General features: G+C 46.5%; 2 protein-coding genes across 5 annotated transcripts in view; one reads left to right on the top strand and one right to left on the bottom strand.

Moving 5' to 3' along the window:
• Positions 1-29,854: 29,854 nt before the first annotated feature.
• On the top strand, positions 29,855-87,324 carry LOC107186439 (voltage-dependent calcium channel type A subunit alpha-1). Its single transcript, XM_015574297.1, has 32 exons — positions 29,855-30,435; positions 46,987-47,101; positions 47,564-47,958; positions 48,860-48,960; positions 53,322-53,477; positions 53,959-54,185; positions 55,643-55,740; positions 57,088-57,203; positions 57,363-57,422; positions 57,506-57,607; positions 59,343-59,555; positions 59,642-60,069; positions 60,437-60,759; positions 60,831-60,950; positions 61,041-61,604; positions 61,997-62,342; positions 62,415-62,579; positions 66,261-66,371; positions 71,274-71,357; positions 73,658-73,774; positions 73,873-73,938; positions 75,550-75,641; positions 76,475-76,959; positions 77,033-77,137; positions 77,201-77,304; positions 82,124-82,335; positions 82,447-82,456; positions 84,295-84,422; positions 84,489-84,667; positions 84,951-84,983; positions 85,780-86,296; positions 86,381-87,324. The coding sequence occupies exons 3-32, from the start codon at positions 47,582-47,584 to the stop codon at positions 86,418-86,420; spliced, it is 5,679 nt and encodes a 1,892-aa protein (XP_015429783.1). The 5' UTR covers positions 29,855-30,435; positions 46,987-47,101; positions 47,564-47,581; the 3' UTR covers positions 86,421-87,324.
• Positions 87,325-97,941: 10,617 nt separating this feature from the next.
• Positions 97,942-120,977, bottom strand: part of LOC107186440 (homeobox protein extradenticle) — a 37,897-nt gene continuing 14,861 nt past the window's right edge. The window contains exons 3-8 of one of the 4 annotated variants that reach the window (XM_015574302.1): positions 113,521-113,774; positions 109,276-109,466; positions 109,013-109,148; positions 108,715-108,811; positions 106,984-107,171; positions 97,942-98,947 (exon numbers count right to left, since the gene is read on the bottom strand). In XM_015574302.1, the coding sequence (XP_015429788.1) occupies positions 98,933-98,947; positions 106,984-107,171; positions 108,715-108,811; positions 109,013-109,148; positions 109,276-109,466; positions 113,521-113,774 (881 nt within the window). In that variant the 3' untranslated portion in view covers positions 97,942-98,932. Of the gene's footprint in view, positions 98,948-101,159; positions 101,669-106,983; positions 107,172-108,714; positions 108,812-109,012; positions 109,149-109,275; positions 109,467-113,520; positions 113,775-120,977 lie in introns of those variants that run through there. The other 3 variants (XM_015574298.1, XM_015574300.1, XM_015574301.1) reach the window with 3 other exon arrangements.

The raw sequence follows: 120,977 nt of genomic DNA, 5'->3' as shown, positions 1-120,977 counted from the left end.
CTGTTTCACGGTACCATCGCGAGCAAGATCTTAAATCTCAAGGGAAAGACCTTCTACCACTCGATTTTGGAAGTTTCTGAAATTTATGGCAAATTAACATGCATTTTAACATTTATTTCAGTACTTGAAATAAATTTACTAAGCGCTAGAAGACTTTTCTTCTACGCCATTTTTTCCCGTAGTGGAGGCCGAGTTTGCTCGTCGGCGTACAAGCTGCCATGGCAGGTAAAAATTTAAATGGAAGATTTACAAACGGCAATGTTCATTATTTACCATTTAACGGTTGATCATTCTGATCGTGGCCTTCGGAAAGCAGTTTGGAAGCATTTCCCGTGCGCCACGCTCGCGAGCACGGCCGTTTTAATCAGGTTGAAAATCAAGAAGCAAAACAGCCCTGTAATTCAGCTCACCGCTTATGAAGCATCAAATTCGTTAGCCGTCGTTGCCTAGGCAACGCAATTAAATTTGCGTCCAACAAGTTTTGCGAGCGAGACAATCATTAAACGCACGTAAAACGCGCTCGGCATTTGCTTTGGTCGGCCAGTTTTCTGATTCACGTAAGTACAGCCCGTCGACGATGCAATTATACGTTTACGCTCGTCGAACCTGCCGAGCCTTCTCTAGTTTCGCGTCTTCGACGCGAGAGAAAGGGAACATCGAGCATCGTTGGTTCGTACAATCGAAAACATGGCTGTCTTCGATGTCCTCGTAAAGCCGTGACGTTACTACATACCTACGACCTATTACCATCTGCTTTAATTTATCGGTTTCCACGGGAAAGTAGGTTTATACAGGTCTACAGCCAGCGGATATTCCCCGAAGCTTTTATTAGGGCCGATGTTCCCTCCCCCCACCCTCGATTCTCGTGGCTATGAGGCGAGCTTTCGAAGTAATAACCCTAGGAATTAACGATTTGCTTTACTGTCCTGGCGAGGTACGAGCAAACGCAACGCCAATTATATATTCGAAGATTAGAAGGTACTACGTACATAGTTCGAAAACGCAGACCTTTTACAGTCGTTACACATTGAACGGGCGAGAACACGCGATCGCGATCGCACGACCGATTTTGCGTTATCGATTACACGATCGGCTGAGCCACTACGCGAAATTACAGCATTGAAGTGAAAGAAAAGAAACTGCAAGTTTAGCGGAATTATACATACAATGAGCCACATGTGCTCAACCGTGATTATCGTTTAGAATACCGATCGAATTGCAAAATGGCAGAGAATCGTGGCCTTTAGTTTCGAGTTGCTAATATTTATTTGCCTAGGATAATTGAACGATGCTTTCGTACCAATCATACCATTTCGAATTGTTTTAGATCGTTACGAATAATGTCTGGGCAATGAACGTTCCTCGAACGGCCCGTAATGGAATTGTTAGCCCGTGCTTTCGCCACATTCCGCTTCAATCGGTGGATACTGAGCGTCACGCAGCGTCTAATGTTACGAGAGTAATGAAAATCCATTTGGTGTAAGGAGCTGGTTGTTAGCACGAATCCATTCGTGTTAGGATCCCTTGCAGGTGGATTTGAATATAGTTCGACCACGGAATGGCCGTGAATTTTACGAAAATCATACGAAATTCTTTATCGAGTATCCTGTATTCTTCGGATATGTCTACGACCCTCCAGCCTGGCCTGGATTGTGAGGAGAAATTTACTTCTCCTCGGAGAGTAGGATTAATTTCAGAAACGGTGGAAGTTCGGAGTAGATCGGTCGCCACGACAGACGTTATTATATTATGTATCTTACCATGATAAGGATTGCGCGACGCGAAACGATACGCAGCACTGTTTTATTATTTACGCCGCGCAGCACAGTGATTCGAAATGCCTGAATTGCGGCCAAAACTCAGTTTTTTCAATATTTTTTTCTGACAAAGTTTGATGAAAACTTCAATAAAAAAATGCTTGGGGATATTTATTTTGAAAAGATCTTTCTTCTCTAAGTACTTCTTTTGCGTGAAATCTTGACTGAAAGCTGGCAATAGCGGAAAACTTAAAACAGACGAACTTTGGACACATTATATTTAAAACATAACTCTAAAATGGTTGAAAATTTGGAATATCTACCGAGTTTATCACAAACAGAAACGTCTAAAATATTAATTTAATGTGTAATTATAGAACCTGATAGCGGTTAAATTTAATTCCCGACAAAACGAGTAAAAAAAGGTAAAAATCTGTTGAAAGTTCACTGAGTTACGGAATTTTGTCCTCAAAAAGTTATTTTGGAACCACTGTGCGCCGTCACGAAAAGAACTTCAGCTTTTAGTAGTATAAAAACTTCGCAGGTTGTAATTCCTTTCTGGCTCGGGCGAAATGCGTTTTATGGGTCCTGAAAGCGATATGCGTGTTGCTTTTACGACGCTTTTCACGCGGTCGTCGCTTATTTTCCAGCGACTGGATCAGCGTCACGCGAATGCACATTGAAAACTACAATTCGGACGAGTGCTACGACCGTTACGACTGAAATATACGATAACGGAACCGATAGCTTTTATCGCGATTCTTCTGGGTTATCGTTCACAAAAGAACGAAGAAAAAATAATCGATACGCACGGAAGGGTCAATAGCGGAGCGCGCAGCGTTTTATTCGCGACGAAATTAAAAAATCTCTTCCGCGTGCGATACGATGCGCGATCGAACGGTCGAGGTGTATCGAAGCCTCCGAGGTAATAGACCGTCTCCGTAGACAAAATGAAGTTACAGAGTCGGCTCCGAGGTTCCCATGGCTTTCCAAGATTCAACTCGCCCGCCGATCGAGGCTTTGCTGGAACGTAAACTCGATTAGATTCTCGGTTAGTTGAAAGGGAACGGTTGGACAACGCCAGGAAATTCTCTTCTTGTTGCGCGCAGGGAATTGTCGGAGGAAAAAGGCAGAACGGTGTACCGTGGAAACGCAATAAACGTGCTCGAGTAGTCATCATTTTTGGCGCATGGAAAGGAACAAACACGGGACGTAAAGAACACAATATTGCGTGACGATTCTATTCGGAGAGACAATAGGCTACGGGAAAGGAATCGATCCGAACGAGTCGATTCACTTTGAGCTTCTTGAAGGATTCCATATATTTTGTTCTCGCGTCCGCTTTGAGGTTCTCGACCGCGTCACTCAATTTAATAACGGAGTTGTGCCGCGCTGGGCTGACCGTTCATTCGTTCGTTCGTTTGTCCGATTCGGGCGGCACCATGGAATCCGATCGGGAAATAGCTTTTCCGATTGAAGTCTGCATATACGATTCCAACAATGGACTGCCAATCTCTTGCCGGCTACCAGTTCGCTCTCTATACAGGCGATTTCGAAAAGCTTAGGCGAAACTTTGGATATAAATTCCATGCGCCGAAATGACAACGAGAGTGAAGATAAACGATCGAAGGCTTTCCGTCTTCGATACAATTCAGTCGATTGCGCGTCGCTCCGTTATCGATTTCGGCCGTTCGTTCATTGTTCGCTTCTCCCGTAGGTTTGTCCACTTACAATTAGAAGCGTCCTGTATATATACCCTTATAAGCTTATATATTCATGAAGCGAAACCTTGACGAGGGGAGAAGGCGACCAAGCTGTTTCCCTCGCGAGCATTCATGACACGTAAATTTCCAAAGGACAACCCGAAGGTCCGTCGATCCTTAAAAGGGTATTGCCCGATGAAGGGCTTCGTAACGATCGATACGTAACTGCCGGCGGATTTGTTCGGGAAATAGGTTTTCCGGCTGACGAAGCCGCTACCGCGAACAATACCCTGTCAATCTCTTTTCTTGACGATCCAAGAAGGGAATAGCATCGAAGCAAACTCGAAGAAACATCGTCAATGGCCTCCCTCGCAATTACGGGGCATCTGCATTTTGGCAGGAAACAGATTTCTCTCTCGATTACGCGGAGAAATCGTTCGACGGGGTAGCTTTTCCTGGGAACCTAGTGAAATTTCCATTCTGTTCTTCGTCGTAATGAACGATGACGAATTAATTCTCTGTATTCCTTTCGTCGGTATTTCGGTGTTCATTGTTGTCTGGTCGCAGACTCCATGGAAACGCGCCAAAGTGGCGATCTTTCGAGACCTGCGTTACGGCATATTAGCAGGTATCCGATGCGTGTATGGCCAGATATCATCAATCTTATGCATGCTATCCATCGAACTTCGTTTGCGCGTATCAGTAAGATTGACACCGTTTAAGATTCGCCCCGATTTTTTGCAACAGACAGTCGTTCCATTCGTACGATCGTAAAACGAATCCCATCGTCGCTCGGTCAGCTTTACAACATGGCGGAAACATAAAGTTCTCGGAAGCTCGAGCCATACGCCGGGGAATTAAAGAGACAACCATACGGGAGAGTTTTCGGTAGCTGGCGCCACGACGAGAACTAGTTTTCGGTCGGTTGCATCGAAAAACCTGGCGTGACGCACGACCGAAATTGAGATTACGCTGCCCGAAATTTCTATAAAGTCTTATCATGTTTTTTATGAATTATAATTATTGCATACCAATGAAAAATTTGTGTTTGGTAGCATTTTCGGAGTAACTAAACAAAGCGTACACATATCGATTTCGAGAAATAAATATATCTATTTGAAAAAGAAAAAAAAAGAAAAATATAATTCAACGGAAAACAAAATGCGAAATTTCTATAAAGTTATTCGCTTTTTATATCAATACAGTTGAAATTAACAATTGTTTATATTTATTTTTTAAAATCGATGTGCACGCTTTCTTTCATTAATCCCAAAATGCTACCGGACACAAATTTTTCATTGGTATGGAATAATTATAAGAATTCATAAAAAAACGTGGTGACTTTATAGAAATTTCGGTCAGTGTGGCTCCCGACGGGGGTACTGTCAATCTACATACCTATTTTACATAAAAGAAGCATAGAGACCGTGAGATGTATTGGTTTTATGAAAACCATGAAAAGCGTCCCAACGTGGGGCAATAAAATTGTCGTCGCGCCGTTGCTCTCGTCGGCAAGCTGCCCGAAATATAGCTGGCTAGAGAAATACATAATCGAACTTCGGGGTTTGACGATTCCGAGCGTCGACTCGTCTGTCGCAGTCTCGGCGAATCATCCATTTGGCGATGTAAAATTCTCAATTGAAAGGTACTGTGTGCACAGAGAAAGGAAATATTAAATGGTACGGGAAGCTAACGAATTTTCCCTCGTCAACGCTCTTATCCGAACTTTTTAGCGGCGTTTCTAGTCACTCGAGATCCGAGGAAAATCAACGTCGTTCAAGTCCGTCGAGTATGCAGAGAAGCCGAGCGAACTTCACCGAAATTGCGCTGTTTTGTCAAAGCAACCTTTACAAAAGCTGTTCGAGTCACTTCGCTGGGAATGAAGGGTTAAGCGAAGGGTGGCGAGATATTTTTATCTCAGGTTCGCTCGTTCGAAGTAACGCCCGTTAAAGGAGCAAAGCAATTTGGTGAAACGAATGTTCGCCCGTTTCCTTTAAACGTTTATGCGAACGTGTTCCACCGAATCAGCGGGACGAATCAAGAAGCGGAAAAAATCGATCGACGGGATCGATAGAGGCAATTCACGGTGCGTCCTTGCGGAAGGAACGATTACGGGCGTCGACACTTAATTTCGTAGCGTGCGAAATACAGGATCGGTCGTGTGTTCCGAGCGCGTTCCATTCGATAAGACCATAATCGTATCGATCGGGGAACGGAGGAAGCTTCCCTTCTTCCACTTTCGTTCTCGAGGCATTCACTTTTCGTTTTCACCCGCTGGAACTCCCTTCTTCGTTGTTGACACTTCCACTCGAGCGCGCAGACTGCCAGGGCTCGCAGTTTACTCGCGCCGACAGGGTAACGCGTTCGGCCGACAGACACGCGGGCGTGTTCCCATCTCGCTCGTATAGTCCTGCGGCCGCGGAGAAAGTAATTGAACCGATGTCAAGTTGAAATCCCGACGGACGATTAAACTGTCGAGAGAACGACGGACAACGGTACACGAATCCGCGCGATTTCACACGTTTCGAATTACTTTCGATCGCTTCGCCGCTCGTAGTCGCTTATCATATCCGCCAACGAACGTCGACACGTCTATCGTCGAAGTATCGCTGATTACGTAATGCGACGTTAATGATCACGTGGCGTGACGGGTCTCAAGGGACAGCATTACACGTGTCCGTTCGATAGCAATCGACAGGGGACGATGTTCGAAGTTACACATGTAACGTGTAACGCGGTTAACATCGCTATCCCAATAATTTTACACGTTGAGCCCTCGAATCCTACTTGTCGTACTTTCATTGAAAGTTTCCTCGTCGGATAAATCTCGACCCAGTTTCACGGGTTGGATCGCGGTGGGTTCATCGGTGGATCCGGGATTGGCGAATTCAACGTCGATTTTAAGTGTAAGAATAATCTCAGGTTCAATTACGCCGGGCGAAGGATGACCGGCGAGGCGTCGAACGCTTCCGGCGCATTGAGACGGTAATGGCGCGGGTCTCGAGCGGTTCGCGTCGAAGCAATCGCTGGGTAGGTTTATTCTGCGGGTGTCGGATGCACGTAGATGGTAAATGAACTGGATCCTCCGGGATTCCGGTCGGGAGATTTTCCTTTAGACCATTAATAGTCAATGAGGCTGGCGATCAACAGAGAAGGAAAATTAAATCCTACTGGCGAGGGATACTCGGAGCCAGCGTAGGGAAGATGAATGTAGAGTTGTATAGGGAGGGAGTAGGGAGGGGGTGGACGAATGTCTTTTTCTAATATTTGACGGCCTATCAGGTTAATGCGTGGTCTAGGTATTATACGTGTATGATTCTAACGCGCACACGTCGACAGCATCAATCTTTCCAACGGGCTTACCTGTGGACAAAATGTTTTTAGATTTCGACTAGACAACGCGGGCTTTAGAAATAAAAACAACGGTTTTTACGCTCGCAGTAATGTATTTTTTCTTGTCGTGAGTTCGCACGCAGCGGAATCGTAACCGTGTAAGATAAAAGGCATAATCTTTTGCTTCGAGAAACGTTCTACAATTTATCTCGCGGGCGATTCTTCTTGCGGAGCACGTGACGTTTACGTTATCTCTGTTTCAGGACTATTTTTCATCGTTGAACACGTCGACCTCTCGGAAATTCGAAAAAATACGCTCGTTATCGAACGGTCAGCTATACTCGTCGCTCTGGGATCGCAGTCGTAGCTTGTGTCGTTGGTTTCGCACGGCAGTTTCTTGACCGGAACTTTCCACTTAACCAGCCGGCGGAAGATACATTTCGCGTCGTTGACGGTAGACCCAACTTTGCCATTACAACAGCGAGCACCGTGCACATGGAGCTAGGTCGTGGAAATCCAGTAAAAATGATCCTATCTGCAACAAATGCAGAACAGCCATATTAACTCTTTATGAACGACGCAAGTCTTCCGTTTCTTCCTGGTCGGTTCACGGTATTTGGCGCCACATACATTATTATAATCTATTACTCAATTAAGTTTTGAGATATTTTTCATAGTTATATTTAAAAGAATCCAAGATCTACTGGATACGCGTGCAATTTGAATAGGACTTGGCTATCGCGTCTGTTCATTGTATTCCGTATCTACTTACTACCATGGCGAACACACGCGTTTCAGATTAATCTTCAAAGTCGATTTTCTCGAAAACGAAGCCTCGAATGAAACAAATTTATTCCATATTTTCGACTTATTTTCCCATGTAGAATCACTCCCCGTCCCAGGTTGCATCATCAATACTGGGACACCTTGTATACTGTCGAGGGGTCCTCGAAAGTTCTCCGGGCGATATTTGAGTTCGACGATCGCGACGGTATCCCCAAACATCGACGAGTATTTCAGGCTCGGTGGGTTCAGGTCGGGAACGTTTGTTTTCTTTCCGTTCTCCTTAGACGCCGCTATCACGAAAACCCTCGAAGGGATTTCCCGAGACCCGATTTCAGCTCGGTCCGGCACCCTTCGGCTCCCTTCGACTCCCTTGGCGGCGTTTTACGCGCGAGGGACGCACGGTGGAACTAATTTCACGGCGAGTCGGTCGATCCCTCGAACTCGTTATTAGATTTCCCACGGCTAGTGTACACGAGCCGTAGGAGACATCCCTCTGGCCTGGGGAGAAGCGAGTGAAAAAAGGAGAAAGTAGGAAGAAGGATATCTCGTCGGGGGAGCCTGGATGAAAAAAGTCACCGGAAGAAAAAGGTAAAGTGCCGTGGGCCGGGCGACCAGGGAGGATGGACACGGATAAAAAGCACGGTCGACAGGGAGTAGGTTATGGAGAAGCCATGCTGACGCGAGAAATACAACAGAGTGTTAACAAAAAATACTACTTTTCTTTCGCTGAGAAAACTGCAGGATTAATCCGTTGGGCGGTCGTTTCGAATACTTTCTTTCTCTGTTTCTCTCTTGGGAGACCTCCTTTACCTAAACGATCTTGCCGCTTGAGAATGAAAATAGACAGTATAGGGAGTATCAGATTATCGTTGATTTCTTACAGCAAATCCACGGCAGAGAGCGCGGTTGAATATGAGCCGCTCAGTGCACACTTATATCCTTATCATATATCCTTCGGTCGATTCAACCATGGAACGACCGTCGAAAAAAAAAATATAGGCCATAGTGAAGTTTTTCCACTGCGTGCGTAGCGTGCAGTAGAGAATTTTTATGGCTGGTTAGGTGAGTTTTCATTAATTCAGTTCTCTCGTTGGCTCGCTTTCGCCCCTCGTGTGTCGTTGCTACCCTCTTCAGTGGATCGCTCGGGGGAAAAAAAACAAATTTACAAGAAGAATCGTAGAGAGTTCGCAGGAGGTGGATCAGATGGAGGAGGCTGTGTGTCGGACAACGTTGAATCGTTTGGAGAGAAAGAGAGAATGAGAGGAAGCAGGGGATCCTCTCTGATATTCCACGAGCGTCGACGAGGAGAGGAGCTCGCGCGAAGGGTGGGAGACCGAGAGGGGAAAACAGGGGTTGCCGGGTAACAGGGAGGTGGGATAAGAGTTCCCAGGGGTGCCTAGCAACAGGTTGCTATCCTAAAATTTCGACCACCGGGAATGGAGAGGCCAGGAAAGGTAGGGGAGTGTGTCGGCTGAATCTACAGGGTGTCCTGCAGGGGACTGTAGATGTTTCTACAGCAAATTCTTGACATCGATTTCCAATGAAAAATATGTAACATCAGATTTCTATTAAACTCTATTAAAATTTGATATTATTCTAGCAGTGTTTGTGTGCAAACTAAATAGTTCTGTACAAGAAATTCAATCAGTTATTCGCTGGACTGTGAGGTTTCCGATACCGATACCGATTCGGAAGGATGATCGGTTAAAATCGTCGGGACTTGATTCGAACTGAATGTTTGAAATATCAACGATTTCGGTAAATTTTCAAATTTTTCCGTATTTCGTTACACCGTGTACGTCGATCGACAAAAATAGCCGGCGTGCAAGTAAATCGAATGAAATCGTAAAGAGATTATAGCCGATCAAACGATGATTTCGTTGCCGTTACTGACGGATAGGCGGATGTAAGTTAGTTACGCGTGTAATAAATTGGAATTCATTTCGTGCGGCCGATGGTGGAGCCAGATATTAATTAATTCGTGCAAATAACGGTAGGGAGGTCTGTCAGCGCGGATATCATCGTCGATGGATATTTTGCGCGACGGTTATTCGATCCACTGGTCGCCAATGGAATCGAATCGACGACCACGGTTCGCTGTCTTCCTGAAAAACGTTATTCGAACGAAATGCCCCCGTGCAGGAAGTTGCCTTAGATTGTACGACTGCGGACGTTTTTTCGTTCTGTGAACACGGAACGTATTCTTTGTACAATTGATTTAATGCGGAAATCGAAGAAAAACTGCTAACGAGATCCAAAAGTTGCCGGATGCACGGAACCGTGAAAACATTCTACCAACCTTCTGGTTACGTTCGACCCTGCTGTTTCTACCTATGGATGTATAATTTTCAAAAGAATCTCGGAACGCTCAAAGCTCGATTAATTAAAAAAGTGCACCGGTATCGATTCGAATGGTTGAAACGGAAGACGAGTGGAACGAACTGCACGAGAAACCAAGCAAATTCAACGGTTAGTCGTTAGGAGAATGTCAAGTTTTCGGTTCCCTTTAAATTGAACCGGAGGTGGGACACGAGCTCGCCACACTGGTTTAGCCTATGGAACGTAATAAGGACAAATGACCAGGATGAGGCTGTATAAAGAAACCAAACTGCTGGAACAAATGGAACACACCTTAGAGGAGCCTCCGGGGGAAAGAATACATAAGGATAACAAGGGTTCGCGTGGCGACGCAGCACAATGCTGGAATTTATGGCAATGGTCGTGGTTTCTATCTTTCTCAGTTCTGTGTCTATTTGTCTTAATAAATTATAATTATAGCGACTTCAACATCGCGATAATCATTCCGCGCACGACCTTCCGTGAACTTTAACCGTTCCGATAAACATCGACGAAAAAATGGTCTCGACACTACGATTCCTCGAATCGATATCCACTTCAGCGTAATTAGATAAACAGTATTTTTCAACTTGTCAGAATACTCTTCTGCGTAAATAGAGCAGTTGTACTCGAATCGACGCCGTTCAAATAACTAGGATAGTTCGTTTGAAAAATTAATTGGACGCTATGCGAATATTTATAAAATACTCCGCTGCGTATACAGAGAAATGGTTGGAAAACGGCTTTCACGAAAGAGGGTAATTTCACGAGGATATTCCTCGCGGTGAAATGCTCTTCGCTTTGGGAGTCGGTTAACTGGAATGAAGAAGAAGTTCTAACCACTTGGTAAGCTGCTGTCTGACTGTATACGAACCTTAATCACTTTCGATAACGGCTGGCACGGAACGACTGAGTTATGGGAAGCAGATAAGTTAAGTTTCCTGCATAATTATTCATTTCTTTCGCGGGTAACCGCATGGAAGCACAATACGTCGTATCGCGATCGATAAAGTGAATTAATCCTTGTTGAGCGATCCAGAACGTATTGCTGTCGCCCGTATTTATGCACGAAAGTAGATTACTTCCGACATCGTTTTTCTTTGCGCATTATGCCGTAGCTTAAGTGTAAATAGCCCCCGGAGGAAAAGCGTGGTCGTTATCGCTGGGGAAAATCTATCTTCGGGGGGGTTCATGAAGGCTAATGTAGGGAATGATAATTGAACGAACATTTGGCACTTGTACACGCGAGTTTGATGGATGCCCCGCGTCTCGAGTATTCGGCGCAAATAGAAGCAAGTAACGATATCGAATTTTTGAAAAAAAAAAATAAAGTGATGAACGAGTTCGGTACATAGGCACTCGTTTGGGTCCTCGAGACCGTCTACGCGACGTAATAACGGGACAACAGATAAGCAACGAAAATATGATGGGACACTCCACGGTAATTGGGCTTGACGAAAAGGTAAAAGCGTCTCGATGGATATAATATAATGCTCGAGAGAAACAGACACACATCGTTGAGCTGGTACGCATCACAGTAGAGTAAACGTGTACGAGTACGTTCAATCGCGTGACTCGCCACGCTTCCGATGCCTCGAGATTAGGCCAGTCAACCTAACCCAATTAAGGTGAAACTGTTTCGCTGAAATTCATACTAATCTTCTCGATCTGTATTGAACCTCTTGTATAACCAGACACAATTATTACGATCGAGAAAATATTCGATCGTACTTTGCGACTCGTCGAACGTATCGAGTAACCATTAAAAAGGATCCGACCGAACCTCATTACTTGCTATGATGCAGACAGGTTAACGAACCCGGACGAAACCTGAAAAATGTACGGGGTGTCATTGAACAGCCTGCGTGGCACATTTCATCGGGAAATTTTTTTTTTATACATGCCTACATTTTCAACAGAATCTAGTTTGTGCGCAATGAAATTGACTGGTAATTGTAATTTGTAAACTTGTACACGTTACTTACAACTTCCGGGTTGTACCACTTTTTCGGTGACAGTCCATTGATGGAAAGGTTTTTCAGGAAATTCTGTTTCGTTTGCAGGATGTTGGGCGGCGTGGGAGGCCGTCACATGTCTACGCGCCGGCGGGGCAGTAGCCCCCTGGTGCGTGGAGGTGTGGGTCTCGCAGGATATGCTGGACCAGGGGCCTCTGGAAATTCCAACGATTCCGCCGCTTTACCACCGGATGTACAGAGATACAATGCCAGAAGACGGAGGGCAGTTACCACGAGCGACCATAAAAGCTGCGCCCTCGTGCAAACCCGCATCAAGCTCGGCGATATCATGTGAGTCTCTTACATTTATTGTTAGTCGAGAAAACAGTGGAAGCAGAGCAGAAACCATCGAGCGTCTGACCAGCGCGGTCGGTATCTACTGGCAGGGTAAAACACCGAGATCGATACTACAGTCAACGGGGCTTGCAAACATTTTAGTCTTCGTGTCGGTAAGGGAAATACATTGGATGAAATGTCTACTCCTATACCTCGTCTGGGATACGTCGAAGCTGTCGGTTCTGCAGGACTCTGTCCCTAATGGGGTAGTTACCCCTAGACCTTACCAAGAGATAGTATAGTTAACGGCTACCGCGAATACCATACGCAGGGGGATAAAGTAAATTACGATCGTGCAAGATTGTTCTGCGTTAGCCGAGATAGGTAGTAGGATTCCGATAGAATTGCTGAACCAGAGCCTGACTTGTACTACTGTCAGTAATACATGGGACACCTTTGCCGGTTCGGGGAAGTTGTTATTTATATTTAACAATTTCATTGTTTCAAGTTTTGCGTACTCACGTTCATCGACGAGTAATTTACGTTTCGCGATCGATTTTTCGTTGCAACGTTCCTTTCACACAAGATGGCGACAGTCGACGGTTGCGGCTGGCTGACCATGCCAGGGTATACACTACTGCGGTTGAATTAAAGTCTCATGTAGCGAGGTGTCTGTAACCTCGGCGTGGAGGACAGTTTTCGATGCTTTTTATGTTATCGATTGGTCTTCGATTAGTTTGGCCATTACTTTTTATTTTCACCGCGGACTGTCGTTGCGCTGTATTTATTTAGAATTTCTATGCGCTCGGTACTTTCACCGAATATATCCTCGATATTCAACCCTGTCAATAGCTTACGGTTTTCGTTGACATATTCATCGACTAGTTCGCGAACCAGATTCGACATTGCTCGTTCGGAGATTTTCCGCTTGAAGTGGACTGAGGTCACTGATCGCCTCGTCGATGTCTCCATGATATCGCGTTGCGTCTTTTTTTATGCGGGTCTGCAATAATAATCTGATATCCGGTTGATCTCTATGACCCTATCTTCTTTTCATTCAGCTAAAATCGACCATAGAATGGTTGAAAGGAATCAACATTCCCGTGGAATTAAGTCTGCGCTATCGCGAAAAAATTCTACATGGTTCCAAACCTCTGAGATTAAGATTTTCTTTCAGTAGGTTATCAGTGCGCAGCGGTTCGTTTCTCGGTCAACGGTATCGTAGTCTCGCATCGGTTAACGAACGAATCAATGGTCCCGCACATTCCAACGTTGATCTCGCAACGATGTGGCTTATTTTCGCACACGAGTATTTTGGATTTCCATTGGTAATACTAATTTCAAAGTAAACTACAGTCGCGCTGACATACACGACCGATCGAGGATCCTGAAAATTTATTTTCAGAGTCGTTTGGACAGGCTGTGAGAAAAAATAAAATCGAAAGTAGTCTCGAAGATCGAAAGAGGGGTGTCGCGCGAGGCTAAGTAGGTCGCGATCGAATTTATACGACTCGGTCGGCGGGTGTTCAATGGAGAAATTCGTCTCGAAGGGGACAGAGTGCTTTGCACCCTCTCATGGGTTTCCGGTTACGTCGACTGCTATCCTTGTCCACCAGTCTGGCCAGGGTGCCGATTCTCTGCCAAACCGCAGACAGATCCGTGGATATCCACGACTTACGATTTCGGTCTTTGTCCTATCGGTAGTCGCGGGGTTACAGTCGATCCCGTTTCTCCGTCCCTCCCCATCGTCGCTGGCTGGTTTGTCACTGTGGTGAATCGAGTCGGGAATCGGAGTCGGAGTCGTGGAGTCGAGTCGACTCGGTCGTGTGTTTCAGGCTGGTTGCCGGCTGCCGCCGTGAATCAATACCCGCATTGCGCGTGCCACCCCTCTTTCTCTCTCCCTTGTCCCCTCTCTTTCACTCTCTTGCTCTGCCATCCTCCTTCTCTGCGTGTTCCTCTCTCGCACGGGATACACTTCTCTCTCTCTGTTTCCACCCTCTGCCACGTGTTTTCCTCCTCCTCTGTCGTTCGAGTCTTTCGCTGTTCAACCCTCCCTCCGTGTCGTTGCTTTCCTTCTTTCGCTAACCGTTCATCTGTCGCTGTTGCTCGCTCTCCCGTACCACCGTTTCGTCGTTTCACTTTCTTTCTCTCCTTCTTTAACTTCGTCTGGGTCGTATTTTCTGTCGCTACGTTTATCTTTCCCTCGCTCCATCTCTCTTTGTATCTGTCTCTCGCAACGTTCGTTTCGGTGTTTCCCTCTCTTTTCTACTCGCGAAGACTCGTTCGACTTTCTTCGTTCCCGCTGGAGGGGGGGGGGTGGAAGGTGTAGACGAAGAGGGAGACCGGAGACAGCCGAGCAGAGAAAGTGACGAGCATGGGACGCGTGGAGTCGAGCCGGTAGAACGGGACGCGAAGAGGGTTGCTGCCCGATAGCGGCAGCCAACCGTGTTGTACAGTCCCCGCGCGACAGGTTCGAAAACACGTTTCCGTTACACTCTCTGGTCGTCTGTAAAAAAATTAACCGGCGATTCGGCGGCGAAACGAGCCGAGCGACGAGGGTAAAGCTGAATTACGGAACAAGTATGGGTACCGAGAAGTAGCTTGCGCAGCTACTCCAGCGACGACCGTAATATATTATTCGATAAACGTTGCCTTGGATAATTGATAAGCCGTTTGTGCTAGTTCGAGCGCGAAGAACGGGAAGGCTCGACGGAAAGGAGTACGAGGAGCGAAGTATCTTTCGTTGATCTTTCGACGAACGTTGCACCCGATGGTTTCGCGGCATGGAACGTCGAAGAATTTCCGAGATTGTGGAAGTTTTCGATGTAATCGCGACGAAAACAAATGCGTCGACGAGAGGTCGGTAAACTCGATGATTCGTGTGTCTGTGCTGCAGCGTATCCATTTCTAGGAATGATATTTTCTAATAAGACGCCAGGCGGAACGGGTGTCCGGTTACATGCCGGGATTTTATATCGAAAAGCAAAACGACGCTCCCTTCGGTACCTCGATCCCATAAATCTGTATTTGAAATAGGACGGGAAAAGCTGCTGAAAGAGCAACGAGGATACCGTTCCTTTCGATCGAACCTAAGAACCCCGTATTTCTCGAAGACTGCCGGTAGATCGTGTTCGTTCGGGTTTCTAGATTATTTGTTATAAAAATATTCATACGAGCAGTCTTCTGGAAATGCTAAAATACGCGTTGACACGGGAGAACCTCTCCTTGTCAGTGCCGAGGAGCCTCCGAACATTTATCGAGAATTTCCTGTAGTACCAAACTGTTCCTTTAGACGTCATTGATGTAGATAAATTCACTTTTGGCTATACAAGACGTATAAGTACCCTCCACAATGGTCCAAAGACTGGCATTGGATTGAAAGGGCTTGGAAACTATAGTTCCGAAACGGCCGCGAGATTCGCCCATGTTCGGAACTACACTTCCCACCCCGTACCGAACGTGTTAAACGGTGGAGTATAGTTTGTAACGTCGAGTACGCATCACGTGTACCAATAAGCACGTTAACGCGAGGAGAGACGGATTAATTTGCGAATGACCGATCGAACGAGAAAGAGACGGCACGACGCGACGCGGAAACCTTATGGTTCTCTATCCTCAGCGTAAGGAGACGTAAATCCATTTGGCTCCGCTTCGGTGCATAGCAGCCCTTACGTTAGAAGACCAATAGATGACGAAGCTAACGGGGTTCAGATGACTTGACTTACGAAGCCCCGTACGTGCTCTCTCGGTGCAACGCACCATTTTTCCTTTCGTTATACACGGGCAATGAAGTCGTTACGAATACAGGTCACAGAATGCGTTCCACTTTTCCTCGGCGTACGTCGACGGTCTGGGTTACGGACCCGCGCGTCTTTGCACGGTCTTCGCGATTACAGGTCCGATCGAGCCGATCTTACGAGCCGTTCAGCGTCTTCGTTTTCACCTATTTCGAACATCTTCGAAGGCTCGAGCACGCGACGGACGGGACTTGAGAAAACAAACACAGGATCCATATCGATCGATCGATAGCGAATCATCGAAGCGCGTCTTTCACTCGACGATTTTAGAAAAGCTGGATAGAACGAGCTGCTCGATCGGCCGTGCCGCATCCAACGTTCTCCCTCGATCTTGATTGGCGGCGGACCGACGTGACGTCACCCGTACGCTTTGACAGACCGATCGAATGATTCGATTAAAATTCTCTCGCTAGAACCGTTCCCCTGACGAGAGCCCGCGACACGTTGGAGGAGGCGGTGGCTTCGTGTTGCGGACGACCAAACCCATCAGAGGGGTCGACGGTGTTGTTTTCGTCTCTGGTCCAAAAGCTTCGTTTCGATTGGTCGTTTGGGGGAACAACTTTAAATTGGCCACGACGGAATGCATCGAAACGGCACGGTCTTGCAAATACAACGGATACACGAAAACCTTGGCAGGGTTAGTTCGATAAAACGCCCACGGTCTTATTTTTGTAAGGGATAAGGGTGTACAGGTGTGCGTCGGTAGTACGAGTTTGTAACGGCCGTAACACGTGCGAAGGATGAAACTGCGTCGCAACCATAAATAGGACGGGCGCGATTAATGGGTCGAAGTTAACCGTTCGCGCTCGAATATAGAGCTGTAGTCGATAAGCAGGGCAAGCGTAGTCTCTGAACAAATTTAGGTGCGTCGAAGCACCGTCTCGTTCGTGATATTTACAAGACGTCACACGGCGGGCATATACATACGTACATCCATATATGTATACAGACGGCCTGGTAACAATTATTCTTGAAATACGCTCATTGGAGTTGTTCGTGTCGGTGGAAAGTCGTTGAAAAGTTCTCCCGCTGAAGGAAAGTTCGCGTTCTCGTGAGCAGAATTTTTCATCCCTTCTTTCCTCGAAGTTTCTCGATTACTTTATCTTTCGAAGAAAAAAAGAAACGAAAGAAAAGGACGTCCGTTTCATTCGAGGACACGTGGAACGGCAAAGGGTCAAAGGTGGGAAATATCTGGTCGATGCCAACAATGTCGTCAGTGTTCATCGTCCCCAAGTTTAACACATTCGGGTTGCGGACGAGATATATGTATACGAACCTGGACTTTCTTTCGTGCCCTTTGAACCTCGACCTTTCGCCCCTCGACGGGCACAGATCAACGACGAAATTAGCGTGTTCGCGTTCTGGTTAGTAGCGGTGCGCGTTCGTTAGCGGGTGCAACAGGATGCACAATTATTAACGCTGACAACGAGGCAGTCTTGTTCAATGCCGAATAGAATTCTTTGATTCGTAATAGCTTGAACCAGGTACTTAATATCGGTATAATTTTGATACCGGTATTATGCCAGTAAAGGTATACCGAAACCGTTATTTTACCGAAAACCGAAATAAATACCGGTATTTTTTCGGTTTTTCGTATACCGGTATTTTTATATTTCAGTTTCTATAAGGGTTACGAAGGTACAATTGAAAAATATTGGTATAATACCGGTATTTTACGTTTCGGTAGAAGTTCCTGGCTTGAACAATGTCTAAACGATGCTCTTCGTTGACAAAGTTTGGATCGGTTTTCGATTCGCAATGGGGACGATTCAAACCCTATCTTCGAGAATTAAATGCATAGATGTTTAAGATTTCGGGCCAAGGTCCCTCCGGATGTAGTCGATAAATTGTTCTTGATCGACGCAAGATCATCGAAGATATTTCATAAGATACTTTGGAGATCGTCCAGAGTGCGATGTTGGTGTGTTAAGAACGAGATCGCGGAACAAGGGACTTCTGAAATATTCTCTTGTCTGCAAGCTTTATTCTTTATTTCTACGACGAACTACAGAAACACGAACTGCAATGCGATGTTGGCTTTGCGGTTTGACTTTGGTTCCTCGAAACGCGCAGTGAAATTCACTTTTGAGCGCAAGCTCTGTGGCGAGCCGTTCGTCGACGAGTTTGTTAATTTAACTCCCTGGTTGAGAGGACCGTAACGTTTTCTATCCGCACCCCTTCTGTTTGTCGGGTCAACTTTTCATCGGCTTTCCAGGAATCCATTTGCTCTGTCATATTTTTTGTTCGTGGAAAATTCCTAAGGCGATCGACACCCTAGCGTTCGACTGACGATCAACGCATCGGGGTGGCACGGAAGGAACGTTCACCATGAAACTGGACAAGGTAATAGCATACGTATTCCAGAAAAAAATTATACCGATCTTCTAGTTTCGAATAACAACCCTTTTCGAAATCGGAAGACAATGTCGTTATTCGTTTCCTTCGTTATCGTGAACTTCAGTCGCGGTCAACACAGCGAGCCAACAATGATGTAGTTTTAATTGCCGCGACTTCCGGCGTACCTGTTAGCGGTCACGACACAGAAAGTTGCCGAGCAAGTTCAGGGTACTCGGGAATTTAGCTTACGAGAATTACCGAAATTCTACGATCGTAGATACATATTTCTCGCGATCTATCGTTGGTGAATACGACGATACACGAATGGAAGGGAGGAGTTGGCTGTTTGCGAGTGAAGGATGGCACGAGCGGGACGACGAAGAAAGGAAGGGGGCGGTGGGCTAGGCAGTCCAGGAGAGTTCGACGTCCCACATTTTCTCCAACCCCTGCCAACGTCAGGTCCACCATCTACAGTTCGTCGTCCCTCTCTTTCTTCCCTTCGCCCTTCCGTTTCTCTCTATCCATCCCTTCTATCGGTCCGCAACGACACAACCCCCTTTCGCCTCTTCAGTGCTCCTCGAGCCTCGACAACCGTTTCACGATTCCATCAACGAATGAAGGTCTAACCAGAGCGCCGCAACGCGCGCCCGGTCGAAATGGAACTGGTAACGACGAAGACGATGAACTGTGGCCCTCGGGGGTGGGGATCGAGGATGATCGAAGAAGGTTTAAAAGGTCGTCGTGATAAATACTTTTCGGTTAGAAAACGCTGGGAATATCTCGCGTAGAAAATCCCACCTCGTCGCTACGTCGCGACAGGCGATGCGTTGGATGGCAATTTCGGTTGGTAAAACGGGACAAAGTTCGTGACCTTTTTGTCCACCCCTTGGAAAGTATTTTTACTAACCGTTTAGTCGAGTACAAAGACTCTCTTTAGGTAAGTTTACTGGACTACGCGTGGCATAGAGTGTACGTACATACAGGGTGCGGTCGAATAACATGTACAGGGTGATTCCTTATGAAAAAATAAGAAGAAAATATGGAATAACAATTTTTCATTCAAGGCTTAAGGCTTAAGGTAATTAATCTGAAACACGTGTATTCACTATAGTAGTAAGTAGAAACGGACTGCAATGAACAGACGCGCTGGCCCAGTCCCATTCAATTGCCCCCGTATCTAGCAGATATTAAAAATCGCATTTCTCGAAAACTATGCCTTAAATGAAAAATTGTTATTCCATATTTTGTTCTTATTTTTTCATAAGATATCACCTCGCGTCCGCTTGTACACGTTATTCGGCCGCAGCCTGTATCTATGTATGTGCAAAATGTCGACGTTCTTTTCATCGTCGAAACACGGAATACAACCGAAAAATCTAGACGATAAAAATAGGAGAAACGATATCGACGGACAATACGTAATGGTGCATTGAATGCATCCTCGTGGTCACGTTGTCAAAGTTTCTTTCCCTCTAGCTCCTCCCTACTCCGCCGTCCCCGCGCCACCGTGCTTTTGTCCCTTTTTATCCCACTTTCATGAAAACACTCGTGAATTCAGCGTGCACGGGCCGACGAATAGGGGAGAAAAGGTTTCGCCGTCTATCCACGGCCTAAGTCAGCCTCGTTCCCCTGTTTCGTGCACGAAAAAGCGCAGGGACCGGAGTAATTAAGATAATTGGGGTAATAATTTTCGGACGAGAGCGACATCACGCGATACCCAACAATAGCCGTCGAAACTTTGCCTCGTTCTCGCGACCGCGACTATCTACCGGGCCTCTACCGGTCTTTCCTTCAAAATTTAATTTAAAAAAAAGTAGCACATGTTATGTTATGATACTTACCGAATTCGTCTTGAAATCCTGTAACGAATGGACATGTAAAAATTATAGGTGTATTTGCAAAAACTTGAAGGTGATCTTGAAAAAGCATGAAAAAAAAAGAGTTGACAAAAAATTTGCTATAATCGTGGTGACATAATGAAGTGTTTCTGAATTCATGAATACTTATGAATTGGCATTTTTATACTTCACAGTCACTGGATGTATGATGCTACACGTGGCATAATGATGCTCAATTGTTTAAGACGTTGGTAACCAAGGTAACCGAGAGGAATATGCGCGAACAAGACCGAAATTCCTCATTTCGCAGTTATGGCTTTATTTGACGCCGAGTATACGAAGATATGGGAAATTTTAATCGGATTAGCAGCACTCTCTGCCAGTCTATTGGTCAAATTTCCATTGGCCTTTCTCGTGTTTTCAATAAACCGGAAAGCGTAATCCGACGACTCAGTCGTTTTAGGTCGTTTCACGCACCGTAGCCGCAGGAGTACGCCGTTTCGCGTCGAATGTCCCCGGACGGAACAATCATAAACGTGCTCGTACAGACCACGAAACGTTGCTTTACGATGGAAATGTTTAAAACCCGTTATCCAGGATTCGGCGAATACGAGCGTATATCTGTAACAGGCCGATGGAATGCAATATTAGGTTATGGTGGTTCTACGCAGACCAGGCAGGCAACGAGAACAGGTTCGAAACTTGGGCAAACAGCCATTAGTAATCGATACTCGGGTAAACATCGGGCGACCGTCTCCGTTCCAAGACGAACCAATTAATTTGCCGTTTAATTCGCATCCATAGCCACGTCGACGTCGGCCGTTCGCAAATGTTTGCCCGCGATTGGCCTATCCAGAGAAAGGTAAAAATGTTTGCTCGATCGGTCGTCGCGGAATCGACGTCTAATAAAAAGTCACGATCATTATCGTCTGCTCGCGTTCGTTCCGAAACGAATAGCACGGCGACACGCGGTTCACGAGATCATTGCGAGTCAGGTACATGGTTGGCTCGTTTGCAAAGCAACCGTCGTCGAGCACGCGAAGAAGCTCGAATTGCAAATTAATATCTGCGAACGGGAAGGAAAGGTTGAATATCGGGGACAACAGTGGCAAAAAGTTCGTCGACGTGGCAGCCTGTCTTGTATCTGGAACGACTACTGGCTGGAATCGTCGTGGTTTGATATCGCCCAAGATCGTTCGGGGGGACGTTCATCTTCTGGCGGAGTTCACCGAACACGGTAGTGTAGTCGGTTCCGAACGAGGGCAACCGTGTTTTATAGCACGGTCCGGGTAAAGGATGTTCGAGCTTTCAGTTTTCCGATCGAAAACCATTGGCGGATTACGAGCAGCTCGCGATTAATATTTCTCGGCGGGGACGGGGGAAATTAAACGAAAAGAAACCTCGTGGCGACGAAAGAGAATTAAGCTGGAAGGGTTAGCGTTGTTTCTACCCGTTTCGATCGGAAGTCGAAACGCGATTAAGCCGACTTTTCGGGGTAACCGGGAGATATTGGTCTTGGGTATCGCGAAAGGGGCGTCGTTAAGCTAGTAGGAAACGATTTTTCCTCGGGGCTTCTGGCGAGATTTCCAGCTGGCGTGGCAGCGAGGACGCGGAAGTAAGACTGAAGACAACGAGGGGCGGAGGGGGTGAACAGCGGAGACGATGATATCGCAAATAGAAAAGCGACGACTACGAAGACGCCGGCTCGTTCACCGGCGAACGGCGTACGACCTGCAGGTGCAGAAAACTTGACCGAGTTTTCGAGGCACACGCGGTGCAGGACGACCCAGATTTCACCCTCTCTCCGCGTCACCCTCGCCGGAACGTTCCCCTTAGCTCGCACACAACCCCTGTGCGTCTGAAACCCCCATGACCGCGTCGAGTGCGAGCCACGGCCCTCTTGTAACCTACAAACCCCCATACACATACCGATACGGGTTAGGCATCGAGGGTGAATTTATCGAGCTGGTTTCGTTTCCTCGTGCCTCGACTTCGCCAGGATCGAAGTTTCCGTGGTACTTTCCTTGAAATCCTCGTTCGGATATCGATCGAAGGGAATTTTCAACGGGATAGAATTTCCTATTAATTCGTTTTTTTTTTTTTTTTTGCAACGTCGCGATCGATGGGATCTGTTTATGGTTATAAATAGAGCGTATTTGTGTCGTCTTTAGCTCGCGATGGAAAAACAGATCGATGAACGACAATCCCACGGTTTCCCTGAGATATCACTGGGAATGATAACATCGATCGTCGTCCGGCTGACGTCACGCGTGCGGTTTAAAACGTGTAAATCAGCCAGCCGATCGTATTTTATACCCCTCGGATCTATTTTCCGTGGATTTCCGTGCTCGATGGCCTCTGACGATCTCCGTTCGAACGGATAGAAGCTCCCGATTTCCGGCCAACCAGAGAGAGAGAGAGAGAGAGAGAGAGAAAGCGTAGATATTTGCACGTATAGAAAATCCACGAGCAAAATTCTCCGCGTACGATCGAAGGGGATGCGTTTCGTGTCCTGTCAAACTCAAATTTTGACGACACTCGATCTTCTTTACACGCTTGTAAACCTCGGCGGATTTGATTAAATTTTCTTTCAGGAACGACCACGGAATTTGTCGCGGCTGTGGTACAATCACTCCCAAGACGGTTTGCGCGATCGAGGTATATTCTGCTCGTATTCGACGTTGTTTTCCAGCGATGCGTGTCTCGTAGATCGCTACCGTACCTATTGTGAAGATCACGAACAGTCGATCGTAGAGCGGTAAACTAATAAACGTCGTGTCGACGGCAATACCTCGGTGGAAATCGCATCCAAACATCGACGATATATGTCCTTTCGTTCGCTCCAATCTATGCGATTCCCTTCGCCCTTCTCCGCTCGTTGTAACAATCCTCCGTGATTATTATACTCGGCCATTCGAAGTTTTTATCGCGTCCTTTCCATTCGTTCGAAGCGGCCACTCGAATTGCTTTCAATCACCGGTCGCAATGGAAAATCTATAAACGGCAAGTTTATTGAGCGGCATTGTGTCTCTTTCGGAATCGGGAGTTTTCTCGCGAAATAATTCGATATTAACGAACGATTTTCATAACGGTGACAGACGACAATAAACAACGACGACTAGTTCTCGCGATAAGTATTCGTTCTCGCGTCGATAAATATTAAATAAGAGAGCAGTGTCGAGGCATTGCGTCGCGACGTTACCATCGCGTTCATGAAGACATTCGGTTCTTTCGATTCTTAGGAAGGAACGTTCCAAGAAGACCGTTTCCACGAGAACTTAATGGGCCATTCGAATATCCCCGAAACGGAAATGTCACGCGAGAAGGTTCCGTGGGCGGCCAGCGCGGGTGATTACGATGCGTCACCGGGATTCAGATCCGCCGTTATAACAATACTGGAGATTTATTTCGAGGCCAGCGGCGACGCTTCGGGATCGTTGCGGCACATTTTTCTTGGTACAAAAAGCGTCAGCGATTCACGAGATGGAATATTGTTGGCCGCGAGCTGCTCTTTTGGTACCGATGGAATTCACGAGCTCGATGAATTCTTCCTCGAGTCTATCCGACTGCGCCTACGAGATGAATCAGGTATTTCCCTTGGTTTAAATCCGTGGTAATTACATCCTGATTCGAGTGGAATGTACATATATGTACACAGGGCCGGTGCTGGGCTGTTAGCCGTCTGCGTATTAGAGATATTTGGCCGTCCCTATCAATACTGATTGCGATTAGATTCATAATTTAACACATCCCATAAGAGCTTATTTGTATGTTTTTATGACAGTTCCATTTGTTGACAGGGGTGATAAATCCGTAAAAATATTTGATACATTTATTTGGATTTTATTGAAATGAAAAATGTAGAGGCTTTTAAACAGAAATAATATAATGTACCTGTAAAATTAGACTTTTTTATTTGATAATTCATTAATAATATCTGAAGTTTCACACAAGTCCTTTTCTTGAGTTGTTGCCGTTTTTAAATATGTTTTTATAAGTTTCAATTTCGAAAAACTCATTTCACTTGATGCTACCACTCACTGGTGATGTCAGAACAATTTTCGAAGCTATAAACAAATTAGGAAATAATTTTATAAAGTGCACTGTCGGTCGCTCTAGGGATTTGGCCTCCTGCGTGCTTGCACGCACTGCACACGTACTAGAACCCTTTAAAACAGAACAACTTTTTTAAAATTGATCCAAGTGTACAAATAACCAACTTTAGTTTGTTGTAACCAAAATAGTAAAGATTTCTTTTGTACAACGTTTTTTATTCTAAACTGTAATGACAATTTCATAAATACATTTTTACTATTTGTGTTAGTAACATTTGTGTTCCTAACTTCACAAAAGAACTCAAGTCACTTGGACGATAGATCAGACATCTTCGACGGGTCTTTTACCTGTTTTCTATCCGATTTGTGGGGAATTGTAGTCGTCGCAGTTTCGATCACAGGATTAATTTCGAAGGTGTGCTCGGGAAACTCGTTCACGGATAAACTAGGAAATTACACGGACTATGTGGTCGTGAATTACAGCGGTCGATGCTCGGAATAGATTATTCGATCAAGGAACCCGGCCGCTCGCCCTGCGTTCTTACATCTGTGCGATGAATAAATAAATAAGGGATATAGTATAGTATCGAGGAATCGCCGTGCGAGTTCGATCGTCGGGCATAAGTTATCGTCACGCCGCTAACATTAGTTTACAGTCATTTAGTGACCGAGACTCCATAATGAAATGCTTATGTAGAGTGGTGTGTTAAACTAAAAAATCAACATCAGATGAAATCCTAAGGATACGTTTTTGAAATATCGCTCGATAAATATTTTGGTAATTTTTTAAAACGACGAATAATATAATTCTTTGGATTTTAAACTAGTGTAATAAGCGGAGTTCCACGAATTCTGGAGCCTCGCTCCATTCCACAGCGAAACGATCGGGGGCCAGTGGGCCAGGCGAAAGATTCAGGTGGTTTTTGGTACCTGTCGCGCATCGATCCCCTCCCAGGTCCTCCCTCTTGGGACTTTGGAAAGTTTAATCGATGGCGTCGCGGCACGGCTCGGCGCGGCGCGAATTCGGGCTGGAACGGAGAAAAAGGGGAATAATAGACCGTGCGGAACAAAAGAGGGAGAGAGAGAGGAGCATAGACATATTGATTTTATCGCGTTCGCGTGCACCTGGAATCGTATCGTCTCGTTTCGCGATCAACTCGTGCGTACCGCGAACGATAGTCTAGCAAATGGGCCAAATAAAAGCGGAGAAAAGTCAGGGTGACGCGTACACGCAGACTGCACGTTCGCAAGGTCTTTTTTCCAGCGCAACGAATTACCGAAGTAGCTACGTAATTCCAAACCCGTCACGCATTAAAACGAATCACCGCGAATTGGATGGTAGTTCTGCATACGCCGGAATCGATTCAAAAAAATGATAGAGCAGAAGATCGCAGGGACTTCCACCGAAACGTAAAATTCCGGTATTTTCGGTTGTACCTTCGCCCTATATAACCTTATATAAGCCCCACCCTTATAGAAACCGAATAAATACCGATATTACATCGGTTTCGGTATATCTTCGATGGCATAATACCGGTATCAAAATCATACCGGTTTAAGTCCCTGGAAGATCGTACATCGACGTCAGGTGACGAGTACCCTTGCCCTTTCCACGAGAACACTCGGAACTAGAGATCGTTCTTTTCGCGTAGAACGTGTAGAAGTCGGTAAACGACCATTTGCACGAAGAATGGTCGAGGCTAGAATAATCCAAAAGGTGTTTATCTGGTCGCGGAACGTTGAACGTATTCCAGACGTTCGAACCGTCCACCGGAAACTTCAAGTAGACCATCCTTCGGATCGGCTAATCAACGATCAAACGACAATCGGCAATCTCGCGTGTGACATTCAGCCTGCGGAGTCGCGGAGTGTAGTAGCGTAGCGTAAGGCAAACGTAGCGAATCGAACACGAGGAATAAGGAAACGGGAAACAGCCAGAGAGAGAGAAGGGGTTGCCGAAGGTAAAGCGGCGTTGGACAACGAACGAACACGACTGGCCGAGAGAGCCGCGAAGAGGTGGAGAAGAGACGGAAGTGGAGGAACAGAGACGGAGAATGGCGTAGAGTCGGAGGGTTACGGGGGGGTGGCTCGGAGGGTCGTACGTATCGCGTCAGGGTGTATGCACCGAAGAGGGGTAGGCCGCGGCGGGGGTCACGGAGTGCGCTGACCTACTGTTCCACATTCTTCGCGTACAGCAGCCTTTCCGAACTTCGTCGCGGAGCGAACCCAGAAACCCAGAACGCTGCACCCTCTTCTCTAACCCCCCCCCCCTCCGCCAGGACCCGATCGTTGCCCTCACTCGCTCCTTCGCGGGAACATTATACGCTCTCCTTCTTGCTAACGTTTCTGTTTGTTTCCTCTCGCTTTACCCCGCCCGCCTCATCGTCTCGCGGATTTAAAGCTGAATCCTTTATACCGTGGAATCGCACTGAACGGCCCAGCTATCCGGGCGCATCGCAACACTACGACTTTTCTTCCCTTTTTTTTTTTAATGTGCTCACGTATATATGCATATACGCGCGGTAGTCTCAATCTCCTGTTCGAAATCAGTGTGTTGGCCTGGGGGCCAGCCCGAAGACTAGACTGTTTATCGAGGAACAAGAATTGAACGGTGTTTCGAGATTTATCTGTTTCGGGGATAATGCCGACTGTTTTTTTGTACGAGGTAACTCGTATTTGAAACATTGCAAAGAGGCTGGATTATTTAAATACCATTACAATACTTTTCTGTAAAATTAATATCACAGTATAATTTAAAATAAGACAATCTACCTCTATTGATTAAACGCATACATTTTCGATTATTTATGACTTAAAAAAACGAAATAAAGTGTGTCCGGCTACGAACGACTTTTTTCACTGTGGCAGTCAACGTGTTAACTTGGCATTTCAGGGCCGTGATCGTTGAACCATCCATTTAATCCAGATTCACAGTAGCGATCAAAGGTACGGTCCGATATCTTACTTACGTGTGATTAACAAAGATCGCTGACTGATTTAACGTGATTTGACCCTTCCCAGACTATTTTATAAATTTCATCGTTCGAATTGTTATCGTTGTGACGTGAGATTCGAGCAGATCCGTTTGCTGAAGCGGCGAAACCAGGAAACAACGGTTTCCTATAAATTATTCGAAAGTTGTAGTGGGCGGACGGGGCGCCCAGATTGCAAGGAACGTTCGTGCACCCCCGAAAGCTCGCATCCCTCCCCACTCTGCTGGAAAGCACGACGGCGGCGCATGCTTCGCCGCTGCCGGCAGTATCGGTTCGACGCACACAAAAGAGAGCGAAAGCTCACTTACGGTCACGAATTCTTACGCACACCGGTTACGGAGCCGCGTGCGTCGTGACACCTGGTGTTTCGACCGGATGAGCTTTCCGATGATCGGGGACCGATATCAAAATTGCCACCGAAACCGATTTGTCAGGAAAAGGGGAAACATTTTCGAATTGCAAACTGTCCATCGACCTGCCATCTTTATGGGTTCTGGAACGTTGATTCGGGAATGTAATATTGCCGAGTGAACCTTGGGCATGAATAGAGTTATTTGGAGAACCGTGTAGACTTTGCAATTTTCGAAGGATTATAACGATACAAGGTTTAAAGGTTTCGAACTGCAACCGTTATCTCGTTGGACAATTTTTAGTAGATGATTTTAGTTCTACCGCGAGAGCGTCTCTAGGGTGACGTTCGAATTGAAACCGTCGAAGAGGACGAAGAGGAGTAATAAGCGTCGGACACGTTGCGCGGGGACTATAAGCAAGAAGTAGTTTACAAACTTGTGTGACGGTGTGTCTCGAAGACGCGCTCGAGACCGATAACAACAACAATAGAAAAAACGTTCGCGCTCGGCTGTCGGGGAATCGTTGGGTACGTTCGTTTATCAGGTCGATTAAACGCCGTTACAGTTAGTTCGTCGAACGATCAGACGGAAGGAAGGTTCGTTCGATTCAGGAGTACACGAAAAAATATCGCGCGGTGACGCAACGTTGTTCCGTACGTTTGAATGTTCGCGGGAAATCGAGGGAAGCACAGTCGGGGTTCTCGCGTGTCCGCGATACGCGCCTGTCTCCCCACCAGAGGGTGGAACGCAGCGGAGGAAGAAGGATAAACGAGGCATCGAGGGAGCGCGATCCAGTGAAACGGAAGGAGTAAGGGAAGAATCGTGGGTCTCGCTGCGGGGTGGAGTGCGAAACGAAACGCGATAAGGAGAGGCAAACACGGATGTAGCGGGGGTGGGAGAGAGAAAGGGAGAATAGAACCTGGAAGGAAGGGACGTTGAAAAGTAACAGAACGGAAAGCACCGAGTCGCGGAATCCCAAGGTGGACGAGGAGAGGAGCTCGCGATGCCACGGAGACGGCGGGGTTAGAGGGCAGAAGGGGTAGAGAGAGAGAGAGAGAGAGGGATCAGGGGAAAGTCGTGGGAACGAAGAGGACGAAGCTCAGCGTATGGTGAGGAGGGTGGAAAAAGGAGGGAGTAACGAGGAAGAGGAGGACGCGAGGATAGAGAGCCAAAACGGAAGCGAGAGGGAACTATCGGTTGACGAAGAGGAACCGAATCGGTAAGGGTGCGAGAGAAAGAGGACGCGTGGTTGGTGGTGGTGGCAGGGTGGTAGAGAGCGAGAGAGAGGGACGGAGATTGAAATGAAAAGGGACGGGAAATGCTCGTGTGTAGGTGGTGGTGGAAGAGCGAGAGAGCGTAGTCGAGCGACCGTCCCGCTGTGGCCACGAGCTCCGACGCTCGGGGAACGTAGGTAGTGCGTGAACTTCCGGCCGAGTGAAACGGACAAAAGAGAAAGGGGAAAGGAATAGATAGGGACGTGATTCGAGGACACCTTCTCGGCGAGGTTCGGTATCCTCCCTGGCACGGTCGGATTATTCGGAGAACGCTAATCGGGACGATCATCGGCGGCGGGACCTCATAACGCACGCGTTGAAACGCGCGCGGATGTGGACGTGAACATGAACGCGAACGTGAACGTGGAAGTGGACGCGGACGTGGACGAGGACGTGGACGAGGACGGTGGTAGTGTACGCGAAGAATCGTTCGCGTAATCGACAGCCCCAGTGGATACGCGTTTCAGTGGATACGCGAGGAGGTGGAGAGGGAGAGAGAGTGCGGGTGTCTGTGAAGGAAAGGTTCTCGTGGTCGCCGCTCATCGCCCTCGGATACGCTGAGGGACGCGAGTGCGTTTGTTATGCGACCGTGGTACAGTGGCGGTTGAAAGAGGCGGCGGTGACGACGACGACGACGGCGACGACGACGACGAAGACAACGACGACGACGACGAGGACGAAGACAACGACGAAGACAACGACGAAGACGAGGACGACGAGCAGGACGGGAAGCAACGGCCGTCGAGAAGGACGTGGACGGGAACGAAGAGGTGGAGGAGGATCTGGACGAGGCGGAGGCGGAGGAAGAGGAGGAGGAGGCGGTGGAAGAGGAACAGGTGCGAGTGCGAGTGCGTGTGCGGAAGCAGGAACCGAGGAGAAAAAGGAATCCTCGTTTCGCGTGGAAACGAGGAGGAGAGTGCGTTCTGTCGTGCTGCCGCAGGAGAGGAGGGGAGGGAGGTTTGAAAGGGAGGAAAGACGACGACGACGTCGAGGACGAGGAGGAAGAAGGAGAGGAAGAGAGGTGCTGGTGGAAGACGAGGAAGAAGAAAAGGAAGGTAGTAGCTTGTCCCGTCGTCGAGATCGAGAGAGTTTAGAGTTTAGGAGAGAGCCAGAGCAATCCCCCCTCTCTTCTTTTTCTTTCTCTCTCTCTCTCTGTCTCTCTCTCTCCCTCTCTCCAGTCTCTTCGAGTCTCTGCGAGGGATCGTTTTTGCGCGAATCGTGCGTGCGGTCAACCGGAAGAAGAAACGAATAAGAACGGCGCCGTGTACGCGGTGCTCGAAGAAGAAGAAGAAGACGAAGCAAAGGATAAAGGATTATCGAAACGGAGGTGGTGGTATGTGGTGATATCGAATCTTTTCTTTTTTTCTTTTCTTTTCGTTTCCTTCTCGTTCTACACGGTCGTTCGTTGATCGTTCGTTACGAGGAAGGGCTACTGTGTTCGTCGAGGAGACGGAGCCGTTCGTCGAGTGGTGGTGTGGTTTGTCTTAAAGTGGTGCCTCAGCACGAAGAGGGAATCGCCAGCAGGGCAGAGGCTCGAACGCATGTAGGAACATGGCCGCAACCAGCCCCTGCCTCCCTCTAGAGGTGAGTCCAGCGAAACCGAAGCGAAACGGCTCCGATTCCGATTCTGATTCTCCGTTTCACGCTGCTAATCGTCGTTTCGTCATTTTCCGACGACACCATATCCTTCGTCCGATGCTCGTCGAACGATCTGTGTCGATCTCGTAATCGCCTGAAACGCCGATCGTTTCGATTCCTGCCATCTCAGACATTTCTAACCTTACCGCATCGTTCTCGATCAGACGTTTCGGCTCTTGCTAGCGTGTCTCTCGTTCGGTCGTGTTATCGATAGCGTCGGGTCGTTAATCAGCGACGACGAGATCAACGGTAGACAAGGAAGCCGAACGAATTCTTTCTTCGGAAAATCGTGTCGCCTCGATCTACTCTGACTTTTCACGTTTTCGTATCCACACGATACAGGCGTGCCGTGTCGATTATTTTGGCAGTGCCAACGGAAAATGCTTACTCGATCGTTAGAGACGGTACTGGTTACTCGCTGCCCAAGTTTTTCACGCTTCTCCGATTTGACCCCTTTACCCCGTTTTCCCTGCCAACGACCGGCCGGACGATAGGCTTTTCTTTCGTATTTCTCTGATACTCGAGAACTGCAAAACTACCGGCTTTTAAATAAAATTGTTAACGGTTAAACTATTCAACTGGACAAACTCTACCTAGATTCTCTTGTTTAACCCTTCACGATGAAAATCTGGGTCCGAAATCTCGGTCGTAGCAAAGAAGCGTCGTAGAGAAAATGACCGTTACAAGATACGATGGGTCATTTCTCCGATCCCGTTCGACGTACCTGTACGTACGTATGTGTCCTGCTGGCCCGGTTTATTTTGCTCTTAGTATCGAGCTTTCATCGTGTCACTTATCAGCCGGTGCTGTCTGTTCGTGTTCGCCAATGCAGCAAAACAGTGTTGTTTATGGGAACGCTACTATTGTAACCCTGGGGAATACATAAAACTTGTATACATAAGAGTCTTTACAATGTCGTTTCGCCACGATTCGTCACGTTGCTTTGTACCTCGTTGTCCCTTCTTTAACGATTCTAACCGGTCCACACTGAAACGTCTTTTCTGCCTCATGTCGATTTCAATCGAACCCGATTAGGATTCAATTAATTCCATATTTTCCATGTCCAAGGGACCAGTAAGGGTGACGCGCAGGGGTGGACCGAAAATATCGTAAATACCGCGTGATTAGAGACGCAAGAGCCGGTGTTCTAGCCGGTTCCCCCGAGCGATATTAAAATAATTGGATAAAAAGTGGGTTAAAGTTTTTATCGAGTTAGCTGGCGTTATCGAGCCACAGAGGCGGCGTACTCGAACGGCGAACAGTTTGCGGTGTCCGGCTCTCTCGTTGGTTCATAAATACTCGTAACGAATCAGCCGAGAGAGAGTATTATGTATCCTACCAAGTTAAATCATAATCGATCAAAGAATACAACACGTTTCCAGCTGTCCAGGCTCGAGAACCATTTCCAAAGTGTTTCGCGAACGCGAAAAAAATCTGCCACGACGACAGAGAGATTCTTCGTTTCCGAACGAGCGTTAAAGTGTCAGCTAATCGTATTTCGCGCGCGAAATTGTGGTTACACGGTGAAGTACTAGAGTTCTCGTCGTAAATTCGCCCACGTTCCACTAGCCGCCGCGCGTTTAAGATTAATTAAGACCGGGACGGCCCGTTAATTTGTACAGCGTCATTTTTCTCGGCGGGCAGCCCGCTCGTAAATACACAAAAGGCATCCACTTCGAATTTTCGTTGTCCTGGCCGTAATTCTGTGTGGCCCGCATCGGGAATTTATTTTATACGAAGCAATTTATCGCTTTCATTAAAACGCCGTGTCGGTAGATCGTGAGTTCACTGGTCCACGGCCGGCCGCATGCGACACCTTTTACGTGGTTGTTCCATCTAACCGCTTTTTTTTTCGCTCGTTCCCCACCACGACGGTCCAAAGACCATCGAAAATAAAGGTTACCGACCCTAATCGTAGCGTTCTCTCTTTCTCTCCGAGGTCGTCTATTGTCCGAAATTGCACTCGACCTTAGATATGGCGTGCAAAATCACTAACGATGATTTATCACAGTGATCGCCGAATCACGATCACGGTCGTGATTCAACTTCTTTCACGACCGTGATTGCGATTTTTTTATCTTGAGTGAAGTAGCTCACTGCGATCGTAACTCTTTGATTTTTAAATAGAAAAACGTATTCGATATGGTTTTACGATGAATTACATTACTATTTGTGTTTTTAAAAATCAGTAGAAAAAACAGGAAATTCTAAAAGTATAATTTGCTAGGTAACATGTTTCTAATGATTCCTTCACTTTATACGATCTAATATGAATTTTTGTCCCGATGTCGTTAATATAAAATATACAGGTTATGCATCGCGTATAAAGAACTGTTATTTTTCTCCACCAATCAGAAACGATCACGAAAAATCACGAATCACTGTGAAAACTCACCGTGATTGGGAACGAACGTGATCGAATCACTCGTGGATCACAAGTAACAGTTCAAACCATCTCTACTCGACGTTGTTCCCGTTTCCTGCGCTTTTAAATCCCATCCCGTAGATTCGTCGAAGAGTTCGCCCTCCCCCGACAACATGTTTCGACGTAATAAGCTGCACGATAGCGTGCGACGCTTGAACGCCGATATTTAATGGGCCCGTGTACCGAACGATCGAGGCTCGAGAGATTCTCGCGGTGTCTGCGGGAAGAACGTCGTCGGGCCTTGTACGATCGTAGGCAGGCGTTGTCGGGAAGGCGACGAACACGCCATCGAGTATTGCTCTCGAAGTAATTTAACTTTCGAACACCCCACGCATCGGGTTCGTGCTCCGCGGAATACCGAACGGAGAGAAAACTTGCCACCCCGAAACGTGAAACCGTCGCGGAGAGTAGGTACACGAGCACCGAAAATGCTCCGACGCCGAAAGGTGGACAAAGACGGCGGGGAATCGATTCCGAAATCTGAAACTCTCGTCGGCGGTTCGTCCCCGAGGTAGCTTCCCCTCGAAGTGTTCGTCGACGATCGCGAAAGGAGGTCGACGATCCTGGCTCCGAGTGTCCTCGCGGACGTTAATTTATTAGAGATCCGTGGGGCCGGTTCGTCACGTAAAGGCCGTAGTTACGTAACTGCCAATTAAATAATGGCTCGGAGCGTGCCGGCCAGTCGTTTCGTTCGTTCGTTCGCTTCGCTAATCGCGTCCCTCGTGTATCCACTCTCGACACGATCGAACACAACCCGTCGTGCTCGAGCTCGATGATCGCGAGCATCGAAGGGCGAATAATCGCGCACGGTCGTACACTATGGCTTTGATCAGCCGGTCTTCGAGTTTCGTTCGATGTTGTCATTACAGGGGGAGGTGTAGGGGGTTCTAAGTTTTTTTTTTTAAAGAAATTTCCGTCGTTCTGCCTTTCGATAGAAGGAGAGGACAGACATAGACCCACGTGACGAGACGTTCTTGTTACGATACGGCGTCTTGGATCGAGAAAACCCGCGAAATTGGGTCGAAATTCCGACGAACGCGTTCGTCGACTCCTATCTGGCCGGATCGACCTGTCCAATTGCTCCCCGACCGAGTCCCCTTGTATAGGTTGGTAAACGTGTGTCGTGTCCGTGTACGGGCACGTGAGATGCCGTGAGGCTTGGACTTGGGCGACTCGCAGTTGGCAGAACTGATTCTGACGCCCGTGAGGTAGAACGGGGAAGAACGATGACGCTGGTAGAATCGTGGACGAAGGAGGAGGACGAGTCGGCGGGAGTGGAAGGAGGGTCGGTCGAACGGCCGAGGAGGAGCCAAAAGGGCGGCATGAATGAACGATCAATAGATATATAGTTACTTGCAGCCAGGTATCCATCTTCCCGTGTATTTTCTCGGGAGTTCGAGACCTTTTTCCCCCTCCTTCCTCCCACGGAAGAATCTCGACCCCCTTGCTCCCAAAGGTCTTTTCCTCTTTCCTTCTTTTTCTCCTCGAGACATGCCTGCGCCGGAATTAAAGATAACGGGCACCTTATTCGTCGAACTGCTGCTCTGCTTTCGAAGCGATCTTTGAGACGTACGCTATCTCCAATTATATATGCATTCTTCTTCCTCCACTTTAGTCGTTCAACGATCTCCCTAGATTCGAGAGTCGTCGTTAATCAGACAGATTGAAAATGAATTGGTCGTTGAACGGGAAGGGTAAATAATCGATTAAGTTGACAAATTAAGTTGGGAAAATGAAGTACGGATGAGGGCCAACGACGAATACGTCTAATAGTTTCGAAAACGTCGTAATCGTTCGTTTCGACTAGCGACGATTGGATAGATCGATAAGACGAGAATTCGTTGATGGATCGAGTTATGGGCTCGTCGCGTACGAGTACACGCGCCTAAGCTACGATACGCCACAGAGGCGGCGCGTACGCGTCCTTCGTACGTATTAGAGGCTACAATTCCCTGGGGCAGACCAGGGGTTCGGTCGAACTACCATGCGGCGACAGTTTTCATGTCCTCGATGGTATCGCTAACGCATTCGATACCTTCGTTAAAGCCATTCGTTTAACCTAATTGGTGGGATAATCAACGTATGTTACGCGCGGAAGCATCGAGTTTACCACACGAACGAATCCGTATTAAATTCAAGTAGGACAAGCTAAGTAAAAAAAAAAAGCGTTGATTCCATAGATAGTCGGTTTCCAACGACCAATCGTGCTCGAATGCTGGGTGACCTCGTGGCGTGGGCGAGAAACAGAAGCTGGCGTGTGTACGCGTAGGGTATACAGGGTGTCTCACCCGATTTTGACATCTCGATTTTCTCGCTATTGTTACTCGTAGCAAAAAACGTTTCAGCGGAGGCTTGAAAAATATTAATAACATCAGAATATGCTCCACTCGATACCATTCAAGCCTTCGCTGAAACATTTTTTGCTACGAGTAACAATAGCGAGAAAATCAAGATGTCAAAATCGGGTGAGACACCTTGTATATCGGTGCGTGCGTGCGTACACTGCGCACACGTCGACCCTCTGCGTATTCCAGCTCGTCTAACTCTCCTCCCTCTGCTCCTCTTTCCACAACCCCTTGCGTCCTCCTTGTCCCTCTCTCTCTATCTCGTACTACTTGGCAAATGCTGGAGACGTCGAGTCGCCCCGGTTGACCTTACTATTGACAAGGGCGTCTTCCCTGATTTATTAAGCTTCCGTCGACGTAAGGAAATGAGCTTTGCGTCGCGCGTGGCACAAGTACTTTGACGGAGAAGAACTAGAAAGGTCGGTGAGGGGCCCCTAACGACGTGTTTAACACCGTCGATGTATCCTGTAATTCGATTTCAAGCAGGCCGACGCGACGATTTGAACGAAGTTTCGCGATGAATGGCAACGTTCGGAAGGCTGTCGTTGCTCCACGAACGTCGTCGACGCGAAAAAGTACGGGGACCAATAAGTCCAGCGTGTTACGATTGCGGTTGGGAAGTTTCAACGGAGGTAATTTATCGTACCAGGCCAATCGTTCGCGTGTATTCCGCGAGAGGAATCGGGGAACTAGAGATTTCCGTAGTCGATAGAAAAATTGCCGAAACGTTCTATTTTATTCGCGACCGTTATTTTCTTCATCTGTCGCGTAATCGGCTCCACGAGTTTCGTGGAGGCTAACAACGTCGACGGTGTAATGTTATAGTTCAAGGATCCGAGGGGCGGCGACGCGTTCCGTTGCGGGGTGTTGCGTCGGGAGTACGTGTACGGTTTTTGGGGGCAGGATGACGACACAACACACGTTGCGTAGCATTGCATTGCGTTCCGTTCCGTAGCGAGCATACGGACGAGCGGTGGCTTCAATTAGATGAATCGGCAAACCGTCGAAGGTCGAACCCGAGCTATATATCCCGTGCCAGAATGTTATAGTTCAAGGATTTCCGATGTCTACGCGCCGGGTAGCACCGGCATACGTTTACTGGTAGAATTTATCGCGTAATAATATCGGTGCTCTATTAATAACGCTGCTAATTGACCGTTGATCCCGAGAGAAGGAGCTACTGTATCGTTTAATCGCCGATGAAACGTGAAAAACGCGCAGAAAAATGCGTACGATGGAATTAAGAAGCCCCGGGAAGCATCGATTCCACCGATCCCCGAGATGTTCTGCCAAATAGTGGTTCGGGAACGTACATGGTCAGACGGGCGGAGTAGAAAAGGGCAGCGCGAGCTTGGCACGTCCGGTCTCCCGTTTAAGTAGTACAAGTACGCGCGTGGTCGGATCACGAAGAAGGAGAAGTTTGGCACGCGCGTTCGGTGTCGTAAGTAGCAATTTCGCGAGATCGTGGTTCGTTTAATGGCCGGCAGAAATATTCCCAGCGTCCGCGGAGATTATCGCTGGAAGTCGTTCGTTCGACGATTCGCGGAATGTCCGGCGAGCGATTGCCAAGTGTATGCGACGGATTTTTAGCAGGTCATTTTTTTCACTCTTTCGCGACGAATCGTCGGTGCAGTGGTGGTGTTCTTGTCGGAAGATTCGTGGGCCGCGGCCAAATAGTTGAGCGAACACTTGTCTGATCCGACAACGATACGCAGCCGGGGGAAACGCGTGGAAATGTCGCGAAAAAAAAAAACCTTCGGAGCCGGTAGCGTTAAAAGTTTCCGATTCTCACAAAGCGTCCATTCCGGTATTAGGACCAGGTGGGGGGAGATGTATTTGTAGGTGGCCTGGTTAGCTTGAATAGGCAGAAGGTTCGCCGAGTGCCGGGTTCCTCTTCGTTTTCCATCTCGCGAGAACTTTCTGGGATATATTTGAGCCTCGTTCTGCCGCGTTTGGGAAACCCGGCGACGTGGTCTCCATTCACTCGACGGGAATCATTTTCGTCGCTGAAACCTCGAGGAATTTGCATGTCCTAATTGGAACAGCGTTCTTCGTGGAACCGTTAACGTCGCTTAATCTACACGGCTCATCGACGAACGCGAGCTTCTTGGTAAGGTTCTTTCATGGTCGCGTGTTTCGTCCATTCGTTCCGAGCTTTTCCGATTCGTAACGGATTCTCTCCTTATCCCTTCGTTCTCGTAGAAGTGCCATGCGTTCCGAGATCAAGAACGCAGGACGATCGGCCGAATCTCTTCGGACGTGGAAAAATGGAATTCGCCCGCACTGGGTTAGTGCAGCCTCTTCAGAAATCGCGTGTGCGGCAAGTAGTACGGGTGTGGGACGAGTCAGACGTCTCCGGTGTCTGGCCGTGACGTTCCTCCGTTCTCTGTCCTCTTCTTTCCCTCGCCGTTCATCATGCACCGGAGGCGTTAACGTCGTTGTCGCGTTTTCGTCCCAGAGCGACGCTTTAAGACATTCTCGGGGGCCAAACGATCGCTCTCGTCTGCGGAGCTCTCTACTTTTGATGATACGGGCCACGATACGAGACGATACGCTGCTCCGCGGTTGAATATCACAACTAGAACACTTGAAATGATTTTCCACCTTTGGCTGCACCGTGTTGTTCAATCGACGCTCGACGTGATCTAAGAATCGAGAGACGTTTGTTTTCATTCTGGGAATCGAATTAATTCGCACCCAGTGAACCGACACAGTCGCCAATCAGATTCCCTTAACGATCTCCGTCTACGAGACAGGTGATTTTATATTTTAGAACTTGTGTGTACTCGGAAAAGATCATCGATTTACCCCGATATTCCTCGGTTATAACCGTCGTCGACTCGATACCACCGGTTATAACGCTTCAATCCCGTCTGATTTATGACCGGTTATACCACTCGCGCGTTGGAATATAGCGCAGCCTTTACTACGGCGAATCGAGCCCCGAAACTCGACGCCTTCCGAGAAACGGTTCTCCTGCGATTTAATTACGTGTGTGTACAGCGAACTTGCTTCGATGTTCTAGGAAAACTGTGTTACTCGTGAAACGACCCCTTCGTCATGCTTCTACGAAATGGACTTTTAATGTCCGCGATTCGATGTCGTCACGGTTAATTTCGGGAATCCCTTGCAATGACCAGAGGCCAGTGGTTTATCTTCGTGACGTGGTCGGTGGATAATTTCTGAAATTTTAGGAGAATTCCGTGGGCAGTGGGTCGGCTCGGAACGTCACGGTGACGCGAGTAGCATTTTCGATCGAGTCGTCGACGGTGGAGAAGTGATTCACGGGTGATCGTTGCCGACCCGACGCGAGGCGACGCAACGTGTTAAAACGCATGCGTTTAGACGCAGCCGTTTACAGCGGCAGGCGACAAGTAGCGCGTTAAAAAGAAATCCATGTCTTCGACCTCCATGCGGCCTTCTGCTCGCTCGCACGTTCATTTGTATCCGTCTTTCCATCGCGTAGGTATATACATAGACTACCGTCCATAAGTTTCCGGACGCAATATACCGACGACATTAGAATATTGCTAATTTTCAATATGTAAGACCATCATTTTTGCTGTAGAATACTTCGCAGATTTCCATCACTATACGCACAAGTGTCCAGATACTTTTCGACGGTGGTATACTTCATTACCACGAGTACGCTCGCGTCCTTTCGGTCTGCAACGAGCGCGTTCTATTTAGTTTGTGACATTTCCTCGAAAGAAAGCTTTGCGGTGGTGGTCGGCGTTAACCAACGGAAATCATCAATGTTTACGCTGGTACATATCCAGAAGAAGCTTCTAAACTCCAGCATTCGTCGCTCCATTATGATCTCTCGACCGAGGAACTCTTTTACTCGATGAATAAGAAATAGGTCGACGTTGTCCGATCTCGAGATGGTTCGAGAAGCGAATAATAGAGCGACCGAGCCCGGAAGAAATTGAAACGGGACGAGCGAGCACAGAGATAGGGGAGACAGGATCGAGATCGTGGTCGCGATTCGGGACATTTGTTAAGAATAGACGAGTAATTACTCCTAATTAGGCAGCATACACATATAGATCGACACACTTGTGGTACATTGACGTACACGTAAACGTACGCAACTCTGTAAGATGGTGTAGAAAGGAGGAAGAGGGTGGAAGTGACGCGACAGATATAGAGCGGAGGGGATGCTCGAAACGAAACGGATACCTACACGTATTCGTCGCACACGGCACGGCTGACGTAACCCTGGTTTCTGGGGGGCAAATAGACCGAAAGGTAATTTTACCGAGGCATGTAGGCGGTTATTATGGCTAGCTGTGGCTCTCCATCGGGTCGGCCTTCCCACCTTTTCCACCCTCTCGCATCCTCTGCCACCGGCTTCGCGGGCTGCGTTTACACGGGTTTAATGCGCAGACAATGCTATTAGCGCTATTTATGATCCCTTGGGCACGTATTAGGCTCGTCCGGGATAGCTCTGGGTATTCTAATTGCGCCTGGTCCCCTCCGTTTCTCGCCCTCTTTGCTTACGTCCTTCAGCCACCACCGAGGAAAACTTTCGAACGACCCGAGGATCGTCCGACGAATGGTTTGATTTTTTCTACTCGAACAGTAAATTTCACTCATTGTCAGTTCGGTGCGGATTATTCGATTCGTCTTGCGAGGCTTCCAGCCTCGTGCGGGCTCTCGAATCGGACCCCCGGCTAGCGTCGTTCCGAGCTCTCTACAATAACGTGTCATCGATCTGTTTTCACTTTTACCAGATGTTTCAATTTCCACGATTCAATGATCGCTCAACGAAAGCAGAAATAAGCACGCCGATCGTGATACATTGATCAATCGACGCCGGTACAAATCGGCAATATCGACAATGTGGTCTATCAGAAGAGGAAAACGCCTCGAGTTTGCAACAGGGTCGCGTAAATCCCGTTATAATAACGGCAAGGCTGTCGTGCCAAAGCCGAGAATGAAACGTAACGTATCTACGTCCAGCGAAATCAATCGAACGAAGGTGTTCGAGCGAGCACAGGGGTTCAAAGCGTTTCCAAGCAGTTAAACTGTCGATAATACGACGATCGATCTTCCTCGGTCCCCCGGTTATGCCCTCGCGTATCGTTTCGTTGGGAAGTTCGGTTCGGTCACGGTAGGCAAGACGCTCGTTACATCGTACGATCGCAATTACGAAAATCACGATCGTGGAACCATTTCCATCGCAACGGTCCGAGGTCCCGGAAGATTGCTAGCGACCAAAGCAAAATGAATCGAACCGACGAAAACGATTCCAGAGGATGGGACGTCGCGGCAGCGAGTTCACCTCCTTCGCGTCCCTTCTTAATACCTAATTTATTGCCTAGCTAGCAATCCCGTCGAGCAGGTCGTGCATACCACCTCCTTGCGTTCCACGTGTCCCACTTGCATTTTCAACGACCGCTCGACGAGCATCTCTTTGAGGACGCATCGGACGGACCTTCCTTATCGCGAAATTATAAGGAACACACCGGAGATTCATGGGTCGCAAAAGGTTTCCATTAAGCTCACGGAATTGGATCCGTTATCGTGATCCGGTAGTAGCGAGAATTCTTGGCACCGGTATCGCCCATCGATACGATTACCGTGATCGATCGTGAACGGACGCCGTACGCGCGAACAAGTAAATAATTAAGGAGGCAACGTCTGGGGTTATCGCGTTGATACGACTAGCATCGGGGAGACACGCTGTCATCCTGCCTTCCTCACCCCGAATATCGCATCCCACGCGTCCCGACCTCGATCTACGGACTGCCTACGAACGGGGCTGGATCACCGTAACACCCACGCGGTGCAGAAACGATGAGAAACAGGTACAGACATAGGCTATAGAGTTATTGGGCAGAATTTTATTCGAATAATACACAGTGAAAAGCAGCACAGAAATTTAAGTCTTACGAACGTCCTGGGGATGTCCATCGTCGTTCTGAGCTTTAAACAGTCAATGAGATTAAATAATTATTCGACAAATGTCGATTCGTTCATAAAGAAGTACTATCTTATTATAAAAATTGAAATTTCCACTTTTAAAGAATTAAAAATGACGAAATACTTTTTCTATCTTTCATACGTTATTCGAAACTTTTTATCCGGATAATTAGTTTGCCCGTGTCTGATGGGCTACGAGTAGAAGGGACGGGGAACGTGCGTTAACATTGACAGAACCTCTGGAAATCGATTTCTGTCATTCGTTTACGACCAGGTTAAACGACCTCGGATCTTTCGAATCTCCCCCAAACTGTCAAGAATGCGCTGGGACGCGAAGAAAGATCGTTTCGGGCAGTCCTGGGTTCACAAGATCGTTCAAAGACGCGACTGACCGGTGGAAAAATGTGTCGGTCGATATTGTACAAATCGATCTCCGCAACAGCGGTTCTTCACGCGACTTAGAAGTCCACGGAAGCGAAGTGAAGCGAAATGAAGCGAACCGAGAGTACGGATGTACTCGGGCGATGGTGGTCGGCCAGGCAGCCGGTAGTCGCGGTCGTAGTGGTCGTGGCTCGGGTTGACGTCACGGGGCAAAATGGCGGTGGTGTGGTGACGTCACCGGGAAACCCCCTCTTTCTCGGTGGCTCCGCAACGTCGGCGGGGTAGCCTCGATATCATCGTGTACGGGATGCCAGAGGGAATCGGAGGACGAGAGAGAGAAGAAGAGGTTGTGGGTTCGGGTGGGCGCCACGACGCTCGCGTCACCGGGCTCGGTCCTCGCTGATTTTTGGCCAAGATCGTTTCGCGCATTTAGAGGGCGACATTAGCCGGCTTTTCGGGTAACGATCGTCGTCGCGACGGACCTGGGCCGCGCCGGGAGACACGCCCTATACTGCCGTCACACGACACGGACACGCTGTTCCAAACGTTGCTCCACCGGAGAACCCCGTTTCCCAGCCTCTTCTCAGCTGACATTGGAACCTGCACGCGACTATGGTTCGACTGACGGCGTTCCTCGGGATCTTTCGGTTGGCTGCACTGCTCTTCGCGTGGAAGAAATCGCCGCGCAGCGAACGGTACGTAGGCGAGCGTGCTGGGACCAGCAGGAGGACAGAAAACGCGAACACGAGGAGATAGAGTGCGCGCGTGGCGCAGAACGGTGACTCGGCTGCGCGCCAGCTCCGAATCCTCGTGAACGAGCGAGCCAGGGCGGTGGTACAGGCGCACTCGAGCTGGCTGCGTGTTTAGCCGGTCGCCGATTTCATTCCTGTCGTTCGAGGGAGGCTGTTGGGACGGAATGAGGTTTCCTATCCTCTGCTGCCTATCCCACGAATAACTTGTTCCGATCGGTCTTGGGTTAACGGATACCCCTATTCGGGACGCCTCGTATCGCGTGGGAGCCGCTTCAAGGATGAATCGGACTTCGATGACGGTATACTATCCGGTAATTCGTGTCAGGAACAATGAGACTTGCGATTCCATTTTAAAAAATAAACCACGTTGGTTTCTCGAACGTCCGAAAATTCTCTTCTCTTCTCCTCTGCACGGTGTTTTCTCGATCGTATCGCGAGCCACGCGAACGACCGTGAAGAATGAGCTCCGGATAAAGCCAAGGCGCGCCGCCACGTTGCAACGATGTTTGATTTTCGCTCGTAAAGTGTGTACGCGTGCGCCGATTGTTGCGGTATCTATCGTCCGCCAGCAAGCGCGGTGTTCGTTTCGGGCAGCATCGAGGCTGGGAAAATTCCTTGTCGCGTGGAAACGCCAGGTGGCTGAGAACACCCGATGAACCGTGCAGATAGCTTGCACCTGTTTCGCGAGCCTGTCGCTTGGCTCGCGTCGATTATCCGCGATACGAGCGACGGCGTTTCAGGCGGTGGTGACGGGATAAAGAATAAAGGAGCCGCGTCGTTCGAGCGATGAATGTCAAGATGTTTTATTTTTCCTCCCGGTGAGAAAAAGAGATTAGGTAGCAGGGAGGAAAAGTGTAGTGGCTGACTAAACGACTTCTGAGAAGGTTAACGCGAGAATCATGCACATCGATTTTCACGAAGAATTTTCAAGGGGGGATGTCCGTTATAGCGCGGCGTCACGTCTTTCATATTGATTTCCCCGAAAGATATTAATAACTCTCGAGAAGTATCGTCGATAACCGACGAGCCATAATAAACTTTTAAGTGCCGTCCCAGTTGCCACGAATAGACGCTAATCTCTATGCTTCTCGAAAGGGAATGCTCGTGTCCCGTTGCCCTACGATGCGAACAGAATCACATGTACATTAAATCGCGTTCGTGCACCACGTGACGTGTCATCGGAATCGTGGATTGTCTGCCAAACAAACGAACATCTCTGTGAAATAGGAATAGGGTCGTCGTTTCATTTATCATCTCTTTGTTGACTCATTCCAAAACCAAAGACCAGGCGTTGGACGGTCAATTTCCGCGACCGTTCAATTAGACGGGATTTCGGTCGGTGCATCGGTCTGACCATTGAACGACCGATTCCACTGATCGCGCCGTACCGAGCCACAGCCATTCTACGTGGGTATAGGTAAACGGAGAGTATCCAAGAGCATTTTTGCGAAACCGAACGGCGTCGAACACAGAGGATCGTTTAAAACGTTTTTCGGTTCGTTGATTCCACGCCAGTCGGCCTGCCAACTGTCTCACCCTAGGTCAGAATCGCTCGAGAAAAAAAAACAGACTAATCAAATCGTGAATATTCAGACGTCTCGACGAGCGTGCGCGAAACGCAACGAAACGGTCCACGAGGAAGAGCGAGAGACGCCTCGTATTAATTACCACGAATAAAAGAACACGAACGCCCGGCGACACGAGCGTTTGGCACGGATCCCCGTGCGCCGAGATTGTCACCCGGCGATCCGCAAAAACTCTTTCTGGGTGACGTAGCCGCGCGTAAATCGCAATTAACCCTTCGCCCCATATCAGACGGTTTTTATCCTCCCCGAACAGTTGGAACGAAAATTTTTTCGTTCATCTATCCAGCCCAGGCGAAGTGTCTTCGATATAAATTTTTCGTATTGTTCCCTCGTCCTTGTTGTTGTCGATTGCAGCTCTCTGTCCACTTTCAAGTCAAGGTACAAATACTTGCTCGCGATTAAATCGAAACAACCGTGCCAAAATGGTGAATTCGAAAACTTTCCGTCACTGCGTAATCGGCAATACGTTGCACCTGTTGCTAGAATAACAATCATCGAGGTGGCACGCGGCGGTGTGAAGAACGAAAGAGCCCGTGTTAGGCAATGCGTTGCACCGTTCCGCCAACTGGTTCAAACTGCTCCGTGCAGGCTCATTTCCGAGAGTACTATCGATCCTCCCGCTACGGGGCGCACTCTATCAATTATATATTTCGATTTCAATAATTCAGAGACGTTCGGTCGAGGCGAAAGCAGACGGCTGGCCAATCTGACTGGGGAAGAAGTTGCGCCCAACTCGATCGTTTTCGGCCGTTTAACGACACTGCACACGGATGACTGGGAACAAACGATTTATCATGCTTGCTCGTTTAGTTTTGCAAACTGTGGCGGTAGAGCCGTTTGCTCGGCAAGCATTTCAGCGAGAGGAATTTCATCGAGTGATTCGTTCACGTTACCCCGAACTGTATATCTTTCGGATTCTACCGAGATAATGGCCTTTCGTTCGGACGCACTTAGTGTTATATATTTTCAAGAACCCAAACCGAAATCATAAGAATTTTCAAGCCCTGATCTGGACATACAAAATTAAATAGTTGTTAATTGTCGCGCTTACCGTTCGTTTCTAAAGTGTTTCAATCGCGTCTTGCAAGAAGAACCACGAATTATTCACGTTTTGTAACGAGGAACACGACGCAAGAGTTTTCAAGACCGGTCGGATGCTTCTAATTTTCGACGACGCCAGGTAAATTAAGCGCCCCTCAAATTCTGCGTCTTGTAATTTCCAACACGTGGCAATTCCGCTCGGCGCAGAGGCTCGTTAACGATTCCACTCAGACGTTGAAAAAGAACGAAAGACTACTCGAGGCGGAGAGACACGAGTAGTCGAGAGTACTGGAGGAATCGGGGGTACTAATCTCGACGTGCGTCGCGACGTACTATTTTCCCAGAGTTCGTACGCGAGTCTCGCATCGTGTCGTGTCGCTTGAATCGTGGAACGTCGATGCAAAGTAACAGGAGAGAAAGAAACGTTCCTGGTGGAAATTACGGGACGTCCAGTTCCCGAGCGATTTCGAGTTGTCGCGACGCACCGTCCGTAATGCAGGGGCAAAGTTTGTTTTTCCGTTTCGACGACCGAACGAATTTCACCTGTTCCCCGTTCGCTGACGTGTCCTCGTTTACGCAGTTCCAGCCGGACTAATACCGAAGAATAACGACCCCCCGGAGACGTTTCCACTCGCGATAGACCCTCGATTAAATTTCATGGTGGATCGAAGCCTGGTGGCCGTGCGCAAACATTCGAGGAAAGCAGCGAAACTACTCGTTAATAAAACTATGCGAAAAAGAAGAGCAGAGAGGTTACTCGAACGAAAAAATATTCGATTGGTTTTCCCAACGCGAAACGGGAACGTTGTTCAGGGCAGCGAATTATTCGCCATTAAAAATCATGCATTATCCGATTACTCTCGTTATAGAATGAAAGGTATCGAGATTGTGCTCCGGCGTTCTCAAGGGAATTTAAAGAGCACTTTAGAGGGTTCTTGGAACATCTGGAATGTGACGGCAATCGATCAAGAATATATTCTTTCGGGCGTTGTATAAATTCAGTGGCAAAGGTTTCTTTCTTATTTGTAGAACAACGAGGAAAAGGGAAAGCGAAAAAATGTATCTTGTTCTTTTATCATCCATTGTTAAATCCATTTTCAAATTGGAGTAACAACGACGAACGTTTCCCTCGACACTTGACGTTACGAAAAAGTTGGCCGCACTGTCGTGTGTTCTCGCGATCCCTTCCCCTTTCGTCTTCCCTTCCATCCCGTTCTGTTCGGTAAACGTGTTCTAAATTCTTCAAGGCGGAACGCTGATCGCAGCTGAATAGAGAATCAAGGTCCGCTGAATAGGGCGCAATTTTGCACCGATACTTCGACGAGCTGTCAAGCTGGTCGCGTGTTAGATGAGACGATGCTCGGGGCATCTGAGACGCACCGATACACCGGCAGGATCCTTGTCGCGAATTATTGCATTACCGGTCAGCTTGATTGCACTTTCCTGCGAGGAGAGGCGATGCAATTACTCCCAACATTCGCGTTATACGCTTGTGTCGGCCATTGACAAGCACTCTGTCTGTCCCTCTATGCTCCAACTATCGGGAAAGATTTCGAAATCGGTCGAATGGTCCTCTAAGTATTGTGGGATCAGGAACTCCATACCCAGCAAAGGAGAAAATAACATCTTTGGAAAATAGGAGGGTTCCGTGGAGGGGGTCGTGAGTTCGAATCCCGCATGGGCCCTTTCATTTTTTCCAACGCTCCTACATTATAGAGGAAAGATGACAGCGTATGGAAAGAATCGTACAAAGACCTGGCCGAGTACGAGTTGCGCAGAGTTTCGAGAAACCGGTACGCTATTGATAGGATTTTGATAGATTCGTAATGGTCAGGCACGGGTGGAGAACAACACGTTAACGTTTTCGTTTCCATGTTTGCCGGCGAAACACACGCGGCGAGAGCACGGGGTGTTTGCGAAATCGATTACGTTCGCTAGGCGGCAACGGTGTGCCGTCGGCCGTTACACGCGCGCGTTCCCGATAACCTCCTTTGAGTTTTCCTCGTCGGCTAACTCCTTTCATCTTGCGTGCTTTCCAGGTTGGCAGCGCACGAGGCGGCACAAAGGGACCCTGGATACGCGAGTCAGTACAGGAGAAGGCCGAGGTTGGCCGGACTGAGTGGTCTCGGTGACTGGACTAGCTTTGGAGGGGAGGTAAGAGCCAGCCGAGCTTGAAAAAGCTTCGTCTGAGATATACGTTAATTGCGGCTTCCCGCGGTACATACCTCTTACCATGCCGCTCACCCACCCTCGTGAGATTATTCCTTCCTCGTTTATTCGGTACGTCTGCGAGGCATGCCGGATAGCTATACCTACAAACATATACGGGGTGTCTTAGGTAATTTGATCACATCGAATAATGACTTAATGGTACACTTATCTCCTCTCTACCTTCACCCACGCAGAAAATGCTTGTGTCACAATATGCCCCCGTCTATACCGTGTAAGTTTTGTATATAACATTTTTCAAAGTGGACATAGTTATTGCGCTACCCTGTATATCGCGACTCCGTGGTTACTGTTTTTATCTCTCTCGATCGCGGGAGAACCGTAGAAACGTAAAGCAGACGATGTCGAGCGGACGGGACTGACGAGAGGATTGCATAACGCGAACAGGTACCTGGTCTGGTGGACATGGCGCCAGGCCGGGATCAGGGCGGAGGGGCGGGTGGCGGTGGGGGAGGCGGCAAGGGCACCACGTCGTTGTTCATCCTCTCGGAGGATAACTGCATCCGGAAGCATACCCGGTTCATAATCGAGTGGCCGCCCTTCGAGTACGCCGTCCTGCTCACCATCATCGCCAATTGCGTGGTCCTCGCTCTCGAGGAACACCTGCCCAAGCACGACAAGACCATACTCGCGCAGAAGCTCGAGGCCACCGAAATCTATTTCCTCGGGATCTTCTGCGTCGAGGCGAGCCTCAAGATCCTCGCCCTTGGCTTCGTCCTCCACCGTGGCTCCTATCTGCGCAACATCTGGAACATCATGGATTTCTTCGTCGTGGTGACCGGGTGAGACGACCATTTTTCTCTTGTTACCGCGTCTCCCTTTAGCCCCTCTCTTTCGGAAAATTGTCCTCCCCCGGCCCCTAGTCGTTCTCGTTAACATCGGCCCACAGGCGATTCGGGTTCTCGGTCTTCGTGGGTTCAACAAACTCGAACACCGAAAACCGGGGATCTCTGACTCGGTAACGATTCGCGAAAGCTCCCAAACATTCGTCACTGTATCTTTTTCATATCACGATCTCTCATGATCACGACTTTACGATCTTTCGTTCCCTCCCTCGTTTTCACCTCCGAACATACGAACAACCAACGCGTTCTTGCTCTTTCCACTTTCTCTTTATTTCTCTTTCTCTATCTATCTATCTTATTCTCTACCTTTCATTAAATGAAAACTGTAAAAAAAGAAAAAAAAAACACATCGCTGTGACGACCGAACGATCAGCTACACACGATTTACACGTTTACATCATTTTCGTTGACTCCCGAGAGCAAAGCGGACGTTTGGAGAGGAAAACAGTGGACGAGGAGAATGTTACGGTCAGGTCTGATCGACTTTTTAACGAGTTACCCTTCCCGCGTAATCGTTTCGGGAATAACCTAACGCGAGATCGTGTAATCAATCTCTTAACCCTGGACACATCGTGTTCGTCGCGAGATATCCTGTTCAGAGAGAAAGCCTTTCCGTCCTCGTCCGTTGGTCTTTATTCGTTACGCGAGAATTCCAGATAACATTCCGTCGAACGACGAAGAAACAACGAAAGAGGGACCGCGATTAGTAACAACGATCGATGATATCCAACGACGAGCAAGGAAAGGATCTTTCTCCTCGCAGGCTTAAGATATAAGGAAGCGCGTCGATCGGTTTTTCCGGCCGAGCAGATAGATTCTAGAGTAATCCTTGGATTAGGTCGATGACCGTGTTCGCCGAAACAAACGTGGACGTCGACCTGCGTATGCTACGTTCCTTCAGGGTCCTCAGACCGCTAAAGCTGGTTTCGAAAATTCCAAGTGAGTCAGTCAGAGTTCTGCGAAACGGCAAAGATGCAAAAAGCCATAAGTAAACAGTATACAGAGTGCCAGTAAACAGAGAACAGTCGAGCAGCAGATTACTAAACTAACCCTAACACCCCTGGCAGTTGTTTCCCTTGGCAGTTTGTGTGCGTTCGACTAGTCTCCTTAGTTAATAAACGTTTCTTGATTAATCAGACACACTTAGTTCGTCGACCATATTTAGTTTCTCTTTCTGTCTGTCTGTTTGTCTGTCTGTCTTTTACTCCTGTCTCTCTTGCTTTAGTTGACACGTCGGATTGGGCCGACGTTTAGTTCCGACGAGTGAGACCAGCATCGAGCTAACTTTTATTATTATACTTCTAACACACAGACCTGTTATACGTTCTGTCTCTTTAACGTACTAATCTCCGCCTTAGTTCTCTATCCTTTTAGTTTCCTCGTTTAGTTTCCCGACCGAGCGTGTCGCTCGAACAATCCGTACCGTTGATTTTACTTTCTTTTCATTGATTAACCACCACTATATTTAGAGGCTATGGGTGTATTAGAACAGTTGATTGACGCTAGATGATCGTTGACAGTTGATGATCGATATTAAATATAATATCTATATTTATATTACATTATGTTACATATATATATATTCTGTGTCTACGTGTTTGCGTAATTCGAGTGTCTATTACAGTATATATATCTATATACGTATATATTCTACTGCCTCTATAGAGGTTTTGCGTGAACTAGTGGCTAGTGTTTAATTGCGTTATTTGTTCTATCTTCTGTCGTTATGTTCAGTTTTATGCACACGTTGTTCTTAATTTAGAGACTTCCGAAGATCGAGGAATCAAACATACACACACACACACACATACACCAGACAGCATACACGAATACCTGCATACGGATACGCCGAATCGTCGAGGAAATCTTTGGCTTTTCATTAGGAAACGAAAACTTTGGGGGACGCGTTCCGAATTCTCGGTCGCCGGAAAACTACGTGTACCGTCTTGGACTTAAAATTACCTTGTCGATTCTTTTCTATTTTTTTCCCGTACGTTACTCACGTACTCTCCCGCGACAGGTAGATCGAACAGTCTCGATGAAATATTTCGCGCGCATCCGTCGCGATCGACTTTGAAACGAGAAACAGAGAAAGAAAACGGCGACACCACGTTGTTCTCGTAAATGATAATCGCCCCATCGTCTCCGGATCAGAAACAATTACCTGTTGTGATAATTGCAACGCGATCATCGACAGAAGCCACGCGTACACCTTCACACGAAACGATCACACACGACTATTGGCCTGCGGGTGTCTCTATATTTAGCAGTCTCTATCTTTAGCTACAGTCACTGTTTGATAGAATTGACTATAAATTGGTAAATAGGTACTAGGTGTTCTAGAGCAGTAACGTATTCGAGCGAGCTCGTGTTTGCTAGAGATTCGTACCTTTAGTCGTCCTCGAGATGCCGTGTCATCGTCCCTCGGAATCATAGATCTCGCCGAGGTGTCCTCTCTTGCATCAGCTTCCCTTTCACTATCGATCCCCGAAGCCTCTCTCCCTCCTTCGATCGACTACATCGTACACGGGAGAAAGAAGAATTTCAATTCCGTCGATATCGGAATACCGGATTCTCCACCCACGAGGTACATTTTAATCGATCCTCTCATTCGATCGACACCGTGAAGGAAATTTGGTAAGCGGAAGTTCAATCATTCACACCATCTATTCGAGTTCCCCTCCGTTTTTAATTCATAGACTTTCCCCAGTAGAAACGGTCATTTTAGTCGGCCAACCGTCATCGCGCAACCAGTCCAATAGCGGTCCCATTTCATAGAACGTATATCTGGACCCCAGAGGCAGAGTGTATTAAATTATACTTTTCGAACTTTAGGGGAGAGCAAATCATTATTTTTTTCAATAAGTGGACTTAATACACTCTGGCTCTAGGGTCCAGATATTATTTAACAATGGTCGTGAGCTTCGGAAGTGCATTGTGTATTTACAATCGCGGAAGACACATACGGGCCGAAAAGTAAACGGCGGGGTTCGACGACCGCGACAGACGTAACCTTCGATACCTTCGGGAAACTAGAGTTGCCATTTATGTCGTATTCCTATAGAGACCTATATTTAGTATCTCGCGTCGGTAATCGGACACGCGTTTTCTTTATGCTTTGTTCGTCACGTTTTGGACGAATCATTGGCAATCATCCAGTATCATCCGTAGCTATATCCATGCGTCTCGATATACAGAGATATTTGTTAGGTAACTCGAAACCGATCCCTTCGATACAGTAAATCCTCGATGAGTGTTCGAAGGCACCTCGGCACTGACAAGGTCCCCTAATGCTGACTTTTTAATAAGTGAAGTTATAAGTCATTAGTTTAAGAAATATTTAATGTTCACTGCCGAGGAGCCTTCGAACACACATCGAGGATTCACTGTAATCAGCCAAATTGGTTTCCTTTGAGACCGTACCGCCCTTTCACGAAGACAGTTCAACCGGTAAATCCGCCGATGCGCTAATTCGATAAGCTAATCCGAAGCTGCGACAGTCAAGAGCTAAGTTTCGAGCCTTTTGTCTTCGAATTCGTATGTACGATCGAATCGAAATAACTTTTTCACCGCTTTGATCGAATCGAGCGAATCTCAGGTTTCACCCCCAATGCTGTTTAGACCGTAGACCGAATGCTGTTATAGTCGTCCTGAAAAGTTTCAAATCATTCGAATTAGAGCAGAGTATACAATCGTCTACACCTTCCGAGCGTACCCTCGCGTAGCTTTTTACCCTCGAGTTTCCTCCAACTTAGCCTAGAAGACGCAAACCGACCGTCGCGTCGTCGAGTTAGAATGTTAGAAGTAAATTAAGCGAGTCCTTCGATGTATGCAACGAACAGAGAGAACCGAAGACATCGGTCTACGACGAGCTTCACCCCGATAGAGACTCACTTTCTCTCTCTCTCTTTCTCTCTCTCTCTCTCTCTCTCTCTCTCTCTCTCTCCCGATTCCTCCGGGTTAGGCCATAGAACGCTAGTTAACCACATAGTTGTGTAGCTTAAGTACTTAAGTAGCGTGAGTATTAGTGTAATAGAGTAGTAAGTAGTAAAGTGTGGCGGGGTGTGTGTGTTTTGGGGCAGGTTCATCACGGCGTTCTCGCAAGGCATAGACCTGGATATGGATCTGCGCACGTTGCGTGCGATACGCGTGTTGCGACCGCTCAAACTTGTCTCCGGCATACCGAGTGAGTAGCGTTTCAATACAATCGGCCAGCAAATCCAGCCGAAACGATCGAAAGAATCGAACGGGAATGCCTCGTCTCTTCTCGTTTCTTTCTTTTCTTCGTCCTGAATTCCTTTCACGTCCAACGGGTTTTTTTTTTCGTTCCCATTCGCGGTCTAGATCGCGGGATCTTTCGTAAAAAAATCGTTTGTCAAATTCCAGCCGTGATTTAAATAGCTAGCTCAGTTTTGATTGCTGTGGACATCGACTGTAGTTACGTTAGAAGCAACGCGATTCGATGCGTATGTATGTGGAACGGAGAGATTTTTTCCCGCGGAATCAGAGAAAAAAAGAAAAGTGAAGAACAGAGAAGGCGAGGAGAAGAAGAAGAGAAAAGGTTCGGTGCTCGAGGAACGCGCGTCGCGGCCAATTTGGAAACTTTCCCGCGTCTGGAATTCGGATACTTCGTGGATCGACTGGATCCGTTCCTCGGAACGTTTCGCGTTCGTCGATGCGATGGTTGGCCGTACACGGATTCGTTTACGAGCGTACCGACGAACACGTTTCGGACGTTAAAGTTCGTAGATCAGTGTAGTAAGTTTATTGCAAGTATATTACCATACATACATATATATATATATATATATATTATTATATATTTCTATATCTATATATCTACACGTAGATGCCTTGCAACGTTAGAACGATTATGTTGTTTATGTAGCACCACCCAAATAGATATCTTTTGAGAGTGCTGTATGCTGTGTCTATGTAACGACGAAGTATCCCAATTGTTTGGCCGCTGGAACGTTTGCGATCGCACGTTAATAACCGTGACATTGATGTAGTAAAGAAAGGGGAATAACAGTGAGAACACAGGAAGCCAGTCGAGGACGTTGCTCGCGATATAGAGAGAGACTGACGGCGATAGTCCAGCCTCGGTGATTCCGCGATTGGTGTCGATCGATCACGAAAACGGGTGAAAAAAAAAGCGCGCGCTATTCCGCGAGCACGATTCCCCGAGCAACGAGCAATGATAGAAAGAACGTAAAACAGATCGATTGATAGACGCGTGAATCGCTCGGAGAGGGCGGTGGTAGGGCCTAATTACTCCTCGCCAACTTTTCTGCGAACAGGTCTCCAGGTGGTGCTCAAGTCTATTATCAAGGCGATGGCTCCGCTTCTGCAGATCGGCTTGCTGGTGCTGTTCGCCATCGTGATATTCGCCATCATCGGCCTCGAGTTTTATTCGGGAACCCTGCATAAAACGTGTTACAGCATCCGGGATATCAGTGAGTAGAACATCGGGGAAACTAGCGTTAATCAATTTGTCGAAACGTCGAAAGATACGGATATATTTGTCGATAATTTAATTTAATTTAATTTAATTTAATTCATGCGGGTGAGATCCCATTTTTACAACATTTGATTTAAAACGTTACGGCACACCAATACAATAATAATCAAATGCGGTAAATGAGATACAACAATTACAAGAATAGAATTCAGTTAGATATAAAAATACATTGGTACTTCACCTAATAATGATAAAAATAACTATGTTACCCTATCATAGAGAGACCTAAATTTACTTATGTTAAGCGCGAAAATGTTAATTTTGTCGTTCCAATTATTTGTCAAAGTGCAAATTCTATTAATCGGGTCTCTGGTATCGAAGGAGAATAATATTGGCGAATAATTGCGAACGAAGGACATCGAGTTCCCGATGGTTGGATCGAGTGCGAAGTGGTCTGACGGTGTTTTGTGTTGTAGATTTTATCATGAAGGACGGCGAACAGCCGAGCCCGTGTAACACGGACAACAAAATAGAGGCGCCGTTCGGGGCCCACGTGTGCGACGCGAACGTCTCGACGTGCATGGATCACTGGGAGGGACCAAACTTCGGCATCACCAGCTTCGACAACATCGGATTCGCCATGCTCACTGTCTTCCAGTGTATCACTATGGAGGGCTGGACTGCCATATTGTACTGGGTAAAGCAAGAAATATGTCCTTCAGTGTTGACAATGAAACAAGTTCTCTCTGTTTTCCTACGTTCCCGCGGTTTAAGACGACCCGTGGTGCCCTGCACGGCCCGGTGCTTGGCGCTGTTACGTTCCGCGTCGTGGATTTTCTTTCTTTTTCGATCCTGACACGTGCAGAGTGCTCTGAAGCACACGCTGTCCAGACTTGCATACCTGTGTCACGGTTTGTTTGGGTACCAAGAACGGGAACGGTTGAAGATACATTATTTTAACGGAAACTTAGACGTAATGCAAATAGAGAAGTAACTATGGTCGCGAAAGTAAAGGATGTAACAGCACGGAACCCTAGATGTCAATTTTCGATCGATAATGTCGCAATTTTCAAAGTTTGCGCTTCACCGTTCCGTCGAGTCGACGAACCTCGCGACTCCTTGGTTGTATCTTGTTATTGGTAAACCTTCGTTCCCGACGCACAAACCTCAACCGTTTCGCTCGAATCCCGCGAAAATACTTTGGAAAGCGTCGATTCGACGAATATGTTCTATTTTCCGTGTCATTCTATACCGTACCTTTTTCCGATTGCCTGCCCCATTCACTCTTTTTCCATACGTTTTCGATCTAAATGTAACCACGTTTCGTAACCGTTCTTTTTCTCGTTGTCGATCATTCCCTTCTATGTGTCGTATTTATTTGTCACTGTATCTCTCTCTCTCTCTCTCTCTCTCTCTCTCTTTCTATTTCTATGTATCTCTTTCTCTCTCTTTGTCTCTCTGTGTTTGCCCGATAACAGTTTGGCTTCCGCCGTTTCTTTTTCGTTCGCCGGAACGAAGAAGAGAAGCGCTTGCAGATGTTTACAGCTCTAACACTGACGTATATGTTCACCTTGCTCAGTATAACACTGTCAGTTTCAGCCCTCTTTGCAAATCTTGGTGTTGATCGTATTATATCTTTCTACGCTTCGTTCTGTAACCTGCTGGAATCCGACGAGCACCGAACCGCGAATACTTTCGGAGAGAACGATCTCGACCGGGAGCGTTGGTTCTCCTCTGGTTCCGTGCAGGATCATCGATACGTTTCACGTGTCGATACGATCGCGTTTAACGGATCGCGTCCGGAATCGCTTAACGAGAAACGTCACTGCGAGCTCTATGAAAGCTTGATTGTCCTTTTATTATTATTATTACTATTTATTAAACGGACAATAACCCCTCTGGTATAAGACAATATATAAGTATCAAAATTATAGTATAATACCTAGAGTAGTATAGAGATTAAAATATACGTAAACATGTAGAAAGAACCACATTCTGTCGTTCGAATCGGTTGACCAGTGCCGTTTCCCGCGACGATACAATGAACGATTCGAACTCCTAGCGATCGATAATAGATTGACGCGTAGAATGTTGTGTACCCGTTGCGTTCAATGATCGATCGTTACGCGGTTACGATTGTGTGTGTGTGTGTGCGTGTGTGACGCTCTTGGCAGCACGTACAACTGGATTTACTTTATACCATTGATCGTCCTTGGCTCATTCTTCATGCTGAACTTAGTTCTCGGTGTTTTGAGCGGGTGAGTACATTCGTTCCTCTCGTCTCGACCTTCTATCTCGTCGTATGTTCACGCGCCCTCCCTCGATCTCGACGCCGTACCCTTCTTCGCGATACAGTGGGCGCTCGCGATGACGGAGTTTCAAAGTGTGGCGAACAATTATTATGATTATTATTGGTGTAAACGGGCATTGCCCTTTAGTACAATAGTTACCAATTTTGTCCCAGGTAAGCGGGACCTTCTTGTAGGAACAGTAATAATTCAATGCTGAAGATAATAGTTTCAATTTAGGTTTAGCTTCCCACGATACGTTCGATCACGGTAGATCGTTCCAACGAATCGATCAAACCACGCTTCGAAACGCCATTCGTCGACTCGCGTCTACTCCGTGTCGTGCCGGGCTTCCGCGATATTCCTTACCCCCCACCGAAAACACAACCGGATCATCATCCTTCTTTCTTTTCCGTCAGGGAGTTTTCTAACGAAAGAACACGCGTCGAGAGGCGGGCGGCTTATCAGAAAGCAAAGAGAAAGCGTCTGTTCACGACTGCGTTCAGTGCTTACTTGAAGTGGATCACTCAAGCAGGTCTCGAAACGATCGATCTTTCCCCGAGTTTATCGCCCCGGTAGCCGTTGTGTCGCTCCCCCCGCTTCGAGTGACGATTCTCGGTGTACGAAACCCACCGAGAACCGAGCCGCGTAGCAGTAGCGAAAACTTTGATACATAGACAGGCCAGTCGCCGCGAGACGCACAGTATTAAGGCCCATTTATACACATCCGGGACGTGTCCGATCGGGGTCCGTCCGTTATACTCCTCCAGGCCGTGTCCGCCCACGAGCAAAGTTGGCTTCCACTAGGGGGAAAAAAAGGGCGTAAGAGAAAAACCTCCTACCACTTGATAAATTTATTTCAAGTACTGAAATAAATATTAAATCGAATGTTAATTCGGCATAAATTTCAATAATTCCTGATACCGAATTTTAAGAGGTCCATCTCCAACGACACTTTTTCCTTTAGCGGAAGCTGAGTTTGCTAGCGAGGGTACGTCGCACCAACAAAGCCCGATGTATATAAATGGGCCTTAAGCCAGTATTCCCTTCACGTAGCGCCAGCAATTCCCTCGCCCCTACGACGTATTTTTTTTTTTTTTATTAGCCGCGATAACGCTTCCGCCGTGCAATAGCTCGAACGGATGATCGCGCGCAATACGGCAAGGGTACGTTCCCGCTGAACGCTCGCTAGAGTAAGATTTCGTACGCAGCCTTTGTCTCGCGCACCAGGGGGAGGGGGTAGAGGCATTATTCGTCTCGAAAACGAGCTTTATTCGCCGTGTAACCGCTCAATCATGGATCCTGTAACGCTTGTAGAGAGTTTGCAAAGGAGAGAGAGAAGGTGGAGAACCGGCAGTCGTTCCTGAAATTACGGAGACAGCAGCAGCTCGAGCACGAACTGATCTGCTACCTGAACTGGATCTGCAAAGCAGGTTAGAAAGCCAAAATCGCAAAGCCCCTTTAAGCTAGTGTCCAAGACCCATCGAGCTAGAGAATTTCCTTGGCAGTCTTCGCCGACCAATAATTTTACGCGTTGTCGACGCATTTGTTTCTCGTTGATTTTTCGACTAAACGATGGCTGTGATTTCTAGAGGAGGTAATACTCGCGGAAGAAAGGACCACGGAAGAGGAGAAGCTGCACATATTAGAAGGTTCGTGATTGGATTCGGAAGAATCCTCTATTCTCGAACCGCTAATTTCGATCGACCACGGAAACGAGTAATTTTCTTTGCAGGAAGAAGAAGAGCCGCGGCCAAAAAGAAGAGACTGAAGAACCTTGGGAAAAGTAAAAGCACGGACACAGAGGAAGAGGAGGGCGATGACGACCAGGACGACGGTGAGTCCTGTTTCTTCGGCTCGTACTTTCGAGGTAGCCCCAAATTTTGTTCCCCATCTCGAGATAGACGCGTTACCAGACGTGATACCAGATTCGACGGTTTCCGACGTTATCGCTTTCCGAAATTCTCCTTGCGGCGTTTTACCTGCCATTAACAGGTTGTTTTACGCGTTTCATAATCATCGACATCTTTACTAACATCATGGTCTCGCGAGCGGTCATCTACTTGTAGTCTCTTGTTCGCTTGATTCGAACAATTCGATTCGACCCGATAAAAAACGTTGAACGACAGCTCGCGGGACCACCGAACCAATTGCTAATATCTATTTCTTCCACTTTTAATATCTATTTCCGATCGGAAAGAGAACGATTCGATTCCCCAGTACCTGACGACGATCCCCACTATCAGATGCTCCTCTTGTTTCAGAGCCTAAGAAAAAACTGAAAGGTAACTACAACTGTCGATGCAGCAACTCGCAAAGAGCGACGCAAAAACAAGTCTGTGTATATTCCTAACTTTATCTTCGTAACTGTTTCCTTGTGTTTTCGTTTGAGAGGCCCTTTCGTACACGCGAACACACACGTATACGAACACAAATACAGACACGTACACGCGTAAATTGCGACGGTATGCTGGCGCGTAATCGACTTTGCCGCAGAGCATACATTGCGCAACCAGACGAAACAATTGTCAAGTAGTTAGAGTACATACATGCACGGACTGTCCGTGTAAAAATTACAAGACAATCCGTGCACATACTACATGTACGTAACGCTCGAATGCGCAGGCTGTGCATCACAGAGAGCATGATAGAAGCGTGTTCGAACAGAGTCGTGGGATCATAGATCGCTCCTGTACTCTCGAGAATTGTTTACCACAATGTGTTGTCCAGGAATTGCGGCAAGCTCCGTGGACGATCGAGACGCCGATTAATTTGGTTTCTTTTAGGAGCTGCTTCTGTTGGCTGATGTTGCTGTACACTCGTGTATATACATATATGTCTGTGTCGTCTTTATCAAATCGCCCGTGAGCATTCGCGCGGGAGAAACGGGGGGATCGTTAAAATAACGTCTAGTTGGAAAACGGTCACGCGTGATACGTGTCGACGACGTGCAGCGAACGCTCCGGGCGAAAATTGAGTGTCCATGTGTCTTTAGGCCCACGGTACCACGGAGTACCGATTATTGTATCCAGCGTGTATAGACATTGTCGTAGTTGATGTAACGACGAGTTCTCGTCCGAATATCGTAGAACAATTAGAAACGTGAAACGAGATAATCGACTCGACCGAAAACTAGTCGTCCCAGAAATAGGTCCCGTCCCCATAGACAACGACCGACAGACAGACAGACAGATTCGGTCGAAGTACTCACACGACTAGCGATAGATTAGCCACACGCATCGCCGATCCATACACAGAACCACCCGCTTATTAGAATACCGCTTAGATAATAGATTCGTCTCTGTTCTATGTCTGTATACCGATATCGCGAACGATGAACCAGAGATCATCGCGGATCTCCCAGTCGAATCGGACGGTAATCGGTATCGCGAAGGAAAGATTCGAAAACGCAGTACGATCATGGTTACGCGGAACGACTACGGCGAACCAGTTCGAAATTCGAAAATTTGATCGAAGATATATACACGATCGATCGACTGGCATCGCGGAACAACGGCCCGACGATTACGCTCGCTGATCGGTCGTTAAAACGATTCGTTTGTGGTTTACAGGGTACTCGAGATCATCCTACATCAAGTCGAGGGTGGAGGACAAAGGTACCTGCGCGCAATTCTGGCGGGCGGAGATGAGGTTCAGGTTTTGGATCCGAAAGTCCGTGAAATCGCAGAAGTTCTACTGGTTCGTTATCGTTCTTGTGTTCTTCAACACCGTGTGCGTAGCCGTCGAGCATTACGGTCAGCCGCAGTGGCTTACCGATTTTCTCTGTGAGTACGATACGTCGATCGTGTTCACTGATGTAATCGAATGTCATCGAAATAAACCGTTTCGATTCGTTCTGTATCGTTCGCAGACTTTGCGGAGTTCGTGTTCCTGGCGCTGTTCATGATGGAAATGTTCATTAAAGTGTACGCGCTCGGCCCTCGCACATACTTCGACTCGAGCTTCAATCGTTTCGACTGCGTCGTCATCTCGGGATCGATCTTCGAAGTGATCTGGTCCGCGTTGAAGTCCGGATCATTCGGTCTCTCCGTCCTACGTGCCCTTAGACTCCTGCGAATTTTTAAGGTCACCAAATACTGGAAGAGCCTGAGGAACCTCGTAATATCGCTGCTCAACTCGATGCGTAGCATCATCTCCCTGCTCTTCCTGCTCTTCCTCTTCATTCTCATATTCGCGCTGCTCGGCATGCAGCTGTTCGGTGGCCAATTCAATTTCGATTACGGCACGCCGCCCACGAACTTCAACACCTTTCCCATCGCGCTGCTCACTGTCTTCCAGGTAAGCTCTGCCTCTGTTCTCTATGCGTTAACGATTCGACGAGCCGTAGCTCTAGCCACAAACGAGATATCAGAATAGGCCTGACATCTTACGGGACTTGGTGACCCATGAAAATCGCGGAATGAAATTCTGAAACGGTACGGGAGTTTCTGACTCCCCGAAGCATGGGACAGAAAATTACATTGCATGTTAGGTCTATCCTTATATCTCGTCTGTGCTCTAGCATACGAAGAAAAGAGGACACGTGACTTGGTCTTTTCTTCGAGTCGAGGTAGAATAACGAAAAAACGAGATCGAAGTAGAAGTAACAATCGATACTGAGCGAACAATAGAAATTCGTTTAACGATGACTTTTATTGAACGACAGATCCTGACCGGAGAAGATTGGAACGAAGTGATGTACCAGGGTATCGAGTCGCAAGGTGGTCACAGGAGGGGCATGGTGTACTCGCTCTACTTCATCGTGCTGGTGCTCTTCGGCAACTACACGCTGCTGAACGTGTTCTTGGCTATCGCCGTCGACAATCTGGCGAACGCACAGGAGCTGAGCGCCGCCGAGGACGAGCAGCAAGTCGAGGACAAGGAGAAGCAGGCTCAGGAACTCGAAAAGGAAATCGAGTCCCTGCAGAAGCCCAAAGACGGTAACGCGCCCAAAGTGGAAATCTGCCCTCCGAGTCCGAACCAGAATTTGTGAGTACCTACTGTTGTGCTAAACCGGGGAAAGAGCAAGGTAATCGATTGATTCGTTATTGTGATTTCAGCAAAGACGGAAAAGGTGGGAAACAGTCGTCCGAAGAGAAGAAGCAGGATGAAGAAGATGACACGGGACCAAAACCAATGCTGCCATACTCCTCCATGTTTATACTGTCCCCTACGAATCCGTAAGTCTCGATCGACCCATCGAGAATCACGTTCGACGATTGGTTCTGAAAAGTGCAGCAGAGTGACTTAATGTCGATTTCGTTTCGCAGCATACGAAGGGCCGCCCATTGGGTCGTCAACCTGAGGTACTTCGACTTCTTCATAATGGTGGTGATATCGTTGTCGAGTATCGCGTTAGCCGCCGAAGATCCCGTTTGGGAGGACTCGCCGAGGAACGAGGTTCTGAATTATTTCGACTACGCGTTCACCGGTGTCTTCACCGTCGAGATGATACTGAAGATCATCGATCTCGGCATCATACTTCACCCGGGCTCGTATCTGCGCGAGTTCTGGAACATTATGGACGCAGTGGTGGTGATATGCGCCGCGGTTTCGTTCGCCTTCAACATGACCGGTAGTTCCGCCGGACAGAATCTCTCGACGATCAAGTCGCTGAGAGTGCTTCGAGTGCTCAGGCCGTTAAAAACGATTAAAAGGGTGCCGAAGCTGAAGGCGGTCTTCGACTGCGTGGTGAACAGTCTGAAAAACGTCATTAACATTCTCATAGTGTATATATTGTTCCAATTCATTTTCGCTGTAATCGCGGTGCAGCTGTTCAACGGCAAGTTCTTCTACTGCACTGACGAGAGCAAGTATACGGAACAGGATTGCCAGTGAGTATTCTAATCCTTGGTACTGTCCTTACCTTCTTCTGCTTCTCTTCGACGGTCCGTATCCACGACGAACGACACATCCTTGAGTTCTCTGTTTATTAATTATTAACCCCTTGCCCTACGATTTTCTTGACGTCTGCAGACTCCGAGATTACAGTATTTACATAAACGAAAGGAGTTCTGTACTTATCGCAACTGTACTTTTACTGTAAAAGTGAAATATTAACACCAGCAACGTGGCATTTCACTTCGACTCAAAGAAAACCGAATAATATTCTTCTTTGTTGAATCAATTTTAAAATCGTGAACACGAGTCTGACACGATGTTATAGGGCAAGGGATAAATCGAACGGTTTGGACGTCTCTCACGGTAATTCGATGTGTCCTCGCAGGGGTCAATATTTCGTTTTCGAAGAGGGCGCCATGCTGCCGGAACCGAAGAAACGCGAATGGCATACACAGTGTTTTCACTACGACAACGTGATGGCCGCGATGCTAACGTTGTTCGCGGTGCAGACCGGCGAGGGTTGGCCGCAGATCCTGCAGAACTCGATGGCGGCCACGTACGAGGACAAGGGTCCCATCCAGAATTTTCGTATAGAGATGTCCATTTTCTACATCGTCTACTTCATCGTCTTTCCATTCTTCTTCGTCAACATCTTCGTGGCCTTGATTATCATCACGTTCCAGGAGCAAGGAGAGGCCGAACTGCAAGACGGCGAAATCGACAAGAATCAGGTTGGTTCGTTGTCTAGAGGATCGAAGAACCGCGATCGAATCTACGATTAATCGCTTGCTGTTCCGTTCCAGAAATCTTGCATAGACTTCACGATACAAGCTCGACCGCTGGAAAGGTACATGCCGAAAGAGCGCAACAGCGTAAAGTACAAAATATGGAGGATAGTGGTATCGACGCCGTTCGAATATTTTATCATGGGTCTCATCGTATTAAACACTTTACTACTCATGATGAAGGTAAGTGTCCACGATTCGTTTCCCCCCTCCAACCGATATCGTCGCGAAGACAGAAACACGGAGTTTCTTCGTCGGCGTCTCGACTTCGAATACCGTTCGCGAGGCATTAGACGCGAGCGACCGGCCGATGGAAGAAATTCCATTCGAGTCGATCGTCCGGTTTCCGTGCTCGACTTTCGTGCCCTCCGGATAACGTTTCTACTCCCCCCATTACCCCCTCGATTGATGCGCGCGATCGACTCTCCTCGCACCTTTCGTCCAGATACGTTCGCGTTTCGGACAACAGTTTAAACCAATCCAAATGCAGCCCAAAGTCGCCGATCGCGGGAATTAACGAGATCGTCGACGTGAATACGTGGTGTTCGACAAACGTGCACATAGGAGTGTTCGAACTGACTGTAAGATATCACGTTATATCTGTACGAGGACATTGTTGTTCTTGCCTGCCAATTTATTTATCGCTCTCTGTATAATTGTCATCCTTGTATATCCATTGGTACGTGTACACAGCTGTGTTGAAAACTCTTGTATCCTTAACCACCCCTCTGAAAACCAGCCCCAAAGGTCCTTCTGTCTTCTCTCCTTGTTTCGTCGTTTCGAATCCGTCGTGATTCATATCTCGATGCTTTTTCTATTCTCTGCTCCTTCTTTCGTTCCCGAATCGTGACGCTTTATTTTTACGTTGAACGTGCGCGAGTGCCTCGATCCTGGTATCGTATAGTATCGGCACTCGATCGCGCTTATTTCTCTCGAGGTTTGACCATACATTTTTCTTTCGCTTTCGATGGTGTTACATTTCCGTTCTGTAATCCTTTACGTTCATCTTGTGTGTTTGGTCGTTTAATTTTCCACCCATCGGTGTCTTCTCTATTCCTCCCGTCCCCTCTCTCATTGCATGGCCGCTGCTGTGTCCTCGTTTCGATATTAGACTACTCGAAGGACCCGCGGAAGGAACGATTATCGAGCATCGTTCCGCTCCCATAGTCGCATAAACACACACATACACACGAAATGCGTCCGACTCGTACGCCTCGACAAGCCCATGTTTGAACTGGTGGCGGGGTTCGAGAGGCGTTGCACAAACGACTGGCTTGATCCAATCGACGTTTCGACGTGAAACGAACACAGCCGAATAAAGGAGAAAAGAAAAATGCTCTTTGGCATACGAGAGCCCTGCACGCGAGTCCACCTGTTTTAAAGCACTCTTTTTTTCGACCTTTGCTCTCTCTATCTATCTATCTATCAATCTATTTCTTCCTTTTCTCTCTTTTCTTCACTTTCGCGATGGCTGCAAACGCACAAAGGGCTGGCCGAAACCGTATCCCTAACGAGACCAGTACGCTCTGACTTGTCCGATCGTAGAGACAGGATCGGGACCGAGAAACAGCTTGATTCACCATGCTTCGCGATTCGATCGATCGATCCGCCCGAGTAGTACACACAATTGCTGTATCGCGCTGCGACACGCGCGACGTTCGTTATTTTATCTTGTTCGTTTTTTTGTTTCATTTCATTGCCCGACACACGTATTGCCTGTGGACGCAAGGAATGTTACCGAATCACTCGTACACACGTACTTGCACAAGATCTTGAGAATGGAACGCACAACATGGGTGGCACACGAGATGTTTGAATGTCCGTCGAAGGAGAAAGAGACTAGACACTCGTTCCATCAAAGATTTTTTTGTTTACACGGTCGAACCGATGGATGTTTAACACTAACCGTACCGATCGCTGGTCAAATGAGCGGTTTTAATTACGGTACAAGTTGGTATACAGGGTGTCCCAAAATAACTTCGACTCCCAGAAAAGAGGGGTTTCTGGGATGATTTGGAACGCCTTTTTCGCCAAGGAAAAAGTTGTTTCAAATCATCCCAGGAACCCCTCATTTCCAGAAGTCGAAGTTATTTTGGGACAGCCTGTATAAAAGTCACGTTACGGTCAGTGTTGATGGTTCGCGAGTCACGAGGTCTTGGTCTCTTTGTTCGAAGGCACGTAAATGTTCCTAACACACACGCATCGTGCGAAAATATCGCGTTTGCACCAATCGCGTGCCGGCACAAAACATATATATGTATGCAGGTTCACGTATACCAACGCCTCGCATGCTGGCTGCTCGCAAAACGGCGCAACGACTCGGCTGGACCGAGTTCGAGCCAATTGACACGAGACTGACTCATCCACTGAATGTGTGTGTGTGTTTGTTTTCGTTTTACACCAACGACTCGACCAACGTCGAGATGAAAAAAAAAAATCGAAAACGGAGGAACGCGTATCGTTGCCTCACGGCGAGGACATGCATTACGAATCTCCACCTTATTAATTTTTTTTCTTTTAACCATCCAGTTCGTTAGCTCGCTACCATTCGGGTGATCTTGATTCCTTTTTTTGGTTCTTCACCTTTTCGTTTCCTTTCACCGTTCATTTGCCGTAGCGATTAGTCGCTCTTCCTCTCGTTTCTCGCGACTCGTACTGCTCCATACACCAAACTCTTTCATATATATATATATATATATCTATCCACCCAAAAAACCGATCCCGGCGTGAACCATCGAGAAGCTGAACGAACGTTCCAGCTACTCGATGATCGCGCGTCAGACTCTGTTCAACCTACGTTCGAACCCTTTGATCGATAGTGGATAGTCGGTTACACCAGTACGAACATCCAATTATCGTTCGACGCGATCTCATCGAGTCGAGAACGCGTGTCGGTCGTGCCATATGGCCGTACTGGTGTAACCCCTAGTACACACACCAGCAACACGTAATGTACAGTACTCTGTAAAGCCGTCCTCACTCACCCTGGCAATATAAAAGAGAAAACAATCTCTTTAATGTCATCGTTACGCCGTACACACCCGGTAGGGTCGTACAGATACACGTATCTAGGTTAACGCTAATATTATACACCTATGTATGTGGATCCCCTTTCTCTCTCCCCTCTCTATTTCTCCCCCCTCTATCTCTCTTTCTCTGTCGACTAAAAGCCGCCGCTCTATAATAGTAGATATGTATACCTATATAGACACGTAATATAACTTACAGATTTTTACGCTGTATTTTATGCGTATCGTATGTACAGGGTGTCGCGCCGCGAAAGAAAGAAGGCTTCCCGTTTCGATTAACACTAGAACTACCGACGATAATCGCATATTTGCTTCGATCGCTGGATAAACGTGGGAAACTTTTGAAAATTTAGAAATTGATTAATTTCTTCACTCTTATATCGTAATAAAAGGTGCAAAAGATCGGAGAAAATGTATTGTCATAACATTTTAATCGTCGTTATAAAAGTGTATCGACCAGTCATTTTGACTGGTTTGATAGTTCTAGTGTTAAACACGTCTGACCATCAACGGACCAGTTACTTGGATCTTTCTGGCGACCGTTGGTCGACGAAACACCTTCAACATACGCGTTGTTTTCTTGACAGCGATCCTATTGTTCGAGTTAAATTCAATTGACGATCGCAGCTAGCGACAGGGAGAGCGAACTTTTCCCTTTTTCCATACCGGGATTACGCGGGAGAAAGGTGAGATCGCAGTGACGCATCGCACGTCACCGTCATCGTTACTGTCGCGTCCGTGTCCGCGTCCGCGAGAACACACGCGATCCTTATACGCTTGTACGTATGTTTGTCTGTCTCTGTCGGCCGTGTGTTTGTCAGTGTATGCATTGCAGTTCCATCGGCAAAGCGACGCGTACAAGAACACGCTGAAGTACATGAACATGTGCTTCACGGGGATGTTCACCGTCGAGTGCATACTGAAGATCGCCGCTTTCGGCGTGAGGGTAAGCTCCACTATGCCAACAAATCCCTCATCGAAACAGATTATCGAGAAACCGTATACCTACGCGCTTAGAGACCGGCCGGCTGGAGCTTGCGACGGTTTCGAGCCGGTTCTCGACCGGAAACTGATACCGCGACGCTCGAATCCTATCAGTTCCGTCGGCCGATTCTCCTCGAGTAAGGATCGACGAGCCCGACGTGAACATCGAAGAAATTCTATAGAAAGAAAATCGTCGCGGTATCAATTAAATTTTTCTTTTTAAAAAAAAAAAAAAAAAAAAAAAAAAAATTAGAGCGTTATTCCTTTTTCGTTTAAAGACCGGTATCTTGTCGACTCAAGAACACGGAAACATCCTTGTATCCTAAAGATACGCGAATGCGCGAGTATATACGTGTATGCATAAGCGGGTTTTACTTTATCGTTGGAAAACCTTTTGTGTCCAGACATGGACGCTCCAGCATTTTTACTTTTGTTGCTTCTCGTTCCTTCTGGTAACCTGATTTCGCGGAAATGTTATTTCGAAACGTCGCCGATTCGTTTCGACAAAGGGACAATCGAACGTTTTTCTCGTGATTCGAATCAACGAACTGACTCCACCGGACGCGCTCGGCTCTATACACGACTCGAACGAGATGCGCGTACATACACGCGCATTCCTCGATCAACGAAGACACCGACCAGGCCGCCAAACAAGCCCAGAAGAATCTTAACAACGTTAAATGAAATTCGTAATTATACGAACGTCGCTTCATTCACGGCCTGGTGATATCTTCGTCGCACTCGGAAGCTTTTGATTCGACACGAGACTCCGGAGGAGGTTCGGTACCACAGTCGCGAAACGGTCCGAACTTCTCGAAATTCGTAGAATCTGATTTGATCACGGCCATACCTCTAACGAGAACGGAAGCGAGCTCAAACGCGAAGAAGGTGATAATTTAAATATTAAAAATTATAGTAAATTTAATAATAAGAAAACCGTGCTTCGCTGTTGGGCTAGCTTCCAGAAGTATTCTAGTCGATCTACGCAACACACGTACACACGCACAACGCAACACTAAATCACACCGATCATCAGTACCCATCAGACACGAAATGAAAACGAAGCGTCAACACTGTTACGTCGGTTATTTTCCGTTCGATCTTTTTCTCTGTCATCGTTTTCTGGCTCTTTTTTCCTTTCGTTTCCGAACATATTTACTCCCACGAGGATCCGTGGAACAGGGGGAATCGCCGCCTCTAGGAAGCAAATCCGCCAGCAAGGACGATACACAAGCAACCCACGAAACCCCCCGTGCATGCTCTCCGTCTTGTTGCATCCGCACGTGATCACTGCACGTTGATAATGGTTTTTTTTTTATCCTTGCATGCGTACACCGCGGCTCTTGCGTCGTGCATCGATACTTCTTGGATTCTCTTCGTGATTCCGCGACTGGAAGACAGTCCGTTCGTTCAGTCATGCAATAAAGAAGAAGAAAGAGAATCCAGGGAACGATCGAAGCGCATCGCGAGGGATTTACATGTTGTTGCATCCGATTGCGTGTTATGAACTAACAAAGATTAGCATTCCGGTCGCGTTTCGATGTTCGCTGCCGGAATTCCGAGCAGGGATCGTCGTCGACGAAACGCAGAGCCGAAGGTCCGTCGATTTTCGGACACGACGAAGTACGGAAATCCCGAGAGCTTCCGTTTTCCCGCCACACGCATGCAGTTCTATCATCGCCGAAAAAGGCCGGTTATTAATTCCACAATCACACAAACTCGCCACACGTACACACACGCAAGGATCGAGCACCGTTTCGCGCGCAGAAACGGCGTTGAAGATCGGTTAGACTCGTTCGGTGGATAGTTTGGGGGGGGTGAACGGATTGCTCCGACTTCGAACTGTTCCTCGGTGGAAAGAAGGGAACGCCTAATCGTCGAACCACCTAAACGCCGAAAATTCGTCGAAAACGAAACAACTGCGACGACTATTCGATGTATAATATCTTCCCCGATCGATTTCGCTCGACGAGCAAACAAACACGCGTGTTAAATTAAATGCCTGTCTGCGATCCGTTTCCCTTTCGTTCTCGGTGTTTCGGGGACGAGGTATCGTCGAGGTTTCCGCGAAGAATACGAAGAACGCAAACGCGCCGGAAAGTTGACGAAGTAACCCCGTTGGCGAAGACGAATTCGAAGCTGGTCGGGCGAATCGAGTAAACTTTCTTTCGTCGCTTCGAGCTTGTCCGCTGTGTTATTTACACGAACCACTGTTATCCGAAAGAAGTTCGACGGGAAGAAAGTTTGCGCGATCCGTCCCGCGGAACGAAAGAAAAAAAAATGGAATAACGAGGGTAAAGTAATATAGCAACGATCGACGCGATATCGAAGAAACAGCTCGTCTAGGAAGTTTGCGAAATTCGGTGAAGTCGTCGAGGTTTCGCGCGATCGTAGTTCAATTAAGGGGGTTCGATAAAGAGATTGGTTTAATACTTTCTTCGCAATAAATTCCCAAAAATTCGTTCATTTTCCGTTTACACCAAACTCCCCCCTTAAAACGTGTTCGAAAGTTTGATTTTTCTCGTAACGATAATAATCGATCGAAATCGATCGTAGCTTAAAGAATAGATATGATTCTAGAGACGAACGCAGTAGTGCGGGCAACGATGCCGAATCTTGGCTTGTGTTACGTTTGTGTGTTGGGTGTATTTTGTAGTATCACGAGGCGCCGCCGACTCTATTGGACACCTTGACCGTCGTGAACTTGATCGTCACCCTCCTTTTCCTCATTGAGTGCATCCTTAAACTCGTCGCCTTCGGATGCAAGGTATAGAAAAAGCCTCTTAATCACTCACTCCACTCTAACTTCAATCACACGCAACTGTATTACATAGGATAGAGTCTACTAATTTTACGTTCTTCCCTTTTTTTTTTTTTTTTTTTTTTTTTTTTTTTTTTCACCTTTCTACCTCTTACCCGATGGGTCATTGTTCGCGTTACGGGTTTCAAGCGATAATTCGCGAGCAATCATAATAGCAAGCGGATCCGGAAAAAAAGCCACAATGTCGCGATCGAGAACGAAACGTCTAAGCTTTGCGTTCCGCGATTCGACATTTAAAACGCGCGAAAAACGGATCAAGCATTGGGAAACAATTGGGAAAGTACGATCCCCCTATGTTCTTTGATCTGTTTCAGAGAGAAAACGGGCAAACGAGATTTAATCGCTGGACTCTGCAAACATTTTCGTCCTCGTGTAACCCCTCCGTACGAAAACGTTCGTCTTGTAATGGTAGAACTATACGATTTCGATCCCGGTTTAAACGCTTGCCGATAAAGAATAGTTGCTTCGTATTTTATCGACCAAGAAATGATCGAGACCGCTTACTTCAAGACACCTGTCCTCCGCAAACACTTTACCTCTTGTTTTCACGCGTGCGTACTCTTTCGCGAGCGAAAGTCCGTGTCGCGGTATACATACATACATATACTTTTGAATCCGTCTCTCTATCTAGAGTATGTAGCTAGAGCAGGGTGGCGATAGTACCGAGAAGCTGGGATAAAGCCGAGATTGTTCACGCCGATACTCTTACTCGCTCGCATATTCTGAATCGTTCGAGGGAGGCGACCTCTTTCCTGTCCCTTTGGCCGAGGAAGATGATGATGATGATGATGATGATGATGATGAAAAGTAGAGCTTCCCCGTGAATAACCGTGTCTCCTTCCCCCCCCCCCGTCCCCGTCTAGTTTGCTCGCTATTACCGGCATGCTCCCGTAGATGTACATATACTTCTTTAGAGGAGATACCGTCGCTTCTACTTCGGCCGATCATCGATCAGCAAAATACGCGCGACTCGGGTATCTCGTAATCACCTCGAGACCCTCTCGACAGAGACCCTGCCTGCCAGATTGTTCCAGCATCTCCGACTGCTCGGCCGGGAAGAAATGAAATAGACAAATGTAGATGTGTAGATACTCCTGGTGTTTCGTTCTTTCGTCAACGCGACAGCTTCTCGCGTACTCTCCCCAGCCGTACCGTAGAGATTACACGTACGTGTACGTAGTAACTGTATATTCTGTGTGTGACAAGCTCTACCGATAACGTTGAACGCAACAGTTTAGATATCCGTGAGTCTCCTCCATATATACTTTTGCTCTAGACGTTTACTGAACTGTTTTTTTCTCCGCAATCGTTCACGATCGCGAGACACACTCGAGCAACGAAGAGATATGGCCTTTGCTACTCTCGATACACACCGTTTCAAAGCACGAATCTTCGCATTACTTTCGTTTACTCGTAATCAACATTTCCGTTCGTACAACGGTGCGTACTCACACACACACACACACACACACATACACATTTTACCATACATTTTAGCACACTGGACACGCAGAGATACACAGTACACGCAAACACACGACACACTCACGGGGAAAGATCGGAACCCGCACGCGGGACACGAGCTTTCCTTCTTCTTTCGCAAACTCGACTCGTAGTTTGTTCTTTAGCGTTAGTTAGCAGACATCTTTTACACACATGGTTGCCCTTCGAAGTTCGCTCGAACGCCTCGTCGGAACATCGTGCAGAGTCGAACGTTTACGGATTACCTACACTACCGGTCAAGAGTATGGGTTCGTAGTTCATAATTGATGGAACGGTATAATAATAATAATAATAATATTTATTTCCACGGGACAGTACATACACAAATCATTTCCAATCAGTTTTAGCGTATTACTTTTATCAAATCTTACTAGAATAATATTTTTCTCCTTTTTTAATCACCAGACCTGGTCCCATACTTGTGGTCGGTAGTGTATGTAGGTGGCAATGTTTTCGAGCAAAATTCGAAGGGACGTCAGGCAGGATCGATCTTGCGACCGTTTTCTAATCGATTTCTTTTTTCAATCCTTCGCGATCTAGAACTTCTTCAAGGACGCCTGGAACACGTTCGACTTCATCACGGTGATCGGCAGCATCGTGGACGCCCTCGTGATCGAATTCGGGGTACGTACAGCTTGAGCAACTACCGTCGTGATTCGCAGACGAGTAAATGTTCGGAACGACAAGTATGTAGTTTACGAGATAAAACGTAGCACACAATATCCAGATTACCGTTTAACTTGATCGAAGAAACCCGAGATACCTCCGATTTCCCGTTCTACTGTGTCGCCCACCAGTGTTGCTTGATTGTACATTTCGAGTGTTGTCTTTTCTTTGACACCTTTGCTGCTTCGTTAGTTACAGCAGAAGTGTATCAATTTACATCTACAGTATCTGTATCTATACATGTAATGTATATGACACGCTAGCAGACGAATCGAAAATATTATTCGAACCCCTACAGTTCTCATGTATTTATACGTAGCTTTATACTGCATTCATACGCTACACACCCACACTGTACATTGCCACGTTTGCACAGTACACGATCACTACAGTGTTCGCAGCATACATGCAACATCACGAAAAGAAACGTTCGAAGGTAAACGCCGAAAGCTCAGCTCGAGAGAATCTGGCCGTCTCGTTAGTTATTCGAGAGAAAAAAATAAACGTGTAGAATCTTGGCCGGAATTTCTAATGGACTTCGTGCCTTTTCCTTTCGAACGGTTCTTATTTCGTCTAGTAAGAAATTGGACCGTTTGAACGATCGACGTAACTACAGCACTTATACCCATCAAGTATATCTTTGTTCCTCTGTAGTAGAAGTATATTTAAGATCCGAAGTAAAATATCGTGCCACTTCCATATATTGCCGTAATTGAGCTCCAGTAAAAAGTCCGATATTATACAGGGTGTAACAAAAATGTCGTCCGACCGGGAAATGGGGCACTCGGGGAATGAATTGGAACAAGTTTTTCCTTAGCAACAATGTTATCCGAGACTTCATTAACGAAATATTAACGAAAAAAACAGCTGGCAAACTCGCGCTCTGATTGGTCGGGGTTTTTCGTTAATATCTGGGTAACGAAGCCTCGGATTACATTATTGCTAAAGAAAAACTTGTTCCAATTCACACCCCGAATGCCCCATTTCCGGGTCGGACAACATTTTTGTTACACCCTGTATATAGTTGTACGTCGATGCCGCTACGAGACTATCGAGTCGAGTTCACCCTTAAACCGCTTGTACTCCTAGTAGGTTGCCGAAGCCGGCAGATATTAAAGATACATAATGTACATACATACGTACGTATATCGTTGGCTAACTTACGTTTGGACGTTAAGGTAAGCCAAAGCGATCTATCCAAAGCTTCCGCGTACGTAAGACTGTGTTTTTTGCAAGCAGTTTCGACGCCAGACGGCTTCGTTCGTTTAATTGTACGTCAACGCTAGTTTTGCTCTCTATACGTATTCGCATATTAAGAGATCGGTGTGCGTGCCGTCCCGATCGATTCAATAATCTAGCAATATCGTGTTTTCTTGTAATAGGAGCGGTTTTCGAGTATGCCCAGTGGCGGCCAGCTAGGCGAAAAAAAGGTATAAATTTCGTCACATTCGCACCGTAGACGTAAGTGACGGTTATTCATCGGAGAAAATGGTATGATATTTTACGACTAATACCGATTACGACTCACGACGTACGACGTATGACGCACGACATACACGATTATTCTCCGAAAGACGAACGACCGCGCACGATTACCAGATCGTATCCGTTCGTCGACGTCGCGAACGTCCGCGAAACTTCGCGAGAATCGATCGAAACCGTCGACGGTTGTTCGTTCTTCGTTGCTACACGACCATTACCTACAAGATACACGAGGTATTCATACATATACATATATATTAAATACTCTCGACACGATAATACCTACATACATAGATATACTTGTTCCACACTTTTGCGCGCGTATACATGAGGACAAACGAACCTCGAATGGCATATGGATGCGGTATTAACGCACGATCCGGTATTTCCAAGCAAATGGGTTTAAGGTTTAACGAACGACGCGGTAACAGGTACGCGTCCAATCGCGATACTCGGGTGTCTCGATCAAATTTTCATATTCTCGCGTACGTAGATGAAATGGAATGCTATGAAATACTTGCAGCTGATTGGAACGGTGGGATGGGGAAGATTGAGGGCATTGTCGTTGAAAATTACAGGAAGATCCCAAAGTGTTTTATAGCTTCGTTCGTGCACCGAGACGGTTTCCGAGCACGTTCGAGGGACCGAACGCGCGAACCCTCGAACTCGCGACCTAAGGAAGTACGTAACGTTACACGCACGGAGCCAAGCCTGAATCGAGATAAGGAATCGGCAATTTTTTGGGGGTTAAGTGCAATTTCCTTTGTCCCCTACAGGAGAACTTTATCAACGTCGGATTCCTGAGGCTGTTCCGTGCCGCCAGGCTGATCAAACTACTCAGGCAGGGTTACACGATACGAATTTTACTCTGGACCTTTGTACAATCCTTTAAAGTAAGCTGGGATCCGTTCAGGCATGAAAAAAAAGAAACTCAAAAGTTTCGACGAATTTGTACACGGTGAATCAACTCGATGGTTTATTCTGTTTGCAGGCTCTGCCTTACGTTTGTCTCCTCATCGCGATGCTGTTTTTCATCTACGCTATCATCGGTATGCAGGTACGTAGCGCACCCTAGGAGAGTACCACGTTCAAATTTTGTCGTTGCCGCGATCCCGACTCGACGACGAGAGGATAGACAAACGATTCCTTGTCGGTCGTGTTTCGCGAAATTGAATATTTTCGAACCGACAATCATACCGAAACGATCATTTTCAATGGTGTCGAGAAGACAAACGATATATAGTTCACAGGAACGAGAATTGTTAAACGAGTCTCGCGGTTGTTATACTGGCGATTAGTGATCTATGGAATTCCGTTGTCAGGTCTTTGGAAATATATCGAACGATCCAGGGACAGCGATCGATGATCACAACAACTTTCAGTCCTTCTTCGCCGGTCTTATGTTGCTTTTTCGGTGAGTCGAGCAGCTAAACGCAGCAGGTTCGATACGCAATTGGGGTAAAGTGAAATCGTTAACGTTGTGCCTACCTACGAGACGGCTACCGATCCGTAAAACGAAACAGTTTCGTCCCCCCCCCCCCTCCCATTCCTCCCACAAAATGTGGAACCGAACATGAACGATCGGTAGCGAGTAACGATTGTTGGTAGAGTTTTGGGCTGTTGGCATGAGGTTTAACGAGAAGTAAAAGCTGCTCGACGTGTCAGTCTGTTGTAACTGAACCCCGCAGATTAGACATCCCATAGACAGTTGTTCCATAGAGATGCTTGTCCTAGATTGTTTGAAGTTGATCGCGTTACAGCGGTGTACTCGAGAGAACGGAAAGTCCCACGGTATAACGAGAACGCTCGAAGAATCAGGCAGCGTGGTATCGATACGGGGTCGATAAGGGGTCATGCTCAGTCAGGAGGCCGAAAAAAGAGTGTTCTTTGGGAATTTTTTTCTCAAAAACTATAAGACCTTTTTCAAAAAATATGTTTGTATTTCAAAGATTGCAGTTTCTCGATTATAAGGTAATTTTTTTATTTAAAAAGTATTTATTAGTAAATAAACGGTGAGCGATCTCTCGGACGTCTCTTCACAAAAAGTGGTCTGCCAAAAAGTGATCACTGTAACTTCGTAACGGTTCATCTGAAATTAAAGTTTCAAGTCAAGCTTACACTTATATAAAATGATCATTTTGTAACGCCTGTAACTCTGTCATTTTTAATTGGATTACCTTGTAACTTACACAGAATATTCTCGAGATGTACTTAAAGAAAACGTAGAAAGTGAAAAATCGATTTTTTGAAAATTTCTAACCGAACATGACCCCTTAATGGACCGAACGATTCTCTCGAGGTACTCGTGTATCGATCGAACCAGAGAGTAAGAAGTTGCCTAGATCATAATTAATGTGGTATGTGCGTATTATTAGAGGGTAGATCGACCATACACTATCACTGCGTACACTCGAACGTTTACTTTGAACGTTGTCGTCACGTCGTCGTAGGAACCGAACAACCATACGAGATCTTGTACTTGTACTCAAGTAGATTTCCTCGATCAGGTCAGGTTCGCGATACGATTTCCGCAAGGACATGGATCGCATCTTGTTTTTTCTATTTTTTTTTTTTTTTTAAATAATCAATAATCCACAAGTTCCATTACTCGTTGCTAATACGGCGCGTGCCATTTGGCCACGGCCCCTTTCTTTTTCTCGGTCTCAAGGTATTCGGTAACATCGCGCTGGATCCCGAGAGTTCTATTACCAAGCACAACAATTTCCAAAGCTTCATTCAAGGTCTGATGTTGCTTTTTCGGTAAGTAACACACAAGGAACTACGATCACAAGAAGGCTGTTTTTTTTTTTTCCTTTGTTTCCCGTTTCGTTTTTCGTCACCGAGCAATTATGCAAGGAAAAGAGCACAGCTTCCGCATCACTCGCGAGTCAAGACTTTTCAGTTTCGTTCGTTCGTTCGTTCGTTCGTTCGTCGATTATCGATGTTCATCGATCGAGGTGATGATATTATAACACCGTACGATAATACTGACACACTAACAGAAATAGGCAAAATGCCACCTGATTACTACGTATATGTATGTAGAACGAGCTAACACGCAGTAGACGAACCGAGTAGAGAATTAAGTTAAGCAGGCCTCACACGGTGAGGTTTACCTCGAGGTCTGGACTCATGAGGTAGTCCTACCGAGGCGTATGGCCTGCTTTACCCACAGCCAGTTATCGCTTTTGGTGTTGCATTCGATTACGACGAATCAGTTACTCGTGCATGATATGCGTTCTCGAGACAGATCTGATTCCGTATCTAAAACATCCTCTTAGCACTTGGAATTAACGAGGTCCATAGTAGTCCGCGAGGCGCGGAAGTAAGATTTATAGAAGTTGTAAGCGTGCCACGCTTCGAATTCAGACTTTTTGCATGCTCTTTGGAGAAGATTCTCCGACGATTCTTGAAGCTCTCGTGAGAATTAATGCTAAATCGATAAAAAGATATTTATCGAGTGAAAAGAAAGAACGAACATCCGGAATCGCCGGAGATCGAAGTTTCTTTAGCCGATTCGTTTGAACGAATTGGAAATTGTAAACGTCCGGAAGAATCGTGATCGGACAATTAACAGAACGATATATTCTCAGATGCGCGACCGGCGAGGCTTGGCCGAACATCATGCTGTCCTGCATCAAGGGTCGACCGTGCGACGTGAAGGCCGGCAAACAGGAGCCAGGCGGCTGTGGCTCGAACATCGCGTACGCTTACTTCGTCTCGTTCATCTTCTTCTGTTCGTTCCTCATGCTGAATCTGTTCGTCGCCGTAATCATGGACAACTTCGATTATCTCACGAGAGACTCGTCGATCCTGGGCGCCCATCATTTGGACGAGTTCGTGAGGATCTGGGCCGAGTACGATCCGAACGCGACCGGCAAGATCCATTACACCGAGATGTACGATATGCTCAAGAACATGGATCCGCCTTTGGGGTTTGGTAACAAGTGCCCGAACAGGCTCGCCTACAAGAAGCTGATCAGGATGAACATGCCGGTGGACGTCGACGGAAAAGTGAACTTCACCACCACGCTGTTCGCCCTGATTCGTGAGAATCTTAGCATAAAAATGAGACGCGGTAAGTGGACAGTTTTTTGCGAGACTGGAATTGCAACTGTATGCATCATTTTGGTACCTGTTGCTTTTTACAGCGAACGAAATGAAGCAGGCGAACGAAGAACTGAGAGACGCGATCAGAAGTATCTGGCCTCTGCAGGCGAAAAAGATGTTGGACCTTTTGATACCCAGGAGCGAAGGTACGAATCTCACGATCCACGCATCGTCTGTTCGAACGGAAATTACATTTCGTTTCGTTTTAGAACTAGGCAGAGATAAGCTGACCGTTGGTAAGATATACGTCTGCCTTCTGATACTCGAAAGTTGGAGGACGACCAGGTTTGGTCAGATAGAGTCGACCGGACAGGTGAGTGTCTCGTCAATTACGATTCGAGTGTCACTCGTACAAAAATTAAAGACTCTAGGCGATATGTCCCTATTCAGACGAGAAACCTCTATGTCGCGTTTCCACGATTCGTCGGACGGCTCGCTGTTTCGCCAACCGTTGCTCGTCGATACTTGAGAAAAATAAACTGTTAAATAGAAAAATTATTTTCCAAATCGATACAGAGTAGAACGACTCGAAAGACGCTCGTGGGAACCGGCCGAGGATTGAGTCCGAATGGATGTTTTTGTCGTTGGCTTTTTCGTGATACGATTTCACATGGCCGATGTGAAAAACCACATTTCAAATAGAATATATCCAAAGATTCCAAGTAGCTTCTTGACTACCCACGAAAGCTTAGTATCACAGTGCCGAACGTTGCCGATTCGATGGTTTGGAGAACTGAACGTTCAATATCATCGACTCGGGACGCGAGAAGTGAAACTCTAAAAGAACGAAATTTATAAAAAAAACGTTGCAACGAAAATCTTTCGGAAACTAGCCACGATTCTAAGCTTCCTTCCCGAGTCCCAACGTTCTGACGCTATATTACTGTGTGCTCAGTAGTGCAGAGAATTTTCCGAGATTCAGGTGGTATTCGAACGAGTAACGAGTAACACCAAGGTTATCAGCCGTGTTTCTTGTCCCAGCATCTTGATCGTTTTCGAAACATATCCATAAACATTTCTGCGATCGCAAAAAAATTCATCGAAACCCGATCGTCCCGCTGGGACAACGAACCGGTACGATTAGTTAACTGATATACTTTCGTACAAACAAGACGTTCAATCTCTGTCCGTTAAGTTGAATTAGCCGACTCAATATGTGTAGACGCAGTCGATGTCACCCCTCCTGAACGTCACGATTAAAATTTCATGCAACTGATTAACGTAGATTGTTTTCAGTCGATACATCGTTTGCTATCCTCCCTCGCTGTATTCTTTCCAGGAAGAGCGATACTTTTGCGAAAAATTCAATGGCCAAGACCACGATCGGTTGTTATCGAACTAGAATTCCTCGTAGCACACGATATATCGACACGAATACGAACCACTTCTAGAAAATTAGGACAATATAAGTTTTGAATGAGTTACGATTAGCACATTAGAGAAGAATCTGTGTTTTGAATTGATTACGTGTTTCCACTAAAGAGTCATAGAAAGAGTGTAGGACAACGAGGTTTGAACCTATGAATTACCGGAGAATAGAATTACAGTTGTGGTTATTGTGATTATTGTGATTATTATGGTTATTGTTATTATCGTGATATTAGTGTAGGAGTAATTTAAAGTCGATTTATTAACTACAGATTATTTATACTACTTTTATTTGTGTATTTGTATACCCAGACAAGAGGATGTTCACGCAGCTCTCAATCATCTCTTTGTGTCTTTTCTCTTTGTTTTCCAGAACGATAACGATCTTATCGATAACGATAATGCTGGGCAAAGTCCTGCAGCCCAGGCGGTAGTACTTAACTTTTTCTCTTACTTATTATCATCCTAATACAGTTTTCATTTTTTCCTTTCGTTTCTCTTCGTACAATCACGTTTGATTTATATCGACACATGTTTTTTACACGTTCGAACGTTCACTGCGCAGGACGGCACGGTCGGTTGCGTGGCAAGCGCGAACAATTTAAAACAGACTCGTTGAATCCGATCGAAACGAAGACGAGATCGATTCGAGATCGAATCCTACGCAGAGAACGGTTTACTTTGTTCTGTACATAATACCGTTCATGTTCATTTTTTTCTTCTTTCCATTTAACTTAATCACTAATTCGTGCAGAGACACAGTAGCCCCGTCGTGTACCGTACACGTATAAAGTATATCCGTCCGAATGATCTGTTAATCGATCGAATCTGTACATATTAGACATTTTACCAACTAGAAATCGGCAGTTGTATCTCTGCTACTGTTTCGATCTTGTACACTTTCTTTTTTCTATGCATCGACACACGGCACACTGTTATCAGACACTCGTTACACACGTACCATTTCGTTCGACTTCCGTACGTTCCTTTCACATCGTACACCTTTTGATTGTCTCCTTAATTTCTCGTACTGTCACCGAACCACACAGAGACCGATGTACGACGACGCAACGGCGGTTGTCGTTGCGCGACGGAAAATTTTGCTCGTCGAACACTCCGAGACTGGAATAGCAGGGAAACGCAAAGTTCCCGGAACAACAGGAAAACGTGTAACGCGAGCGAATCAACCGCGGTTGCGTTCCAAATAAAACCACAATCACACGCTCGAAATATTTTCGTCTTCTTAGGCACTTGACATATTATATAGAGCTCATAGAAACTTTAGTTTTCTCCTTAAAAGAATTTCCTATCTAACAGCACGTTTTCCTCTTCAGATAACAAGCAATTAGTCTAGGATAATACTTGAACTACTAGTTGAACCGCGCCCGGTTTTATGCATCGTCCAGAACGAACGGACCCGACGCAGATACGTATTCGTGAAACATTCCCGTGGATTCCACTGGGCACCGAGCAAGACGATGCATAAAATCGAACGACGTTTTCAAATTTTTTTTTTTTAGTCGTCGTGTCGGTGTCACGTGGGTGTCGTTCGCACGTGCGCCCACGTGTGAATCGGCTCTTTGTCCCCGAGAACACGATATAGCTGTACGCAAGTAAGTTACCTTGTCCAACGAACCTCATAGAACGAGTTAGCTCGGTAAAGAAGAAACACCAATGATCACCGATCCTCGAACATAGCTCGCCTCGCCTTTTGCCTCGAGTGTCACTCCGTTAGTCACGGTTTAGTCATTGCCCATTGCCAGTTGATCTTCTCTTAGATCGATAGATATCCGAGCGCGTATCTTACACCTCTTAGATTCTTAGATCATTAGTTTCCAACATAGTCGATCTTAGATCGAATATTAGCGATCCATTTCCGTTTGATACCTTGGGAACGTTGACTCGAGTCTTGATTACGAGATTTTGCTACGACTGTTTGTCTTTTTTGCCATTTTCTTTTGTATTTTTTATTTGTTCTTTAATATTTTCAAAACGACCTCTTTACATCACCGTAGTCGCATCGAGGAACACACTTTCGATCGCGAAGGTGCGCGTGAAAACGAGAACGCGTATCGGTTCGTTGTGCGTTCCTCGAGTTAGATTTTCGACGTTTCTGCTAGTTCGATTTGAATGTTTCTCCTTTCCTTTTCTCTTGTCTGTTACACTCTTTAAAGATCACCACTACCACCACCACTATCGCCACGTAGCGTAGAAATTACTTTCTAGAAGAGTTTGATCGAGTACCCTCTACGTAGACCCTGGTTGCCTAGCTACATTAGTTCTCCCCCACGATGGCTTACCTCTCAGACACCATTTTTCTTTCTACAAAGTACACCCGACATCCGGTTACTCTGTGACACGCAGACAACACGACAGAACAACAAGAAGTAGTTAGAATAACATACGAGTCGTTCTACGGAAGACTCGGCGACGAACCATTTTTCTTGAAAGAAACAGTGCCGTGAACAACCAAATGTTTTTCTGCGTCAACGATAATTATTTGCCGGGCGAAGGACGATCTTGTATATATATATATATACAATATTCCTGCGCAAGCATACAGGGGGAAAAGTATCCCTTTCGTCCAAACCCGGTAAATTCTACTCGTTGCGCATCAAGGAACGAAGGGACTTCCATGAGAAAGCCTTCCTCGTGCTTGAAAAGAGTATCTCTGTAGCAGTAGACAAAGTGTTGCAAACACTTTTTTTTTTTTTCGTACATTCGTTCGTATTCAAAAGTATTCGGAGTTGATAGTACTGTTGACGATGGATGAATCGTAGCCAAGTGTGGCGTACGTAGGCATGTTGGTAAACCCATTAAAACGTACACTTGCGACCATCCATGTGTGTATACTATACCGATGTACCGAAACGTTAGCTCCCCAAGTAGCTCCCTCGTCACGTTTGTTCGTTGTGATGGCTTGAGTACTATGTTTTTGTCCACGATTTGTTCGCATATGTGTATTGGTAATCTTAACGAAACGATCACGAATCGTCCAAGTTCCTCCGGACGATACCGGAAGTCGTAGCGGGGAACATCGACGATTCGTGTTTAATATACATATTATACTTTGTTGCATGCTTACTAACGTTTGCATTCCCACAGTGCCGTATACGTGACGCGTAAATCATTGTTTCCGATTGTACATGGTAATTTTCCGTTCACTCGTAATACACCGACCAAATGAATAATACCATTAAACTAACATTTGTACGTGTAAGATCTATAGATATTTTGACAAACATATACAGGCTTTGATGGAGTGTAATCCACCGTCGCGCGAGGAAACCAAATGATTCGCAAGCATTTCACTGTTCATAGTTTATATATTACGATTTTTTCGATATTCTATGTATTCGCACACACAGATCTGGAACCGCGATACTTACCTCGTCGCCGACACCAAACGGCGACGAGCTCTAACGACACTTTCAAGTGCACATACTTTCAACGATTACTCTTTTTATACGGCATGACCTCTTTTTTTATGCTCGTAAAAGGAATCTCTGTCTGTTTATCTCCGATTTACTCGTCGAATCGTGAGGTTTGCAAAAGCACGCAACAGAGAGAAGGTAAAACGAGGAAAGGATAACGCAAAAGCCTGTATGTGCCTGTACATACTGTACGATTAATATGAATTGGTTCGGGGATCGAACGATCGTCTGTACGTCGATCGACGAAAACAGAAAACCAATACCGTAGAAAGAAAGAGAAAGTGTCGACCAGCTCTGATAGCCGGTGTGGTTTCGCACGTTCGACTTTAGCAATCGGCCTTCCTCAACTGCATACTGGACGTGACGGCCGTGAATCACGCCGGAAATAGTCACGGGAGCGGAAGTAGGGCGAACAGCCTCGAGCCGGTGGTACGGCCGACACCGGACACGAAGCACGATCAACAGAAGGAGCTCAGGGAGGAAGACGAAGGGACCCTCGGGGTCCTCGCAGCCGCCGAGCACAGACGTCAACGTAGCATCAGGTATACGATACGGATTTACGATTACGAATTACGAACATGGAGGGGGAACAACGTGGAAATGAAGCTTGGAAGTGGAAGGCTGACGCGCTAACGGACGTATTTTTCTTTCAGAAATAAAAAGGTGAACTGGAAGATGTCCCACCAGTACGATATACTAGGCAGCAGCGGAGAGAGTAGCCAGGGAGGGGGTGGGTCTGGGGTTGTACCCGTAGTTAATGACGAGGATCGCGCCCCCGAGCTAGAGCCATTGCTGGCTGAGGTGCCCTCCCAGCAGGATCAAAACTACTACTACCACCATCACCATCACGACCAATACTACGATACCGACAAAGATCTATACTATGACCATCACCACCACCACCACCACCATCACCATCACCATCACCATCATCATCATGCTCACCGACCACCCTCGTATTATCAACACCAGAATACCTACGCACCTCGCTCCTCGATCCGTTATCACAAGGTCTCTTGGCTCGATTCAATTAACAATCCTACCGCGATATCGATAGAAGAACGGATATGGTACTTGCTTAGAGCGTCGAGCGTCGAGATGCTCGAGCCGCGCCTCTTTAGATCGCGGTAGAGATTTTCTTACGTATCGTTAGTAGTCGATCGTTACACCGTTTGTAACTTTCAATTAGAGTCTGAATGTGACGACACGCTTTCTTTAGATTTAGATCGATCGCCGATTAGATCGCTGTTTAATCGACGCGTCGCGATTAGTGTCGATGAATAGGCGGACTCGAACAAAAGACATCGGTAGATTAGTGTTTGCGAGACACGAGATAAATTCCCGATAGACGGGAGTTCAGAACACCTTTTTGGTTTCATTAGATCGGCTGAAACGTTTTCTTTCACACGACACTACATTAGGGTAGACTTACAATTAGATGCATAGATTTCGGACTGGGAACATTCGAGAAGATCACGTTTTTCTTTCGCGACCGGTCGAGTCATAGACGAGAAGTACCACAAGTATGTATTACAAGATCGACTCGTATGCTCGTCCATGTCGTTTAACCGTTGTTCGATTTGTTGATTTTTGAATGAAAAATTTTAGCTTCTTCGAGCCACGGGTCGATCTTGAACACACGTTAAATGTTAGCGTATCTCTGTAAATATACAACGATTAGAATCGATCGCGTTTAGCGAGCCACGTAGATAACACCACCACCACCACCTCATTATAACCTCCATACGATATTCTAATTGTTAGTGAACCGTTTGTCCGACATCGGTGTTAGAGAAACCCCACCCTTGTCCCTAGCTGCTTTCAGCCTTGAGATTATTCTCGAGAGCAACGAAGCACTCGTGTTTACCGGCGAGTGCCTCGTTCTCCGTTTCTCTCGTTGTTTGTCGTAATTCCATGTATGTCCGTATCCCGGTAAGTAACCAACACCTCTGGACCGAGTCTCGACTCGAAGGTCCATCGCACACTATTATCTTCTCTCGCCCTAATCACCCTGAAAAGAAGACCACTAAGCAGAGCATGCGCATGCCCGAAACTATTTTTAACTGCATGCCTTATATACACGCGCGCACATGTGCCTGTATACCGTCTACTCTCCTCCGTTTCGCTGATCGTTCTTCACATCTTCGAGATTGTCTATCGTTCGTCGGAAGAAAAGATAGAACGAAGAACCACGACGAAACCCCGCGCCAACTTCCACCGAATACGACACGTTTCTTCTTTCTTTTCTTTTTTTCTAACATTCGATTATCGTGTTGATGAAAACCGAATTGTAATCCAATGGATCTCGATTGTTGAAAGCTTGCGCGGGCGTTCGCGTTTCGGAGGCAAAAGGCGTCTCGAGTCGAGAAACATCTTTGTGTTCGAGGCGCGATTCGTTAGTAAACGAAGGCAAAGAACCGGCGACACCCCGACTCTCCTTAAACTCCTGATTCCCCTTGTCGTCCGGACGGTTTCCCTAACCGACGAGTCTGTTCGTTTAGATGGAGCTTCAAGACGTCGTAGTCAGCGACTCGCGAGCCGGCAGCCTCGAGAGTCTCACTCACGCCGGCGAGAGACTTCATCCGCCCGCCCATCCAGCTAGACACGCTTCGCGTTCACCGAGCTTAAGGTAAATCACGGCGATTAATTGTACGAGACGATCGATCGATTCGCTGTAACTCCTTTCTATCCGCAGAAGACACTCGCCGGTTGTGCACGAGTCGCAATCGCCGCGGCGAACTAGGCACGATCATCACGCTTACTATCACCACGAAGGACCAGGATTCAGCGACACGGTTAGCAACGTCGTCGAGCTTCAGAGACACACCCATCATCCTCAGGCGTCACAGTACAATCATCGGCACAGGATGAGAGGTATAGGATCGCAACGATAATATCAACGACGAAAAACACGGTGCAACAAATAGTCCTTTCTCGAGCAAATGCGAACCTCGAATCCCTTTCGTTCGACGGCGAAGAATCTTCTCGAGGTCTACCCTGTGACCCGACGTGAGTAGCTTCGAGAAAGGGATTCGTGGTTACGACTCGCGAGAACATGAATGTCGCTATAAATGGTTTTTTACTCGCAAAAGGCAGCGGCTCTGTGTCACTCGATGTAATACGTTTCTTCGTTTTGTTCTGTTATGCGCCTACAAAGACTATTACGACCACTGCGACTATTACGACGATGGTAATTTCTTTCGCAACTCCGTTTGATTCCCTGTTTCCGAAGCAATTTTATTCTTATCGTTCAACTACGATCGTTTCGCTTTCACCGTTCTTCTCTCGTGTTCTTTTATCATTTTCTACCCACCACACAAGTCAGAAACACGGCCGAACCGAACCAGGGAACAGAGTCTTGTCTATCGCTCAGACACTCTGGCTGGTCCAGCGAGCGACAAGACCCGCGCAACGATGCTTATTTCTATGTTTTAACATCTGTCCGATCGTCGCGACACTCACTGTGCACGGGGGATAGATACACGCTTCTGATTGTCGGATCCGAGCGCACTCGCACAACTTGGAACACGCACACGTAGGACAAATGTACTTCACTTCCCTTCCCTTCCCGGGCAAGTAGAGTAGAGAGTATAGCGTAGCAAGAATTTGGCCACCCGTTTGCCGGTAGAAACTGCACGCCCTCCTACGGTTTCCCAATAACATTGCGCTCATAGAAGTATCGTATCTATAGATAAATGGCATGCGACTTAATGCACACCGTTCTCGATATCTCTTCGAACCGATTCGAATCGTCCCAGCATGCCGATCGAAGGAAACTGTCGATTTAACTGTCCCGTGACTCTCAAACTCGATTAATCTACGGTTTGAACATTCCTACGTTCAACGACGCGATAGCTAGTCGTAGATAGAAACAACGGCAATTCGACTTGTTCGTAAGCGTATTATCCCTACCGTTCTCGGCATCCCAGTTTACCGTAGGAGAGTAGAGGTGACAGCGAACACCCGCTAACGTGGATTTTCGTCAGGTCCGTGGAGCGCGTCGACGAGTCCTGCGAGGACACCCAGTCCAATTCATCACATCGAACGAGGCCGTCACTACGGGACGACCAGCTTGGAGCAACGTTCGAGAAGCCCGAGTCCCATCGGCGGTCGTCAGCCCGCGCATTCGCACCAGCATTATCATCGTCATCATCCCCATCAGCACAGCTATCCGGTACTGGTGACGAGAAGGGAACACCGTCGTCGGCTGCCACCGACACCGAACAAGCCCTCGACCTTGCAGCTCAAGCCGGCTAACATAAACTTCCCGAAGTTGAACGCCTCGCCGACTCACGGACCCCACATGCTCGGCCCACACGTGCCGATCCCACCTGGCGTGCAGCACCCACCGCCTGGACACGTGCCAGGGATGCAACCGCCGCCGAGCCACTGTCCTCTGAGCTTCGAGCAAGCCGTGGCGATGGGCCGTGGAGGTCGTCTATTGCCGAGTCCTGTGCCGAACGGTTATAAGCCGCAGCCGCAGGCCAAACAGAGGACGCCCAGGCGAGTATCGTTCGATCCACGTATCCCACCGAACAAACAAGCGTACAAAATTTCGATTAACGTTCGTCGATTTTTCTGAAACAGGTCGAGACACTCGGACAGCGACGAGGACGACTGGTGCTAGCCAAAGTGGGACCCTGGACGGTGGTCCGGTGACGTGGACGCCCCCAGGCGTCTTTGGGTTTGCGCGTGAATCTTCCGTAACGGAAGGCGCATCAATCGAGCCGCGAATACGGGAGCGGTGAATGCCGATCGACCAGATTGGAGCTCGGGAACTTGGTCGGTTCCGAGTCAGAAGTCTGAGTTCCACGTGTCTAAACGAAAGGTGTACGCGACTGGATCTCGCGAGACAGAAGGACATAGGAACAGGGCGGAGGACAAGGTACCGCGCCTCGAAGTCACCAAGCAGTGTCCGGAGATTCGTCCGGAGAAACGATTCTCGAGGGACGGCAGAGAGGAGATAGACGACGAACGTCCGGAGATCGAGAGTTCATACGAGAATACGCGACCGAAACGAGAGCAACATCGGATGATCGTTACAGGGACAACCAAACGAAACGCACGTATAACGAATAATCGTCGCGGCAACATCGACGAGGACGGTGTGCCGTGACAACGACGATCGAAACGTCGCGTCGACTCGAACGTTCATACGAGGAACGGACACCGACGAACGCCGCTACTCGTTGCGGTGGCCTCGTCAAAAATCACAGTGTCGAATGTACAGCGCCGGATGCTACGAAACTTTTCCCTACTTTCACGCGATACTTCTTCTTTTCGTCTCGAACTTCGAAGCTTCCTCCGCTGTGCTTTTTAATCGACGGACCGAGCCGAGGAGGATCCACTTTTTATACAATTCAACGGTCGAGCGTCTGCTTCGGATTCTATTTTCGTGCGGACCTGCCGATTCTATGATACCGAGCTGCTCGTCGTCACGCGGGAACGCGCGACGCCCTCTCTCCGTGTCGTCACGGAACCAACAAGATTTCAATAGCCCGGAGGGTTTCGTCGACGACACCAGAACGCCCCACCACGTTGGAAACGATAAATCTCGTCCGGAATGGTGGTCCCTTCTTGATCGCTTTGATTCGTCAGAGGAATTCTCGATGCGAACAGACAGGACTGACAAGCGAAAACGAATCTTCTCTGACGAATAACGTGTTACGGGTGCGAATTGCAAATTGCGAATTGCGCGAGAATTGTATAGAACAGAAGGGGCACCGCTCGATGCGTCGAGGTTCCGCCACAACAAAGTCCGCTCGTCGTTAACGTTTGCACCAGGTTCGTTTGCTCTCACCTCGGATCACAGTTGCCGATAGAGTTATAGTAGCGTTCGATTTCAGAAACAGCTAAACGAAATTACCGTCGATCTTCTCGAAGTTCGTGAAAACTCGCACGTTAACGAATCGACGTGCAAACGATATCGACGAAACTATAGCGAGGATCGGGAGGCGAGTACGAATACGCGAAATGTTTCTCTTCACGAACGACGCCACGAAAATCCCGGTTACGCGAATTTAGAGTAGTCGTGGTTCATGTAACGGTGTAACGTTGTTTCTTCTCTTTTTCTTCTCTTTCACGAAAGAGTTTCGAAAGCCGCCGTTGTATTTTGCCCTCTGAACCGTCTGGATCGCGGAAGAGAAATATAAAATTATCAAAGTAAGTCGATTCGAGAATCAAGGGGGGTAACTTTCAACAATCGTACTGCGAGTCTCTCGATATCTTTGGTGCGTGTCGATCGATACATCGAACTAAATACGTAGGAATTTTTACTAGAACCGTTCCTCTTGTATCGTAAGAAGTATTCGTTATCTGCTGCCGCTACTGGCTGCTTCATCCCGGTCGCGATTAAACGGAAAAAATAGACACGCGCGCATCGAACGGCCAGTGAACGATCAACTTTGTTCGTGAAGGAACAACAAAAAGAAAAAAAACGAACGCTAACGATAAGAACGATCGCGGTATCGTTGTTCCGCATTCTCGCAGCTCGTGCCAACCAGAAGCATCAAGAACAACGGAATAGAGGACCACGCACGACGGACAACGGGTGCAAGGTGCGACGAAACAAGACAAAGTTACGACGCAAAGGGCCGAAATTTACGTTCTTGTACGAATGAAAACGCAAAATGATAACGAACATAACGGATAGAGGAGAGAATTCACGAGCACTTGTAAATTACCTCATAATTTTGAATTAAAGCATTTACCATCGCTGCTACTACCGTTACTATCACACCTACGAGAAACAACTATTCCACTACTGTTATTACCGCTACTAGTAATAACTACGGCTACTACTATTAATTACTACCACTACTAACGCTATTACTATTACTACTACAGTTGACTACCACTACTTACTACCGGCATCGATACTACCGCTACACTACTCTTACTAATATTTAATACTGCAACTACTACTACCATTGTTACGATTACTATTACGATCACTAAAACAACACCACCAAAACAACACCACCATCGCCACCACAACACCTCTACTATCGCTGCTGCTGCTACTACTGTTACTATTACTACTACTACTACTACTACTACTATTACTACTATTACTACTATTACTACTATTACTACTACTATTACTACTACTACTACTACTACTACTATTACTACTACTACTACTATTACTACAACTACTACTATTACTACTACTACTACTACTATTACTACTACTACCCCCACAACCACCACCACTACTACTACTACTATTACTACCGCTGCTACTACTACTAAACTACAACTACTATTACCTACGATTACTGTTACTAATAGTATTATTATTAACTACTTTTACTAACGCTACGATTACCGAAACGTTTTATTAACAATTACAACCATTGCTACTACTGTTGTTACTACCATTATAATTGTACGGTCAAGGTGAACGAAGTCACTCATCGGAACAATGCGGAGAGGCATCGATCAATCGATACACACACACGTACACGCATGCACACGGCAAGTGCACAGCCACGGGAGCAAACGACGGAACGTTATTTCGAATTCGTGGCGCGCTTAAATAGTCGCAAGAAACGATCATAAACATACACACACGCATAACGTATACATATGTCACGTATATAAAAAGACGTAAAAACTGATCGCTAAATAAACGCGCGCATAGCCGAATCGGAATTATGTAATTATAGAGAAGACAAAGATTTCAAGGAAAACACTTGTAACATACTGCCAATCGTACGGGGGTGTTTTAAGCGGTAAACACACACGAACATACATAAATGTATATAAAGGAGAAGAAAAAGAAATAGTGGAAGTACCATACATACGTCTTTTTTTCGCAGCGCGTATAAATACACATCTATGCGTAGGTAGATGTACATAAATGCGTTGAAAAGGTGCAAAAGGTAGCGCGATCGGGAATGCGAGTGGCGTGAATGCGTGGGTGTCTCGATAATGCGATCTCGACGACGATTAATCATTTTTCAATACCACTTCACGCTTGCCTGCGTAATCTGCGTGCGTGGATTTCGACTGAAATACAAAATAGAAACGAGAATATGTGCGACTAGAGGTATCGTTAAATTAATAGTAAGCGTCAAACTCGTACGATAGGGGAGAACAAGAGAACGATAGCAAAGGGGCAAAGATTAAGACACACCTGTCGACAATACGCGAATGTTCGTTTGTGAATCGAGGTTCTCGGCGATCGGACACGTTTTCATTTCCATTGGCTGTAAAATTACTTTTCGTTCGTTTCTTCACCGGGGTTCGTACGATATACTCTTTACCTAGTCGTGTTCGCGAACAGAAAGCTCGTGTGATGGGATACGTAACTACTGTAAAGCGCCGAAAAGAAGTGCCGTTACAGTAAGAAAAATAAAACCTGAATACAATATGAGAAAGATGTCGAAACGATCGGGCTTGTCGGAGGGGGGGGGGGGAGGGGCAAGAGCACCGAGAATCTCGCGAATGCCCGTTTCATGAAGTGCAATCGGTGCTGAGCGTGGTTTTTTCCCTTAAGTGCTTTATAAACTCAATCGTATTTCATCATAAGTATAGTAAAAACAAACAAAAAAAAAAAAACGAAGAAGAGAAACAGAAGTATGAATGAGAAAAAGTAAGATGCTCGGTTACGCCATGGCTTACACTCTACGAAGGAAACGATTCTTCTAACGCTTTTGCTTTCGTTCGCGCGTCCTGACTATTTTTCTTTTCCGTGAAGAAATCTTTCCTGTTTAGTTCAGGTTCAAATTACAACAGAAGTTCGTCAGTTAATGCATCAAATCGCAAGGGGAGTGGATCGTTTTAAAGTAACGGGGACGCGAACGCGAAAGTGTTGGAGACGTACGCGCGAATGCGATGGAATATTAGTAAAAAAATGTTTTTCTGTGATAAATCCAAAGAAGATCTAGCCAGATCGAGGATACCGTCGCCGCGTCGACAGACAATTTCGTAGCCCCGAAATGCGTTTGTATCGATGTCGAGAGTGAAACAGAGGACAGAGACAGAGGCCAGAGATGGAGAAAGAGAGAACGTTCGAACGAATCGGAGGACGCGTGGCCGAGCGAACGTGGAAAGAATTTATCGCGAGATGGAAGGAATGAATGAAAGGGATCGACTGTCGAGGGTTGGCTAGGAAAATGTTATTCAGTTTTGCGCGCGCGCGATTGTATATCTGTATACGCGTGTGAGCAGCGGAAGTCGAAATCTTCAAACTTACAAAACTCTTTAGCGTCGTAAAAGCAAGCATATGACCAAGCTCGTAACGATGACTTAGACGTAACATAGATATAAAAAGATATAGCTCTAATTGAGAATATACATATAAATGTAATTATAAATATATAAATAACTATACATACGCATGGACGCGCTGATTAACGGAACGCGAGGAAATAACGATAAAGTTGAACCCGACGAACGATCGATAACGATAATAACGTAGTAATAACGAACACGTTGATATTATTCGGGAACGCTGTAAACGATGACATTGTAATTAGCATTAGCCACAGCTGAACGACGAAAGAGAAAGATTGGTGCGGTCTGGTTCGCAAACACGAAACGAAGGGTATACGAGCAAAAGGAACGTTCGATAAATGCGAAAGCAGCCGGAAGCTGTACGAATCGGGAATCCAACCCAGACACTTTGCAGCGTAGATATAACCAGCGCCGCTAACAGGTCCGGGAGTAGAACGTTGAAAAACGATTCGCTAAACAAATTTTTCCAGTTTACTATGTCTTTCTATTCGCATTTCGTAAAGTCCACTTAAACATAATCCAGCCTTCCGCAGAGAGGATACTCGAGGGAATAACAACAGGTGTTTAGAAGTTAATACTTGTCGCATGATCTTTGCCATTTACTAGCTCTAGCTATACTAGTCGTCCGAATTGAATCTTCGTATTTGCCGAGACACGAGTCTTCGTCTTTTGTTCCGTCGTAGACCGAAACGACGGCTATAGAGTCAGACGGTACCGTTATTTTTCATTATTTTATTTCCTTCGTACGGACAGTTTATAATTTAACTTCGTTCGATACAGCCATAAATCCTACCGTTGGGAGACTCGAAAATTCGTCGCGGTCAACTCGCATCGCGAACACGTGCGCGATATTTTTTTGGCGTCCGCTTCGCCCTGAAGGAAAGGTTTTCCACCTCCGCGTCACTTGGAAAAACCGAGAAATTTGCCTTCCCCTTCAGGGCATGACCAATAACGAGGCGAGTTTTGGTAACGCCTTCAGCGAACTTGGAGGAAGCGCGACGTCACACGAAACTCGACGGTCATTCGTAAACACGTACTCGTTTCGACAAGAGTCACACGGACTCGATTCATCCGACAACATTCACCTCACGATTCGTCAGCTCCACCGGTCGAGCAATTATATTAGTTATTCTCGCGTTAAAGAATATTGAAACAGTTGCCTAATATTAATTTGGCGGGCAACAGTCGCAACGGTACGCGTACCACGACGGTCGAGCCTGGAATTTACAGATTCAAATAACGGATTCGAAAGATCGTCGAAAGACGAGGCTTCGCGTCCCTTTCTCAGCAAAGTGTTGGGCACGATTTCCAAAGTGATCGCTACGAAAATCGCGTGAAATCGAGAAACGCGAGACATGGCGGTGACGAGGAAGACAAAAGGCTAAGGAGCATCGGCGAAACACACGATGTATGTATAACCACGTTATATGTACGCGTGATCGAATCAGAATCTTAACGCGCTATAAAAATGGCGCGCGGCGTTGCGTTCTGCGACGCGGAAGCGATACCAATGAAATGCTTCTCGGCTCGTTCGTAGAAAGTACGTTAAGTAACGAAAATAACAGAGATTATAACGCGAGCTCGCGATCGAATTTAATCTCGATCGACTCTAGAGAAACGGGACTTCGAAGAATCATTTAGTCGATCGTCGAACAGAATCCATGTACGATTTCATTACTTGCATTTATTTATAATAACGACAAGCGAACAAAGAAACAAAACAAAAAAAAAGAAGAAGAAGAAGAATAAGATTTAACGAGGATGATACCGGGGGGCGTAAATGGAGTAACACGTAAATACTACGATTAAGAGTTTTTCTACTTATCTATACATATATATATACATATATAAATATGTACACGTAAAAGATACACAGGTATATGCATTTTATATCTATGTATTTATATATAAATACGTACATAGTTATATATAAATATATACATATATGTGGTTACGAACGAATAATGAAACCGTATATTGACACTAAACGCCCTGTCGATAATAAATAATCACAAGAAGAACAGCTACGAAAGAAAATAAAAAGAAAAAAAAGAGAAATAAACTTCGTCACTAGATGTCTCGGCTCTTCGACGAGCCGGAGCTCCGTAGAGTTTCATACTTTTGCAAATAATCGAAATCTCGTCGATACACTACTACACCGATCTCTCTCTGTATATAAATATACGTATAAATATATTCGAAAGGTTCGCAAGGGAGAACGAAGTTGATCATGATCCGAGGTCTGAGAATCTTCGTTTCTTTTTTTTCGGTGACGTGCGTGCAGTCACGGCTCGAACGATCGGACGGATGACGCGATGGGACGTGCGTGGATGTCAATTCTTTCAAGGTTTACGAATCGTTTGCCGAGCACCGCTATCGCGCTGGAACCAAAAATCGTTCCCCGACGTTCACCGGCGATTCGAAGCCTCCCCGTGTTTTCGTGTCGCCGTGGAACGTTATCCTGTACAGAAAGAGCGTGAATGTATTTTCGAGCGATCGAAAGCTTTGCGTATTGATCGTGCAAGCCCCGCGGTAAGCGAGTCCTTTCGGTCCCGAGGAATCGAGACCGCGTCGAACAACGGTGAACGAGTAGGAGGACAAAATCGTGACGCGACGAATCATTAACTAGTAACAAGAGTTGCCTTAAATATTACACGTTCACAAAACTAGGATACGCGAACGAACGACGAAGCGAGAAAGAAACGAAAAATATTAACGGTGGGAACTCGAAGAACTCGTGTCTTCTGATCGAACATCAGGACGAACGGGCGAAAACGCACGATTGGTCCACGAGTGTCACGAGCCGCGCGATTTCATTTTGTTTTACGAATCCGTTTCGGGGCTACTTCCCCGGGTTCGAGTACATGTACACTTCTTGGATCGATTCCTCTGCACGATTTGGAAACGTGATCGAAACCGGTTATATACCGTGTCGCTCGTGAACGGACATATCTTACGGTGTTCTTCGCGAATGATCGAACATACGTGTTCTATCTCTGTTCTGCTCTTGACGCTTGTTTACCTATCACACGCAAGACGAATCTCGCATCCGTCGTCACAGACATTCGAATACTTGTTCGGCACGACGAATTCCGATTTACGCGAGTAACCAGAATTCGCGAAGAACGGCGTAACGGCTCGGCGTTGAACGCGCGTAAGAAATCAAAAAGAGAGAAAGAGTGAGAGCGCGAGAAGGGAAACATAGGCAAACCGAGAAAAGATTGACACGGGAAACAACGTGAACCGGGTCTGATTGTGGAATTTCGACGCGTAAAGCCACGTTTCTACTCGACGAAAAAAGGAACGTGACTTAACAGGCTTTCGGATGTGTTTGTGGTAGCGTTCTTGAAATGACCGACGATTACACGATCATGATTAGCAGGATGCGCGTGCTATCGAATCGGCCCGCATAATCACAGTTACCCGGCAAAGCAATCTTTCGTACAATACAATTAGGAATAATGCGGCGAAGCAACGAATTTCACAGCATCACGGTGCTGAAACATTTATCTGCGTTTTAGGGAAATTAAAGAATAGCAGACGATGTGTGTTCGTTACGCCGACCGCATTTAATTGCCGGTTAAGTGGACTTAAACGGTTAACCAGGTTACACGCGTATTCGGATGACCGTAATCGTGATAACCGTAATGTTCGAGTATTAAGGGTTTAAACGACCGAATACTACGTTACACGGCTTTCAAGAGCTCTAGTCCACGAAACCGTGGGTGCAAGGGACAAGAATGAAACGAATGAGGAGAATCTGACTACGAATGAATCTGAAGAGAAAGAGAACATAAATGAGTGGCGTGTGTGTGTGTGTGTGTGTGTGTGTGGAAATGAACGGGAGTACGCGAGCAAAAGAAAACTAGGACAGGGAAGAATGCGAGAGAGGAAATTTCGTAGACCCGTTTAATAGTCGCGCGTACCATTGTTATATACGTTGTGTAAAGGGGGAGAGAAAACAAGTGGAGAACCCATTGAAAGCTTTAACTTTGACTAACTTTAAAAGGGTATATAGCGATGTAACGCAAGTGAGTGCTGCTGCTGCCAGTTGCGTGAATGGCGAACGATTGGCGGTCGATTCTGCGCGACACTGTTATTGATACTCGACAAAATGATATATACATGTATACAAAAACGTATAAATAATATAGTTCAATCTACCTCGATGTACTTAATTCGTGGTAACTGGCATCGAAATTCGGTTCTTTCTTTAATGTCGTTATTACACACACGTCCGGTAACTGGTTTGCGCAATATCCCGCCAATCTTCGCGTTACTGTACACTTACTGTATATTACTTATACATATATACATACATATATACATATGTGTATGCATACGTGAAAATGCAGAAAGGAGACTTGTTTTTCTCGGAGAAAGCGGATCGAGTGCAGATTGTACCTTTATACGTATTTCACTGTCCGCGCCACGCCGAGGACGCGAACATCTGTCGGTTCAAACGATCGAACGAAGACAAGAAAAATCGTACGTGACCACGGTTCACGAAGCGATCCGTCGCATACACAAGGCGTACACGTTCATGGAATACTTGTGTGTAAAATATTTCCGCGAAAAATAAAGAAAAAAAAAAAAAAAACAGTTCCCGATATCGAAACCGGCGATCAGGATTTGCTGTAATCGACGAAACCGAATTCAAACTTCGCGGTCTTGCCGTGACGTGGACCTTCCGATTGTATTATTTCTCTTCTTTAATGGAAAATAAGTATTCTCTACGTGTGGTCGCATCTGCCAGTGCTCCAACTCTCATGCGCTGAGACGTGAAAAAATGGAATACACATAACGAACGGATAAACTCGATTATTCTTTGAATCTACGAAAAAATACCGGTTCAGTGTCGAGCGTGAATGTACGAGCGAAAACGAGACGCGCGAGCGAGAGAGAACGAGAAAACGACGTAAACATGCATTATTACTTATGTACTATGCAGTAAATGAGAGGAAAGATACCTACCTTATATATACATATAAAAATATTATATATACATATATGTACATATAACATGTATGTATATATACATATATACATAGCTAGTTCAATTTGCAAATTAGTGTGTATCGTCGCTTCGAAATGCCCAGTCATTACTCGCCAGGATCCAAAAACCCAACAACCGATTTCAAGTTCATTCTTTTTTTAAGGAAAAAACCAATAAAATAATGTGTTAAAATATTTCAAAACATTCGTGTTTTTCACTTGAACTTTAAATGTTCGCGATCCGCGGGTGTTCCTCTTCAAATTTGCGCAAAAATGCCAGAGATGGCGCACCAGGTCCAGTCACAGACGAGGTAAAAGGTCAGAGCCGACATCTTACGGGACCGAGTGCCACTAGGAATCTGTAATACCGATTCCGTAAAAAAATCTGTGATTTCAGCGACCTCTATGTTTCGAAAATGGTAAATTCGGAAATCACAGTCAACCCAAGTCGGGCTCCACGGACAATGGTAATAAAAAGAAACTATACGGAAAGGGATCCTTCGAATCATCGGCAAGAAAACACTTGTATCAATGGAACTGATATTATTTCTGAGCGTTTTATTAAGTTTACCATGATTTTAATCGATACAATGATTTCTGTGGTATACTGTCGCGCGCATCGAGACGTGACTTCAACTTCCTTTCCAATTTTCGAAGAATATATATATGTATAACATTTATCTTTCTCCAAAGGGAAATAGTTTCAGAACTTTGTAAATAAAATCTCTTCCTGTGAAAGTCTTAACAATCTTGAGCTTCGAATCATCGAGACGCGGTAAACGAGCTCCACAATCTTTTAATAACGCGTCGCTCGAAAGATCGGATCCTTTCTAAAAAACCGGCGCTCTCGTTAAATACACAGAAAAGCAAGTTGAAACCTCGTTCAATGGTGAAAAACATAAATGCAGTAATAACCAGCGTCGGCGTGCGCCTCGAGTGAATTTTCATGGCTAATTTTTTTTCCTTTGCGTCGGTTATCTTATAAATGAAACTTGGACAATCGGAGAAAAAGGATCGAGCGGAGGGGGAGCGAGGAATATGAATATATAATATCTTATATCGTGTATCCATAAATGTTAAACGTTATTTCTTATTCTTTCTTTTCTTTTTTCTTTTTTTCATCGTCTTATCGACCTCGTATTCTTTTGACTCGTTTTCATTTCTTTTATTAAATGTTAAGGTAGAGCTTAATAAGGGGCACCTGAAGGCGCGCTCATAGCGAACTTCAGGAGCTCTTTTCTCGTATACTAGCTGTGCCGAACGCACTTGTACTGGTCGCATGGTTGGCGAAAATATCAGCTGAAGATTGACTTTTGAGATCGAAACGAAAAATTCTGAATTCATCTAGCCGTTCTAGGGACATTGTCGAGTAACAATTAAAATCGGATATCATGTTTGCGGACAGAAGAAACACGCAATCGTCGAAACTGTGAATCAAATAAAGTAAAATACGCGTTCGAAATTTAGAATCCTCAATAGACGATTTTCAGCCCATCGTTTTCACCCGCGACATATTATTTAACAACAGAATTTAATCACCTAATCTTCCGGAGGATACTCGTAATTCTCACCTTCGCCGCGTTTTCGTTTATACAATAAATGGATATCTTTTCATTTCGCCTACGTGCTAAGTAATAAATCGTCGAGCCGCAATTCATTGCAACAAATCGTCGACAATCAATAATAAATCGATAGAAATCGCCTAGCATTCGATCGACCGTCGTCTACCTTAAAAAGTAAACGCGTCCAACGGATGAACGCAATAATAAATTTCAATACATTCGTAATATTAATAATCGCTGTCGATGTGATAATAATACAATTGCAATGCGAGCATCACAATGCGAGAAAGGCAAATATCAATAATAATAATAATAATAATAATAGTCATAACGGCAATAATAATTAATAGCAATAGCAATAATAATGATAATAATAATAGACAATAATAATAAAATAAATTTTTGTCCTACTAATTAGCATCGTCGTTACAGTGATGTACTTAGCCGTTACACGTTTGCCTATGTACTATTCTCTTTTATATACTTCTATATGTATAGCTACAATATATAATATTTTCATGTTGAAAAATCGTATACATTAGTGTTGCGTCGCAGGACCATTGCTTCGTTTCTGTTCTGTATCCCGTTCGTACTCTTCTCTCATTTCTATCATTTCACTAATACGCTCTTTTTAACGTTGTCTTTTCGTTTTTTTTTTTTTTTTTTTTTTTTTTTTTTTTACCGGCTACGATGAGCCGCGATAGGGTCGCTGAGAGGGGAAAGGGTGGCGTCAATGCATAGAAGCGTTCACGGCGTTCACGCTTGATTATCGAACAACAGCATCCAACAAAATGAAAAAGAGAAAGAGGGGAACAGGAAAAAGTAGAAGTAGAAGTAGTAGTAGTAGAAGAAGAAGACGAAGGAAGGGAATGAACAGTAAAAAGGAGAAAGAGACCAAAGTAGAGTAGTTTCCACGGTTCACAGTTGCTTTTTCCTTTTCACGGATGTCGTGCTATCTTCGTGTTTTTAGGGCAAACTTCCTTAGCGTTAACTGTACGTTAAAATCGTTAATCCTTGATTGGTAAACCAGAGTTCTTCGCCGATCCGTCGCTGTTACACGAGCGTTCATTCTTCCATCATTGCGCGTCGCGGTAAGAACGTGAACGCTTCTCGCTTGGAGAATATCTATTACATAACGTTAATAGCTTAATATCGATTTTTTTTTTTTTTAGTTCGTATTACCCGCCCGTTAGAGGCGAGCCTCGGATCACAGATAGTGAGGTGATCGGATTGCGCGAGCATTTTCACGATACATCATCTTACACATATGCGTCTCTAGATCGTATTGATTCTCGTAATTGTCTGTTTTGCGTTTCTTCTTGCGATTCCTCTAAGTATTTCAAGGCGACAGCTCCTGAAAGCAAACAGCACCGGCCGTGTACGCGAGCGTGATATCACAGTCGCTCGAAGAAAAGGACGAACGTTTCCATTTCGTTAATCGACTCTTCCCGTTGACCATTGTCTCGTTCGGTTCTTTGAACGATAAAGTACGTTCGAATGCGCGAATCGACGGCGGAATTCCTGTCGATTCGTTTATCTAGAAGTAACCATTTCCCGGTGACTGTTCATGCACGCGTACAGTGGAAAGAAAACTTGGTCGGAACGCAATTCTTACGTCTCTGTCCCAGTTCATGGTAGATAGTTGTCATCGTAATGGTGACACACGAGTTGTACAGATACGAAAGTATACAATACATATTTTTATACACACGTACACGTATACACAATACATATGTACCTACGTACGTACGACCAACTAAGGGTAGACAGGCGCAATCGTATATATCAAGTGTCGAATCCAGTTGAATCGGGTTTTTCGCGCGACGTTCTCGAAAGCTATGTTTTCCGTTCGTCCAGAAAAAGTGCAATACCAATAAAATTAGCCTTCGGTGTTCCGGTCCCCTGCGCTCTGACAACTCTTCTATTCTCCGCGTATATCCCAATGGCGTTTGATACTAGAGCGATTAATGTTCCCGCAGCGCTCGTGTTTTATCTCGTAAATTTTTTTTTTTTTTTTTTTTTTTTTTTTTTTTTTTTTTTTTTATTTTTAAATTGACCGGTTCGAGCTTCGATATTCTGTTGTTAAGGCAAGTCAGAGAGGCGGGTCGGATATTCTGGATTCGACGCTGCGTGTGTCGGGTGATGAAATTAACAGAAACAGAAAAAGGCATAGTAGACGAGAACGAATTTTTAATTGAGACTTCGTGCTGAATCGTCGGTTTACAAAAAGAAAGAAAAAATTGGAACCAACCTCGGTTTCTCTGTTCGCTCGTGGGGGGTACAATCATGCAGACAATTTTTCAACGTAACAAGGGATACGATACTCGCTTCTCGCGACGAGGACACCAAACCGATCAGGAATTACGTGATTGCGTTTAAATCAGTTCGAGAGAATGCTCCGATGCTCGTTAACGTAACGAATCGGTAATCTTTACCAGTTTTCGCAGAAAGAAGAACGAACACGGTGTCCTCGCGTCGAAACGCAGGGGAACAAATCAGCACGCAAATCACCGGTGAACGTGACGACAGTTGCAAAAGTATAAGTCGAAGCTAAAGTTAAACCTCGGAACTTAAATCATAATCGAACGTAGGAAACATTCGCTAGCATTTACACGATACACCCGTGCTGGGATTAGATTTAAAAAAGATTGCCGAAAATCACTGAAGCTGCCTGCGACAAAGTACAAGTTTCCTTGACGTTAAATACCTCCCGTCGAGAATTTGAAAAGATAACGTTAAAACGTTAGAAAAATATATACATATACACATATGTATGTAAATATATATATATATATATATATTTATATTTGTATATATGTCACGTTCCTTTAAAATCTCTGCCCAGCAATCAAAATTACGCTACGTGAGAACGTATATACTATATATGTATATATATAATATAAAAGGATACATAATAACACGGTGTCAAGGATCGTTGCAAATCAATGCCAAGTGTTTAAAATAAAACGGTGAGAAAAACTCGAAGAAAACATGAGGGAGAAGAAAGAATAAAAGTATCTGTATAAGCTAAATCTATCGATCTGTGTAACATAGCGTATGTAAAAGTAAAAACTATTTGATTCGTGTACGTTCTCTCCCTCTCTCTCCTTAGCTAGGCGTCGGTACGCCGTCATATTGTCGTAAGTGAAGCGTACCTACTTCGTTCTCAGGAGCATATTAGCCTACGGATTTTTATCGTTTGCCTTTCCACACTTTCTCTCTCATTCATTCACTCTCTCTCTCTCTCTCTCTCTCTCTCTCTCTCGTGCTTCCCATCCCTTTATCCCTCTTTGTTTTTCGCTCATAAATCCGTCGTAGGTACGCAAATTTGTACACTAGTGCACGGTCACTCGATAAGGCAAGATCAAGCATCAAGATCAAAGGACAGGCAAAGAAGACGCGAATGCAATTACAAAATTCCGTTCAATTCCATTAGCGTTAAATCGATTCACCGAATAGAGGACTCGAAGATTCTCGGGCGAACTCTGCCACCAATATGGCCGACCGAAGAAAGTACCGGAAACGCGGGTTCTCCTATACAAGTGAGTTTTCGCGTCTTCTTGTGCTTGTCCTTCTCCCTTGACAACGAAATGGGAAAAATGTTCGAAAACCGGAAACTAACATTATTATTTATCGTAGGAACACCAACGAACATTATCTCCTTGTGTGTGGCTCGGAGGTGCGCGAATATCGCGTATATATATATATATATATGTGAGTGTCGACGATAGCGTGTGCGTGTCGGTGGAAGTGGCCTGTGACGGTATATAGGTGTGTACAGTGGATTTTTCTTGTATGCTGACGACGGTATACCTTTGTGTCTGCTCGTCCCCTAACATACACACTCTGCTCTGTTTCGTCCGTAGGTATTTTCCTTCGTTGCATCTCTTTCTTTATTAGATTCGTTGCCATACTAGCTCGCACATTCCAAAAGTAATATTTAGACGCGCGGCCGTTTCTCATTTTCTCGGTCGGAATCAGAGTCCGCTGAATCGTGGAGTGGCGGAAATTCCGGCACCGCCTCGCGTTGTTGCATCCATCCCGTCGCGCCTGGCCCCCCAGCCAATGCCTTGCCCTGCGTCATTTTGTTCGAATTTTTTGTGTTTTTTTTTCTTTCTATTCTCAATTGATTTTTAAGCCCTCTGTCTTTATCCCCGGCAGGTGGCGAGAAAATAGCGTGTCATTGGTCACTAAAGCCTCGCCTTCGTTTTCAGAAACTTTTTTTACGCACTTTATTGTCACAGACAGATCTTTTTCCCGTTTCGAATCGCGCGACGAATCTAAAGAAAGCGCGGGCTATTTGGATTGGCTGCTCGTACCAGGACGGCGACTTTCTTGTATCGTCGGCTTCTCCCGCTTTTACGAACGAAATCGTCGTCCGACTTCCTTGAAGAAGCGCGCCGATTCCCGTTACGAGCATGAAAGGATTTCATCGCTAAGTGATTCTATCTAGGTGACGGATTCTAGACGAGAACGTTCGGATACAGGGGGTAAAACAAGAAGCTAAGTTAGATTAAAAATCCTTTCATTCTAATCTGCCAATGCAACGAACCGGCGCCTATTCTCTACTATCTATGCGAACAAATTTAGAACTCTGCACAACGAACTAAATAATGAAGTTTCTGTCGCATCCGTTCTCTTTCATGCTTCGTCTCTTTCTCTCGCTCTCTCTCCCTCGTTCTTTCACCTCTTATCTACATATTCACCCAGAAAACCCCAGCCAATCGACCCGCAACAAAAGGAAACAAAATGAAAATAAAAAAAAAAAACATAAAAATAACAGATAATGATAAACGCACACACGTACTACCGTGTAAAACCAGTATACACGTGTCAACTTAAATTCTACGTGCAGCCATGCATGCCACGAAGAGATGTCTTTCGAGGATTTATCCGTCCATAAAGAACTCTCCGACCTGCATAATTCCTCTATGCATCGCGAGTCTGTGTTACGAACGTTTAGGTATGTATGTCGTGTCGGTTTATGTTAGGTATGTTGCGGTGTATTGCGAAACTAGCTGTAGAAAATACCCTAAGATTAAGTATCGATAGCCATACGAGAGCAACAGGAAACCACACGGTGCGTTCCTCGAGAATGTATTTGCATAGCACCGACAGTCTATAGACTAGGATATCGAATGCCTGCTCGAGTACGTGGTACTATGTACAACAAAGAAGTATGGTCTCTTCTGTGTCTTTAGAATCATTCGATCTAAAGATACCATTGTTCTAAAAGTCTCATCGCAACTTTCGTATCACGATACGTATCCAATGCGTTTCCTCCAATTTCTAATCTCTCAATGAAAGCCCTAACAACAAGCTATCTACTAGTTTTCCGGCCACAGAAAGGCCCCTTATCGAAAACCATATTGCACACTCGACGAGATCTTCTCCTAGGGATGAGGAGCTCGAAGACGAGAACGTTCCGCGTAATCACAAGTCCGAACATTGAACGTACACGAGTCTCGAGAAATTCGACATTTTTCAAAAATACTTCACGCAGTTCGGCACTACATGGCAACGGTTCTCGCCTCCGAGACAAACGGTTTAAAACGACACGATGCGCGAGAAAGTCTCGAAATCCAGGTTCCAAGTGAAACAGAACACCTATATACAAGTGTGTATTCCACTAACGATATAAGGTAATCAGTTCTTGCGTGACAGAATGTCAAAAAGACAGGCTCGCGCGTTCTCGCGAAATTCGGAGACCTTCTTCCTCGTCTGAGAGAACGAGACCTGTGCTTGTTGCAACGGAGAGTATCCTTGCCGGCTCCTCGACTTCTAATCGCAACTCTGTCGTTTGCGATTTTATCTCTTGGATATTCTCTCATAGTCCCGCGAAAGGTGCGTCGACACACAACGACAGATCTACTCATGTGATGTAGATTTCTGCACCATGAACACATATAAACAGAAGAAAGTGCAAAAGGCCGTGAGGTCAATGTTCACGCACCGCAGCAGACCTCACGTATGTCCTTTTATTAACTTTCCAGATCTCGTGATTTCCGTCTCTCTTTCCACGCTTTCATTCCGTGTCCTTTACTTACTCTCGTTCTTTCAATGCCACTTTTTAATCGCATATGTTTGCGTGGAGTCTGATTCGATGTCTCTCTCACTCTCAGTCGCCCTCTAAGAATTTCGTTTCATCTGCACCAAGAGAAAAACTCGAGTGAATTCAAACGAGGCGACACGATTCAGCATCAGCATTCGAAAACAAAGAGCCGATCACCGATTATTCCTGCTTGTCGCGTGTCTTGAACGCTGCTTACAAGGGATAAAATGCATAAACGAGATCGAGCGAACGAACGTGGGACAACGAAAATTTTTCGTGAAACCAATTTAGAAGCAAAAGTGTAAGGTATACATGTACACATGTACGGTCGCGGGTATTCGAATCTCGGATTGATCAGCGTATCGCAGTTGCGCAAAGATGGACGGTTCGTCGATGCAACCGCGTTCCAGTCGAATCGTTAGGTGATGGAGAGTAGAAGAGACCAAGGAACAGACGACCAATCGTAACGGTATTTATACAGGTGCCAGACCGTGCGAACTGTGCTTGTAACGTTTTGGCCGTAAGTGCGAACTTTTCTCTTTGCCAAAAGAAAGGTAACAAAAACAACAACAACAGAAAAAATAGGAAGGATTAAGCCCGCGAGAAATTCTTTCAGTATCGAGCGAAAACAAAAGAAAAACACGGTTGGAAATCGTGCAAGCACGCGTTAGACACTCCGCACCAAAATTGTCTGTTGCAACAAACACAGTTCTTTGCTTCTCGTTTATGTTAGACTCGGGGTACCAACCAGCAGCGATTAGAACGGAATTAAAATTACGAAATGAAGAAAAAAAAGAAGAAGATAGAGAGTGACAAGAGAATAGTGAACGGGAGAAAAACGGATTATTGTCGGTCGAACGGGCGCGTGTTAAGTCGACCGACGGTACAAGAAGGGATCTTGGTGCTCGTATAATTGTGTGCAAGCGATTTTGTTGTACTTTTGTTATATATATATGCGATTACGGAAACGTTAGTGCCAGCTGCAGCAGCAAGAGCGTTCGTCGTTTCTACCAGGTCTCCTCGTGTTCGCTAATCCGACACGTCGAAGCGGAAATCGGGGACTCTGTTAGCCCCGGTCGTCGAAATTCTTGACACAACGGTGATATTGGAAGAAGAACTCTATACAGCCGAGAGCGCAGCAAATTCGTGTGTTGTTCGCAATCGTTTGCTCGCGTATTGGAGACGATTCGGGACGAAATGCACGAGGAGCAGAAGTAGCGCGAGGCTTCTCTCGACCCGAGGAAATTCTTCGACGATCACGGTAACGAGAAAGAAGTGAAGAATAGGCGAGTTTCGATGTAGCCGAACGGAACGAAGCCGGAAAACGAAATGAGGATCGGGGTGGAGGTTTGAAAACGCGGCAACCTAGGTGGGAGCATGCATTCTAGTCGCTTCATTTCGACTGGGGTTTTCTCACCCCCCTGTGGGGGGAGGACTGGCAACCATGGACGAACCGGATGAACCGCGAAATTAATTTTCTTATCAACTTCTGTTGGTTTCCCTAGCCGATCATCCGGTTTCCAGGAAACGCAACGATAATGAAGAAACCAGAGAGGATCGCAAATAGAGAAAGACCGGAAAGAATGGCTCGAGATGCGAATTACTCGCAACGCGTTGCATATCAATTGTTCTTCGTCGAGACAGAAACTAAAGAGAATAATTACAGACGGAGTTAAAAAAAAATAGGATTTTAATTCGATCTGCGGATGGCATGTGGCGTATAAAATAAAACGTATCGATAACCGGTCGATAATGAATCGGGAATACACCTACGAACCTTGGAATCAATCTAGCATCCGTTCCGCGTGTCTGTCCGCGAATTTAATCCAACGTCGCTCTGTATACAACTTGACACCGACGAAATTGCATGTCAGAAAGATTTATCGAATTCGGGGAATCGGGGACCGCGCACGACACCGTTTTGTTCCGCGCTCTAACCAATATCATTCTCCAGGAATGAGGCCAAACTATCTGGGAACGTATTAATTCTTAACCGACGACGAAGCGTCCAAACGAGAACGGGTGGGGGATAAAAAAAGAAAAAAGAACAAAATCACCGTGTTTTTGGTTGCGTGTCGGATACACGGAAATTGGATCTCCGAAGATACAGTTCCGTTGCGTTTCATCGGTCGAGTAGAGGCAGCTCGTTAGGAGCACGGCCGCGCAACTACCAGAGTCCATTAATATGTGAGAGAGCAACCCTGCCTAAAAAGTGACTTAGCAACTCCAATGCATACTAAGCAACCCTTATGATACCGGCTGCTGCTGGCTCTGTGTGCACAAACCTGACGCTTCTCTCCGCTTCTAACCCACCGCCCCCCGCCCCCTTCTAAGCCCGTCTTTACGAGCCAGCAACAGCAACAGCGTATCCAACCCAGCCCTAGATACACGTATATTCCAACACAACACGCATCTACTCGCACCTAAAGACACGATCGCGTGTCCTTCAGAAAGCACACGCAGCAACACTCGCACGTGCGCCCTGCTCTTATACGGGGCGTTCTCCGATTTACTATGGTTGCTTCCGGAACTTCTCCGTTTCACCGTACAGACTCCTCTCGATTATCGTCCCAAACTCGGGTCCGAGTCAGGAGAATAATCTTATTGGGAGAAATGCTTCAGACCCTCGTAAATTCGTTTTCTGTCCGAAGCCTCGGCAACAAAAGCGGTGGGACAACAAAGTACGCGCTTGACAAGTTCCACGGCCTCCCCCTCCCAGTGGTGGGGATAACGCCTGGACAATAATCGTGTAGAACGAGCCAGACGATAATCGAGAAGAGTCTGTATCTATATTTCCTTGAGAGTCGGCGACTCGTAGATATATTTATGTAATATTTAAACTTCGAAATCAGCCTGTATAGGAGCGCGGGCGCAAATTCAACGTTACACATGCTCCATACACCTTCACCGTTCGGCAATCGTTCGGTTTCTTTCTGATACATATTCTCTCTCTTTCGCTCCATCAACCAAACGTCCAGTCTCGCAAGATGTGTGAATATGCGGTGAGATGCGCATGCATTTATGGTGATGAGAACTGGCTTGAAAATGGATGGAAATCTAGAGCTGCGACAGAGTTCTTGTACCGCGTGTAATCAAGAGTTACTTGTTTTTTTTTTCTTTTGTATGATTTTCGATCGCGAGCTGGAAAGCCCGATATCATTTTCCATTCATCCGAGCCAAAAATGGTACCTGGAACTCGGTGGGTGGGAGTTGTAAGCGTTATCGGGATAATTCAGCACATGCTCGGATAATACAAGGGGATGTCGAAGAAAGCGAGGCAATTGACGCTGACTACGGGGAAAATCTATTTACGCGGAGAGAGAAGCTTTAACAATTACCTGGTGCATAGGATCGTAGCCCATCGAGCCGTCGTTGTACGGTTGCGAGCCGTAGTCGCTACCATTTATGCCCATCCCGTATCCGGCCATGTCTTGCGGGCCACCGGGAGGCGCCGGCGACATCATCGGCGTTGGGGTGCCTTGGCTCGCGCCACCCATACTGTACGGCGACGCTCCTGCAAAAGCTGCTGTAGAAACAATCGCGGTGCATACAAAATTCGAGGGTGCGTCTTTTAAGTTCTTCCGCCTGACCGATACATTTCGTCTATCTAAAAGCTTGAGCTCGGTTTCACATTGGTCCTACCGTAACCAGTGGCGCGGGTCGATTCTCACGAATCCTCACGAATCCTCTCACGAATCGTCTCACGAATCCTCTCACGAATCTTGACGAATCCTCACGAATCGTGTCGCGAACAGACTATTATCCAATGAATGATCGCCGGAGGCGACGGATCGAACGTTCGAAAACTTTGAATGGTGTTGGATGAACGCCACTGATTAACTACTAGACTGGTAAATGTATCGTCACATCGAGTCTGTTGTTTCGACAAGACATAGATCGATCGTTAGTTCTTCATGTACGTGTGAAAACGAATGGCCTTTTCCTTTTTGCGAAAACATTACGATTCGACGTTATCGATGTACAGAGAAATTTGTGGTCGCAGTAAAGACGATTAACAGCCGCCCCCCCCCCAGCGTGGTGGTAACGCAAACAATATTTTTAGATCGAAACGCGAAAACAACGTCTGCGCTAATCCAACGGGGCAAAGAAATGCCGGCGGTCCCGCAGTCCTGGCGCCAGCAGTATCGCTGGAATTCCGTTTCTTTAATTACGAGAGGACTGCGGCCCGTTCACCGGAAACGTGGCTGAGGAAAGACAAACACGCGAACAGCGTCGAAAGAAACGCGAGAACGCCTTGGCATCTTTCGTCACACCCTTCCCAGCACCCTCGTCGTATTCTCCTCTCATCTTTCGTTCCCTCTTTCTTCGTATAATTGGTAAGTTAAAAATATCTCGCCGTGCTCTCTAAAATAAAGAGACGCCTCGGGTAGTTAAGAGAAGTTGCGCGTAATTGCGACCAGCAAGTCCTGCGAATGCCTGGAATTTCTCCGAGAAAACCACCCAGCATTTTTCTCCTAATTTCCGCGAGAATGCGCCGAGGTAAATATGTACAGACGAACGAACAGAATATGACGCGCGTTGTCGAAACCGTACGTTCACGACTGGACAGAAGAACGAAAAGAAAAAAAGAAAAAAAAAACAATACTTTCTAAAGCGGACTGAAATTGTTCGAGGATTTTCTATGTTTTTTCGCGGAAAAACCAGCCACGAATCCCGATCGATGGTCCGTCGTTTTATTTCTGGAAGATTTATCGGTCGGCCGCGATAAACGCGTTGTTCGTACGGCGGAGCCGAACAATGAGCGGTAACTCAGTCGCGTAATGATTTACAGTAATGAGAAACCACCACGCAACGCAATTTCTTCTCCTTCCTAATTTCGATGCATAAACGATCAAGTACGGCCGACGGCGGCAGAAAAGGTGGCGGGAACTAAATTACACGTTCTTTCCTCAACAACACCCCCGTGAATATCGACTTTCGCGTTCGAATGTCGTGTCTTTTTAGCCGTTCGGATTCGATCAAATGGTTTTAATCGTTACTGTTTCTAGTTATCGAAACGAACTCATCAAGGAACACCCGTCGCTCATTTGGCGAAGGACGGAACTTACCAGCTGCCTTTTTGGCTGCGTACAAGTTCGCCTCCTCCTGTGCTTTACCTATGTTTTTCTTGTAGCGTATCCTCTTGTTGCCGAACCAATTGGAAACCTAAGGCATAAAATTTAAGCGTTCGAAATAATAAAACGATCTGCTTTGTTTTTGGCGATACTAAAAAATTCCATTACGCGAACTATTTTACGGTAGGTTATTTAAAATGCCCGCTAGCAATGTCGTTAATTCTCACGAATGAATTTCGACGAACGTGTGATCTAGTTATCGTGCAAAGATAGTTTTTTTTTTTCGTCTTACCTGACTCACGGTGATACCACATTTTCGCGCGAGCTCTTCCTTGGCCTCTTCGCTCGGGTAAGGATTACTGAGGTGCGAATAAAAGTATTCGTTCAGGATTTCGGAGGCCTGCTTGCTAAAGTTTCGTCTTTTACGCCTGCAACCAAAGAATTTCCGCCCCTTTTTACGGCCGAGTACCAATCGAATCTCGACTCTTTCTCGAGTCAACTCGAGAAAATGAAAGAGCAACTAACGTTGAACACTTTCACGCTACGGATACACACCTCGCGTCGAGGAATCGACTCCTAAGGATCATGACTGCCTCGCAGGTGGACTGTTTGAGCTGCATCTGGATGCTCGAGAACTTCTTGTGAATGATCTGAACCATCCTTTCGATCTCCTTCGGCGTGATCGGCCTTGTACGACTCTGTTCCCTCAGTAAATTCATTACGTGGGTAGTGAACTCGTTACACGCCTGAAATGAAACGGAAATACACTTTTCTATAGTCATCCCAAATGTCCTCCGTTTCTGACCCACAACCCCCCTTCAACGCAAAGGATACCAAGCATCCTCCCTTCACGATTTTGCATCGAGCAAGTTATGGCGAGCAATCGTGAAACGGGAAACGTATTCGACAGCGCGTATTCCGAGTTCGAAGATTTCAAGCGAAAGCTTTCGGCAAGAAAGCCGTCGAAGCAGGCCGTCGAGAAAGATCGCTCGAAAAGTAACAACTCAAGATGTTCTCCGATCTGTTTCGATCTTAAAATCGACGGGGGGTTTCGAAGATGCTGATCATTGGTGTTTTCGGGCTGTCACGAAACCGTGGAAGGAACGACGATTACGGGGGATGGGGTGGAAACCCGAAATAAAAGGTAAGAAGGGAAAGGGCGACGATATAGGGAAAAAAAACGAGACGAAAGACGCGTACGTATAATGCATTATTCCCGGTGGCTGCTCGGTTTAAGGGAAAAAGGACTTTGCTCGATATCAGTATTCGAGGCGAGCACGCTACCTTCCGGAGGGAGCGAAGAAGGGACGACGAGAGTGCACAAGAGAAACGGGGTGGTGAGGGTGGGGCTGGGTGAGGGTGGATTTTCCTGAGGGAAGGCGTTAGAAGGAAGAGAGAGGTCGGTAGGGGAGAGGTCGGACAGGGTGGCTCGCAATTTCGAAATGGATTCCACTCTACCGCCATACCCCGCTACTATCCTCCTCTTTCTTCTATCCATCCCGTTTCTCTTCGTTCTCTTCTTCCATTCTGTTCTCCTCTCTTTGCACGAGAGCGTGCCCCACCGGCTTGGTGGGGTGGATCAGCTTCATTCCTGGCTTCCTTGCCGCTAGCCAGGCCGAAGGGCTGGAGACGATCTCGAGTAGGTGGATTGGATGGAAAACCCATAGAGAATTATGTCCCCCCTGCGTCGTTGTTTTCTCCAATTTTTAAATTATCGCCGAAACAAAAACGATACTTCGCCGGGCTGATGATACGCGAGACACCGTTGTGTTCCTTACCGCTATCGAGAAGACATCGAGAAAAAAAAGACGAACGTAATCTCCACCGGCGGCAAAGAAAATTCAGCCCGCAATTTTGATAAAACCAATGCACCGTGGAACGGACGCACCGTCGAAGCAATAAGTTTTCGGATTTGCAGGTCGATCGATCGCGAGCCAACGATATTAAACATTGATTCCTCGGGATAGTCGCGTCTCGAACGAAAACATGACGTACGGTTGGAAAAGAAAAACTCGTGACACGAGTCAGCGTTAAAAATGATTTATAAAACGCGCTGCTATCTCTTAGAGGATAGAACGAATCGACGAAAAAGTCTTATAAATCAGACGGAAATTCGGGAGACGAACGTTGTCGTGAATCGCGGGTGTAATCGTAAGGTCTGACGATTCGACGGTTCTTCCTTCCATTTTCCGTCGATGCCTCGTCCATCGGAACTATAAAGCCAACAAGTGTCACACAACGGTCGTTAATCCGCCGTCTCTGCGCGATACAAGTTTTCTCACGGCGCGGCGCCTCTAATTTTACTGCGGTTCGGTCTATTAATACTGGCGCACGTATATCGAGGATATAGCACCGAGAGGCTTCTGGCTCGCGAGCGTTATCGAAATTCCAACCTGCACGCTACTAAATATACCTGGCCGCGGCGGCTACGTTTGCCACGGATATTCCGCGGTTATTCCGCGGTTACCACAATAAGCGACACCCTCCTCTCTTACGCGATCGCACAGTGACTGTTAACGACCATTTCCCCAAACGAGTCACCATCGATCGCCTCTATCCTAGATCTTACAATGGAAGGCACGAAAGTGTCCCCTTCCGATTTTGATGAAACTTCGTATGTCTGTTAAGCAGTTGAAAGTAAGGGATACGTATTTTTTTTTATCGGCTGAGATGCGACTTTAATGGGTGAAACCACCCCTCGAAGTTTCGACCCGAAAGTACTATCTCGAAAACCAGAGGAGATACATGAAACTTCTAATGGACGAGAATTTTTATGTAGAATAATATGGTGCTAAGAAATTGTCCTGCATTTGCTTACAACACAAAAAATTTCAGATCGAAACTTTGAGGAGTGGTTTCACCCCCTTAAAATCGTGTCTCAACAGATAAAAGGTGACGCTGCGAGTTGACTCGAGACCGAACGGATGCTCGGCCGGCCGAGCCGGTTAAAATCTGGACTGAAAATCGGACAAAATAAAGGCGGGCGTATGTACCAGTAAAATTCATGCCAGGCGATGTTTGCTGTCGGTGATCACGCGATCTCGTAAAACTCGGTGCGGTTCTATTCTCGTACTTGTCACGCCATTTTGCATAGCCGGGCAGACGTTCACCCTAATGCAGTGAGTCGACCGCCACGCGAGTTTGAATAGTAAATTTCGGTTATGATAAAACTTTTGGCCGCGACGATATCAACCGTAATATCGTTACTTTTAAGCGCGGCAATATATTCAACCGCGGGACCCGAAACACTGTATGTATTACCCCACGCTCGCCAAAACTCGGCAACTGCCTCCAACAACGTCCAGAACGTTGTTCATTTAAATAACAATCGCGCTCGCGATACGAATAGTAGATTCGAATGAAAAAAATGGCTTTCGCGGGGACAAAAACTTTCCAGTCTGACCCGTTTCGAAGCGTTCTAAAAATAAGAGAAAAGAACAGTGAATCCAGTTCGCGATCAAAGGATAAAAACGAAATGTTTTTTAAAAAAAAATGGGAGAGACAAAGGGAGGGAGAAAGCAAAGGGGAGGAAATGAAACGTCGTATTTCGATACTCTTTAGATACTCCGACACGAGGAGAAAAGAACGGGGTGCAAATTTGTTGATGGCCAGGTTTATCGATAGGGCGTCAACTACCCCTGGTAACTGCAGTTTCAACGGCGCGGCGCGTGTGCACGCGAACGCATACATCTCGGCACGAGCTGACTCCATATTGTTGCGCCTACAAAGAATTCCGCACGCATCCGTGTACACACCGGTGGACCTCAAAGCAAGGGTGTGCGTATTCCACTGCGGGGAAACATCAAGACCGCTGACACACGGTGAAATATGGGGTCGAAACGGGTGTGGCAATTAAACCAAGCTCCCAACCCCCACCCCGTCAACCCTTCCGTCCTCGTGACTCGTGTGCGCGAGTGATTTGGTATTTATGTACGCGCGAATGCACGAGTCGGTACGGATGCCGAGCCACGGTTATTTTCAAAGTATGCAAAAGAGAGAAAACACGAAGAGACGTTAAAAAGAATTATGCTTTTATCGTTGATAAGTGAGTGGTAGCAAGCCGGAGGGATCATGCGCGCTACACACGCCGCCGTTTTGTTTCAATCGCCTGAATATTAATGAGCAGGAATTGAATATGCGTTTCGGGCAGCCCACCGGTGGCGTCGCCGAACACCAGTGAATCTCAACAATGAAAATAACGATACGGGAAAATGCAAAATAGCCCACGATGAAACAGCCATATCGTATTCGTTGATCGATGCGACCTATACAGTCCTATATGGGACACGCTTTCAACGATCCGGCAAAAGAGGTTCTCGAAATAAAGCTTTAAAAAGTTGTCCGTCGAATGGAACGCGGCGTTCCACGGAGTCAGCGCCGCGAAAGGCGTGGTGACCGGGGTAGTATTCAGGATTTCGTTGAATTCCTACGGCAAACACAATAGCCCGCGGGGAGTTTCCTCGCGTTAAAGAGATCCGCAGCTCGCGATACAGCCGCCTGGCTTGCTCGACACGCGAGATTTTACTTAGCGCGAGCAAGTCGGTTCATTAGCACGCAAATCGTCCAACAGAGACGGGGCTCGATTCTCTACCGTAGTACGCCTAACTGGTCTCTTATCGGACTGCTCGAGGGTAGGAAAAAAATTCAACGGAAAAACTGCACACGAACCGTCCCCCAACCCCCTTCGATTCGATTAAATCCAGCGATTCGAGAACGTTTCCCGTTTCACCCGAATATCTGACAGTCTGGGAGGCATCGCGTTTCCCCGGATAAACGAGAAGACATCCCCTCGTCACGAACCTGTTCGTATTTCTCCAATTCCTGATGGTAGATCTGCCTAATTTGAGCAAGCTTGGCTCTGTAGTCCGAATGTTCGATAGCGTTGTCGGGTTGTCCAGGTGGTCCAGCCGCTGCAGCCGCCGAGGCCGATGCCGCTGCTCCCGCTCCGCCACCCTTTTCCGGCCCGGCAACACCCTCCGCGATCAACATGTTGTCCAATCGCATTAGCTGCGGATCGGGCGGTTCCTCTTCCTGAGTGTTCCTTAACGACAGCACTGTAACAGAACAAGAAATTTATATTTCAGTAACCTTTCTGATTACCGCCAAGCTGATTCGTAAACGGACCAAAGAATTACATAGACATTCTACGATCGTGAAATCGTCGGAGTCACACCTCGTGAAAAATCGAGTTAACAAACGGGGACGATTAAGTTTATTATCGTGACGATTTTTCTCGACGAGTACGGAAGAACGATGGACGTGGAAACGGTGCGTTACCACGGGAATCGAGAGGGGAAAGAAAATGGGAGAGGGAGAGGGGTGGCTTGAGAAAGTCGCGCGTTTACCGATCGTAAAAGAATCAATTTTACTTCGGCGTTCCCCCCTCCCCTCGGATCATCATCCCCTACCATCATCCAGACCCTTTCGTTCTCTTTGTTTTAAGGGCCGATGCACGCAGTGCTTTGGAACGGGGTGGTTTTCCACGGTGTAACAGTGGTTTTATTGTACTTTTACGGCGCATGATGGAGCTGGACGAGCCATAAAACCACCGAGAGCGAGGGACTCGGTGTCTCTTCTCTTCTCTTTCCTGCCCTGTGCCCCCGTGGCCTCTGTGACAGTTCTTCTAGAAAGATGCAACCCTGTCTTCGACAGTTTTCGCCCTCTTGACGTATAAAACCAACACGTGCACGCGCGAATAAGCACGCCTGGGGGATGAACGACAGCGCGGGAAACTCGTACAAACTGCCGTGAGATATACTTCCTGAGGGATCACCGGTTATTCTTCCGGTGATTTTAAAGAACGACCAAAGAGTTATTGGTTTGTCGACCGGAGAAAGTTGAGTGGAATCGACACCGAGACGAAAAGATAACCTTTCCATGGGGAGATGCGAAATGAAATAGTAACTGCTTTAAAGGACCGTGAGACTGCGATCTGTTAAATTAATATGAAATGACAATTAAAATTCTTGTAAAATTATATCGCGATACTTTGTTAAATAGCCGTCATATTGCGTTTTAACTGGTACGCGTCACACAGCTGAGATTCGAGCGTTGAATTAATTAGGCTTATTCGAGGGTTATTCGAGCCGTAATTTAAATTCGTTAGGACTTTTTCCGCTCCGCTCTATGGTTCCTCACCCCCGGAAAAAAAGTCTCCAGAGACGAAAAGTTGAGCGAAGAAGGGGGTAAAAGTTCGCCGGGAGTCGTGGGAGCGTGAAACGAATGCGCGGAACTAATGCATTTATACGAAGTGTAACAATTAGGACCGCAGCGTTGGCGAAGAGGTTGGAGTTTCAGATTCCCCTTGGGACTCGGCTGGAAGGGTGAAGACACAAAGTCGATCACTGGGGAACCATTTCTTTGAGAAAGACGTTACGTTACGCTACGCGCTAACTCTGTCAGAGGCCCCGTGCTCGTTAATGAATCTTTCCTCCGCGCTGGGGAATCGTCTTGAAAAATCTGATTAACAATTCTCCTACTTAAATTGCGGCAACTTTTCGGAACCCTTATTTTGCAGTGTACAAATCCGAAGATAGGAAAATCAGATAAGTGATTCCAAACAAACTAAAAAAGACGAAAGAAATACGCGAGGTTCTATTTCGTAAAAAAACAACGATATAATAGAAGGGTCAAGGAGGCATCGTTAAAACTTCGATAGCGCGACGGTGGATAATTAAAAATAAAAAAGCTTCATTCGCGTCGTTGAGCCGCGAAGCGGCGGAATAAAACGTACGTTTACGGCGATGCCCGTCCGAAAGAAGTTGTGCCATTGAAAGTTAAAGGCCCGTGAACCATCGGCGGTGCTTTCGTTTATTCGTTAAGGGGATCTCGCGAAACGGCGCAGTTTGCAGAGGAGAAAGAGTCGTGCCACAAATCGGAGGCTCGTGACACCGTTCGTCGATTTCGTCCCGCGAGGAGCTCCCGAATCGGCGGTGGAATCGCGCGACACGAACGCGTGCTTCGCGACGGCATGCGAAATTAAGCGCTCGAGCAAAATTATTTTCGGGTATCGAGCGGAAGAAAGTAATCGGGGGCGGCTTACGGGCAATAATCTGGCCATTACGGGGTGTAAGGGGAGGGCTCTTGGTACCGTGTCGCCGAGGCACAGGGACTGGCGGCAACCTCCTGCGGGGGTTCTTACAAGCACGTAAACTCAGTTTTACTAGCAGTTAACATTTTACGACTCAGACGGTCTGCCGGCTCTGTAAACTCTGTCTCACTCCCTGTCGGTGAAGCGCGAACGGCTACGCGCGCACTCCTTCCTGTCTCCATCTTTCTTGCTCTAGCTTCCTGTCGGTCGAGCCGCGCGCGTATTCGTCACAACACGAGCACGGCGTGGAAACACCGGCTATACCAGTGATGGGCAACCGAGCCTGTTCGGGCATGTTGCCCGCACAGGCTGGAACAACACGTATGTAACATTGAACTGTTTTTTATTGAAAAAATCTGACGAAAATACACAAGTTACAATAGTATTTGAATAAATTTCACAACAATTGCCTTAAATACTACTTATATATATATACGAGTTTACAATATGTTTGTAACAATATGTGCATAAATTCAGTAAAACAGCTTAAATATTATTCAGACATATAACAATAAAAATAATTTCCTCTTCTGTAACTTGTAAATCTTCCGTACGATGTTCAAAGCTTCATATGGAATAGTTTAGATAGATGTCGGACTCCTGTGGAAGGGTTGCGAAGCAGGACACATTACGAATCACGTGTCGTGATTCACGACATATTTGTGCGTGAAGAAAATGATAGATACGTGCTCTCATTCACAGATTTCACCCACCACTGCCATATGCCCGCATGCTGCACGTTGTTGCCCGCTAGTGAGTTTGGCGGGCGCTGAGTTGCCCATCACTGGGTTATACAAATGTACGCTCCGCAGCGACAACGTAACGCTCGTCGTTTTCGAGGGTCGTTAACGAGCATGCTACGTTAATACGACACCCCGTTGAAGATCGAGCTAATTGTCCATCTAATTCCCTGCTCCCAGCGTGTTACCGAGCACGGAAGACAAAATTTCGGTCATTTGGAAGAAACGCCTGGGCTGTTTTATGTCGCGACATGTGTTAATCCGGCGACAAGCAAGAGTGGTCGCTCGTGATAACGGAAAGTTAAACAACACGCGGTGCACGTAGATCGTGTGAAGTTTTTTGTGATCGCCCGGCAACGAAACAACACGTTCGAAAACTCGATGCACGCCCGGCACGATAAATTCGATTGACCAAACGAGTCAGATTGGAGCGGCCATGGCGAACGATCCTGAAATATGCAAGGGTTTCGTGCACAGGGGAGAAAGAAAGGGAAGGGTGCGAAGAGAAAATCGAAAATCCCCGGTCGAAACAACCCGTAGGATAATTTAGATTCGCGAAGCGGAGTCGAGTGGAGCGGAGGTATTACGGCAACGGCAGCGAGAGCGCCGGTAGAACGCCGCTGCTGGTGTGTATTGATCTAAACGGGAACCCGTGAAAGCAATTAAGATAAGGCACGGTAACAAAGGGTTGTCGGCTGCTACCCGCTTTTCACCGTAGGAAAACAGAAAGAGAGAAAGGGGAAATAGAAAGAGCCAGGAACCGGATGGAAGTAGATACGTGACGGAGGAAAACTGGAGGCCCAAATATCAACCCCGCCGTGCCAAAAACCATATCGTGCGCATTTTCCTCGTGACTGAAATCCCCAGTATACCTATTGGAACAAATATATTCAGACTCCTTCAATTACTTTCTGGCGTTATGTCTCCGTCAAACACGAGAGTGCATTGATTTTATTTATTTATTGCAGAAGACGATTTTTCAACGTCGACATTTGAATAGAATAAGTTAAACCGTAACGAATGGTGTCTGCAAAGATGAAAATCAATAACGATTAATCGATGCTTCCTAATTTACGTTGTGGCAAGAGAAACACGCAATGATCGCAAAGTGTATGAATTCAAACAGCGGAGGTAGCGTAATTACTACAACACTGCAGTCGCGGTACAAGCGTAATCGTTATTCGAGTAATGGTCCTACCGACCGCGGGGGCTAGATGACAAACGTGACGGGAAATACGATGCTTCGAAACATCGGTTTTCTGGTCCATCAAGATACAAAGAGTTTAACAATGTGATAATATTACGTTTCGTCCCCTAGGGTTGACTCCAGGTAGAATCGAATTCTGACCCAGTTCCATGATCCTCTCAAGCGGATCTTGGTCGCGTCTAAAGGAATTGATTCCCAAAATCCATTCAATTTTTTTTTCGTCTCTCTTTCACATGCTCCAGCTTTTCCAAAACTAACCCTAGTGCGCGTGGATCAGGTCCAGATGTAAGCCGAAGAGGACAGAAGAGGGTAGACGAGGAAGAAGAAAGGAAGGGAAGGAGGGCAAGCTGGCAGGCAGGCAGACAGCCGGAATGGCTGCTCTTTTAATTCGAGGGTGAACTCTGCCGGCAGGCCGGAGGGGCTCCAAGGGGGTGCGAAAGGGAAGCTAAAAGAAGACGGCTGAGCATTACCCCTGGGATCTGATATCGACACCGAGCCGTAAGAATATCCGGGCCTCTTCTGATTTACGAAAGAAATCGAGACGAGGTGTTCTGCATTGTTGATATCGTGTTTTGCTCCGTTACGAGCGCCGGTTCTACTCGAGTGTTCTCAGAAACGTAAGATCGTCGCGTGTCAGGCATTATCGTATCCTCGGAATGACGGGAAAAAATTAGATCCAGCGAAAGACGATCGTTTCTCTGGCCCCTGAGCCGTTTATCGCGTATTCTCGAGCGAAGAATTATTCTTCCCTTTATTTAAACGACCTTTGCATAAATGTATTAACTATAACAGTGTTCATTATCTAACAAACTTGCATGGAGGATATACACCAAGAATAAAGATCCGAGGAAAAGTAAATAAAAACGAATGGAAATGCATCGAACACACGGCACCTAGTCGAAACCAGTTTTTAAAAATTGCACACCGCTAGCTGTGTTGCGGCGAATGTTATCACGCTGCGCGATACGCAATCTTGAATTGCTCGACGTGAATGCAAAAACAAAAAAAAAAAAACAGAAGTGAAATATTAATTTTGATTCGATGGAGTTACGCGTTCTGATACGCGGTGTAAACCAACGGACGGGCAGAGAAGTTATCGGGCGGTCGCGGCGAGTTCTATATTTTTCTACGCGGCGGATAATAATAACGTCTCGGACGTCGTAGACGACAGGGTAGCGCCGCGTTTCCGGCCTGGACGTCGACTGTGTCTGCTCGTAGTTTCCCGTTCTCCTCGCAAGCCAGAACTTTCTTACGATTTCTTTCGCGCTTTGGCAATTCCGAGCTTCCGTTCCCCGAAAAGAATTCTGTGCGAACGGTTTCTCGCGCTCCCCACTTCGGACTCAATGTTTTTCCAACGTCGGCACAGAAATTCCCCTTTTCCCTAGCTCTCCCTCCCACTCTTCCTCTTTAGCTCCGTTCCATCCTCCTCCTATCCTCCAGGCATCGTTTCCTTTCGGAGTTCCGCGCGTCGAATTCGCTCGATCGTATCTTCGGAGTGCCTCCACTCGTTCCTCTCTTTTCCGCATTTATTATTTTGTTCCTTTCCTTGAGCCACTTCCGGCGGGAACACGGGTGCTCGTCTCCTTTCCGTTTGCCGACGCGGCTTTTCCAACTGTCGTAAATCAAAACTCGACGCGAAAACGCGACCAAACGAACGGTACGCGCGGAACCACCCCGTGTTACCGGGTGTCCGGAATGACCATCGACCCCTCTCTTCTCCATGCTTTGCACCGGTGGCAGCGATATGACAACAAAGGAAATATTTCTCATGGTCAGACTTTCCGACGGATTGAAGGATCGAGAGCGTAAAGGATACACCTCGTACTTATAACTTCGATGTATTTCTAACCAAATTCGTTTGCTTCGAGCGTTGCATTGAACATTGAAACGGAAAAATTTTAATCAAGACGGAAAATATTCGGAAAATCGCCCCTCAAGCTGTGAAACCAAGGGAAATATTGTGTAGCAACGGAAAAGAACAATGAAAGGGCGGGTAAAGAGGGGGAGGTGTGCAAGAAGGAGCATCCCCTCCGTCCCGCCTGTCGCAAAAGAAAAGAGGGTGGACGCGTCGGTGGCCGTGGGGGTCGAATAAAATTTTACGGCCGCGAAATCGTCCAATAATTGTTACGGCTCGCTTTGATCGCGTAAAACACGTCGTAAATGTCGAAAGGGACGACCCCCTGGCCGACAGGAATTACTCTTAACCCCCTTACGGGGCATTATGCGGCATTACTGGCGGTGCTGCGTTTGCGTCTGCACGCTTCCGCTGTCTCCGACCCTCCCTCGACTTTCTTCCCCTCCCGTTCCCTTTCGGAAATCTTATGCTTCGACTCGGGGGTGATAGCTCGGCCACATCCACACCCTATAAAGTCACCGAAAGGAGAAATAGCTTTCGGGCATCCTGTGGCGTGTCCCGTCTGATGTCGCCTGGTTCTCAATTAAGCGTTAAACGACTCGCGTAAAACCGACACGCCTGCCCCATAAATATGTCTACAGACTCCTCTCGATTATTGTCCCGAACTTGGGTCAGCGCCGAGACAATAATTTTATAGGGAGAAATGCTTCAGACCCTCGTAAATTCGTTTTTGGCTCGAAGCCCGAGCTTTGGCAACAAAGTACAGACTCCTCTCGATTATAGTCTGGCTTGTTCTACACGACTATTGTCCAGACGTTATCCCTGCCACTGGGGGTTGCCTTGTTTGCTGGTCGCTCGTCTTACACGGCTCCAACCGATTGTGAACTCCTTTTATCTGTCTGAAGTGTTGTCACATAGATCGAGAGACTTTTTACTTCGAATTTATCTTCACAGGTTGTACAAGTTTGGTCTTTTCTCGAAACAGAAAGGGTCATCGTGAACCATGGTCCATAAACTCGAAGCTTTTCGAGCGGTAGTTCTCGAGGTCGGTAGGAACGATTTCTCAGTCAAAAAAAACCACCGTTAATATATTCAAGGAAAAAGATTACACGGTGCAAAAACATCTCGACCAAGGGTCTGTGCACTTACGTGGCGGTTCCCCTCGTCTGTAGCGTTCCCGCCGTTTCTTTCTTTCTTTCTCTCTTTCTTATTTCGAGGTACCGCCGAGTGCAGGAGCAAGTACGATGCTTGCGTTCTCGAACACCTTCTCCTCGGTGTGCTAGACCGGGTTGGCTGTGTGCGCGCGTCTACGCCAAGAGGTCGGGCAAGATCTTTTAATGAAACGCGGATGTTAGAATGGCAGGA

The sequence above is a fragment of the Dufourea novaeangliae genome, unplaced genomic scaffold (assembly GCF_001272555.1).
Source record: "Dufourea novaeangliae isolate 0120121106 unplaced genomic scaffold, ASM127255v1 scaffold88, whole genome shotgun sequence".
Taxonomy (NCBI): Eukaryota; Metazoa; Arthropoda; class Insecta; order Hymenoptera; family Halictidae; genus Dufourea; species Dufourea novaeangliae.
The sequence above is the reverse complement of the archived record's forward strand: the minus strand, read 5'-3'. Positions and strand labels throughout refer to the sequence as shown.

Excerpts from the sequence above, each read along its gene's own strand:
- LOC107186439 (XM_015574297.1), top strand. The coding sequence starts at position 47,582 with ATGGCGCCAGGCCGGGATCAGGGCGGAGGGGCGGGTGGCGGTGGGGGA. Across the intron at positions 53,478-53,958 it reads TTACAGCATCCGGGATATCA|ATTTTATCATGAAGGACGGC; the intron begins GTGAGTAGAACA and ends TTTGTGTTGTAG. Across the intron at positions 84,668-84,950 it reads TCATCGGCACAGGATGAGAG|ACTATTACGACCACTGCGAC; the intron begins GTATAGGATCGC and ends GCGCCTACAAAG.